At 35.9% G+C, this 144,179-nt stretch overlaps 1 long non-coding RNA gene across 1 annotated transcript; it reads left to right on the top strand.

Annotated features, from left to right (window-relative positions):
- Positions 1-44,126: 44,126 nt before the first annotated feature.
- On the top strand, positions 44,127-139,053 carry LOC140506282 (uncharacterized). The gene is made up of 7 exons (XR_011967848.1): positions 44,127-44,357; positions 44,552-44,721; positions 46,059-46,115; positions 112,024-112,081; positions 118,584-118,668; positions 133,406-133,489; positions 137,079-139,053. It is a non-coding gene; the product is annotated as an uncharacterized lncRNA (long non-coding RNA).
- The last annotated feature ends 5,126 nt before the right edge of the window (positions 139,054-144,179 follow it).

Below are 144,179 nucleotides of genomic sequence, written 5' to 3'. Positions count from 1 at the left end.
AAGAAAACAGTGTCACACTTCTGGTAAGTAACTGAGACCAGATTTGAACCTTGAATGATGTCTTCCTGACTTCAGGGCCACAAGTCTATCCAATGCTCCCCTGCCTTGAAGTTTTATCCTAGGTATAATTTCTTTATACTCTAGACCAGTGGCATCAAACTCAAATAAAAATTGATCTTTGCAGGTCCCCATACTGATTTAGAAAGCTACAAATTAGCATTGGCTATGTGATACAACATTTTAAAAGTTTTGCTTAAAAATTCACAATTTAAAATTAATTTGGTTCAGGTAGCTCTCAAGAGTGCTATGGGCCAAATATATGTTTGATACCTCTGTTCTAGGCAACTAAGACAAAAGTTTTACTTTTTATTGAGGAAGTTTACTCACTAAGAGTTCTATCTGATTAATCAAACCACAAGTCTAGTTCCCATCTCTATGCAATTAAATTCAACAAATATTTTTAAAGTGTCTGTTATATGACGAGCACTATGCTAACTTCAGAAGACAGAAAGATGAAAAGGAAAGAATTCCTGCCCTCAAGGAATAAGTCAATCCAGCCACTCAAATACATAAGCATTTTACCTTCTGTGAAAATCATCCCACTCATGAACGAAGTTCATACTGAAATCTCCCTCAGCTCTGATTCTATGTGAGATGTTAAGTCAGAACTTGCTGAAAAGTTATTCTTTTCCTCCCTTATGCAACATGATATAAGGTGGGAATTTCAGAGCTGCTTTCAATTATAACTGTGTTTCACCCTGAAATGCTAAGACAGAAATACTAACCTTCAGGCTAATTTTAACTTGTGCTCTCTGCTTCAATGAATTTTGCATTCTTCCTTCTGTTTCTCCCTGGCCTGTGGAATGCTAAAAGACACATAGAGATGAGGTACAAAGTGGGCAAAGAGAATCTTTTGTAACTTGTAAAAGAAAGGAGTAAAATTGGAGAAAACTAGACTTGACAGTCTGCTTCTTCTCAAAGCCTCCTGATTATTTTCTTGAGACATTTGAAAACCTTAAAATAAAAACGTCTCAAAAAACCATTCCCTTGAAATTTCTGGCTTAATAGGAGTCATACTGACTTGCATTTTACTAAGGATTTCCACAGAGACTTGAGCATTATCATCAGTAATATCTGACATCTATGACAGGATCTCATTATGCTTTTTCAGGGAATTTTCTTGATTGCAAGAGGAAAAAAATAAGATTGGGAAAAAAAAAAGACTCTGAGTCTGCCTTACGAAAGGGAGTAACATTTTTCTTTTATAAATATTACAGTTCTAGACATCTAAATTTTCTAACCCAGAACTGATTATTATTTGAGATAATAATAAATGTGCTTTGTTGTGACCAGGTGAGGATGGTTAAAAGCTGTGATCAAAGAGGGGAAAATAGATGAGAGGGAGAACAAAGATTCAGAAAAATAAGCTGAAAAAGTTAATTCCTCAGAGAATACGCTGATGATCTAATAGAACTGACAACCTTTTAGAATCCTAAAAATGGTGAATATTACAAATAAAAAGACATGAAGAACACAGTGATAAATCCTTTATTCCAAGATCTTTCTCAAGTGTACTTTCACTCAGTGAGGTCACTGGAATTGCCCTTGTTCCATTTTCTGTGTTAGTTAAATTAAACAGATTTACACACACACACACACACACACACACACACACACACAAAATCTCTCTATAGATTGGTGGATGAAGCCAGTTGTCAGTCAGTCAACAAACATTGGTTAAGCACTAACTTCTCCCAGGTACTATGTAAGTGCTGGGGGTTAGGGCAGCTAGGTGGTACAGTGGATAGAGCACCAGTGCAGGAGTCAGGAGGACCTGAGTTCAAATCTCACCTCAGACACTTGACATTCACTAGCTTTGTGACCTTGAGCAAGTCACTTAACCCCAACTGCCTCATCCTGGGTCATCTCCAGTCATCCTGATGAATATCTGGTCACTGGATTCAGATAGCTCTGGAGAAGAAGTGAGGCTGGTGACCAGCCTTCCCTTACACAAATCAAAGTCAAGTGCAAGACATGTCACCATTTCTCTGATGAATCTGGTCTTCTTCAGCAACAAAGAATGAACACACACACAAGTGCTTGGAGTTACAAAGAAACACAGAAGACAGTCCCTGTTCTCAAGAAGCTCACAGTCTAATGAGAGAGACACCACACAAACAACTATATACAAAGAAAGTATATACAAGATAAACTGGAGATAATCAAGAGAAGGATGTCATTGATATTAAGGGGAGGAGGGGTTGGCTTCCCTCTTGTACTAGGTGGAGTTAAGATGCAATTTGAAAGAAGCCTGAGAATCCAGGAGACAGAGAAGTGGAGGGAAAAGATTCTAGATATAGAAGACAGCTATAAAAATGCCTGGGATTAGGAGATGTAGTTTCCTGTTTAAGAAATAGCAAGGAGACCAATGTCAATAGAGAAGGCACCAGGAGGAAGTAATGTACAAGATGACTTGAAAGGTAAGGAGAAAGGGTACTAGGAAATTTTGGAGCTAGGGGATTTTTGGAAGTTTCTTTTGTCTAATTTCACTTTAATGTCTATGCTAATAAAAATATTAACTTTTACAATGTGTATGATAATGCTTGAATGCATCTTTGTTTGGAGGGTTGTGTAGACCATTTGGAATTAACTGGGTAAATAAAGATATTTCAAATTGTTGTTTTACATCATTTGTGATCACTGCAAGAGCAAAACTTCTGACTGGGAATCTGTATGTAGCTATTGATTTATTTAAAAACTTCCTAATGGCGTGATTTCTTTAGTCATTAAAAAAAAAGGATGTGGAAGGCTAACTAGCTGAGAAAATCTAGTAGCAGTTAATCCCTTGACTTGGTATGGTTTGAAAGAAAAACACTTCAAAGAAGGCAATGGTTAAGTATGACTAGAACGAAAATCAGACTCCAAGGGAGGAGTATTCTGGATTACAAAAAAGATGGGAGGGAGTTGGCAATTATGACTTCCTATCATACCATGCCTTTTCAATCTCCTTTACTTGATGGTCATCCTATTCACATGCTCCAACCATAGCTGTTTCACAGGCCTCTGTACTAAGCCCTCTTTCTCTTCTCCCTCTAACTAAACTTCGTAATCTCATTAGTTTCCACGTAACTTCATTATTTATCTCTATGTTGTACTATTTATACACTAAATTCTCCACTGACCTTTAGTCTCATATCCTCAACTACATTTCCTATATCTCTGAATATCCAAGAGCCTTCTTAAACTCAGTATGACCTAAACCAAATTCAATGTCTTTTCCCCTGAACCTTCCCCTTCCTTCTACTTTCCTTATAACAGCAAAGAGTACCAATATCTTTCCAGACCCCTAGACTCCTTACTAGCTGTCACCTTCCAAATTGAATCTATTGCTGAGGCATATTCATTTCATCTTTGCAACATCTTTGAAATATGTCCCCATTTGTCCTCCGATACTGCTACCACTGCGCAGGCTCATTTCCTCATGCTTAAACTAACTGCAGTATCTCCTGCTGGTGAATCAGCCAGCCACATGTTTCTCACCACTCCAGTTCATCTTCCATTCAGCTACCAAAGTGATTTTCCTAAAGTGTAGGTCCTATTATGTCATTTCCTTACTCAGTAAACTCTATTGCCTCCCTATCACCTCCAGAAATATTAAAATTCTCTATTTTGTATTCAAAGTTCTTCATAATCGACTCCCTTTCCCATCTTTATAGTCTATGCATCTTATTCCCCAAAATACTCTTTAACTGAGTAACACTAGCTCCCCTACTGTTCTTTGAACAGGGCATTTCATCTCTTATCTCAGGGTGTTTTTTCTGGCTGTCCTCCAGGCCTGGAAAACTCTTCCTGCTTATTTCTGCTTAGTAGAGGTGAGGAACTGTAGTAACACCAATGCAATATTCACAGCACCTATAGTGGCCATGAATATCCTGGCACAATTCTGAATCGCAAAATACCACAGACTCTCCATATGGAAGGCAGAACCAAAACATTTATTCAGACCCAAGTCCATCACAGCAACAAAAATCTACATACAAAAAAAAGCAGAGAACAACCACATCCCCTAGCCTTCCCCCTGCTAGGCTTCCCACAAACCATCTCCATTAAACAAATCACAAAATCATAAAGAATCCCAAAATCACTCACACTAGCCAGCTACCTATTTGCCTGCATCTTTTCTAGCTCTGACTGCTCTCTCACTAATTTCCTCCCAGCTCTGCTCTAGCCCTGCCTCTTCCTATTCTACCTTTCCTCTTCCACCCATTCAGCAAACTCCTCCCACCTCAGGCTCCATGTGACACAGGCCTGCCCCATGAGTCTATTAAGGAATATGAAAAAGCTCCCCATTTTAAATTGCCATTACATGTGGCCCCAAGATCTTTCTTTCTCATTACCTAGGTCAGGTTAGGTGGGGCAACTGGTATCAACAGAACTTTACAATAGCATAAAAGGGATCTCAGAAAATGACCACATAAAGCAACATCTTAGGGTGGAGTATGAGCACAAGCATCCCATCATTCCCCCTCAAATGAATGGGGACCAAAATCTTGGGGAAAGGGGTGAAGGTTTCTTCTTCCATAGTTACTTCCTGCTAAACTGTCCTTGCCCCAAGAAGTCCCATTTGAAATATCAGTTCTTTAGCTGGCATCCAGAGTTTGGTCAAATTCAGGCCCAGAGAGGACACAGCACAGCCATGGAGGGGGTGACATCTGGCTTAAGCAATCAGGCATTTGCCTGCAGAAAACAAATCTGACCAAACAAGGTGAACGGATAAAAGCCAAAAAGAAACAAGGAAACAATAACCAGAAGCAGGGTAGACGTGGTCAGCCATGCTTCTGGAGTCCATGAAGCTACTATCAACTTCATTCACTATTATTTACTGTTATCCAATTTGCAGTCCTGGGGTCATCATTCTGGCTAGAGGTACACCCTCTTTACTATAACCTGGGACATAGCCAACCCCCTATTCTCCCTGCAGGTGTGATGAACCTGGATACAATGTTTCAGAATGATCTGCAGGGGTAACTCCTACCTCCCTGCTCAGTTTAAAATCAAGCTTCTTTCCTCAATACATTTCCCCTGCTCTCAGTAGAGGAGTAAACAATTCTTTTCTTGTCAATCTATTCTGATTTTGAATCCACTGGCTATTTGCACTTCTCTCTCAAGGAAATTTATCTTTTTCACTGATTCTAACCATCCAAGGGTACTAATGATTCTTCCATCCTTTGGATGAACCAGCTCACAATATCTGTGACCTCCTGCTGAGTAAAATCCTCAGTTACCTCTCCAAACACTGTGGGGGCCCCTAATTCTCCAGCTTCCTTCTCAGAACTGTCCAAACCTCAGCCTCCTCCTTTGTTTCATTCTCTTTCCACACATCTTCCTGGTCTATGTTTAGGCCAGAATCAATCAATCAATCAGCCTATGCAAGGGCTGCATTCACTTTCCTATTGGTAACTTTTCACCTCCTGTGAGTCAAACCAACAGCTTTTTCTTCCACACCCGAAATTCTCTAGCTTCCTCTCCGAAAGGAGAGAACTCTGCACGATAAAAAGATTTTCCTGCAAACCAGCCAACTCCCTTTTCATCTGAGCTTTCTCTTCCAGCAGCTTGTTTCTGCTTTTACATATAATTCAGTCGCTTGTTAGCAAGCCCAGTCTCTCCTACAAATCCCTGACATTTCTTTCCCTGGCCCTACTGGTATTCCCTGCAAACCTCTTTCAAAGTCTATTGATTCTCCCTTTTATAGCCTCGGTTCCCAGTTTTCAGAAAACCCTGTGCCTTTAGCCCACTCTCTTGCCGGGGAAGAATAAAAATTCTCCCACCCTGGAACATCCATTTATTCCTCTGTTTCCTCTGTCTTTCTGTCTCCAGAGGTCTGACATTTCGCAATCCCATCCTCACCACCATTTGTAGCACCAGTATGAAATTCACAGTGCCTATGGCAGCCATGAATATGATGGCATGATTCTGAATCGTAAAATACCAGACTCTCCACTAGGAAAGCAGAACCAAAACATTTATTCAGATCCACATCCATCATAGCAACAAAAATACACAATAACAATGCAGAGGACAACACCATCCCCAAGCATTCTTCCTGCGAGGCTTCCCACAGACCAGCTCCATTAAACAAATCATAAATAGGCTTCCCTTAAAATTCCCTTCTCACACTCACAGCCAACTGTGGGGTTGCCTGCATCCTTCAATTCCAACCGTGTGGGATGGCTCAGGTCCCTACATAAATCAATTACTCAGAGGCCTCTCAAAGTGATGACAGAAAAGAGATTTATTCGATTCTCGAGAATCTGGACAATCCTACAGCAGTTCACCTGGGGTAGGAAAGCCGAAGACAAAGAAAGGGCAGTGATTTATATAGACTCTAATGCAAGTCCCTCCCCCCCCACTGACCATTATTCTCATTAGCTGAGAATATGATCTTACATTCTAGACATGAAATCTAACCAATGCCTTTCGAAATGAAGACATTGAAGAATTAGGTAAACTTTATCCAATCATTGAGACCCTAATGTACTACATAGTTTTATATCCTTTTGTGGAATTATTCTGTTCTAAAAATATAGTAACCTTGAGCCTCTCAGTCTTACCTCACCCCTGGGAGAAGAATCACAATCTGAGAAGTCTTCACTAAACCTATCCCACTCACTACTGCTCTCTCACTGACTTCCTCTTAGCTCTGCTCCAGGTCAGTCCCTTCCTGTTCTACCCTTCCTGTTCCACCCATTCAGCAGACTCCTCCCACCATAGGCTCCATGTGACCCATACAGGCCACATTGGTCTATTAAGGAATATGAAAGATGTCCCCATTTTAAATTACTACTACAGGAACCTCACATGTGACCCTCTAGGCCACAGGTTAGCCACCCCCAGAGTAGTGCGTTTCCTGGCTTTCTTGAAGTCTTATCCTGTCTTCTAAAGAAAACCTTGGCCAGCTAGGTGGTGCAGTAGATAGTTTGTTGGGCTTGCAATCAGGAAGACTTATCTTCCTGCATCTAAATCTGTCTTCAGACACTTCCTGGTTTTGTGAATCTGCACAAGTCACTTAACCTTGTTTATCTCAGTTCCTTTTCTGTAAAATGAACTGGAAAAGGAATGGCAAGTCAGTCCAGTATCTTCGTCAAGAAAACCCCAAACAAGGTCAAGAAGAGTTGGACACAACTGAACAACTATATAGGAAGCCTTTGTGAATTCTCTTACTTTAATGCCTTCTCTCAGTTAATTATTTCATGTTTATTCTGTTTTATAGCTCATTCGTACATATTCGTTTGCTTATTTCCTCCTCCATTAAACTATGAGTTCTTTAAGGGCAGGGTCTGTCTTTTCCTTATTTTGCATTCCTAGCACTTAGTACAGTGTCTGCCACATAATAGGCACTTAATAAGTGCTTATTGATTAAGTGACTGATTTCTCCACATAGCCCCAGCAAGAAATAATTGCATTATTATATAAAAATAATGTAAATTGTGTTCTACCACATCAAGGGTATTTCACCTTTTGTGGTACATATTTTAGATCCACTTGGCAGTCCCCCTTCTTTGAACATTATTTTTAAACTGTTAAAGAAAATGCTGTGAGAGATGAGTGAAAATAAAGATATAATTTTGTTCCCATCCAAGTGCATAGTCCCTCAGAACTCTTTCGCGACATAAAGAACATAAAGAACTCCTGTATTTGCCTCCATTTGAAGTTTAACCTTCTGATATACTAAGCTTAACACCATACTTTTGGTATCTCATCAACTATGTCATTTGATATTAATCTATCTTTCCACAGTGGTCACTATTCCCAGACATTTATATTCAGAATAGTTAGCTCAATTATATTTTCCTTCCATTCTCTTCCAAGTTTGGCTGAATTTGTGTCCTTGCAGCAGGAAAGCAGAGGTTCAGCTTCCCAGGCCTTCAATTCCCCTTCCAACTGCTCACAATCTGGATAACCATCTATAAGCTATTTTTTTCCCCTTCCTCATATCAAAGGGGGAAATGGATGAGACCTTGGCTCAGCCCTTTTAAAAGCTTTCTGACTCTTGTTCCTGAGGGACCAAGGGAAAGAATATAAGGCCAGGATTCAGGTCAGTGGAATGTCAAAAAATAACTTCACCTGAACAGATCTAGGACAGAGAGAGGGAAAAAAGAGGTGTGTGTTCTTTGTCTTGAGATTCATATGGGTCAGAGAATATTTGAAAACCCTTTCTTCAGTTATGAAATCATAGGATCCAACTGCGAAAGACTAAGCTACTCTGCTAAAGACGATGATCTAAGCCAATTCCAAAATGTCATTTACATCCAGAGAGAGAACTGATGAAATCTGGGTGCAGATCTGAAGCATACTTTTTTTACTTTGTTTTTGTAGTTTTGTGTGTGTGTGTGTGTGTGTGTGTGTGTGTGTGTGTTCTTTCACAGCATGGATAATATAGAAATATGTTTTACATGAATTCACATGTATTATGAATATATTGCTTGTCTTCTCAATGGGGTGGAGGAGAGAAGGGAGGAAGGAAGATAGGCTTTAGAAATCAAAATTTTTTTAAAAGTTTAAAATGTTTTTACATATAATTGGCAAATTTTTGATAAAATAAATGTTTTAATTACAAGACCATATGTCTAAAAGAAAAAGGGATTTTGGAGACTGAAGAGTTTAACTCTAAAGTATCTTAGATTCTAACCCCATCATTTGGCAGACTGAAGAAACAGGTACCCAGGAGTACAATAATAATTTTGTAATTTTTTTTTTTTTGTTTTAAGTTTGAGGCACTTGTTCTTCTTAACATGTGAAGGTCTGCCATGGTAGTCTTCATTAACAACACGTAGAATTACCTTTAAATTTTCAGTGTCTTCTACTTGTTCCATGTTGTTTTTTCTACAATTAGAATTCCATGTGAAGCCCTTAACTGACTGCATCTCTGATTTGTACTGCTGTAAGACTTCAGTGTCTTCTTCATTCATTGATATTCTACCCCTCCCTGACTTCTGCCTCTCCTATTCAGCACTCAGCCTTCTCCACGCCTTTCTAGAATTATAATCAAATCAATATTACTCTGGTCTCAGAAAGGGTATACCCAGGAACATCCCAATCGTTCCATTCAATATTTTGCTACTTCCTAGCCCGTGAATCCCTTACCTGGTCATGACTCCCAATAGTTTTAACCTTTCCTATAGAATGTAACCTCAGAGAAACCAAGGATTGTCATTTTTTTCCATTTATATCCCCAACATTTATCTCTGTGCGTAGCACATAGTAGGAACTTAATCAATGATGTGAGTTCAATTATTAGTTGTTTAATTGTGTCCAATTCTTCGTGACCCATGTAGTGGAGTGGTTTATCATTTCCTTCTCCATTGAATTAAGGAAAACAGAGGTTAAGTGATTTGCTTAAGGGCACACAGCTAGTAAGTGTCTGAGGCTGGATTTGAACTCAGGTCTTCCTGATTTCAGGGCCATCTCTCTATTCGTTGAGTCACCTAGCTACTTCATTTATGAGTAGCAAAATTAATTGGTTTAGGTGTACTTAAGAAGACCTTGTCTCTACCACAGCCATTGCTTCCATGGCTATGACTCTTACTTGATCTATCCAATAAAAGATAATCTGCTATCCAAGAAGAGATAGGGGCCAGCATTAACTAAGAAGGCCTTCCAAGAATGCCCTGGTTCTTTTCAGGTTCCTATCCTGTTGGTAAGTCACAAACTTCCTTTGAATCTCTTTACCTTACCTTTTCTCCTCACATTGCATTCCAGGGTTTATTAAATTGTGGCTCATGAACCCATATGGGGTCACTTAACTGAATGTTGCCTGAAAAATTTGGCAATAGTATTATGGGGTCTCTCAAGAGGGCAAAGTTTAAACAGATTATTGAAATTAAAAGATGAAATTTTTATATTTTTGACAGAGCATAAATTCTATTTTGTTATTTTTTCATAATGACATATGACTTTCAAAACTGTGTTGCCATATATTTTTGAAAAACCTTAATGATTTAAATATGTCATTTCAAGGAAAAAGTGTAGCCTATTTATGTTGAAAGATAAAATTGAAAGTTTTACTAAAAAAGTTAATGTATGGAAAAATAGGGTGAGAAATAATTCTTTAGAAATATTTGAAGCTACAGATAATTTTATAATTAAAAATAACCTTTCCAAAGATTTAATTGTTAAGACTTATAATTTATCATCTCAAGTGGCAGGAAACACAGTTTCAGAAACACTCCCCTTCAAATTCTAATTCTAAAAAATTAAATTGGCTTCAAAAATCATACTCAATTGAAATATGAAAAAAATCAGTCATCTGCCATTAAAGGTTCAAGAAGAATTTGGTGAGTTATAAAATGATTCAGGTTTAAAACTTGAGTTTCCTAAAAAAAAATCATTAAATAAATTTTGATTTAGGATTAGGACAGAATTTCCAACATTTTCTAAAATGACCCTAAACATACTTCTGCCATTTTGTACTATGTATTTATCAGAAGCAGTGTTCTCAGCATTGACTTTTATAAAATCAAAATATCAATCAACTCCGAAAAAAGTCTTGAAGATACTGTGTCCTGCAGTATCATTCTGCCAAGATTTAATTCTTTATGTAAAAATAAACAAGCACATTCATCTCATTAACATGCAAATTTGTTTTCCTCTTTAATAAATGGTAAAATTATATGTATCCCACAGGATTGTTTTAAAATGAATTTCTTTATGGTTTATTTTCAGTAAATGTTTGATTTCTTGGCCTATTTTATATACCTGTATACTCGAGATCATGTAAAAATTTCTGGGACAAAAAGGAGTTTAGAGTAGAAAAAGTTTAAGAAGCACTGTATTAGACTGTCCTCACCTCCATGCAGGATAGCCCATTATCTTAACAAAAGTACTTCTACCTAATGTAGCTATTTAATTTCAAGGATGCCTGAGATAAGGTGGAGCTGCTTCACTGGGAAAGGCTAATTGCATAGGAATAGGATTATGAATGTGCAATCAGCTCAGTGATAATACAGTGATATATCACAGCTTTGGGGAAAATGCGGTTAAACTGTATCCGCAATTGGGAAGTAATATTGTTTAGTGCAGCTTTATGAGGATATTCCTGTCTTTTAAAGCTTTTGAGAAAAAGCTGACATCTGTTGGGGATTCCTACTAATGGAATGATAGAAGCTGGGCAGATGGTCCACTTGGAAGGAATTGTGTCCCTGCATTATAAGAATTCCTTTAGGGTCAAGAGGAAAAACAAAAATAAGCATAGAGCTAGATGCCTCTACAAACCATTGGTCTTTTCTCACACTTCATTTGTAGAATCATTGGCATTTAAAAAATGGTAGTTCATTATTTTATTGATAATTATGCCACATTTGAGAAAGGGAGAAGAGCTTAGGGTGAAAAGCATATCAGACTGAGACACTTCATATGAGTTTGACCCCTTACTACTCTAATAGCCTACTAGGCATCTGGCAACTGTAGACTCTGGTTATAAGCTCTTGAAAGTAAGTTTTTGAAAGTTGAAAAATATTATTATTAATAATAAATTATTGAATGTATGTGAAATAAAAAAACATCTTCACACTTGTTGTTGTTGTTCATTGAATTCATAGGAGCACTAGGTTTGGATTCATGGGTCTTATTGGGACTATCATGGCATCTAATTAAGAGCCACTTTTAACCTGAAAGCTTCTACTTAAGTGAAAGGAATTACATAGTCCTTATATTTCTTTGTTTCTGAAGTAGACTTTCCTTTGCCCCTATCAAATAGTAACTTGTATCATATTTATTTGTGAACACAGGATAATAGAATCATGGATTTAGAGATGAAATGAACTTTCAAGATAACCTAGTCCAACCCCTTTATTTTGTAGGGACTCAAGAGGTCAAATAACTCATCCAAAATTACTCAGGTAGAAAGTGGTAGCTAGAGTTAGCTAGAGGTAGCGTTCCCATCTTTGGCTACAAAGTCAGCAGGCTTTTACTTTGAACCCTGCTTCCTCTCATAATGGCATATTTTTTAATTTGAGGTTTTGGGCTAAGGACTTTTATCTTTTTTTATCCTATGTCCAGATTATTGAATTTAATTGAATTTGTACCACTTTGATTAAATTAACTGGTCATCTAGTGATTGAATATTGAAGAGTTCTTAACTCTCTCAATTCACTCTGGATTACCAAAATGATTTAATAGCATGTTATAGTTTCAAAGAACATTAGTGTCAGCCTATATGATCTGCCACCTAAAGAGATTTCCTCTACATTGTCACTGAGAAATGGCTATCTAGAATTTGCTTGAACATTTCCAAGGACAGGTTACTTCGTTTCTTAAAATACAGCTCATTCCATATGAGGACTTTACAATTATGAAAAGCTTTTCCTTAGGTAAGAGGCTGTTAGAACATGCTCAAACCATCTAACATCAAGGCACCTGCTTCTGGAAGAAGATACCTTGTATTTTGCTATTGTATATGGGAGTCACTTTCTTTGATTGGATGCATAGCTGAAAGAGGCCACTAGACTTTATAACTTCCAGACCAGGACAACTTGTCTTTTTCCTTCATGGTCTTTTTCTGTGAAGACATAAGAAGGTGAAGATTTGCCCACAGTATGGGTGTCATGAACTGAACCATTTTATGCTTTATGGCCCTGAACAGAATAAACAGAAATGCCTCAAAGCCATTTCTTAAGACCAGAGGGATAAGTCCCCTTATAACTGGTTCAGTTCATGGCACCTGTGCTGTGGGCAAACCTTCTCCCCCTCTAAAGGCCACACAGGAAAAGAGGCACATAGGAGAGTCAGACTGTTCTAGTCTGGCAGCTTTAAAGTCTGGTAGCCTGTTCTGACTATACAACCAATTGAAAGAGTTTACTCTCATTTACCTGGTAGGGGATAGCAGGCTGTGTTCACCCAAAGGCAGAGTGTTTCCATGGTAGATTATTTAAGCTTGCTCTAATACCCTATTACATTTAAATTTAACTAAAGTCTTTTTCTGTGCCTTGGTACCCCTAATCTACTTCTTCATTCTAAAATCACCAGAAATCTTATTCTTGAATCACAGGATGGTCCTTCTTATATTTGAAGACAACTGTCATGCGTCACCATATTATGCATAGTCTAGGCTGAATGAGCAATATTGCCCACAACTTTATCTATATATATTTCATGCTTTTAAGTAAAAAACCTTTTTTTTTTTTTTTGCCTTTATATTAATTCCATTTTGAAAATGTGCTGTTGACTTTTAGAACATAGGAATAGGACCTTTCATCAGTCTCTTACATTTTATTGTATTTGGTTAGTACTATTGTCTCAAGCTGGGAGAGAACTTGTTGCATTTTGATTCTTTGGATTATTATCCAAATTTGGATTCCAGCTCCCTACTCATTGTGCCACCTAGTTGCCACCAAATTTGGATTATACATAGTTGGATTTGTATTTTGATTCTCTGGGTTATCATCTAAAGCATTATCATTTCCAACTCTGAATCATGAAAATTTAATGAGTATGTGCTCTGGGCCCTCATCCAAGTCCTCGATGAAAGTGACAAATAGGAGAGGGCCAAGCACAGAGTCCTGAGGTATTTTCCTGGAGACTTCTCTCAGGTTCACAGAAATCCACTCATTAGCATTTTGGAAAACAATTTAAATCTAACTAACTTTACTAAACCATACCCAAACCCATAATTGTCCATCCAGTAGAGAATTTTTAGTTCCTTGCTGAATCAAGGTAGATTATAGCTACCAAATTTTCCTGATCTGTCTGGTAATCTTGTCAAAAAAGGAATGTAAATTTTGTATTTACATTTGTAAATTTGTGACTTGTGTGAAGAATAACAAAGAGTGAGTGACACTGGATTGAAGATTACATGGACAGATAATGCTGTAAAATGTAAAAAGCCTGGAGAGGTGAGATAAGAACAAGTTATGAAGAGCTTTGAATGAAAAATAGATTTCATATTTGAACCAAGAGAAAACGGAAGTTAAACGAGAAAGGGAGTAACATGGTCAGGTAAGCTTTAGGAAAATCGGTTTGAATGAGATGAATGGATGAATGGAAGATGGAGTGGAATGGAGAGAGACTTGTGGCAGGCAGACCAAGAAGTAGGCTATTGCAATAGTCAAGTTGTTAGGAGATTAATTTTGATGCTTTATAGCAGTAGAGAAGAGAAGGGGACAAAGCATCTAGGTAAATAAGCTGCCTAAAGTCAACAAGAAGTTATTAAGTGCCTACTATGTGCCAGGAATTGAGTATTGGGGATGCAAAGACAGGCAAAAACATGGTCTCTGCACTCAAGGAGCTCACATTCTAATGGGGAAGACAAGATATAAACAACTATGTACATGTAAGACACATAAAATGCATGTACATATAAACATATGCATATACATGTGGATACACACACATACACGTATATGTAGCTTACCACTGTACTTCACTGCCTCTCTAGGAAAGAGCCAACAGAACAATGAGGAAGAAAGAAGGATCATGTTTCCTTACAATTTGTTCCTACAGGAACAATGATTACAGGCCCGGTCATAAGGTAATTAGGGACTTTTATTCTATCACTGTTGTAATTCAACAGACTCTTAGGACTATGCTAAGGAGTTATTTTATAGGGACAAAGCAGTGTGTTCAATAGACTTCAGAATCATTTGAAGCCAAAGCTTTGGGGTGGAATAAATTCCTTCTACTAACAGAAATCTGGATGTTCCTTTTCCTTTTATATTTAATTTTTTTTCTTTTTGAGGAAAAGGCCTGGTCTCTGTCCTTGGTTCTAACCTCAAAATTACATTTCTGGTGTATGTGTGTGTTCATTTCCCATTCTAGTATTCTATAGTAACACTGAGAATTTACTGGAAAACTGAAGTCTTGGTTCAAATCTTGATGCAGTCAATTAATACTTGTGTAGGACCTTAAGCAGTCATCTAGGTGGTGCAGTATATAAAGCACAGAGCCTGGAGTCAGAAAGAACCGGATTAAAATCTGACCTCAGACACTAGCTGTGTGACCCTAGGCAAGTCAATGAACCCTGTTCACCTCACTCTCCTCATCTGTAAAATGAGCTAGAGAAGGAAATGGGAAACTATTCTAGTCCCTTTGCCAAGAAAACCCCGAATAGGGTCTTGAAGAGTCTGACATGAGTGAAACACATGAAAGACCTTGGGCAAATTATTTAATCTCTTTAGGCTGTATTTGTGAAATTATTGGTTTGGCCTATATAATCTTCAGTGTCCACTAAACTTTAAAATCTCATGATCTACTTTTAAAGAAGCAACTATAAGCTGTTTTCCTACTTTTTGGTAAAGTTTTGAGAAATTTGTCTCCTAGGTAACCTTCTGATCATTGTAAAAACAAACCTTTAGTGTAGGAAACAGTTGGGTCAACATCTTTGGCCCCAGAGATCTCTATCCTTTCTACTAAAGGAATCTATATAAGGAAAGTAAGAGGCATTTTGTATTTCTGGAAAGCATCTTGTGTGCTGAAATACACAGACAGATTATTTTTAATGTAATTTATGGCAAAAAAAAATATTTCCTATCAAGGATATTGCATGTTTTAGTTTGCTACTTGGAAACAGGTTAATTCCTCAGAAGTGACAATGCAGTTTGCTATATTAGCTGACATTCATAAAAAATATGAACCCTAATGATACATTTTATAGTTTATGATATGAGACACTCATCCTTGAGTATGCATAATGTTTTGGATCATCATTGTTTTGACATCAATATATGATATTAGATGCTGTGCCTCATGTTTTGTCTCTGCTAAAATACAACTTTAAAGACTGCATCCATTCAAACACTTACCAACTGCACTTTATTATTTCTGGTGGAATGATTATTTGGATAATTGGAAGCTCTAAAACTCTGATGTAAGGATTTATGAATTGGATAAAATTGCCTTCTGCAACATGAATTTTTTGAGAGACTGGGCAAATTCTTATATCCCAAAAAGACTCTAGACTTATGAGGTGTATCAAGATATATTCAGATTTAGATTGATTCTTTATTATTACATTTTACATTTGATATAGACTCAAAGTATTTTTTGATCTCTGATCCCCCCCAAAAAAGACCATTCAAACTACGATATCAGATTAAAATACATGTACATCCTCATCCTTAACGAACTATTAAAGTGAAAAGTTACTTGATAAAACAGGCTGCTGAAGTTTTAATGGGACACTTTCACACTGTAGACTTTTCAACTTGATTTGTAGTTTAGAAAAGAAGTTACTGTTGACACATTTCATATATATCAAACTTATTTAAAGTGTTTGACATTTTAAGGTATACCCTTCCCTACAAACTACCCACTAACTCTTTCTTGACCCCATAATCGTAGACCAGGTCTTAACTACCAGACAAATGTGGCCTTTAGAGTTTACAATTTCAGAATTATTTTTTTTTTTCAGTTTTCCTCTCTGGAAATAAATACTTTCTCATCCAAATCCTGCAATTTCATCAAAAGTTTATTGCCACTTTCCAAAGCTCTTAAGGTATGCCTGAACACATAATATATGGGACAATTTCAGTCAATTATATGTTTTCTGAGGTTTGCTTTACCTGTCAGTCAACCTTGGAGTATTCATGTGGCCTCTATTACAAGCCAAAAAAACAAATACAAACAAACAAACAAACAACAAAACTATTGTGTACTGAGAAAAATACTAGACACAATGATAGATATAAGCATTAACCTTGCCCTCAAGACATGTAGGTCTTGTTATGTAGCTGAGAGGAAAAAAATTCAATGTTAATTCCTAATATAATAATATCATATATTGTATACTACTTGATTGCTTGCAAAGCACTATGTAAATAAAGTTTAATTTGATTCCCATAATAATCCTACCAGGCATGTGCCGTTACTATTTGCATTTTATAGATGAGTAAACTGAGGCTGAAAGAGAACAAGAGATTTGCCTAGAGGCTAACAAATGGTAAATAAATATGTATTGGAATTGAAACCCAATTTTGTGAAATTGAATGAATTTTCTACTATATTATAGCTGTAATATGTGATAAAGTTTGTGTGGGTGGTATAGATAATAATTGCTATATTTGCTCATCAGAAGAGTAACAGGGGGAAGAAGAGGGGGACAGTCTACCCCTCTTCTTTCCGTATCACTCCCCTATAATAAATTCAGTCTCTGGAGCAAATTCTACAGCAGCTACAAGAGTTGTTTCTCCATATAGAAAGTATGCTCACACAAATAATTTTTATTGTTTTGCCCGAATTAAGTGATCCATGCAATCAGAAGACATTTTTGGGGTGTGTGTGTGTGTGTGTGTGTGTGTGTGTGTGTGTGTATGTCTGTGCATGTGCATAGGGTAAAGGATTCCTTTTTTTTTTTTTTTAATTAGCTGACTTGATTGAATTGAGTCAACATGGTACTGGGGGATAGAAGCTGTGACACCTGGACTGTAATACTGACTCATTTACCCTAGTGATAATGGTTGCTACTAATACTATTAAATGTTATAATTGTTGCTGATGCTGCTACTACTATTACTACCAAATCACCAACACTACCATGACAAATAATAATCATTATTTTTTTTCAGTTCCCTCATCTAATCTGTTTGGATAGAAACAGTTCTAGGAAAATTTGCTATCTTGTCTTCCATAGTGAATATCTTACAAGTGATTTCAGTCTGGATAAAATGACTATGTTTTCCAGTTATTATAATACCATGGTTTTTATTATTATTCCATTAACTTATATTTACAGAGAATTTTGATATTATTAAGTACATTCAAATACATTTTCTTATTTGTTCCTCCCAACAAACCTGCAAATATAGGATTTTTTTCCTATTTTTTCAGATTAAAAAAAATAAGACTCAAGGGTGTTAGGTAATTGTTTTAGCTTTCCTTTTTTTTTTCACTTGTAAAATTAGAGTATTAGATTGTTTAGTTTCCTCTCAGTTGTGGATCTCCTCAATTGTGGACTCCATTTATATAGCACTTTTGGGGTCATCATCCACTCAAATTCACCAATCATGAGCCTCCACATACATGTACTCCCCCTTTAAAAAAAAAGATGACTAGACTATTATTTCAAAAGAAAACAAAATTTTGATTACATGGTTTACCAATATGGAGGACAAGGTAAATTACTCCTTCCCCACATACACACAGGCTTATACCCTCCTACAAATTTGTTAAAAAAAAACAATTCCCTAATTCTGCATCATGAGTACAATTCTCTAGTTGTTTCTTTGCACTCTGGAAAAAGAAAAAATTCATAACTCAGGAACAAGGTTGTCTAACATTAGTGATGTCATTCAAAGTAGCCAAACTATTTATTCTCATAGATACAGCATTAATTTATAGCAAGACTTTGATTCTGGGTCCAATTACTGATCTCAAAGGAAGTTCAATCCATGGAATCTGGCTTACTTCAGTTTGTCACAATCTTGCCAGTAACCCAAGCTCACCTCCTCACTGTGACCCTCAGTTACTCTCTTTCAGTAACCCCTACCACCAAATCCTGTTAGTTTACTAAGGCCTGTCATTTTTACTTTTTTAACATCTTTCATATATATATCCTGCTTCTCTCCTCTGACAACCTTAGTGCAGACCTTCATTACCTCATATCAGGACTGTTATAACAGTCTGAGTGTTGGTCTTCCTCCCTTAAATATCTCTTCACTCCAGTCCATTCTCTACTCTGCTCTTGAAATGATCTTCATAAAGTGCTGGTCTGACCAAATCATTTCTTCCTCAACTAACTCCAGTAGCTCCCTGTTGGGTCCAAGATCAAATATAAAATCCTTGGTTATATTTTAAAGAATTCAGGATTGACCTACTCTAGCTCTCCCTTCATAACCTATAAAATACTTGTAAAAAATTACTCTAAACAAATTTTAGAGCAGCAGAAATCACAAAATCACAAAGTGAAACTGATTTCCAGCCCAAGACAGCTTGGAAGGCAAACAGGTAGTGCACTGGGCTTAGAGCAGAGTGCAGCCCAGTCTGAGCTGAACAGCACAAATAGGACTAGAGAAGGCTTCAGGATATGGAATCAAGGGCAGCAGCTGCAGTTCCCAGATTTCTCAACCCACAAACACCAAAGACAGCTTCAAAGATCAATAAGAAAGCTCTTTGACTTGGGTGAGAAGAGAGCACTGTCCACCCTGGCTCCAGCCCCAGCCCCAGCTCTGGCCCCAGGGTGGCAGCAGCCACTGCAGCAGCAACTTTCACTTTTGGAGCTCTCAGCCTAAAGATTCTGGGGGAATCGCGCAGCTGATCTAGGTCTACCTGAGTGCTGGTAAAACTCCTAGCAACATTGTAGCCATATTCCAGAGTTTCCAGGTCAAGGAGAAAATATTACAAGCAGCCAGAGAGAAATTATTCAAGTGTTGTGGAAATACAGTCGGGATAACACAGGACTTATCAGCTTCTATACCAAGGGACTGAAGGGCTTGGAATATGATATTCCAGAGGTCAAAGGAGATAGGATTAAAACCAAGAATCACCTTCCCAGTAAAACTGAGTATAATACTTCAGGGGAAAAAAATGGAATTTCAATGAAATAGAGGACTTACAAGCATTCTTGTTGAAAAGATCAGAGCTGAATAGAAAATTTGACTTGCAAATATAAGAATCAAGAGAAACATGAAAAAGTAAACAGGAAAGAGAAGCTTTAAGGAACTCGTTTAAGCTGAACTGTTTGCATTCCTATGTGAAAATATGCTATTTGTAACTCGAGACCCTTTTCAGCATTAGGGTAGCTAGGAATATATGTGTCTGTGTGTATATGCATATATATGTGTGTGTGTGTGTGTGTGTATGTATGCATGTATATATATGTAGGTGTGTATGACTATATATGCATGTGTATATTATGTATGTGTAGCTATGTATATTTAAATGGGTATGTGTGTATATATATGTATATGTGTATATGTATATGTGTGCATATGTGTATGTGTGCATATATGCACATATACATAGACAGAGGGCACAGGGTGAGCTGAATATGAAAGAAGGATATCTAAAAAAATAAAATTTCCTGTTGAATGGAGTGTACTGGGAGTAAGAGAAAGGGAGAGGTAGAATATAGCAAATCATCTCACATAAAAGAGGGAAGAAAAAGCTTTTACAATGGGAGGGAAGAAGGGGAGATGAAAGGAAATAAGTGAGCCTTACTCTCATAGAATTTGGCTTAAGGAGGAATATCACACAGTCGATTGGGTATGAAAATCTGTTTTACCCTGCAGGAAGGCAAGGGGAAAGGGGATAGGAGAGGGAAGATAGTAGAAGTGAAAGTCAATTGGGGAAAGGGATAATCAGAAGAAAACACTATTGGGGGAGGAAAGGTCAAGGGAGAGAATGTAATAAATTGAGGGCAGGGTAGAACAGAGAGAAATGTGGTTAGTCTTTTACAACACAACTATTATGGAAGTGCTTTGCATTGTTACACATGTATGACCTATATTGACTTGCTTGATTTTTCAATGAGGGTGGGTGGGGAAGGAGGGAGAGCATATGGAACTCAAAGTTTTAATAATGAAAATTAAAAATTGTTTTAGCATGCAATTGGAAATTAAGATATACAGGAAATGAAGTATAGAAATATATTTTGCTTTACAAGAAAATAGAGGGGAAGGAACATGGAAGAAGGGGTGCACGTTGTCCTGGGGTAGGGGCTGAGGATAGATGGAGAATTCAAATTCTTGTGGAAGTGAATGTTGAGAACTGTTGAGAACTGAAAAATAAATAAATTATATATTTAAAAAAAGAATTTCACCCACATCCCTCCTTACTTTCTATTCTTCTTATACCTTGCTCCACATTTTCTTGGTGAAAGTCATAGTTATCTCTTTGCACTTCCTTCCTGATGGAACAAACATCTTCACTGCCTATCACTCACATCTAGAATTCTCCCCCTCCTCACCTCTACTCTCTACCTTCCCTGGAGATTCTTCAAATCTCAGTTTAAATCCCACTTTCTACAAGAAGCCTTGACTGGTCCCTCTTAATGCTAGTGCACCAGGCAGGGAGCAGAGCATAGTTTGGCATGGGCTACACAGGCACAGACTGAGCTGGACCAGGCCTTAGAGGACTGAATCTCTGGTGACTGCTATGGATTCCAGACTTCTCAACCCAGAAATACTGAGGATAGCTTCAAAGGTCAGTGGGATGGATCTCTCACCTAGCTGAGAAGCAGAGGCTGCTTCTGAAGCCCTCCACTTAACAACAAAGCTCAAAAGTCAAGAAATTGACTGGGAAAATGAACAAACAGGGGAAAAAGAAAGAGTATAGATTCTTATTTTTTCAGTGAAAAGATATTTTCTTACATTATTGGTGATGAGGAAGATCAAAATATACAGCCAGAAGGAGACAACAAAGTCAAAGCTCCTTCATCCAAAACCTCTAAGAAAAATATGAATTGGTCTCAGGCCATGGAAGAGCTCAAAAATGATTTTGAAAATCAAGTAAGAGAAGTAGAAGAAAAATTGGGAAGAAAAATGAGAGTGATGCAAGAAAATCATGAAAAATGAGTCAACAGTTTTAGGAAACTGAAAAAAATGCTGAAGAAAATAATACCTTTAAAATTAGACTCTGTATTCATCTTTCATTTTCGAGAAAAACCATGACATGAGAGAAATGATGACATGACTTGCACTTGACTTTGTTTTGAGTGAAGGAGAGCTGTGCAAGGTCACTAACCTCACTTTCTCCTCCTGAGACATCTGGATCCAGTGACCAGATATTCATTAGGATGACTGAAGACGGCCCAGGATGCAAAAATTAGACTAACCCAAATGACAAAAGAGATCCAAAAAGCTGGTGAGGAGAAGAATGCTTTAAAAACAGAATGAGTCAAATGGAAAAAAAGAGGTCCAGAAGCTCAATGAAGAAAATAATTCTTTAAAAATTAGAACGGAGCAAAGTGAAGCTAATGACTTTATGAGAAATCAAGAAATTGTGAACAAAACCAAAAGAATGAAAAAACAGAAAACAGTGTGAAATATCTCATTGGAAAAACAACTGACCAGGAAAATGGATATAGGAGGGATAATTTAAAAATTATTGGACTACCTGAAAGCCATGATCAGAAAAAGAGCCTAAACATCATCTTTCAAGAAATTACCAAGAAAACCTGCCCTGATATTCTAGCACCAGAGGGTAAAATAAAAATGGAAGGAATCTACCAATAACCTTCTGAAAGAGAGCCTGAAAGGAAAACTCATAGGAATATTGTAGCCAAATTCCAGGTCAAGGAGAAAATATTACAAGCAGCCAAAAAGAAATAATCCAAATATTGTGGAAACACAATCAGGATAACATAGTATTTAGCAGTTACTACACTAACAGATAGGAGGACTTGGAATATGATAGTTAGAGGACAAAAGAGCTGAGATTAAAACCCAGAATCAACTACCCAGCAAAACTGAGTATAATCCTTCAGGGAAAAAAAATGGAACTTCAATGAAATAGAGGACTTCCAAGCATTCTTGTTCAAAAGATCAGTGTAGAATAGAAAATTTGATTTTCAAATACAAGAATCAAGAGAAGCATGAAAAGTTAAACAGGAAAGATAAACCATAAGGGAATTATTAAAGTTGAACTGTTTACATTCCTACATGGAATGATGATTTTTGTAACTCATGTGACATTTCTCAGTATTAGGATAGTTGGAAGGAATATACATATATGTATGTGTATTGTGTATGTGCATGTATATGTATGTGTGTGTGTGTATACAGAGAGAGAGAGAGATTGAGCACAGGGTAAGCTCAATATGAAGGGATGATATCTAAAAAAGAAAATTAAGGGTTGAGAGAAATATACTAGAAGAAAAAGAAAGAGAGAGGTAGAATGTAGTAAACCATTTCACATAAAAGAATAAAGCTTTTAGAATGGAGGGGAAGAAGGGGAAGGTGAGAGGGAATAAGTGAGCCTTCCTTTCAATAGATTTGGCTTCAGGAGGGAATAACATACTCTCAATTGGGTATGGAAGTTTATCTTACCCTAGAGGAAAGCATGAGGGAAGAGGATAAGAGAGGGGACATAAAAGAAAGGACGCTTATTGGGGAAAGAAGTAATCAGAAGCAAACCCTTTGGTAGAAGGATAGGTTAAGGGAGAGAAATGAATAAATGGAGGGATAGGATAAAGGGAAATACAGTTAATCTTTCACAACATCACTAATTATGGAGGTGTTTTGCCTGACCACATATTTATAACCTCTATAGAATTGCTTGTTTTCTCAATGAGGTTGGATGAGATGGGGAAGGGAGGGAATTTGGAAATTAAAGCTTTAAAAATTCATGTTAAAGATTGCTTTTGCATGCAACCAGGAAATGAGATATACAAGCAATGGAATATAGAAATCTATCTTAACCTCCAGGAAAGTAGAAGTGAAGGGGATAAAAGGGGGGTGGAGAATTATAGAAGGGAAGTTAGATTGGAGGAAAGGGCATTCGGAATACATGGTATTCTGGGGTGGGGGTAAGGGAGAGATGGGGAGAAAATTTGAAATTCAAAATTCTGTGAAAGTGAATGTTGAAAACGGAAAATAAATAAATTTATCTAAAGTGCCAAATTTTTTTTTAATATTATCTTTTTTGATCATCAAAACAACCCTGGGAGATAGGAAGTAGGTTCTACTATTATCCACATTTTACAGATGAGGAAATTAAAACAAAGAGAGGTTAAGTGACTTGCCCAGGATTACACAGTCAGTAAGTGTCTGGGTGTAGATTTGAACCCATCTTCCCCATTTGAGGCCCAATTCATTGTGCATCCAAATAGTAGAAATCTTTGCTTGTAACAAATATATGTAGTTCAGAAAAAAACAAAAAAAAAAAAAACACCTGACCTTGAGAAAGACTCTTTCATAGAGATAAGTTATCTTATCTCTCTCTGTTATCGCTGAGATAAATTCTCTATTCCCATCTCCATCAAGGGTTGAGAGGTTGGTTTCATTGTCAGTCTTTCAAGGCACTCTTTCTTTCCTTAAAAGAATTAATTTCCTTAAAGAATTAAGACCATGCATAATAAACTGGCTAAAACCCATTTGATTTTTTTGGGCTGCTACATTCTGGTTATTCTGGACAAATTTCATTTTAAATTTTAATTCTCACTTCCATCCAGTTGCTCTTGCAGAATCTGATGCCAACCAAAAATAACTTTGGTCTTCCTCTTTACATATCTAAGTTTTACCCATCTTTCAATTCACTGCTTAAATTCTTTCTTTTTCATGGATCTTTCATTGAGTATTTTGACCCCCATTGATTTTTCTGTTGTCTTGCTTCCTGTAGTATTGTCAATCTGCACCACATAACGTAACACTGTCATTTGTTATTCTATTTTATTTATGTAGCTGTCTGACAATTAACTTATAAACCCTCAGAATATATGTAGAATGTTATATACTTGTCTTAGAGGATCAAAGGCATAGTAAACACTTTATCAATATTGTCAATTAAATAATGGATACTATGCATATGAATGATTTCTCGCTACTTATCAAAGACCTCACTCTAGACCTGTTAGGACCTGGACTTTTAGCTTTGAAACCTCCCTCCCCCTATACATAACATTGAGGATAGGGGACAGCTAGGTGGTTCAGTGGATAGAGCACCAGTGCAGGAGTTAGGAGGAGAACCTGAGTTCATATCTCACCTCAGACACTTGACACTCACTAGCTATGTGACCTTGGGCAAGTCACTTAACCCCAATTGCCTCATCCTAGGTCATCTCCAGTCATCCTGATGAATATCTGGTCACTGGATTCAGATGGCTCTGGAGGAGAAGTGAGGCTGGTGACCTGCACAGATCTCCCTCATTCAAAACAAAGTCAAGTTCAAGTCATGTCATTATTTCTCTGATGACATGGTCTTCTTCAGCAACGAAGGATGAACGCGCACATCCTCACTCTTCCTTATTTCTTACCTGGTGCTCTGATAGTCATTTATGTTATGACCAACTTGGGTATGGATGAAATCTGGACTAGGATAAAGCATAAAGGAAATCAGGCCTTACAACGTTTGCATATATAATTTTGATCTTAGTTAGCTTCATTGTCAAACAAGATGGGGCAGTTAGATGATGCAGTCCATAGAGGGGCCTGGAGTCAGGAAGACTCACCTTCCTGAGTTCAAGTCTGGTCTCAGACACTTACTAGTTGTGTGACCCTGGAAAAGTCACTTTACCATACTTTCTTCAGATTCCCCATCTGTAAAATGAACTGGAAAGAAAAAGGCAAACCACTCCAGTATCTTTGCCAAGAGAAACCCAAACTGGATCATGAAGGGTTGTACATGATTGAAATGACTGAACAGCACTCAAACAAGATGTTGTGTATACCCCTAATCTCTTTGCTTATTTTGCATTGTAGTACATTAAAGAAAGGGTGACTAATGAATAAGAAAGAGGGTTCACTAGGTCCTGTGGGCAGTAAGGCTACAAAGAAATAGTTTCCTGTCAGGAAAGATACCAGTCAGACTTAGGCCCACCTAGAATCATGCCTTCTCTATTTGACTGTCTACCTCGTATCCTTTATTGTCAAGTAGGCAAAATTGCTATGCAGGAGACTTTTTTTGTTTATCTGTCTCTGTTTCTAGTCATTTTCTAGCCTTCATTGAACTTGAATCTTCTAAATTTTCCTTGTTTACCTCCTTTTCCTCCTCCAATCTCATTTGCTTAATATCAGAGCCTTGTCTTGATCAGTGATCTACTTTATTGCTGCCTTATGAGAAAGAAGCACCCTCTCTCATTCCTTACCTATAACAACTGAGATAAATGAAAAGCCTGAGAAACAAAGTTTCTGGTTAATTAATAATCAAATTATTAATTTGTTTAAGTTATAATAAATTGATAGTCAGTGGTCTCTCTTGGTAATCACATACGCCACCATGGAGATCAATGAATGCTTAAATACCTTTGGGAAAAGCAGTGCCGCTTAATAAGGGGATGGACATATTAATGAGGAGGCAGGCTAAAAATAGCTATTCTCACTAAGAACATGAGACTTAGTCACCTCCAGCCATCTGGACAAAGGAATCCATTTCTAAACAACACTTTTGTTGACTTTTTCCTTTATGAGGTGAGTTCCCCTAGACTGTAAGGGAGGGGTATCAGGATTTGGGCTGGAATGCTTTAGGACTGGAATGCACCTAAAATTATATTCTGTTTACACTAAACAAAAGTAAGATCACCCAGTTGGGTGAGGTCCACCAAAGATCCTGGACCATGTACCCAAGGATTAGGCTAATCTCATTTATCAGCCCTGTCCTTCAGAGACTAGCTCAATGAGTACCCATCTGGGTCTCTGAATGAAGAAACAGAAAGGAAAAACCTTAATCCTAATTAAGAATTTAGTCTTAATATAATAGGAAAACAATCACTTCTGTCACTACCATCAAGCTCTTGCTACCATTCAGAACTTGTCCCCCCATGGACCCTTCTACCATTTTTTAAGAGTCAATCTTTCTACATATTTTCATTATTTCACATTATCACGTCTTTACATTATGAATGATTGAGTCAAATCTCTCTCATCTGTGCCCCTCCAACAAATACACAGAAATGTTTGCTTGAGAATCTCACATGATTTTAAGATCCACTGACTCATTAAATGTTATATGACGAAGGGACAGTAGAGATCATGCATTCTAACCGTCTTATTTTAGAGAGGAGGAATCTATGGGATAAGAAGTGACTTAAAAATCTCACTGATAGTAAGACTTTGAACCCAAGCCTTTGTGAATTCAGGGTTGAGGCTCTTTCCAATACACCACATTAAACCCAGAACAAAACACTTACAAATACAGTCATACCCTCACATAAATCCTACCAACAATAGTAAGAAGGTCATTACAAAATTTTTCAGCAAAACAGAATCTTTTCCCCGACTTTCAGATTCAGAAAACCACTTTTCCAGGCTACAATGAATATTGGTAATTGTCCTATCAACTGAAAGATTACTTGGTCAATTGAAACAATAAGCTACTAAGTAGAAGAGACATTTTAATGCTCAAGGAAAAAAAGACAGGGACTCTCTGGAGTACCTGTGACTGGCTGCTAGCTTGTGTTTGAAGTTTAATGGTTAAGTCCTGGCACTGAATTGGGTTATCACTCTTTATTCTCCATGGATATTTTCTTCTTACTTCAAGAAATCTCAGCAGCTGTGGTGTCATATTTCTCAATCTTCTAGCTAACAGTACTTACCCCAGCCAACTCTATAACAACTGAATTCCTTTCAGTTAGTTTGTTATCAGTGATTTCCTCTCTTTATAAGAGGTAATCTTTGCAACTGCAGAATCTCACTGCTCAGACTTAAAACGTGACTGTGTATAAAGAGTGATAGGAAAATGAGTAGTCCTATACTTAAACTATTTTCAATTCAACAGATATTTATTGCCTATCATATTTGCCTAGCACTATACTAGCCCCTTTGGGGGACACTAAATGAGACATTTTCCTTTCTTCAGCAATCTCACTTGGAGGTTTCTGTGATGCTTCGTGTTTGATAATTCAGCACCAGCTATCATATTTGGATTTTTATCACCCAAAGTAAAGAAAATCTTAACCTTGAGGAAAGTAATAAAAATGAAAACGATAATGATGATGATGATGATGATGTAGCAGTAGACTAGGAAATGATATAACCTCTATCACTGAAGATTTTTTGGGAACAAAATATCTCTTCTGGATTAGATCAGGTATTAAGAAACCATTTTAAAGCTGAGAGATACTTGTAAGCATAAACATATTTCTGAGTTCTACCAGAAAGATAAGAGAAAAGAGAAAAAAAAGAGTAAAAGAAATCCTAGAAAACTCCCATAGATCCATTAAATCATCAATAAATTCAACAATGAAGATGACCCTTCATCTATACCTACAGAGCTATGTGATTCTTTTGCATATCCTCCTATATATTTGCTACAAGGGAGACACCCAGTATCCTGGAAGGCTTCCTCAAGTTCTCCTTAGATGATGAAGATACCAATGAGGTATATAGCTAGTTTGTCCCTTGCTCTAGCTTGGTAACTGATCCTTCTTCTATTTTTGATAACATGTTCCTTTCATCACCTCCTTTATGCTATTTCTCCTTTAAAATTCCTTAGTACATTGTAGTCTACTTATGTCCAGTCCCTTGCTTTTATGCTTTTAATTGCTTCATACAATGCAGTATTCCATAATTCATATCTGTACAATACAGAAGAATGATGGTTAAAAAGGTGATCCTTCCCACTTCAAGAAGTTCTGAGTAAATGAAAGAAATTTGTATTTTCCCTATGTGAAAACATCTAATGGGCAGCTAGGTTGTGTAGTTGGATAGAAGGCAGGGCCTGGAGTCAGGAAGACTCATTTTCCTGAGTTCAAATCTGGTCTCAGATTCACTGGATGTATGACTCTGGGCAAGCACTTAATCCTGTTTGTCTCAGTTTCCTCATCTGTAAAATGAGCTAGAGAAGGAAATACTAAACTTCTTTAATGTCTTTGTGAAGAAAACCCCTACGGGGTCAAGAAGAATCAGAAATGACTGAAAACTACTGAACAACAATAAAGTCTTTCTTCATCTTCTTCTTGAACTCTTGACTTTAATAACTATTCATTTAACATCTCTGTCCAGGATATATGTATGGACATAAGATTTCCATAAGTCTTTCGCCCATCTGAAGGGCTTATTCTGAACAACAGACATTTATTATGCATTAGGTTTTCCACATGTAAGTAGTCAAAGTAACACTTTTTATAGAATATGGATCTCATTTAGGGGGACCTTTATAATTTTCTAAGAATTGAGGTGACCAAGCTAAATGGAAAGCAAAAATATGAACATTTTGAAGACCAGAATATTTCATGAAGTAAGTTTCCAAAGGTTACATAGGTTGTAACCAGGAAGACCTTAAATCCAGGCCTTTGTGACTCCAGGAACAATATTATTTTCAATATGTTACACTGACCCCCAAATAAACTCCATACAGAATTATACAGTCATACCCATAGACAACTCCCAAAATCAATAACAGAAAGGTCAACATAAATTTTGTGTTTTGTATGCAAAACAAAAAATTCCCTCTCCCCAACACTCTTGTTTCCAGATTTTGAAAACCACTTTTCTAGGCTACAAGGAATATTAATTGTAGTTTCAACTTATGTAAAATAAAATATAGTTTATTGAAACGCTGAAATACCTAAATAGAAAACACATATTAATTGTTAAGGAAAAATATACAGGATCAATATAGTGTCCTTATTTGCATTAGACTCTACACTGGATCTTCACTATAACAGTCGTGAAGACCACTGGTAAATTTATACCTTCTCATACATGTTACTGATAAATAGAATGTTGTTGGTAACAAATTTACAAAAATACATTTTCCATTTTTAAAAATCTGTTTGTTGCTCTCTTTCCAGTTTTGATATCAAATGCCCCTGGGATGAATTTATGTAGTTGTGTCTCTTGCCAATGTATTTTAAATTTGATTATCCCTCTATTGCTTCTCACGTTTTTATGAGGAGATGGCACTTATTGTGCTTCATTATTCCCCTCCATAAGATTTTACAAACATGTTTATATTTTAGATGGGTTCTTCCCTCCACTGCCACATTTATTCATTTGGCAAGGTGATCCAGAATTTGATGGACAAGGTATTTCCTAGACTTTTTAAAAATCTCCTCATTAAGGCATTTTATTTGCATTTATTTAATTCTTGTATATAATTGTCATAAATTGATATCAATGTCTTTTCCTTGCCTCCTTTCCCATTTTTTTGGCATTAATAGCAAGTTTAATAATGTCAGGTTTGAGCTATTCCAATTTCAGTTGATATTATTTTCATTTTTTACTCTTTTGTTTCTTTTAATCATGGATTATGTTTTAAAATACATCAATGATCTGAGTGTACACAAATGGCTGACCCTTAGGTCAGCTCCTACATAGTGAGTCATTGGCTCCCTTTCAAATATAATCAATTTCTCTTCTTTTGGTTTTGTTACCTCTACTACATGTCCACTGAATTCTTTTTTTAAATTTTTTTTCACGATTTTATAGGTTTGAGACGTCTGTAAATTCTATGTCCTTTCCCTCTCTTAGTCCTTATTCTTGAACCATATTTTTTAATGTTTTCCCCTTCTTGTCCTATGCTCATCTTTTCATTGATCATTGAGTATCAAATAACATGTTGATTTAATATTCTGTTTGTTACAGACTTTCTCTACTACTGTTGTTAGCACAAAACTTTTCCTTCCAAGTTTTTTGTTTGTCTGTTTGTTTTTTGCAAATACCTGTCATGAACACTACAATACAAGGTGTTCAAATACAACACTGTGGTAGAATCATGTCTTATTCTGGTCCCCCTGACAACTCACTCCTACCTTCAAGTTAGTATAATAAGTAAGTTTATAAGAAGTTAGTATAAGGTAACAAAAGCAGGAAGTAGGTTCACAAGAGGGGAACACTGAAGTCACAAACTTTTCCATAAGTTAAAGGAATGCAACATTTTACTTGCAAATTGTCTCATAAATTAGGGGAGCCTATGCTCCTGTGAGCCACTGGCAACCACCTCATAAATGAACTGAGGCTGCATCCTAAGATTGTATGCTAAATTAGAGGAATTTAGCTAGGACCTAATGTAAAAGCCCCTCAATCCTGCTAATTGCCCTCCATCTGCAAACTGCAGATAAGCTCTGGACATATACGATAAAACCAGCAACACATTATGTAAACGAATTAACTCTAAGTTACTACTGATAACTTTTCTATATTGTTGATATGTTAATGAACTAAGCCAAAGGTGACATGGATAAGAGTAAGTCCACCACCATCATCAAAATCCTATTAAAATGTGACCCTAAATTCCTGTGCCTCAAGCACTCCTCCACTTGCTATGGATCCATATTACTTCCCAACTCTGATGGACATTTATATACTTTTTCTTCTCCTGTGCCCTTCTCTCTCCCTATTCTTTTCTCCAAGATTCTTTCCTCCTTCTACCCTCCCATATCCAATCCCCACGCCATGTCCCTTTGTACTTTGCTCCATTTACCTCTATAGTTTCTGTACCTTACTGAAGTGTGATTTCAGTATTACTCCATGTTTTTTGACATCATGATCTTTCCCAGTGAATATTCAAATTAAGAGGTGTCCTGTCCCAATTTAAGTGGTTACTTTCCGTTAGCTCATGAAATGGGAGCATCGGAACTGAGACTAAATTCTTTCACACAGATGTCCCTGTTACAGACATGCATGAAGATATGAATTCATTGGTAGAAAGCAAAGGGGAACAGATGAACCTCATGCCTCTTTTTGAGAGGGATTTCCTCATTATTGGGTCCCAGTACAAGAATGAACAATTTACACATGGAATAACAACTCATTAGCTATGGGTGCAGATGATATCTGTCAATCTCTTGTCTTTCCAGGGAAAACTTATGACTCATTCTTCTATTTATCTGCAATTTAAAAAAAATAAAAGGTTCTGATTTCATTTACGCAAAAGAAGCTCAAGATTTACATGTTTCAGTAGTATATTTATACCTTGGTGCTTACAGCAGGGTCATATATATATAGATGCCATAGCATTGTGTGATTCTTGGTCCTCTCAGCCCCCTTATCAACAATTTTGGCACCATCACTGCAGAAGTGGAAGGAAGAGACATAGGACTGAGATTCATTTCATAGTTTTATTTTTTTATGAGTTGCTAGGAACAAAAAATTCATAACTCATTGGAAATTAGTCTCTCTCAAATTAACTAGCCAAGTCATAAGAAAGCAGACATAGTCTGTTGTCAGGACTATCTTTGCAAGTAATGTAGATCAATAAAGAAGAGGAAAAGAAGATACAGACAAAAGAGGCATGAGGTAAGGGAAAGCTAAAGATAATCAACAAAAAGGAAAAAAAAGTTGCATTTGCTGATACAGTGGAGTATTGTGAACATCTTTTAAAATTTCTACTCAGCTACTCCTCTGTGACAGATTTTTTTAGCAGTTATTCCCAAGGCACTAAACCTCAAAGAGTCACTGAATCTGAGAGTAGGAAGGGACCTCCGTTTCCATCTAGAGCAAAACATTTGCAAAATTAATTCTCATTATGACATCTCTCATGGTTTAATTGGAGAAATACATGAAATTTGAAATGATGAGCAATTAATTTCATGGATCAGTATATGTAGCTCTTCACTACAAGTCAGAACTAATTAACATATCATTAACAACTACTACTAAAATAACAATATTAACAATAATATTATATACCTGTAAAGGTAAATATAGTGTTTATATAGTGTATAGTACACATTAAGGACTGTAACTAACTGCTTTACAAATATTTTCTCATTTGATCTGCACAAAAATGGTGGGAGGTAGGAAATATTACTATTCCCATTTTACAGTTGAGGAAACTTGTCAGGCCTAGAGGCCTGTGGGCTACCCGAGTCTTCCCTTACCTCTATCAGAGGTCTTCGGTTGGCCAAACCGGATGCTCGTATGATTGAAAGGACGTTCCAGAGTCAAACAAGGGTTGAGCTTTATTTCAGGGTCTAGTTACAAGTGCAGGGGAATTCTTCCTTAGGAGGGAGTGAAGAATCTCCCAAGGAGGCAAAGATCTTACAATAAGAGATTGGAAGTAGAAGTATAAGCGGGGAGAGAGGGGGAGGGGAGAGAAGAGAGAGGAAAAGCGGAGCCTTGTGTCCTGTCCGCTCCGCGCCCCTCCCGCCAAAGAGAGCTTTCAGGCTTTCCTGATCCTACTTAAACTCTCCAGCAGCATAGTTTGCATCTGAATACCGTGCTGTTAGATAACAATAGTGTGCCCAGATCCGGGACAATCTCGAGGGCGGGGAGAGCTCTCTCCCATCACGTTTCTCACGGGAAGAGGCGGAAATACACGAGATAGCTCGGTTCACCTCGATTCCCAGTCGTTTCCTGGGGGGGCCTCGTGAGAACTCTAAGATTTAGAAGTTCCCACCTTTACCCGCCCGAGACTGTCCACCTGGAATTGAGCTTCCATCCCCAGCATCTCCCCTTTTTGTTTTGCGCGGTGCGCACATGGCTCTAGAGCAAACAGTGGCTGGAGGCTGAGTGGATTAGGAAGGCCTTTAGCATATGAGTACCCCACAACAAGACTTCATTTACACAGAAATCTGCAGCTAGCACAACTGACAAAGAGAGGCATCAAATAAAACAAAGATGAAGCTAAATGGCTGAGTTACAACAAGAGAAAGGGCAATCACTAATCCCAAAGCATATTCTAAGAGAAGCAGCTAGTGCTGGCGCCTTACACATCACCACCCCCTCAGTCATGCAAATGGATCTCAACAGCCAAGCCTGAATGGCCAAGCCTGTGGTATTCAGGTGAAAAGTTGGTCATCTCCCGAAAAGTTGGTCACCCCTTCCCCCCCCAATGTCCTGGGTTTGTGATATCAAAGTCCTTCTTCAGCCGCTGGAAAGAGATGCCTAGATGGAATGGTCAGCAATGTTGGGATGAGTGCTGCTTCCTCTCTGGGCAGCAGGGTTAAGGCTGTCAGCAGCAAACTCAGGTGGTGCATGATCCTTCTCCGGGGTCTCCGGGCTCTCCGGGGTCTCCGCCTCCTGCGTCTCCGCCGTCTCCAACATCGGTTTACACCTACAGATCCTTCTAATGGGAATCCACGCATTCCCTTTTCCTGTGGAGACACAAACATACCCTGGACCCCATATTAGTATCTTATACGGACCTTTCCATTTCCCTGAGGCCATGTCCTTTACCATGGCCCATGTGTCCTTATTTCCAGCATGGGTATTACTTTCCTTGCGGGGTTGTCTTGGAATAGTCACAAAATGTCTCATAGCTGGAGTAGTATGTGAGTTTTTTGAGATATGCAAAAAATTGTGTGTATACACAGCTGTATCAAGCTCTGATTGTGTTAGGCGACCTCTTAATCTCCCCCTTTTTTGTTTAGCGAGAATTGCCTTTAAGGTGAGATTGATAAGGCTGCATACTGGCTGTTTATTTTGGTATAGCTGCTGCCAGGTGCTTACAAATGCTTGATTAACATCTGTAAGGAACCTGAATTTTACGGATTTTTTCTTTATAACAAACACAGGAGCATTCCAGGGTGACTGTGATGGCTCTATATTTCCTTTTTCTAATTGCTCCTTAACCAATAGTTGTAGTGCCTGGAGTTTTTCTGGAGTCAGGGGCCATTGCTCCACCCAAATCGGGGTGTCTGACTTCCAATTCAAGGGTGGGGACTCCAGTGCAACAGCAATGGCCCTTACTAAAAATTTGATAACCTCATCCCAAGGCGGCTCATGATGTCTCTGCCCCAGATGTTAAAACTAAGTCCTGGAATCACCAACGGCCATACGGTCCCTTGGCGATCCTCTGCCTCCCACTTTACTGGGTGCATTGTCTCTAAGGTATTTTGGCACCCTCCTATTCCCCACACTGGTCTCTGGCTTTCTTTAAGCTTCCAGTGCCGGGGTACTGAGCGACCGCTAAGGCAGGTCCTATCCGCTCCAGTATCAAGGAGGCCAGTCATGGGAATTCCATTGAGCCAGATTGTACACTCAGGTCTATTCTGTCCTATTTCCTTTAGTAACTGGATTTGAACTGAGTGCTTTAAGGGAAGGGCAATAGCTATGGGAAGCCGATCCTGGCCCCTCCCTGTACTTATTTCTTTCTGCCCAGGGGTAAGGCAGGCTCTGGCTAAGCTCTTCCAGTCATTAGGAGTCAGAACGAACTGACCACTGAGAGTCTCAAGCATGGCTATGACAAAGGGTGAATTGGGGCCATGCTTGGTACAAGCCTCTTTGAGAGTTGCCACTCTCTTCCACTCTATAGGTATGTGGCTCCTCCAAACCCCACCGGGGACACTGGGGTCTGCTATTTCTAGCACAGGAAATGTCCCTACGTCTTCTCCATTCTCTATAGCCTTTCGTATTCCCTTTTCCAAACTGGACTGTGGCCCTGGACTGTCTGACCAATGGAGCATGCTATAAGGAGGCGCAGAGGGAAGACACGGCGTATGCTCCCCTGCTTCGCCTTTCCCATCAGCTAGATGGAGCTCCGAATCTATTTTTTCTCTACACTCCTTAACTTTCTGCTCACCAAGGTTCTCCCCTCCCCTCTCTCCACTTCCACTCTCATTCCAATCCCGCCCTGGTCTCTCTGGCCCTTCTAATTTAATCACACCGAATATCAGGAAATCTAAATCCTCCAGCTCCCTGGGGCATAGTTGCTCATAAGCGGTCATTTGTTCTCCAACCGCTCCCCATCTTTCTCTTGATATTCCTGTCTGCTTGAGCCAAGGAGAAACTTTCCAAATCCTTTTACAAAATTCTCGGAGGTCGTTTAACTCTATAGTGACCCCCGCCTCCCTGCATTCCCTGTAAAGTATCTCAGCCCAGACCTCCTGTTCCTCTGGCTTTATTACTGGCAATTGATTCCCCATCCCTGCCCTTTTCCCAGGGGTGTGGGAAGCTACTCTCACTCTTTCTCTCCTTCCGAATCTAGGATTCGGGACTCGCGTCTTTCATAACCCCTTCCGGGTGTTCCCAAAGCACCCAGGAATCCGCGTCTGTCCTCTGTTCGGAGACGCCAACTGCCAGGCCTAGAGGCCTGTGGGCTACCCGAGTCTTCCCTTACCTCTATCGGAGGTCTTCGGTTGGCCAAACCGGATGCTCCTATGATTGAAAGGACATTCCAGAGTCGAACAAGGGTTGAGCTTTATTTCAGGGTCTAGTTACAAGTGCAGGGGAATTCTTCCTTAGGAGGGAGTGAAGAATCTCCCAAGGAGGCAAAGATCTTACAATAAGAGATTGGAAGTAGAAGTATAAGCGGGGAGAGAGGGGGAGGGGAGAGAAGAGAGAGGAAAAGCGGAGCCTTGTGTCCTGTCCGCTCCGCGCCCCTCCCGCCAAAGAGAGCTTTCAGGCTTTCCTGATCCTACTTAAACTCTCCAGCAGCATAGTTTGCATCTGAATACCGTGCTGTTAGATAACAATAGTGTGCCCAGATCCGGGACAATCTCGAGGGCGGGGAGAGCTCTCTCCCATCACGTTTCTCACAGGAAGAGGCGGAAATACACGAGATAGCTCGGTTCACCTCGATTCCCAGTCGTTTCCTGGGGGGGCCTCGTGAGAACTCTAAGATTTAGAAGTTCCCACCTTTACCCGCCCAAGACTGTCCACCTGGAATTGAGCTTCCATCCCCAGCAGAAACTGAGGCATAAAGAAGTTAAATGACTTGTCCTAGTCACACAGCTGCTAAGTGTATGAAGCTGAATTTGACCTTAGGTCCTGTGCCACTTATATATATTAGGAAGCAGCTCTTTCATATTTTTGTGCTTTATTTAATTAATGAAAAATATCTTAAGGGATTTCTATATTGCTTTCAACATCTCTCATTTATAATAATGCTCTAAGTTTTACAAAGTGTTTTCCTTCAAATTAACACTGATAGTCTACATAGCAGCAAAGATTCCAATAAAAAAGTAGAACATTTAATTAGTTGACTGGGTGCCTCAAAATATATTAATATTTGATGTGACATTGAAAAAAATTACAAATAAACTTACACTGAAGGTAGAGCTCATTTTTGCACTTGCCCTTGAACTTGGTCTTTTGACAGGTAGGAATAGTATGTTGGAAATACCAGGCAATGATTCAGAAAAGTAATAAATGGTAGAGAAGGTGTGGCTCTTGCAATCTGGTGCAAAAAAAGGACTTTTGTTTACATAAAATCATCCTATAATAAAACCTCTGAATCTAATACCATCAACCAAGGAAAAAAGGCAGATTTCCTTTTTTAGGGTTGTTCATTTTTACTGTTTTACTTGAACCTAACCAAATACTGATATGTGTATGTATGCCAATAATATAGGTAAGAGAGACAGCTATGCCATATGGAAAAGAGCTGCCCTTAGAGTAAGGAAGACCTCAGTTCAATGTCTATCTTGACACATTCAGGCTATGTGATAAAGGACAGGCCATTTAGACTGCTAGTATCATAGGCAGTTCTCTGAGACCACATGTGATGGAGCAGTTTCCAGCAGGCAACAGTGGGGGGAGTTTAATTACCCAGAATTAGCTAGAGGAAAGAAATCACTGATCTGATCCAATATATATGCATGAAGATTTCCCCTTGCACACATCTGTACCTTAGGTGTTTTTTTCTACTTCAGAGGGCTTTGTGACTGCATAAGTTGCTCTGAATTTCATTTATTTATTTATTTATTTTTTACCATTTTTGTGCGTTGGTGTTTGGGGTTACATGAACATAGACAGCCAAAATTAAGTTTTCCTGCAACCTATATCCATTGACCATGATATTCTTTTCCCATTCCTTTCTTTTTCCAAAGACCATATTCCATAGCTGCTGTTTGTTTTTGTTTTTTAACAGAATTTGGATTTTAATCATCATAGTCAAAAATCAATTTTAGAGTCTTTCTTGTTAGTCTTAATAATTGTTGGCACTTATAATTACCATATTTTCACTATTAATATTCAGAACTTTATATGCACATGAATGTTTTCTAGGTCAGATTATTAGAGCAGAATACCAATTTTAAAGGGAACATTATTCAGTGGATAGAAGGGCAATCTTAAAGTCAAGGAGAAACAGATTGTTTCAGTCAGTCAGTCATCAAGCACTTATTATGGATTAAGCATCCATGATCATGCCATTTACTCTCTCAAGAGAGGCACCTAAGACTCTAATTTCTGTAATGTTGATAATTTGGGTCTGTGGAGGGAATTTTCATTCCCAGAGTTTTCTACATTGATGAAGTTATGTTTGGTCTCAAATGAGATGTTGCACTTAACTTCCTGATTCTAATCTCTCCCCTCTCTCATCCAACTCTATTGTTTATAAGAAACAAAGACTTCTTATTGTTTCTAGGATAAAATACATACTTTGCCTGACATTTAAACCTCTGCATAATTTGATGCTGATCTGTCTTTCCAATCTTATTATATACTTCTCTATTTCATATATATTACATTCTAGACAAAATGACCCACTTGCTTTTCCCCAAATTCAGCATTCCATTTTGTGCCTTTCTCTATGCATGAGATTTTTGCCCAGATTGTACATCATGTCTAGAAGGAATTCCCTTTTCATGTCCTCATCTTAGAATGCTAAAGCTAATTCAAGGTTACAATCAGGTACTATCTCCAGTCCTGATTCCCATAATTGTTAGTTTTTCTTACTGTTTCTCATATTTTTTTGTACATGCTTATCTGTTCACATTTTGTTTTACTTTTTAATTCTCTCATTTCTTCAGTAAAAATCTTGAGGGTGGTGATTGTTTTGTCTTATTTTATTTTATATTTGTGTATTTCCAGCTTCTAGCACAATGTTTGCACTTAGTAGGCCTTCAATAATTGTTGGATTGTGTTGGATTGTAGGTAGGCCATTTTGATTTTAATTCATAGGGGAGATATTTGCTTGAAGATAAATTTTACTGTAACTCTTAGTGACTGCTTTGACAAGCTCTACATCAGGGAAAACAGTAAGTTATATCAGCATTTAGTTTCTGACAGTGTACAAAGATTTTTATCAGTGATTATAAAGAACAAATGGAGCTTAGTTAAATGTAGTTTCTTGTTTTTATTTTGTCTTACACCTTAACATGCTGAGCTTTCCATGCTGAATTTATTTTTGTTTTGTTGCAATTTGAGGTAAATGAACTCCCCATTAAGGATTTAAGAAAAAAAGAATTCCTTAGTACATCTATGTGTAATAATGACTATAAAAATTGAATAGTAAACCATGTCACATTTTTGCAAAGAGGGATATGTAGCCTAAATAAGATGCCTACGCATTAAAGTTAATGCTTAATACCTGGATAAGTCAAGGAGCTGGAAGTAACAAAGCATTCAAAACTTGGCAAAAAACAAATTGACTTAAAAAGATGTGTATATGGATGGGGAGGGAGAATGCTGGAATATATAGCAATCAGAAGAAAAGATTTTAAAAAAATACAAATACTTGATGAACAAGAAGTTCTTTGAAGATTCAATAAATGAAAATGAAACCAATAAAATGAGTCTTGAACATGTCAGAACTTGAACCATATCCCTAATCCTCTTTAAAGAGACTAAAAGAGAAAAGGTCATATAGCCATCATAGCAGTGTGTTAATATATACTAAAAAATGCTATCAGTAAACAACTTACTTCTGCTCTGCTGAATATTGACCATTCCTTAATACTTCTTGAGCTGTAACTAGGAATTCCAGCATTCAGGACTAGCAGTGAGAGGCATGGAAAAGTATAAATCCCCTAAAGTTCCTATTTCAGAAGCAAATGGAAACCATTATGGTGGCATTGATTCCAGATATCTTGCATTGGGTTCAGTGATTAGGGAATATAGGTATCAGAACACACATTATGATGATGGTGAGAACCTGAGGGTATATGGAGGTATTAATTGATTGCCTAGTACTGAGTATGGGAGGAATATTAGTCTTGTTATGCCAAGCAGCATGAATTCAATGAAGATTTGAGGAAGAATTGAGAAAGAATATTACTGTAGATGTTGCTATGGGTATGCCAGGTTAAAAAAATGTCAAAGTCCTGAGGCTAAAAAAACAGTTGGCATTTTCTGGTTATAGATCTGTTCTCTTGCAAAAACAGGTTGTAAAAGTTGCAAGTGCTCTATAAAATTGCTAAAATAAAAAAGGGGCCATCCCTTGAGTAACTACTTAACTGAAGCCTATTCATTGAATGGGTGTATCTCACACAAAGTGAGAATATGATAGGACCTTAGTCTGAAAGGGCCAGGATCTCACATTGCATACTGGAATTTCCCCAGTTGTCCTGATGAATATCAGGCCACTGAACTCAGATGACTCAGGAGAAGAAAGTGAGGTTGATGATCTTGCACAGTCCTCCCTCCCTCAAATCAAAGTCAACTGCAAGTCATGCTATCATCTTGAGGTCATGGTCCTCTTAAAGAACAAAGAACAGACACAAAAATAACTGGTTAATAAGAAGCCTCAAACTTGTGTTAATGAGTCATCCATTAATGGCATATGTTTCTTTTACACAAGTTTCATTTATCTTGTGAACTTGGGTCCTTGTAGCGTTAGCAGTGGTGAATCTTGGCAGATTGTGCCCAGCATCAACCACATTTACATAGTTTTCTTTTTAAATGGAGGTATAAATTTATTAAGCATACAGAATTAGAATATGCATTGATTACATTGGGGAAATTTTAACTCAAAGGCAAAATATGCAAATGATTGTTCATCAAAATAAGAATTCATTCAATCAGATAAGTACTTTGCATTATGCACTTAGCCTTAACGTCTAATAGTAAATTGTGTACACACACACACACACACACACACACACACACACACACACAGTTTCCACAGTCAAGTAGAAAAGACACATATGCTGAAACAGATTTATAACAATATCAGGTAACTAGCACTCATATAGTGCTCTCCAGTTTATGAAATACTTTATAAATATCTCATGTGATCTTCACAACAACTCTGAGCTATTATGATGTTCATTTTATAGATGAGGAAACTGGGGCTAAGAGAGGTTAAATTCCTTACTTAGGACCACCAAAATGGAAAATATCAGAAGGAGGATTTGAACTCAGCTGGTCCAGATGGGTAAATCCAGTATTCTATCCAGTAAACCACCTAACTGGCACAATCTGGATGTTCATGACAGAAGAAAACATTTACACCCAGAGAAAAAAAATTTAAAAAATATCACTGGAACTTGCAACTTGCAGCAAAAATATTGAACACTCTGAAAGATAAGACAGACCAATAGTTGGTGTGTGTATGTGTGTGTGTGTGTGTATGTGTGTGTTAGAGACAGAGGCAGAGAGACAGACAGACAGAGATGGAGACAGAGACAGAAAGAGAGAGACACAGAGACAGAAAGACAGAGAGAGAGTTTTTGCAGTTCCTTATTAGGTCTAATGAGCAACAGAGTTTTCAGGCCAATCAGTTCTCAAAGAAAGAAAGCCAAAATGAAGGTATCTTTGAGCTCTTTTCTAAGCCAGTGAGAAGGAAAAAAAATGCAGTATAACTCACTCTAACCAAAATAAAAAATGGAAACATGATAGTAAGACACAGGAGCCCACTCAAAAAGAAATCATAAAAGCCTGCCTCTTCTCTGGATGTCTGGTGTTATTTTGATACTGTGTATGAATGATCACTTACCCTGTCATCATAGCACATTCCAGCAATCACATCTGGCCTTGTGCTTTTTGTATGGGTGCAGCATGTTGATAACACATATGTAGATGTTTTAAATTTTGAAAAGATGTAAATATCATGAACGTCCTCTGCTTGATGTCATTTAATTTCTTTTTTAGTTCTATAATATCCCTCCTAATTTTGCTTTGATCGTTCTGTACACACACACACACACACACACACACACACACACACACACACACACACACACATACACACACACACACACGCATTTGGAATGTATGTACGATTGGGAAAAGTATATCATCAGTGTGGATGCTACCTTTAGTGTTGTACTTTGAATTCAAACCTAGACAATCCATAAGACTATAAATTAAAATCAGATTTGCAGTGTTTGCTCATTTCCAAGATGTAAATTTTTTAAAATTTATTTATTTAACTTTTGACATTCATTTTCACAACATTTTGGGTTTCAAATTTTCTCCCCATTTCTCCCCTCCCCCCACCCCAAAAAGGTGAACATTCAAATTGCCCCTATCACCGATCTGCCCTCTCTTCTAACATCCCTCCCTTACCTTGTCTCCATCTTCTCTTTTATCCTGTAGGGCCAGATAACTTTCTATACCCCATTACCTGTATTTCTTATTTCCTAGTAGTAAGAACAATACTCAACAGTTGTTCCTAAAACTTTGAGTTCCAACTTCTCTTCATCCCTCTCTCCCCACCCATTCAATTTAGGAAGCAAGCAATTCAATATAGGCCATGTCTGTGTAGTTTTGCAAATGACTTCCATAATAGTAACGTTGTGTAAGACTAACTATATTTCCCTCCTTCCTGTCCTGCCCCCCATTGCTTCTGTTCTCTCTTTGGATCCTGTCCCTCCCCAAGAGTGTTGACTTCAAATTGCTCCCTCCTCCCACTGCCCTCCCTTCCATCATACCCTCCACCATGCTTATCCCCTTCTTTTATGTATTGTAATGTATTGTAATTCCCACTTTCATGTATTGTAAGATAGGTTTTCATATCAAAATGAGTGTGCATTTTATTCCTTCCTTTAGTCAAATGTGATGAGAGTTAGCTTCATGTTTTTCTCTCACCTCCCTTCTTTTTCCCTCCACTGAAAAGTCTTTTGCTTGCCTCTTTTATGAAAGATAATTTGCCCCATTCCATTTCTCCCTTTCTCCTCCCAATATATTTCTTTCTCACTGCTTAATTTCATTTTTTTAAGATACGATCACATCCTATTCAATTCACTCTGTGCTCTGTGCTCTGTGTGTGTGTGTGTGTGTGTGTGATCCTACCAATTACCCAGATACTGAAAAGTTTCAAGAGTTACAAATATTCTCTTTCCATGTAGGAATGTAAACAGTTCAACTTTAGTAAGTCCCTTATGACTTCTCTTTTCTGTTTACCTTTTCATGCTTCTCTTCATTCTTGTGTTTGAAGGTCAAATTTTCTTTTCAGCTCTGATCTTTTCATCAAGAATGCTTGAAAGTCCTCTATTTCATTGAAAGACCATTTTTTCCCCTGAAGTACTATACTCAATTTTGCTGGGTAGGTGATTCTTGCTTTTAGTTCTAGTTCCTTTGACTTCTAGAATATCATATTCCACACCCTTTGATCCCTTAATGTAGAAGCTGCTAGATATTGTGTTACTATGATTGTATTTCCACAGTACTTGAGTTGTTTCTTTCTAGCTGCTTGTAATATTTTCTCCTTGACCAGGGAACTATGGAATTTGGCCAGAATGTTCCTAGGAGTTTCTCTTTTTGGATCTCTTTCAGGTGGTGATCAGTGCATTCTTTCAATATTTATTTTGCCCTCTGGTTCTAGAACATCAGGGCAGTTTTCCTGTATAATTTCTTGAAAGATGATGTCTAGGCTCTTTTTTTTTTTTATCATGGCTTTCAGGTAGTCCCATAATTTTTAAATTGTCTCTCCTGGATCTAATTTCCAGGTCAGTTGTTTTTCCAATGAGATATTTCACATTATCTTCCATTTTTTTATTCTTTTGGTTTCATTTTGTGATTTCTTGGTTTTTCATAAAGTCATTAGCCTCCATCTGTTCCATTCTAATTTTGAAAGAACTGTTTTCTTCAGTGAGCTTTTGGACCTCCTTTTCCATCTGACCAATTCTGCTTTGTAGGGAATTCTTCTCCTCATTGACTTTTTGAACATCTTTTGTCAATTGAGTTAGCCTATTTTTCAAGGTATTATTTTCTTCAGCATTTTTTGGGGTCTCCTTTAGCAAGGTGTTGAACTGCTTTTCATGCTTTTCTTGCATCTCTCTCATTTCTCTTCCCAGTTTTTCCTCCACCTCTCTAACTTGATTTTCAAAATCCTTTTTGAGTACTTCCATGGCCTGAGCCCATTGAATATTTATTCTGGATATTTGGGATACAGAAGCCTTGACTTCTATGTCTTTCCCTGATGGTAAGCCTTGTTCTTCCTCATCTGAAAGGAAGGGAGGAGATATTTGTTCACCAAGAAAGTAACCTTCTATGGTCTTATTTTTTTTTCCTTTTTTTGGGCATTTTCCCAACCAGTTACTTGACTTTTGGTTCCTTTGTCAAGAGTAGGGTATACTCTGGGAATCTGTGAGATCTCAGTTTCTCTAAGGTGGCACAATCAAGCGTGTACTGGTCTGGATGCAGAGAGGGATTCTTATGTTCAGAATTTTAGCAGTTACCTCTCCACAGCCACCTATTCTCCAGTTCCACCAAGTCAGCACTGGTGGCTGATTTTCAGATAAGCTGAATGGGCAGGCCTACCATTCAGTTTGAGACAAAGAGCAGCTCAGCCAGGGCTTCCACCCAGGGCTGAGGTAAGAGTCAGCTCTTCAATGCCCCCAGGGGTTTTTAAGCTCTAACAATGGAGCTTCCATAAGCCCTGCTGTGCAGGCTCTGTGGCTGCTGCCTGTTGCTGGAGCTATGGGAAAGCACTTTGCCCTTCCTGGCCAGCTGATAAAACCCTGTCACTGACCTTTGGCACCTGTGAGTTGAGGGATCTGTGGACTCACTGTTGTGACTGGAAATTCTGTCCCTGAGGTATCTTCCTCCCAGAGTCTCGTCGTTCTGTATCGCTCTTCCAAGGTTGGGCTGGGCTCTGAGCTCAGCTCCGTGTACAGCATAACCGATGTTTCCATGGGCCTTTCAGGTCACCATGGGCTGGAAATCTCCACTCTGTTGTTCTCCACTTCTGCTGCTCCAAAATTTGTTGATAGTCCCTCTCTACAGGTATTTAATGGGCTGTTGGGAGGACTCTGTGTAAGTGTGTTTTTCTAGTCTGCCATCTTGCCCAAGATGTAAATTTTGAATTTGTTGTTATTTAGTCATTTTCAGTTGTCTCTTACACTTCATGACCCCATTTGGAGTTTTCTTGGCAGAGATTCTGGAGTGGTTTGAACTTCTTTCTTCACCTCATTTTACAGATGAGGAAGTTGAGGAAAATGGGGTTGTGACTTGCCCAGAGTCACACAGCTAATAAGTGTCTGAGGCCAGATTTGAACTCAGGAAGATGAATCTTCATGAGTCCAGGCATGGTACCACCTAACTGCCCTGTAAATGCTCACACTGAAGGAAAATGTAATAATAAGGTCAGGTGAGTTGGTATTAACTATCTTCAGCACATCCCTGTAACACCCTTCACCTTTCATCCTCTCTCCTAGTATATTTCTTTCCCCCTCCTATATCTTTCTTCTCATCATCAGAATATTAGGAAGAAACATACTCTGAAGTGTTATTCTTATCAGACTCCTACTATGTTCCCAAGAATAAATCCTTTCTTCTTTTCATATTTTTAAATATTTTATTTTCCCCAATTACATGTAAAAACAAATTTTAACATTCATTTTTTTTTTGAAAATTTTGATTTCCAAACTCTCCTCTGCTCTCCCTGAAAAGGCAATTTTATCTGAAGATAAAATTCTTCACAGACATATAATTTCCCAATATTAGAATGTAAACAGTTGATCCTTATGATTGTTGGACTATATTTTTTTTATGTTTTTCTTGCCTTCGATATTGGTATTTCAGAGTTTCTACCCAATTTTATTTATTCTATTCTATTTTCTATTATTCTTTTCTAATTCTATTTATATCTAGAATGCTTGGTTACCTTTTTTCAATAAATATCCTATTTACCCCCTTCAGAATTATACTCAATTTTTTGTGGTTGTCTTGTTCTTGGTTTTAAGCCCATAGCTTTTGCCTTCTGTAATATAATATGTCAAGCTCTCTGTTCCCCTTAAAATCACAGCTGGTAAATCTTGTGCAATAGTAAATGTGACTCCTAAGCAGTTAAATTCTTTCTTTCTGACTTCTTTCATTATTTTTTCTATGACCCAGAAATTCTAAATTTTGACTATACTCTTTTTCTCCCCCTTTCTCTCCCTTTCTCCCCCTTTCTCTCTCTCTCTCTCTGTCTCTTTCTGTCTCTGTCTCTGTCTCTGTCTCTGTCTCTGTCTCTCTCTCTCTCTCTCTCTCTCTCTCTCTCTCTCTCTCTCTCTCAATTGGGATTAAATGCCTTCCCAGGGTTACAATGGTAGTAAATATCTGAGGCCAGATTTAAATTCCAGTCCTCCTGACTCCAGGTCTGTTGCCCTATTGACTACACGATTTAGCTGCCCCAGTTATTTTGTTTCTGGATATTTACATTTTGTCTTTCCTTTCAGAGGTGACTAGTAAAATTTTCACTTTGCCCTCTGATTCTAAAGGGTCTTGGTTGCTTGATTTTATGATTTAATGAAATACAATGTTTGACCTCATTTTTGGTCATAGCTTTTGGGCAATCTAATGATTCTTAAATAGTTTCTCCTTAACTCTTTTGAAGGTCAATAGTTCTTTGTTTTTGGATATGCAATATATTATAATTTCATTTATTTCCTCTAACTTTTGACTTAGATTTAATGTTTTGTTTTGTTTGCTTTTTTTATCCAGTGGAGATTTTAAGGGTTTTTTGGACCCATTCTAATTTTCAAGAATTCTATCTCTCGGGTAAGATGGTTGTATATTTTGTACTAAGCTGTTCTTCTATTTCAAATTATTTCTCCCCTAACACTCATTTTTTAAACAATTCTTTCTATAGAAATCTATTTATTTACAAAATCGTGTAAAATAAATTCTTGCTTCTTTTCTTATTTTTAAATATTTTATTTTTCCCAATTACATGTAAAAACAAATTTTAACATTCATTTTTTTTTTGAAAATTTTGATTTCCAAACTCTCCTCTGCTCTCCCTGAAAAGGCAAGCAATTTGTTATATGTTACATATTTGTAGTCATGCAAAACATATTTCCATATTAACCACGCTGCAAAACAAAACAAAGCAAAGCATAAACTATCCCCTTAATGACAAGAAAAAGAAGTTTTAAGAAGTATGCTTTGATCTATATTCAGATTCCATCACTTTTCTCTGCAGGTCAATAGCATTTTTCATGATAAAGCCTTCAAAATTCTCTTGGATCGTTGTATTGCTGGGAATACCTAAGTCATTAACAGTTGATCACCATGCAATTTTGTGTATAACATTCTGGTTTTGCTCACTTCACTTTGGATCAGTTGGTGTAAATCTTTCAAGTCTTTCCGGGTTTTTCTAAAAGCATCTTGGTCATCATTCTTATAGAACAAGAGTATTCTATTACAATTATATGCCACAATTTGTTTAGCTGTTCCCCAATAGATGGTCATCCCCTCATTTTCCAATTCTTTGCTACTACAAAAAGAGCTATTATAAATTTTTTTTATACATATAGGTCCTTTTCTCTTCTACTTTGGGATATAAACCTAGTAGTGATATTGCTAGGTCAAAAGTTATGCATAGTGTGATAGCCCTTTTGGAATTGTTCCAAATTGCTCTCCAGAATTGTTGAATCAGTTCACAACTCCATTAACAGTGTATTAGTGCCCCTAATTTCACACAGCCCCTCCCACATTCATCATTTTCCTTTTCTGTCATATTACCAATATGATAGGGGTGAGGTGGTACTTAGGGTTGTTTTTATTTCTCTAATCAATAGTGATTTGGAACATTTTTCCACGTGAATATAGGTATCTTTGATTTCTTTACCCATTCATGTCCTTTGATCACTTATCAAATTTGGCAGTGACTCATATTCTGATAACTTTGACTCTCTATATATTTGAGAAATATTGTGTTTATCAGAGAAATTGTAAACAAAACTTCCCAGTTTTCTTCTTTTCTTTTAATTTTGGCTGCCTTGATTTTCTTTCTGCAAATACCTTTTATCTTAATGTAATCAAAATTATCCACTTAGCATCCTATAATGCCTGCATCCATTTTTTGGTAACATTTTTCCCCTTCTTCATAGATCTGATGGGTAAACTATTCCATGCTTCTCTAATTTGCTTACAATGTCACATTTTATGTATAAATCATGTACCATTTTAACCTTATCTTGGTATGTCATGCAAGTTTTGGATCTATATCTAGTTTTTGCTAAACTACTTTTTAATTTTCCCAGTAGTTTTTGTAAAATTGTGAGTTTTTGTCCCATAATTTTGGACCTTTGCATATATCAAAGACTATATTTTTACTATGGTAATGTGCTACTTATATTGTATAGCTAATCCATTCTACTGATCTACCACTCTATTTCTTAGCCAATAAAAATTGTCTTATTAATCATTACTATGTAATATAATTTGAGATCTGGTTCTGCTAAGCTACCTTTCTTCACATTATTTTGCACTGATTCCCTTAATATTCTGAACTTTTGTTCTTTCAGATGAATCTCGTTATTGTTTTTTATAGCTCTATAAACTATTTTTGCTAGTTTGATTGGTATGGCATTGAATAAGTAAATTACTGAAGGCAGTATTGTCATTTTTATTGTATTTGCTAAGCCTACACATAAGCAATTACACTTTTCCCAATTGTTTATATATGATTTTATTTGTTTGAAAAGTGTTTTATAATTGAGTTTATATAGTTCCTGGGTTTGTTTCATCAGGTACACTCTTAAAAACTGTATATTGTCTGCAGTTATTTTAAGTGGAATTTTGCTTTATATATGTTGCTACTGAATATTGTTAGTAATATACAGAAATGCTGATAATTTTTTGGGATTTATTTTATAGGCTGCAACTTTGCTAAACCTGTTAATTATTTCAACTAGTTTGGTAGTTGATTCTCTAGGATTCTCCAAAAATACCATCATATCATCTGCAAAGACTACTAGATTTGTTTCTTCATTGCCTATTCTAATTCCTGAAATTTATTTTTCTTTTCTATTGTCCAATTTATTAATCTTCTTTTTCTCTAATCTATTAATGTGTTTAGAGCCATAAGTGTTTCCCCAAATACTACTGTAGCTACATTCCATGAATTTTGAAGTTATGTCATTGTTTTCATTTCCTTTAATGAAATTATTTATTTTTTCTATTATTTGTTATTTGATCTGTGTTTTTTTCTGTTGTAATTCTATGTGAACTTATGTAAAAGTAGTTTTATTTAAACCTTTGCTAGTATATATGGATTTATTCACTTATGCTGGATTTATATTTTGAGTATCCATTTCACCATAAAAATTATTTTTGTTAGATTTGTTTTTCTGAATTGTGACCTGGTCTCCTTCCCTGGACAACCAAATAGATCCCCTCCTCAGTTCACACTGCATCTGTGACCTAGCACTTGACTATGAGCAAAATTATTGCCTGCTCTTGTTCTCTTCACAAGATAAACTCCCTATGTGCTTGATCTGTGTCCTCTTCTTATCCTGGTGTACAAATGAAGACAAGTCCTCATTCAGTCTTTGTACCTAAAAATGTGCATGGTCATTCTTGGCCAGACTTCATCCCATATATCTTTAGACTGCTCTGTTTTCCTCCCTATGCTGAGCTGGGTTGAAGAAATGACTCGCTGAGATTTTCTTTCCTTTGAATTTCTAAATCAGCACTTAATTTTAAGTCTTTCCTAGATCTTTATGAAGTAGTTGTGGGAGAGATATTGGCTTGTACTTCTTTCTATTTCTCTTTCATCTTGGCTTTTTCAGATAGATCAATTTTATCTTTTTTATTCCTAGCACAGGACCCAGTGCATAATAGGCATATGTTAAATGTTTATGAATTGACTGATTGAATACCCTTGTTTCAAATTCCAGGGTTGTGGGAAAAGACTAACACATTAGATTATATGTTCACTTCATTACATGAGCCCGATCAAAGAAGAGATCCTTTGGTGAAATCAATAAATTCTGAGAGTGGGAAAAGAACATTTGCAGTGAGGAAACATGGGTGGAGGTGGTATATCGGATAGCCAGAGAGTACGAACCATGATGATACTCATTTTTAGGGATAGAAGGAATAGAAAGCAGGAGGTGGGAAGGTGATGAAGATATGCATTATTTCTTTATAGTTGTGTCTCCAACCCTCCTTGATCTAAAGATTCCAAAGTAAGCAAACTCGTTATTTCACTTTCAGTACTGAGAGAATCATGAAAGGGAACATTTGAATAGTTTCATGGGGATATCACTTCAGCATAAACTTCCAAAGGAATCAATTCCCACTTTAAAATAAGAAAAGAATAAAAGATAATTGCCTTTTGAAAAGGACTGACTTATAGAATCAAAAATCTTGCCCCCCCATTCCCTTAGAAGTACCTATTTGATGAATGAGAAGTTGCTAAGATTAAGTTTTGTGAGTGGGGGAGGGAGAGAGAAGGGGCGGGGGGAGAGAAGGAGGGAGGGGGAGAGAGAGAGAGCAGAGGAAACTAGGAAAGATTGATTGATAACATGGATGTCAATATTCACAGAGATAGGAAGCTACTGCAGACCTTGATAGATCACCAACTCTATTCCCTTTCCTTCAAGCTGATCCACCCCTAAATATTCCTGGACAGGTGATAACCTATTCTATTCTCATTGACCTCCAGAGAAGGGAATTCCAAAGTTCCCTTGGGAACTCATTTACCATTTAGCAACTTGTCACATCAGGAATTTAACTTCAGTGTCATATATTATAGAGTGAACTCCTAGAGCTCTGATGCATATCTTAATTAAGAGTAAATAGAGGATGGAGGAAGGATAATTGAATGTAACTAGGTTGTACTGAATTCACTGCTAAGGCCTGGATAATTTTTGGATGCAATATGGTGCAGCAGAAAGAATGGTAATGTGGGTGGGTTGACTTTGGTATGAAATCACAGGACCTGAATTCAAACAATGGTCTCTAATGTGCTACCTCTGTGTACTGAACTTGGAGTCATATCAGAAGACTTGAATTCAAATCTTGGTTCTGTCACATATTACCTATTTACCTATGTGACATTAGGCAGGTCACTTAACTTGTTTGGTCCTCAGTTTCTTCATCAATAAAATAAAGGTGGACATCCACAAATCTAGATTTATGATCTTAGGTCATTTACGCTTTATGAACCCGTTACTTGGCCACTATCACCTAGCTGTCAGCTTATTTCAATTCTAAAGAACTGATGTTATAAACATATATCATACACCAAGACTTTTATGTGTTTTATAATGGAGACACAAAGAAATGAAATACTTTTTATCTACAAAGATGGAAAATAATGTAGATATTGTCTTTTGGAAGACAACTGTCTCTCCTCAACATGGCAGGGTATAATAGATGTTCCCAGGCAGTTCTGGTTTGCCAAGGGACACATGGTTCTCTCATGAAATTGTCCTTATGTCAGTAATAACCTTGATATAACAGGATATGTACATATCCTGGAAATGGTAGAATTATAATTTTAACTCTGACTCCTAAAATTCCTTAAAGAGAGCTTCTTAATCCATTAGAGAAATACTTCTAGACTGAGTAATACTAATACTTTTGTTGCAACAGTCCTGGCATTGTTAGTGTTAATCTACAATTTATTACTCTAATTCCCTAGGTACTTTGTGAAACTTCATTACTCAAGGTTACTCCTTGCTATTGCTGTCCCACAGAGAGTGAGTAATCCCTGAACCAAGTGTGTGCTCCTGTAATGATTTTTGAGTCATTCTCCTCACATTATTCCTCCACATTTTAACTGAATACAAACATAAAGCAAGTTATATGCTACTTTTAGTATATTTTCTTTTTTTAAATTATTTTATTTATTTTCAGTGTTCAACATTCACTTTCACATATCTTAGAATTTTTTCCCCTCCTCCTTCATACCCGCTCCCTCCCCACTATCTTCCTGAGATGGTGTACAAACTTATATAGGTCCTACACATACATTCCTATTAAATACATGTTGTATAGAAGAATTTAAATGAATGAGAAAAACCATAAAACAAAACATAATGCTAAAGAAAATGGTCTGTTGCTATCTGTTATCCAATTCCATAGTTCTTTCTCAGAATGTGGAAGGTGTTTTGCCTCAAGAGTCCATTGGAAATTTTTTAAGTACATGCATTTTCAATGAAGTACTAAGTCTACCAGAAAAATTCCTCCCACACTGTGGTTGTTGCTGTGTACAAAGTTCTCCTGGTTCTGCTACGTTCTCTCAGTATCAGTTCATATAAGTCTTTCAGGCTTCTCTGAAGTCTCCCTGTTCATTGTTTCTTATAGCACAATAGTATTCCATTACATTCGTATACCACAGCTTCTTCAGTCATTCCCCAATTAATTGGCATCCCCTTGATTTACAGTTTTTGGCCACCACAACCAACTCTCTTGCACAAAGAGAACTGTTATAAATATTTTTATACATGTGGGACTCTTTCCCATTTCTATGATTTCTTTGGGATAGAGTCCCAGAAGTGATATTGCTGGGTCAAAGGGTATGCACATTTTTGTTGCCCTTTGGACATAGCTCCAAATTGCTCTCCAGAATAGTTAGATCAAGCTCACAGCTCCACCAACAAAGAATTAGTGGTCCAGCTCTCCCACATCTTCTCCAACATTTATCATTTTCCTATTTTGTCATGTTAGCCAATCTGATAGGCGTGATGTGGTACCTCAGAGTTGTTTTGATTCACCTTTCTCTAATCAATACTGATTTAGAGTATTTTTTGTATCATTATAGATAGCTTTATTTCTTCCTCTGAAAACTGCCTGTTCATATCCTTTGACCATTTATCAATTGGGGAATGACTTGTATTCTTGTACATTTGACTCATTTCTCTATATATTTTAGAAATGAGGCCTTTAACGTAGACACTAGGTGCAAAAATTCTTTCCAAGTTTTCTTCTTCTCTCTCAGTCTTGGTTGTATTGGATTTGTTTGTGCAAAGACTTTTCAATTTAATGTAATAAAATTATCCATTTTGCACTTCATAATGTTCTCTATTTCTTGTTTGGTCATAAATTTCTCCATTCTTCATAAATCTGACAAACACACTATTCCTTGCTCCCCTAATTTTTTTTAGTATCAGTCTTTACACCTACATCATGTATCCATTTGGATTTCATTCTTTTGTACGGTGTCAGGCATTGATCTATGCCCAGTTTCTGCCACACTGTTATCATGTTTTCCCAGAAATTTTTGTCAGACAGTTAGTTCTTATCCCAGAAGCTGGGGTCCTTGGGTTTATCAGATAGTAGATTGCTATATTCATTCACTACTGTGTCTTGAGTACCTAGCCTGTTTTGATGATCGTTGCTTTATAATACAATTTGAGATCTGGTAGGGCTAGGGCACCTTTCCTAGCATTTCTTTTCATTAGTTCCCTTGATATTTTGGATCTTTTGTTCTGCCAGACGAATTTTGATATTATTTTTTCTAGCTCTAGAGGATAAATATCTGGTAGCTTGATTCATAGGAGTTTCTCTTTTTGGATCTCTTTTAGGCTGTGATCTGTGGATTCCTTGAATACTTATTTTGCCCTCTGGTTCTAGAATCTCAGGGCAGTTTTCCTTGATAATTTCATGAAAAATGATGTCTAGGCTCTTTTTCTGATCATGGCTTTCAGGTAGTCCCATAATTTTTAAATTGTCTCTCCTGTATCTATTTTCCAGGTCAGTTGTTTTTCCAATAAGATATTTCACATTGTCTTCCATTTTTTTCATTCTTTTGGTTTTGTTTTGTGATTTCTTGGTTTCTCATAAAGTCATTAGCCTCCATCTGTTCCATTCTAATTTTTAAAGAACTGTTTTCTTCATTGAGCTTTTGAATCTCCTTTTCCATTTGTCTAATTCTGCTTTTTAAAGCATTCTTCTCCTCATTGGCTTTTTAAACCTCTTTTGTCAATTGAGTTAGCTTACTTTTCAAGGTGTTATTTTCTTCAGCATTTTTTGGGGTTTCCTTTAGCAAGGTGTTGACCTGCTTTACATGCTTTTCTTGGTCTCTCATTTCTCTTCCCAGTTTTTCCTCCACCTCTCTAAGTTGATTTTCAAAATCTTTTTTGAGCTCTTCCATGGTCTGAGCCCATTGAATATTTATTCTGGATGTATGGGATACAGAAGCCTTGACTTCTGTGTCTTTCCCTGATGGTAAGCCATGTTCTTCCTCATCTGAAAGGAAGGGAGGAGATATCTGTTCACCAAAAAAGTAACCTTCTATGGTCTTATTTTTTTCCCCCTTTTCTGGGCATTTTCCCAGCCAGTGACTTGACTTCTGAGTTTTCTTTCCACACCCACCTTGCCTCCAGATCTGCCCAGCCAGGACTTGGGGTCTGAGATTCAAATGCTGCTTCCCAGCCTCAGGGCTTTGGGCGGGGGCAGGGCTGCTATTCAGTGTGAGATTAAGTTCAGGTGCTCAGGTGGGGGCAGGGCCACCACATGGAGCTCAGTTCCCTCAGGGGGTTTATGTGGAGACCTTCAACAATGAATCTGAGCTCCCGCCTGCTTTGGGAGCCCTTGTCCACTGCTGCCTCCGCTGCTGCCTCCCAAGGGGGCCCGAGCCATGAAGACACCCTGCTCCCCTCTCAGCAAGCCAAAGAGACTCACTCACCTCTGGCGCCTGTGGGTGGAGGTACCTGTGGGACTGCTGGAGATTCTGTCCCTGAAGCCTGCTCAGATCTGCTCCTCTTGGTGCCGAGCTGCAAAGTAGGGCTGGACTCCACTCTGGGGCCAGTGAGTGACGGACCTTTAGTGTCTGTTTTCAGGGCTCTCTGGAAGAGAAATCTCCGCTCCATTGTTCTGTGGCTTCCACTGCTCCAGAATTTGTTGGGAGTTCTTCTTTGCAGATATTTTATGGGCTGTGAGTTTGGAGCTAGCATATGTGTATCTTTCTACTCCGCCATTTTGGTGCCTCCCCTGGTAGCTTGATTCATATGGCACTGAATAAGCATATTGATTTAGGTAGAATTGTCATTTTTATTATATTAGCTCAGCCTACCTACAAGCAACTGATGTTTTTCCACTTAGTTAGATCTCACTTTATTTGTGCGAAAAGTGTTCTGTAATTGTGTTCATATAGTCCCTTGGTTTGTTTTGATATGTAGACTCCCAGATATTTTATAGTGCCTACTGTGACTTTAAACAGGATTTCTCTTTCTGTCTCTTGTTGGGCTTTGTTAATAATATATAGAAATGCAAATGATTTATCTGAGTTTATTTTGTAACCTGCAACTTTGCCAAAGTTGTTCATTACTTCAAGTAGTTTTTTACTTGATTCTCTGGAATTGTCTAAATATATCATCATGTCATCTACAAAGAGTGATAACTTAGTTTCTTCTTTGCCTATTCTAATTCCCTTAATTTCTTTTTCTTTTCTTATTGCTACAGCTAGCATTTCTAATGCCATATTGAATAATAGTGGTGATAATGGACATCCTTGTTTCACCCCTGCTCTTATTGGAAATGCATCTAGCTTGTCCCCATTGCATATAATGCTTACTGATGGTTTTAGGAAAATACTGATTATTATTTTATGGAAAGTTCCTATTATTATATATATTATAGATTACATACACATATAATACATATTATTATATTATATATTATTCTTATGCCTTTCGGTGTTTACAATAGGAATAGATGCTGTATTTCCTCAAAAAAGTTTTTCTGCATCTATAGAAATAATTACATGGTTTCTGTTAATTGTGTTGTTGATCTGATCAATAATGCTAATAATTTTTCTAATATTCAACCAGCCCTGCATTTCTGGTATAAATCCTACCTTATCATAACATATTACTCTTGTAATAAATTACTGTATTCTTTTTGGTAATAGCTTATTTAAAATTTTTGCATCTATATTCATTAGAGAAATTGGTCTATAATTTTCTTTCTCTGTTTTGTCTATTCCTGGTTTAGGTATCGAAACAATATTTGTATCCTAAAAAGAATTTGGTAGGACTCTTTCTTCTGCAATTTTCAAAAATAGTCTACATAGTGTTAGAATTAACTGATCTTTAAAAGTTTGATAGAATTTACTTGTAAATCCATCTGGTCCTGGAAATTTTATCCTAGGGATTTCATTGATGGCTTCTTCTATATAATTTTCTGAGACAGAGTTATTTAACCACTCAACTTCCTCTTCTGTTAATCTGGGCAATTTATATTTTTTGAAACAATCATCCTTTTCATTTGGATTGTGGAATTTATGTAGTTGGGCAAAGTAATTTCTAGTTTTTGTTTTAATTTCCTCATCATTGGAGGGTAGTTCACCCTTTTCATTTTTGATATTGGTAATTTGGCTTTCTTCTTTCTTTTTTAAATCAATTTTACCACAGGTTTATCAATTTTGTTGTTTTGTTTTTCATAAAATCAAATCTTAGTTTTAATTATTAGTTCAATAGTTTTCTTAATTTTAATTTTATTAATTGCCCTTTGGTTTTTAGTATTTTTAACGTGGTATTTACTTGGGGATTTTCAAATTGTTCTTTTTCTAGCTTTTTCAGATGTATGCTTAAGTAAGTCATTTATCTCCTCTTTCTCTATTTTATTCATGTAGGCATTCAAAGATATTTAACTTCCCCTAAGAACTGCTTTTACAGTATCCCATAAGATTTGGTAGATTGTCTCGTTATTGTCATTCTTTTGAATGAAGCTATTGATAATTTCTGTGATTTTTTGTTTAACTCACTCATTCTTTATAATTAGATTTTTGTTTCCAGTTAATTTTTGATTTATCTTTCCATGGCATTTTATTACATGCAATTTCTGAGAAGAGTGCGTTAACTATCTGTGCCTTCTTCACTGGCTTGGAAGGCTTTTATGCCCTAGGACATGGTAATTTTTTGTATATGTGCTGTGTACTGCTGAGAAAAAGGCATTTTACTTTCTGTCACCACTCAGTTTTCTCCAGAGATCTATCATGTATACCTTATTCAGAGTTTTATTCACCTCCTTAACTGCTTTCTTGTTTATTTTGAGGTTAGATTTATGAAGTTCAGAGAGGGTAAAGTTGAGGTTCCCCTACAAGTATAGTTTTGCTGAATATTTTTTTCCTCTAACTCCCTTAATTCTCCTCTAAGAATGTATGTTTAGTAATGAAATTGGAGCATATATGTTTAGTAATGAAATTGCTTCTTTGTCTATAGTGCCTTTTAGTATGGTATAGTTTCCTTCCTTATCTCTTTTGATTACATCTATTTCTGCTTTTACTTTATCTGAGATTAGAATTGCAATGCTTGCTTTTCTTACATCAAATGAAGCATAATATATTCAGCTCCAACCTTTTACCTTTACCCTGTGTGTATGCCCCTGTTTAAAATGTGTTTCTTGTAAACAATATACTGTTGGATTGTGGTTTTTCATCCATTCTGCTCTCCGTATCTGTTTAATGCAAAAGTTCTTCCTATTCACATTCACTGTTATGATTACTATCTGTGCCTTTCCCTCCATCCACTTTCCCACCATTTATGCTTTTAGTTCTCCCTTCTCCCTTCCCTTCCATAACAAAGTTTTACTTTTTGACCACTGTCTCCCTCAGTCTTTCCTCCCTTTTTTCAAACCCCTCCTTTTTAATCCTCTTTTCCCTTACTACTTCTTCCCTCCCTTTTAGACTTCCTGCCCTTTCCATTTCCTCTTCCACTCCTACTGCCTATAGAGCTAGTTGGGTTTCTATACTTAACTGAGTTTGTTGTTCCCTCCTTGAACCCAGTCAGATGACAGTAACTCTCAAACAATGCTCATCTCCCTACCCTCTTTCCTGCTACTGTAATACATTTTTGTGCCTCTTCCTGTGATGTAATTTACCTTTTTCTGACTCCTTTTTTTCACATCTCCCATTACAATTCCTTCACATTCTTAAATCAAATTTTTACCATGACATCATTGACTTTATTATGCTCCCTCTATTTCTGGATAACCCTTTTATATGTCATAATAAATATACAATTCTCAAGATTAGCAAGTATCATCTTCCCTCATAGGGATGTTAATAGTTTGCCCATATTGAGTAGTAAGTTTTTTGCTGCTTTTTTTTTTTTTTTACCCTGTTATCTGTTTGTGCCTCTCTTTAGACCTATGTTTGAAGATCTAATTTTCTGTTGAGTTCTGGCCTTTTCATTGGATGTCCTTCTCTTTATTTCATTGTATGTCCATCTCCTTCCCTCAAATATTATACTCAGCTTTGCTGCATAATTAATCCTTGGTTGTAGTCCCAGGTCCTTTGCTTTATGGAATATTGTATTTTAATTCCTTCAATCTTTTAATGTAGAAGCTGCAAGGTCCTGTGTGATCTTGACTGTAGTTCCTACATATCTGAATTGTTTCTTTCTGGCTACCTATAGTATTTTCGCCTTCACTTGATAGTTTTGGAATTTGGCAACAATATTCCTTGGTGTTTTTAGCTTGGGATCCCTTTCAGGAAGTGAAAAGTGAATTCTTTCAATGACTATTTTGTCCTCTTGATCTAGGACTTATGAGCAATTTTTCTTGATGATTTATTGGAAGACATTATTCAGGCTCTTTTTTTCATCATGGATTTCTGGTAGACCAATAATCCTTAGATTCTCTCTCCTTGATGTATTTTCCAGGTCAGTTGTTTTGTCAATTAGATATTTTATATTTTCTTCTATCTTGTCATTCTTTAGATTCTGTTTGAGTGATTTTTGATGTCTCATAGAGTCATTAGCTTCTACTTGCTTGATTCTTATTTTTATCAAATTGTTTTCTTCAGTTAACTTTTGCATCTCTTTTTCCATTTGTCCATTTGTTCATTTTAAGGAGTTATTTTCTCCAGCTAGGTTTTGTACTTCCTTTTCCATTTGTCCAATTTTCCTTTTTGAAGAGTTGTTTTTTAAACTCTTCTGTGATTTCTTTTTTCATAATTTTAAAATCATTGGTCAGGTTTTCTTCTATTTCTCTAATTTGGTTTTTAAAATCCTTCCTGAGCTCTTCTAAGAATACTCTTTGTGCTGCAGATCAGTTCATATTCCCTTTTGAAGTTTCAGATGAGAGTGTGGTCTCAATGCTGACCTCTTTGGTGTTTGTGCTTTGGTCCTTGTCTTCATAGAAAGATTCTATGGTTTTTCTTTTCTGAATTGCTTCTTACTTATGATAATAACATTTTCCCTGGCTTTTAAGTAGATCTCTGCTTCTGGGGCATAGGGGGCTCTGTCTCACAGTTGTGCCCCAAACTTGAGGATTTGTGTGTTGTCTCTTCTGGTTCTTTCAGCTAGAAGCTAAAATGCTATAGCTTGCCTGGTGCTGAGCTGGCTGGTGTTGGAAAGCAGAGGCCAGGTGAGGTCTTTTCGGTTTTCCCTAGAGTTACCCTGGAGCTAGCTGAGTTAAGTGTGGGGGATGGGCCATCTGGCCACAAGGGGTCTCCTCTGCTGAGCTAAAGCATAGACAAGCTCAGTGCTTGGTGATCCTGTCTGTATTAGTGTCTTCCCTATTCCCTTTGGGTACTGAGGCATGCCTGAATTCCTGATGTTGGTGGTTGCAGGCTTTACCTGGGTGGGGCTCAGGACCTTCTCCCAGTTTGCTGAGGTGGGGCTGCCTGGGGCAGCTCTGGTTCTGCACTGGTCCCCTTCAGCCACAGCAAGAGGGTCCCTCCTTAGGGATTTTCCTAGCCTCATGTGCTAAGTGTCTATTTACCATTTCTGCTGCTCCCACTGTTTCAGGGTTTTTTCCAGGGAGATATTCTCTGCTTTCTTCAAGGTCAGCTAGGGGAGGAAGGTAGCAATTACCAATCACTCCACCATCTTTGATCCTGGAACCAGAAATCCTCTTTAGTATCTTTTCTTGACCCAGCATTATAGCATCGTAAATTTAAACCTACTAGAGTGAACTCAGAAGTCATCTCTTTCAACCCTTTCATTTCATAGATGAGATATTGGTCTTTGAACTAGAAAGGATAAAGCAAATGAGGAACTCAAGAGAAAAGAACAATCATTTATGTACTTTTAAAAAGTATTTTCTCCTTTGATCCTTACAGTAGCCCTGTGATGTAGGTTTCATTAATCAATTGAGGCAGCTAATGTAAACAGAATGAAATGTCTGAAGTCAGATTTGAATTTAGGACTTCCAGACTCCAAATTCAGTATTATAATCATTGTGTTATCAGCTGCCTCTGAACGGAAATTGTAACACAGAATTGAACCCCAAAGTAAGGAAAGGAGTAGGAAGATAGCTGCTATCAAGGAGTTCATCACTGGCCCAAAGAAGTTGTTCTTCAAAGTCTCAAAACAATGTGCTGATATGAAGTGACAAATAAATGTCAATGATCTTTGAAAAATCATAGACTATAGGAGAGGCACTACAGGCCAACAGACTGGAAATTGGCAGATGTCTCAATTTCTAAAAAGGTAAAACAGGTCAATTGTTTATTAAAAATGCCTTTAATTTAACATGGAAAATTTTTTGAACATATAAATTAATGGGATAATTTTTCATCATAAAAATGGCAATCAGTCAGCATGGTTTTATGAAAATCTCTTTTTCTTAAATAGAAAAAGCTGTTGTTTTGTTTAGCCAATATTTGATTTCATAGGAATATACTACGAGGAAACTTCCTCTACCATTGCACACCTCCAATTTTTCTGTATCATTATAGTCTTAGAGAGCTTATGGGGCACAGACAACTTACATGACATGCCTATGGTCACACAGATATTGTGTGATCAGGCCTTCTTGTCTCCAAAATCAGTTCTCTATTGACTATGCCATGCTACCTCTCTAGGTTTAGATTATTAATGTTATAATTATAAATTATTACAGACTAACTTTGTTACCTTTTTTGATAGGATTAGTAATTGTTGCCACTTTGAAGTTTGCAAGGCAAATTTCTTACAACAAATAGAAGCAGTTCAAGTATTAAAATCATTTTTTTCACAGAGGAGGAGACAGTCTTCGAGAGGTGAAAGGACTTGGACTTAGTCATGGTCACACAGCTATTAAGGGTCTGCAGGAAGAACTGAACCCAGGTTTCCTGATAATAAATATTCTCTTTATTGAACTGGTAGGTGAAAGGGAACTATATATGTGTGTGTTTTTAATTTATTATATTTTACATATAATAAATACAGATATATGTATTATATGTATATATTAAATGTTCACATATTTATTTTATATGTATGTGTAATAAATTAATTAAACACCCATATATTTCCATCTAACTGCCAGTCAAAAAAAAAAGAGTATTGCATAGGGAATAGGGTGGTTGATATAGAGGAAATAGATTTATACGTGTGTGTATGTATGTGTATACATATATGTATGTATATTTGTATGTATATATTTGTTTATATATGGAGAGAGAAAGAGGAAGAGAGAGAGAGACAGAGAGAGAGAGGGAGAGAGAGAGACAGAGAGAGAGAGAGAGAGAGAGAGAGAGAGAGAGAGAGAGAGAGAGAAGAAAATATGAGAATATATCTAGATTTTAGTCTAGCATTTCACAAAGTCATTATCAGTGAAATTAAGTGGATTTAGGGCAGGTTGAATGGCAAGATACAAAAGGTGTTGATGAATTCATCAATGTATTCCTGTATTAAAATATTTACTAGAATATTCAAAGGATATGTCTTTGACATTCTCATTCAACATTTCTTAGGTCAGTGATTTGAATGGTGTCATAAATAGCACTTTTATGAAATATGCATATACTATGAACTTGGAAGGTATAACTAATATGATAGATGGGAGTGTAAGTATCCATAAATATCTCAACAGGCTAGTGTGATGGGCCAAATCTAGTAAGATAAGAAGCAATAGAAGCAAATAGGAAACCATACATTTGAGTTGAAAATTGAATTGCATAAGTATGCCATAAGGGAGAAAAGGCTTGGACGATTTAGTGGACTCCACAGTTTATGGGAACAAACAATGAGAATGCACATAAAAAATGCTAATGAAATGTTAGGATGAATTCATAAAATTCTGGTATCAAAAATGAAGAAGATGAAAGTCTTGCTATCCTCTCTCCTGATTATATTGAAGTGTTGTATTTAGTTCTGAGCACCATAATTTAGAATGTTCATTGATGAGAAATTAAACTTAATCAAAGGAGGGCAATCATGTTATCTCTTCTCGGATAAATTAATTACTAACCTAGGGATTAAAAGTACATATGTGTTTGTGTGTGTGTGCGTGTGTGCGCAATTTTTTAAATATGAGAAACAGGTTATATTTTTGTTTATTTGCAGCAAGAATATACAACTAGAGCTGGTGAGTTAAAGTTAAAGAGAAGGGAATCTTATTTTAATAAGAGAAGAAAACAAAAAAAAAAAATAGAGCTATTCAAAGATTGAATGGGCTGCTCCTCTTTCCTGTAGGTCTTCTAGTGGAGGCTGAATTCATCTGTGACATTGCAAAAGCTAATTCTGCTTTGGTACAGTTTGAGCCTATAACCTCTGATGTCCCTTCTAATTCTTTTTCTAACCATATATATCTTATGGATTATGAGTTCTGCATAATTCCTACTAGGCAATCCGTATTTCCTGCTTGAATAATACTATAAATTCTTCTAATTATCATTAGTTTTTCTTTGATAATTAGAGCTCTTTGGTTTTTCCTTGTTCTTGCTAGATTGAATTCACAGTAGTCCTCATTTTATTCTGGATATTCTCGTTTGTCTTATGACATGACAGCCCAAAATTGTGTCCTTTATACTTCTACACAATATTGAGATTAGCTTTTTTTTCTTCCCTTGATAACAAGAAATTTCCAACACTGGATCTTTCCCATAACTCTCCTTCCTCAGAAGATATAAATATTTCATATTTATATGAGATATAAAATATTTCATATTTACTACTTATAAAATATTACTTTGGTCAGATTACGAACAGTTGTGAAGAAATACATGGAGATTTAATTAACTTTATATGCTTTTGTTCTTTGGCTAGACTCCACTAGAAAAGCATGAATATCTTACTATATTGTATCATAATTCCATCCTTTACTCAAGAAGGTCTCTTGAAAGGTATACTCTGCAAATTAAAGAATACTACCCAACATGTGTATATGTATATATGCATGCATGCATATATGTATGCATGCAAATATATATCACATGCATAGATAATTTTCTATCCTTTCATCAATTAATCATAGTCATATATGCCTATATGCATGTATAAAATATGCAGATATAGTATAGATATGTATACTACACATATATGTTTATATATGCATATATTTGAAGGGAAAGAGCGAAGGAGGACGGAGGGGGAGAGAGAGAGGGAGAGAGAGAGAGAGAGAGAGAGAGAGAGAGAGAGAGAGAGAGAGAGAGAAAATTTCTCTTATTCTACTTATCTCTTCTCCCATTGCATTGCCCTTCTAAAGTCCACAGGATAATAGAATCTGTATAAAAAGTATTAAATTGAATAGATAGGTATCTACACAATCATACACACACATGCATAAGTATATATATATATGTACATATATATATATATACACATATATACACACACATATATATGCACACATGCATACGTATATACACATTATATACCTAGGTATTATGTATATCCATTATATAACTACTTGTTCATTAGACATACATACAGATAGATGTATGTCTCTTCTATACATCCCAATGCAGGTAAATGAAATCTGCCTACATATTTATTCTATTTGATTGTAAACATTTATTAAGTGTTTATTCTAGACATTGTATGAACAATTCAATATGAGAAAGGAACATGTAAAGCACCAACAGAAATCATTAGTTCATCAGGTAGATGTAGTCATGGAAGGGAAGGGTCATGGGGGTTTCAATGGTCACTGAAAAAAATATAATGATCAGAATTTGGAGCATCATGCATGCAAGTACTCAGAAATGTCTAGGGGGAGGCAGGCAAGGCAATGAATCAAAAATGGGAATATTTTAGTGTGTCCTACTATTTGCCAATTGTGTGAATTTAGGCAATTGCTCTAAGAAGAAGAGAGATCTGAAAAGCAAAGTTAGAACTAAAGTAAGTTGAAGGGAGAATAAATAAGTATTGCCCACAAGAGATATAATTTTTTTCCTCCACTCCCCTCTCTATCTTTATGTGCTAGATAAGCCAGAAAAGAAATTTTTCAGTATCCAAGTATAAAATAACCCTGACATTACAGCATCATATCCTCTGCATAATATTTCAGCCCGTTAATTCACAATTAAACATTGATTTCTCTGTAAAATGTAGACCCACACAAAGCTTATAGAAGGATGAAAAAAAATTACTTCTTACAAGTTTTTTTAGAACACAATACATATCTCAGAACCCCAGAGGTCATTTATTGTGAATGTAACTAACACATTCATATCCACCAAGGGTAATAAATATTGCAAATTAAGTTGAATAATGACTACACTGTCTAGTTCCTTTCTACATGAGAGGCACACATGGGACTTGAAAGCAAGTCAGTATTTATAATGCAATATGTGGTGTGACTTGTATTCAAAGATGGGATCGCCGAAATGTCACCAACACACTAATTTACTGCTGCTTCCTGAGGAAAAATAAAAACATTGAACATGGCCAACGCGGCCTGAATGTAAAACAAAATTCTCCATTATATACCCTCCCCCTCACCCCCAATGTACTTTATGCTCCTCTCAGGATGGCTTCAGAGCTTTTGGAAAAGAGGGAAGAAAAGAAAAAGAAAAAGATTTGGTTGTTACTTAGAAAAATGCCATTTGAAATGTTTGTAACTGAATGAGGAATTGATGACTTCAAATCGGCTTCAATTTACAAAGCTCTTTTTTTAAAAAATAGAATTCTATAAAGAAAAACTGCCCTCAAACCTCAGACCACATCTCCTTGTGCCAGAGAAAGAGGAGTGGAAAGTGTATGTCAGTCACTACTACAAATATGAATGTATAAATCCTAGGCTCAGAGGAATTGGGGGGTATTGAGATGTAACTCAATACGCTGAAATCATAGCAAGGACTGAAATAGATGACATTTAAAGCTGCAGCTCCAAATTTGTAAATTATGTTAATAGGAAACAGTTGTGGATGCAACAGGCATAGGCAGATATGAGGATATTGCAAAGTATTCACTAGGCAACTGTTGTATATATGTAGTTTGACCAAGCTGTACCTGTTAAGCTAATGATGATAGGTACAAAATCAAAGACATGATTTCATGCATATCTTAGGATCTAGAAGCTTATTGTTGAAGAGGAATGTAAACAAAGAATGTAAAAATTGGTTTTTCCCCTAACAGAAATTGTCTTTATAAAGAAAGGACTGTGATTATGACATACAATGAGGCTATATTTATGCTTTTAAAAAAGAATGATCATTTAGTCTACATCAGCTTGTTAAGATGATAATGTCTAGATTCTATTTGATAAATCTATGAGCTCAATTTTGTGGTTCCTATCTCTACCAATACACCTAACAACTGCACTTATCATTCTGTTTAATTCTTGTCCATGTACTTCTATAAATCCTCTTTAATGTACTGACCTAATTCATTGAAGAACTGCCTCTTTTCTTTTAATATCTAAGGAGTGCCAACATGGCATTCAGAATATCCATCTACTGTCTGTCACTCTTGCTATGTGCCTGGCCCAACTCCTAACCAGGCATATATGTCCTTACTGGTGTCGTTCAGGCCTATCTCTTAACTGCAAGTCATTGTTAGTAATATGCTGAAGTTTAATTAATATAGATCTACCATAAAACTTCCCATTTCCTTATATTGCTTTAGTGCATCACAGTGTCCATATTTCACAGGCACAGTTGTATGCTTAGAATAGTAGTTTGAAAATTCTATCATCTCAGACAAAGTTTCTAGAAAGTATTTCATCACAAGCTCATTAAACAGCCAATAAACACTCATTAATAAAGGAACAATACTCACTCCACACCTATAATATTCTTCCTTGAACTTGGGCATTGGTAAAGAGTTGAAGTTTCTTTCTCCTTTTTCTCTTTCTCTTCCATCAGATTTGTACAGGTCATATGTGTTTAAGCAAAGTAAAGGACTGACTTTACTCTTCCACAGTGAGTGACTGATCTTTTTTGTTCCTTAGCTCCTTACTCTCCTCTCATCTTTAGTTCCATGTGTCTCTGCAGCATCAACCTTTCACCAATTGTTTTGATCCATCATCATTCTATTTCCAGTTTCCTATTACTTACTGATTTTGTGCTTTTTCTTTTCTTCAAGGAGGAGGGAGGGTGTAGAATACTTCAACAAAGGTCCTCAGAAAGTACAACATGACTGTCTCTGGCATCACATTCCATCTTCATTTTAATCAAACACTACTTCCAGTTTAATGTCTCAGACACTCAGGAGCTGTGTAATCCTAGGGAATTTACTTAATCCTCTCTACTTTGTGTCATCATGTATAAAATGGGTTAATAATAACTACAATAATTGTACTTCATGAGAGTGTATGTAGACCATTCTATGGATGTCAGTAGTGAAGAAGAAGAACAAGAAGAAGAAAGAGGAGGAGAAGAAGAGAAGAAGATCAAAGGACTCTCCACATTATAGTTCAGTGTATTTTCCTTTGATTCTCAAGAACATTTCATAATGAATCAATAAAGAGGTGACTGATAGAGTTCTAGGAATGGAAGTTCTGATTACAAAGAACCAGCATGATTTCAAGAAGAAAAGATCAATCATTGAACAACATAATTTCTGTTATGTACAATATTTTTCTGGTTCTTCTCTTTCACTTTGCATCAGTGTAGCAGCAAACACCCTTGCACATGCAGGATGGCCTGCTAGCACTGGTTCTTAGATCTGTTTTCTAAAGAAAACAACTTAAAAGGAGTCAACAATCTTCTTTAATTACATTTACCAACAGAGAAAATACAAGCAGAGAAATAAAGACCAACAGACAGGGTTTCTAACTGTCTGACCATAAGCAATAGAAACACCACAGATCAAGAGACAGATCCAACCAACTGATCATTACATATATTTTTAGTTACCAGAGAGAGAAGAACCAATATCTGGGTTTTCAAAATTAGGGGGCTCCTTAATGGCTACCCAGAGTCTTATCTGGTACATGAACCTTCTTCCAAAAACTAAGCCCCCAAAGCAAAACCTCACTTCAGAGTATACATATATACTTTTCAGATCCAGAGGGCATCATGATCCTTGTGACCCAGTGCCTCATTATAAATTAACAAAAGGTGTGAACCTTTCTACAAAATAAGCCTCCTCTAATCAAGTTTCCTTTAATGGGCTCCTCCTGAGGCCTATTAGTGGGCAGGGAATATATTTAACTCTCATTACAATCAGTTCATATAAATCTTTCTAGCTCTTTCTGAAAGCATCTTTTTTTTTTTTATCATTTTTATAGCACAGTAATGTTCTGTCACAATAATACACCACAACTTGTTCAGCCATTCCCTAATTGATAGGTATCCCCTCAGTTTCCAGTTCTTTGCCACAACAAAAAGAGCACTATAAATATTTTTCTACAAATAAGTCTTTCCCATCCCTTTTATTTTTTATCAATGGGATATAGATATAGTATTGGAATTATGGGATAAAAGAGTATGCATATTTTTATAATCCTTTAGATATAGTTACAAATTATTCTTCAAAAGATTGGATCAGTTCATATTTCCAAGAATATTATAGTAGTGTTCCAATTTTTCCACATCTCTTTCAACATTTATCATTTTTTTCTGTCATATAAGGTGATACTTCAGAGTTATTTAAATCTGCATTTCTTAAATCAATAGTAATTTAGAGCATTTTATATGACTATAGATAACTATGATTTCTTCTTCTGAAAACTACCTGCTCATATCCTTTGATCATTTATCAGTTGGTAAATTACTTAGATATTTTCTAAATGTGACTCAGTTCTCTACATATTTTTGAAGGAAGACATTAATCAGAGATACTTTTTGCAAAATATACTAATAAATAAATAAAAATACCAACTTTTCCTTCTTGGCTGCATTGGTGTTGTTTGTACAAAATCTTTTAAATTTAATGTAATCAAAATCCTCCATTTTACATTTTACGTCATCTAATGCTCTCTATTTCTTGTTTGGTCATAAGGTTATTTGGAATTTGGTAATAAGGATATTTCCCTTATCCATAAATCTGATAGGCAAACTATTAAATCCTCTCTAAATCTGCTTAAGGAATCACCCTTTCTGTATAAGCCATGTGCCTGTTTTGACCTTATCTTGATTGATGAGGTGAGAAGTTGGTTTACATTTACTTTCTGCCATGCTGTTTTCCAGCTTTCTCAGCAATTTTGGTCAAATAGTGAGATTTTGTCCCCAAACCTTGGTTCTTTCACTTTATGAAACACTAGATTACTATGGTCATTTGTTACTGTATATCACATACCTCATTTATTCCACTGATCCGCTATTCTATTTCTTAGACAATACCAGATTGTTTTTTTTATGATTACAACTTTGTAATATAGATTGAGGTCTGTTCATGTAAAACACCTTCCTTCACATTGTTTTGTATCAATTCCCTTGATATTATTGACCTGTTATCAATTAGCATTTCTAATACAAAACTGAATAATAGTGATGACAATGGACATTTTTGCTTCACCCCTGAAATTGCTGGGAATTCTTCAAGTTTATCTCCTTAAAGATAATGCTTACTCTTGGTTTTAGACAGATACTACTTACTATTTAAAGAGAGTTTCCATTTATTCCTATTCTTTCATGTGTGTGTGTGTGTGTGTGTGTGCATGTGTGTATGTTTCATAAGAATGGGGATTGCTTTTTTTAAAAAAACTTTTTCCACATCTATTGATATCATCATATTATTTTCATTGTTGTTTTTGTTATCAATAGTGTCAGTTATGCTTATAATTTTCCTAATATTGAACCAACCCTGACTTCCTGGGATAAATCTTAGCTAGCCATAACATATCTAGTACTGTATTTGAAATTTTTGCACCAATATGCATTAGGTGAATTGATCTACATTTTCTTTCTCTTTTTAATGCTCTCCCTGGTTTAGGGATCAAAACTATAGTCATTTCATGAAAAGAATTTAATGTAACTCCTTTATCTTTTTTTTTTTTTTCAAATACAGCTTGGAGTTTAATTGTTTTTTAAATGTTTGGTATAATTGATTGGTAAATTCTTTGGTACTACAGATTTTTTATTAGGAGTTCACTTATGGTTCATTCATTTTTTTTTAAAAGTGAGAGTCATTTAAATACTCTATTTTCTCTTCTGCTAATCTGGAAAATTTATATTTTGGAAATATTCATCCATTTTAATTAAATTGTTCATTTTACTAGCATGTATTTGGACAAAATTTAATTAACTGTCATAATTTCATCTGCATTGGTGGTGCATTTACCATTTTATTTTGCATTTTATTGCATTTTATTATGGGAAATTTGGATTTTGACTTTATGTTTTTAGTCAAATTAATTAATAGTACTAATAGTTTATCTTTTATTATTTTTTCATAATACCAACTTTGAGTTTAATTTATTAATTCACATTTTTCTTTTACTTTCAATTTTATTTAGATTTTTTAAAAATGCATATTCTAAATTTAATGTTTATTAGGGATTTTAATTTGTTCTGTCTTCTAGTTCTTGCATGCCCAATTAGTCAATCTGCTGGTTTCATCTTTTATTGGTGTATGCATTTAGTGACCTAAATGCTGCTTTGCCTGAATGCCATAAATTTGGATATATCAAGTCATTGTTGTCATTCTCTTTAAAGAAATTGTTGGAGACAGGGCCAAGATGGTGGAGTGAGAGCAACTACTCACCTAAGCTCTTAGGCAAACTCCTTCAGATACCTCTAAAAAGAGAATGTGACCAAATTTTGGGGGTACAGAATTCAATAGGAGACAGACTATGACAGATTCACAAACCAAGATAGACTGGAAGATCAATGGGAAGGTTATGTTCCATGGGGGTGGGGGAGCATACAGTGCACAGTGCAACAAGTCCTGGCTGTACCTGGGATGAGCAGGAAAGCCCCGGGGTGTTCTGAAGCAACAGCAGCATGACACAATAGCAGCCCAGGGCAGTAGTCCAGGGAAGCTGAGCAAGTGAGAGCACTAGTGCCCCAGGTATCAGGAGCAACTGCTTCTGAGACTATCAGCCCTTAGATTAAATGCCTGTAAGTCACCTACTTGAACTTCTGGGAGTCAAAATGACAGAGTGATTGGTAAATGCTCTCTCCCTTTCCCCTTGTTGACCTTGAAAGAACCATAAAATATTTTCCCAGAAAAATCCTGGATCACTGGGATCAGCAGAAGGGGCAAACAGTCTTGTAGCATGTGAGGTTAGGAAATCACTAAAGAGCATTCTTCTTACTGTGGCAGAGGACTGGAACTGTCCCAGACAGCCCCACTTCAGTCAATCAGGAGAAGATTCAGAGCTCCAGAGGGATGGAGCCTCACAACCACAAACACCAGGACCCCAAGCGTGCCTCAAAATTCCAGGGAAAATAGGAAGACACCAGAGCAGCAAGGATCACCTTTGTTCTAGCTCAGCTGAAGATATCTCCCATGACCAGACCACCCCTGCCCCCACTTAACAAGCTATCTCTAGGGCTAATCTGGGGAAACACAAAAAGAAAGAATTCACCTGACCTCTGTTTTCTCACACCAGTCAGCTCAGCACCACATTCTTTAGCATCTAGCTGAAAGAACCAGAAGCCACAATACACAAAGTGTCATCATCATAAGTAAGAAGCAAGGCAGGAAGGAAAAGACCATAGAATCTTTCTATGGGGACAAGGACCAAAATGCAAATACCAAAGAGGTCAATATTGAGACTATACTCCCATATGAGACTTCATAAGGGACTATGAACTGCTCGCATACACAAAGAGAATTTTTGAAAGAGCAGAAGGAAAAAAAAGAAAAAGTGGCCAATAATTTTAAAAGTATGAAAAAAGAATTCACCGAAGAGAACAACTCTTTAAAAAGGAAAATTGAACAAATGGAGAAGGAAGTACAGAAACTAACTGGAGAAAATAGTTCTTTAAAAGGAATGATTGGACAGATGGAAAAGGAGATGCAAAAGATGACTGAAGAAAATAATTTGATTAAATTTACAATTGGGCAAGTAGAAGCTAATGATTCTATGTGATATCAAGAATCAGTCAAACAAAATCTAAAGAATGAAAAGATAGAAGAAAATGTAAAATGTCTAATTGTAAAACAACTGACCGGGAAAATAGATCCAGGAGAAAAAATTTAGGAGTTATTGTCCTATGACAAAGCTATGATTTTAAAAGGAGGCTGGACAGTATCTTCCAGGAAATCATCAAGGAATACTGCCTAGAAGTACTATATCCAGAGGGCAAAACAGTCATCAAAAGAATCCACCATTCACCTCTCCAAAAGAATCCCAAATTAAAAACACCAAAAAATATTGTTGCGAAATTCCAGAAGTAACAAGTGAAGGAGAAAATCCTACAGGCAGCCAGAAAGAAACCATTGAAATATCGAGAAGCTACAGTCAGGAACACACAGGACCTTACGGCTTCTACATTAAAAGATAAAAGTAATTGGAATATGATATTCTGTAAGGCAAAGGAGCTGGGACTACAAGCAAGGATCAACTACCCAGCAAAGTTCAGCATAACATTTCAGGCAAGGAGATGGACATTCAATGAAATAAGGGATTTCCAGACCTTCCTGATAAAAAGGCCAGAATTCAATAGAAAATTTGACCTCCAAATGCAGGTCTCAAGGCAGGCATAAGAAGATAAATAGGGGAAAAGAAAACCTTGTGACTCAAATTGGGCAAAATTTTTTACCTCCCTATAAGGGAAGATGACACTTGCTAATCTTGAGAATTGTATATCTATTATGAATTATAAAAGGGCTATACACAGATAGAGGGAGCAGGTATAAAGTAAAGGAAGTGATGTGAAAAATATGATTTAAGCGTGCAACGGGATTGCAAAGGAGATGTGAAAAGGAGGAAGCAGAAAACAGTAAATTACATCACAGGAAGAAGTACAAAATTCTATATCAGTAGAGGTAAAGAGCAGAGGGAGATGAACATTGTTTGAGAGGTACGGTCATCTGATTTGTTTGAAGGAGGGAACAACAAACTTAAACAAGCATATAAATCTAACTAGCCTTTATGGAGTAAGAGGATAAGGGGGAAAGAAAGGGGAGGGAAGGCTAAAAGAGAGGGAATAAGTAGTAAGGGTAAAGGGGAGTAAAATGGAGGGGGGCTGAAAGAAGGAAGGGAAGACTGTGGGAGGTGGCCAAAAATTAAAAGTCTATTGTGGAGGCGAAGGGAGAAGGAAGAACTAGATGCACAAACAGTGGGAAAGAGGATGGAGGGAAAGACACAGATGGTAATCAAACTGTGAATGTGAATGGGATAAACTCTTCCATAAAACAGAGAGGGATAGCAGAATGGATTCAAAGTCATAACCCAACAATATCTTGTTTTCAAGAAACACATTTGAAAGAGTGGAACACACACAGGGTAAAGGTAAACGGTTGGAGCAGAATATATTGTGCTTCAGCTGATGTAAGAAAAGCAGGGGTAGCAATCCTAATCTCAGACAAAACAAAAGTAGAAATAGATCTAATTAAAAGAAATAAGGAATGAAACTATATCCTGCCAAAAGGCACCATAGACAATGAAGCAATTTCATTACCAAACTTATATGCTCCAAGTGGTATAGCATCCAGATTCTTAGTGGAGAAGTTAAGGGAGTTACAGGATGAAATAGATAACAAAACTATACTAGTGGGGGATCTGAAACTCCCCGTCTCTGAACTTGATAAATCTAACCTTAAAATAAACATGAAAGAAGTTAAGGAGGTGAATGAAACTCTGGATAGAGTAGATATGAAAGATCTCTGGAGAAAACTGAATGTGGATAGAAAAGAATATAACTTTTTCTCAGCAATACATGGCACATATACAAAAAGTCACCACGTGCTAGGGCATAATAAACTCACAATCCAGTGCAGAAAGGCAGAGATAGTCAATGCATCCTTCTCAGATTATAATGCAGTAAAAATTATATGTAATAAAAGACCATGGAAAGATGGAGCAAAAATTAATTGGAAGTTAAATAATCTAATCCTAAAGGAGTGGAATAAAGCAAATCATAGAAACAATCACCAACTTCATTCAAGAGAGTGACAATAATGAGCCAACCTACCACATCTTATGGGACACTGCAGAAGCAGTTGTTAGGGGAAGTTTTATATCTTTGCATGCCTACATGAATAAAATAGAGAAAGAGGAGATCAATGAATTGGGCATGCAGCTGAAAAAGCTACAAAAAGAATAAATTGAAAATCCCCAATGAAATATCAAATTAGAAATGCTGAAAAGCAAAAGAGAAATTAATAACATTCAAATGAAGAAAACTATTGAACAAATAAATAAAACTAAGAGTTGACAAGGAAAAAATCAATAAAATTGATAAACCTTTGGTCAATTTGATTAAAAAAAAGAAAGATGAAAACCAAATTAACAATATCCAAAATGAAAGTGGTGAATTCACCTCCAGTGAGGAGGAAACTGAAACAATAATTAGAAATTACTTTGCCCAACTTTATGGCCATAAATTCGACAGTCTAAATAAGATGGAGGATTATTTTGAAATATAAATTGCCCAGATTAACAGAAGAGGAAGACAAGTACTTAAATAATCCCATCTCTGAAAAAGAAATTGAACAAGCCATCAATGAACTCCCTAGGAAAAATTTCCAGGGTCAGATAGATTTGCAGGTGAATTCTATCAACATTTAAAGAACAGTTAATTCCAATACTCTGTACACTATGTGGGAATATTGGGGAAGGAGTCTTCCCAAATTCTTTTTATGATACAAATATGGTTTTGATACCTAAACTAGAAAGAGATAAAACAGAGAAAGAAAATTAAAGACCAATTTCTCTAATGAATATAGATGCAAAAATTTCAAATAAGATTTTAGCAAAAAGAATATAGCAACTTATCATGAGAATAACACATTATGTTCAGGTAGGATTCATACCAGGAATGCAGGACAATTTCAATATTAGGAAAACTATTAGCGTTATTCATCATATCAACAACAAACCTATCAGAAATCACATGATTATCTCAATAGATGCAGAAAAAACTTTTGACAATATGGAACACCTATTCCTATTAAAAACAATGGCTAGCATAGGAGTAAATGGAACTTTCCATAAAATAGTAAGCAGTATCTACCTATAACCTTCAGCAAGTATTATATGCAATGGAGATAAGCTAGATGCATTTCCAGTAAGACTGGTGTGAAACAAGGATGTCCATTATCACCACTATTGTTCAACATGGTACTAGAAATGTTAGTTGTAGTAATGTGAAGAAAAAGAAATTGAAGGAATTAGAATAGGCAAAGAAGAAACTAAGCTATCCCTCTTCGCAGATGATATGATGATATATTTAGAGAATCATAGAGATTCAAGTAAAAACCTACTTGAAATAATAAACAACTTTGGTAAAGTTAGGTTACAAAATAAACCCACACAAATCTTTTACATTTCTATATATTACTAACAAAGCCCAACAGCAAGAGATAGAAAGAGAAATCCCATTTGAAGATATGATAGATACTATAAAATATTTGGGAGTCGACCTGCCAAAAGAAATCTAGGTACTATATTAACACAGTTACAAGATACTTTTGCCACAAATAAAGTCAGATACAAGCACATGGAAAAGCATCAGTTGCTCTTGGGTATTTACTGCCACTATCAGGTAATTATTTTCTAGAGATAGAAAACATAATATCAAAATTCATCTGGCATAATAAAAAGTCCAGAACATCAAGGGAACTAAAGGAAAGAAATGCTAGGGAAGGTGGCCTAGCTCTACGAGATCTCAAATGGTATTATAAAGCAGCAATTATCAAAACCATTTGGTACTGGCTAAGAAACAGAAGGGTAGAGCAGTGGAATATTTCAGGTACTCAAGACATAGTATTCACTGAATATAGCAATCTATTGCTTGATAAACCCAAGGACCCTTAGCTTCTGGGATAAGAACTCACTGTTTCGCAAAAATTGGTGGGAAAACTGGATAATAGTGTGAAAGAATTTGGACATAGACCAATGCCTGCCACTGTACACAAGAATAAAGTGCAAATGGATACATAATCTAGGTATAAAGAGTGATACTATAAACAAATTAGTGGAGCAAGGAATAGTGTACTTATCAAATTTATGGTGAAGGGAAGAATTTTTGTCTAAAGAAGAGACAGAGGCATTATGAAGTGTAAGATGGATAATTTTGATTACATTAAACTGAAAAGTTTTTGCACAACCAAATCCAAAGTAACCAAGAATAGGAGGGAAGCAGAAAACTGGGAAAGAATTTTTGCACAGATTTAGTATCTGTGATAAAGGCCTCATTTCTAAAATACATAGAGAACTGAGTCAAATGTACAAGAACACAAATCATTTCCCAATTGATAAATGCTCAAAGGATATGAAGAGGCAGTTTTCAGAGGAAGAAATTAAAGATATCTGTAGTCATATGATAAAATGCTCTAAATCACTATTGATTAGAGATGCAAATCAAAATAACTCTGAGATATCACACCACACCTATCAGGGTGGCTAACATGACAAAACAGGAAGATGTTAAATGTTGGAGAAGATGTGGGAGAGTTCATTGAGCTGTGAGCTGATCCAACCATTCTAGAGAGCAATTTGCAACTATGCCCAAAGGGCTACAAAAATGTGCATATCTTTTGACCCAGCAATATCACTTCTAGGACTGTATCCCCAAGACATCGTAAAAATAGGAAAGGGTTTTACATGTAAAAAAATGCTTATAGCAGCACTCTTTGTAGTGGCCAAGAGCTGGAAATCAAGGGGATGTCCATCAATTGGGGAATGGCTGAATAAATTGTGCTATTTGAATGTAATGGAATATTATTGTGCTATAAGAAATGATGAATAGGAAGACTTCAGAGATGCCTGAAAAGACTTATATGATCTGATGCTGACTGAAATGAGCAGAAACAAGAGAACTTTGTACACAACAACAGCCACAGTGCATGAGGATTTTTTCTGATAGAGTTAGAACTTCCTTGAAATACAAGGACTTAAAAAATTCCCAATGGTCTTTTCAGGCAAAATGTGTTCCATAACCAGGGAAAAAACTATGGAATTCAATAACAGAATGTAGTACATCATTTTCTTTTGTATTACCTTTTGGTTTGTTATATGATTTCTCCCATTCATTTTAATTCTTCTAAGCAACATGACCATGGTGAAAATGCTTTTAATAGGAATATGAGTGTAGAACCTATATAAAATTGTATTCTGTCTTGTGGAGGGACAGAGGAGGTAAGGAGGAAGGAGAAGGAGGGAGGGAAAAATCTAACTTATATGGTAGTGATTGTAGAACACTGAAAATAAATTTAAAAAAGAAATTGTTGATTGTTTCTATGATGTGTTTTTTGATCCACTCATTTTTTTTAACAAATAGATTACTTAGTTTCCAAATAATTTTAATCCACGATTCCATGTGTTTTTATTAAATGTAATTTTTATTATATTGTAGTCTAGAATAATGCATTCTGTATTTCTGGCTTTCTGCCTTTAATTGTGAGGGTTTGTGCTCTTGTGAAGGTGTCATATAAAGCTTAGGAAAAGATATACTCTGTTCTATTGCCATTCAATTTTCTCCAAAGTTCTATCATGTCTAATCATCTTTCCATGATTCTATTTATCTTCTTAACTTTTCTTTTTCTTTTTTTTTTTTTACTTTATCCATAGATTTGTCTAGATCATAGAAGGAAAAGATAAGGAATTCCACCCGTATATATTTACTTTCTATTTCTTTTTGTAATTAATTTAACTTTTCCTTTGGATGCTGTGCTATTTGGTGCACTTTTTTAAAGGCAATTGTTAAGTGACTTGCCCAGAGTCTCATACCTAATAACTGTTTGAGTCTGGATTTGAATTCAGTTCCTCCTAACTCCAGAATCAGTGCTCTATCCACTGCTTCACTTACCTGCCCCTCATATGGTGTATATATGTTAAGTATTGATATTATTTCGTTGTCTGGTAACTTTTACGAAGATGTAGTTTCCCTGAATACCTCTTTTAATTAGGTCTGGTTTTCTTCCTTTTTGGGGTTTTTTTGGTTTGGTGTTTTTTTTGTTTTTTTTTTTTTGGTTTTTTGCTTTTGCTTAGTCTGAAGTCATGGTTGCTACTCTTTCCTTTTAAACTTCAACTGAAGCGTAGTAGATTCTGCTCCAAAATCTTGCTTTACATGTATCTCTGCTTAAAGTGTTTTCCTTGTAATGAATATATTGTTAGATACTGATTTCAACTCTATTCTGCTATCCACTTCTGTTTTATAGATTAATTTATCCTATCATATTCATAGATATGATTAGTAATTGCATTTCCCTCTATTCCATTTTCTTCTGTTTATCCATCTCTCTTTTTATTCTATACTTCCTCTAATGTGTATTTTTCTTCTGATCACTGCCTTTCTTCTTACTCATTCCTTTTTATCCCTTCCCTTTCTATTATTCACTTCCCCATCTACTTCTCTCTTGGTTATAATAGATTCCTATTCCCAATACAATTCCTGTGCTCATGACCACACACACACACACACACACACACACACACACACACACACACACATACGCACAGGCACACACACACACCTCCTTTTGAATCAAATGAGATGAAAGTTAAGTCCAAGCATTGCCCCTCTCATTTTCTCCTTAACTGTAAAAGCTCCTCCATACCTCTTTTGTCTGAAACAATATTTTTCTATTCCTCTCCTTCCTTCTCCCTCAAGGTATTCTTTTTTTTTCTCATCCCTCTTTTTTATATCATCGCGACATTATCACTTACTCCCACATCCTCCATGTATGATCCTTCTAACTGTCCTAATGATGATAAAGTTCTTAAAAGGTACATATATCATCTTCCAATGCAGGAATGTAAACAACTTAACCTTATTTAATTCCTTATGACTTTCATCTCACAGTTCTCTTCTGTCTTGTATTTGAAAGTTTAATTTTCTATTCAGTTTTGATCTTTTCATCAATAATGATTAAAAGTTCTCTCAAAAAATATCCACTTTTTTCCTTGAATTATTACACTCAGGTTTGCTGGGTATAATTCTCTCTTTTTCTTTTAGAAGTATAATATTTCAAGTTTTCTACTCCTTTAATGCAGCAGCTGCTAAATCTTGTATGATCCTGACTGTGGTTCCATGATATTGGGATGCTTTGTTTCTGGCTGTTTGAAGTACTTTTTTCTTGACCAGGATAATTTGAAATTTGACTACAATATTCCTGGGTGTTTTTACTGGATTTTAACAATTCTTTTTACCCTCTAGTTCTAGGATATTGGGGTGGTTTTACCTTATATTTCTTGAAATATTATTTCTAGGGTTGTTCCTTGGTCATGGCTTTCAAATAGTCCATAATTTCTCAAAAGAAAGCTTTTCAATCTGTTTTACAGGCCATTTGTTTTACTTAAGAGATATTTCATATTTTCTTCTATTTTCCCATTCCTTTGCCTTTGTTTTATTGTTTCTTTTTTTCCCAGTGTATGGCACCATTTATTTATCCTTTTCCTTACTTAGTAAGGATTTTATTGTATTTCTTAGCTTTTAATCTTTTTTTAGTTTTCAACATTCACTTTTATAAGATTTTTGAGTTCTAGATATTTTTCTCTCTTCTTCCCTTTCCCTGTCCCCAGGACAGCATGCAATCTGATATAGGCTATACTTGTACAATCATTTTAAACATATTTCTATATTAGTTATGTTGTGAGAGAAGAATCAGAACAAAAGGGAAAAACCATGAGAAAGAAAATAAAATGCTGTACTTTGATCTGCATTCAGAATCCATTGATTTTAAAGGAAATTTTAAAGGAAAAAAATTAGCAACAGCAAAAAATATCTGTATTTGACAGCATATGCAATGTTTTTAGAAAATATGTAATGTATTTATTTTTCAGTTTTCAGCATTCACTTTCATAAGAATTTGAATTCCAAATTTTCTCCCCATTTCTCCCCATCCCCCACCCCAGCACAGTATGCACCCCATCCACCCCTTCCTCCAGTCTATCCTTGCTTCTATCACCACTTCTTCTCCTATCCCCCTCCTCTCTATTTTCCTGTAAGACAAAATAGATTTCTACACTCCATTTCCTATATATCTTATTTACCAATTGCATGCAAAAACAATTTTTAACATTCATTTTTAATGCTATGAGTTCCATATTCTCTCCTTCCCTCCCTAACCACTCTCATTGAGAAAGCAAGCAATTCAATATAGGTCATACATGTGTAGCCATGCAAAAACCCCTATTATTTCCATAATAGTTTTGTTGTGAAAGACCAACCATATTTGCCTCTGTCCTGTCCTTCCCTCCCTTTATTCCATTTTCTCCCTTGACCTGTCCCTCTACAATAGTGTTCGCTTCTGATAATCCTTTTCCCCAATTTGCTGTCCCTTCTGTTATCTTCCATTTCTTATCTCTTTCCCCCCTGCATTCCTACAGTTAAGCCAAATCCCATGAAAATGATACTCACTTTTTTCCCTTCATCCTCTCCTTCTTCCCCTCCATTGTAAAATCTCTTTCTTGCCTCTTTTATGTGAGATGATTTGCTATATTCTACCTCTCCCTTTCTCTTACTCTTAGTATATTCCATTCAACAGTAAATTTGATTTTTTAGGTATTCTTCCTTCATATTCAGCTCATCTGGGCCCTCTGTGTGTGTATGTATATATGTGTATATGTATGTGTATATGCATGTGGATACACATGCATATATGTATATGCATGTATGTGTGTATATCCACACACATATATACACATGTATGTATGTACACACATCCATATACATACCTACACATATATAATATACACATGTATACATACCCATACACATACATATATATATATATTAGAGTACTTGAGGGAATATGTGTATGCATGAATATGTGTATATATACGTATATATATCTATATATATATATACATATATATGTGGGTATATATATATATATATATATATATATATTCCCTCTAAGTATTCTAAGTATTCTAATACTGAAAAAGCTCTCATGAATTATAAATACCATTATTCCATATAGAAATGTAAAGAGTTCAATTTCAATGAGTTCCTTATGGAAAGACTTATTGTCTTTCCTGTTTACCTTTTTTTGTTTTTCTTGATTTTTGTATTTGAAAGTCAAATTTTCTATTCAGCTCTGGTCTTTTCAACAAGAATGCTTGGAAGTCCTCTATTTCATTGAAATTCCATTTTTCCCCCTGAAGTATTATATTCAGTTTTGCTGGGCAGGTTATTCTTCTTTTTAATCTTACCTCCTTTGACTTCTGGAATATCATATTCTAAGCCTTTCAGTCCTTTAGTGTAGATGCTTCTAAATCCTGTGTTATTCTGATTGTATTTCCACAGTATTGGAGTTGTTTCTTTCCAGTTGCCTACAATATTTTCTTCTTGTCCTGGGAACTCTGGAATTTGGCTACAATAGTCCTAAGAGTTTTCCTGCTGGGGTCTCTTTCAAGGGTGACTGGTGAATTCAATCCATTTCTATTTTACCCTCTGGTTCTAGAATATCAGTGCAGTTTTCCTTTATTATTTATTGGAAGATGACATCTAGAATCTTTATTTGATAATGGTTTTCAGGTAAACCAATAATTTTTAAATTATCTTTCCTGGATCTGTTTTCCAGGTGAATTGTTTTTCCAATGAGATATTTCACATTGAATTCGATTTTTTCATTCTTTTGGTTTTGTTTTATAATTTCTTGATTTCTCATGAAGTCATTAGCTTCCACCTGCTCCATTCTAATTTTTAAAGAACTATCTTCTTCAGTGAGATTTTGGACTTCCTTTTCTATTTGGTCAATGCTGTTTCTTAAAGCATTCTTCCCTTCATTGGTGTTTTGGACCTCTTTTGCCATTTGGGTTAGTCTGTTTTTAAAGGTGTTGTTTTCTTCAGCATTTTGGGGGGGGGTCTCCTTTAGCAAGCTATTGGTTCATTTTTCATGATTTTCTTTCATTGCTCTCATTTTTCTCCCCAATTTTTCCTCCATCTTCCTTACTTGACTTTCAAAATCCATTGTGAGTTCTTCCATGGCCTGAGGCCAATGCATATATTTTTTTCCGAAGCTTTGTATATAGGAGCATTGACCTTGATATCTTCTTCCTGTTGCATGCTTTGGTCTTTCTCTAATTGTATGCTTTGTCCTTCCTCACCTGAAGGGATGGAAGAAAATACTTTTTTACCAAAAAAGTAACCTCCTATCATCTTATTTTTTCCCCTTTTAGGGAATTTTCCCACCCAATTACTTGGTTTTTGAGTCCTTTGTTAAGTGGAGGGTATACTACCCCAAGCTTCAGTGTTTTTATGTAGCTGTTGTCTGAGATATCTCTAGGGGCCTGTAAAAGTTCTCAGTTCCTCTAAAGTGGTATAGTCAAGGGAGAGGTTTTTACTCCTCTCCTGGTCTGTGCTCTGGTCTGTGAGCAACTAATAACAAGCAGTCTTTTGTGCCCTGGAATTGAGAGTAGGATTCCCTTTCCACAGCCATCACCAGTTCCGCCATGCCAGTGCTTATCCTCACCCCAGGACTGTCATTAAAGACTGAGACCCAGATCAGCAACTTGATTTCCCCAATGTCTCTAGCCTGAGAGCCTAGATGTGGCTGCTGCTGCTTTTGGGTTTGGAGCCCAGCCATGCTCCCCTCTCAGCCAGATGAAGAAGCTCTCTCACTGACCTTTGAAACTGTCTTTGAGATTTGTGAGCTGAGAAATCTGGAAACCTGCTCCAGTCCCATCTGTGTCAGTGTGGTCCATGGTTGACTGCTTTCCATTCTGAGCCAGGTGAGATAGACTCTTCCTGTTGACCTTCCAGGCTGTCTTGGGCTGGGAATCTGTTTCACTCTTTCATTTTGTGGCTTCAGTCACTCTAGAATTTGTTTAGAGTCATTTTTACAGGTATTTTAAGGTGTTTGGTGAGAGAGCTTAAACAGATCTGTGTTTATACTTCACCATCTTGGCTCTGCCTACCCATATGCCTGTTTTGTTGTTTCTTGATGTCTCCTGGAGTCATTAGCTTATACTTGCCCATTTCTAATTTCAAACAAGTATTTTCTTCAGTGAAGTTCTTATAACCTTTTTATATGTGATCAATTCTGTTTGTTAAGTAGTTATTTACTTCAGTAATTTTGTGCCTTTTTTATTTTACCAAACTGTTGCCTTTCTATATTTTTTCTTCATTTTAACTTCTTTATCTATATTTTACTCTACCATTCCAATTTATCCTTTACTCTTTAAAGGTTTGCTGGTAGCTCTTTTGATATCATTATCTTCTTCTGATTTTGTGTCTTGATCTTTCTTGTCACCATAGTAGCTTTTTATTGTCAAATTCTTATTTTTCCAGTCCATTTCTTGACTTTGAACTTTATGCTAAACTTGGACTCTCTTCCTGGCATGGGAGGATGGAGGGATAAAGGGACTGTCTCAAACTTTTGGCTTTTTCACACTGCTGTTTTTAAAACTAGTTCTAAGTGTTTGGGAGGTTTGGGTAGTGTGATGTGAGGAAAACTGTGTATTTTCTATGGAAAGGTCACTATTCTCCTTGTCTGTACTCTAGTACTTAACTAATAAGTATCTCTGATCCCTGGCGATTGCAACCAATATTGTTTCTGAGAGTTCCTGCTCCTTTGGGACTGTAAATTATACCATTCCTCAGAGTCTCTGCTTACTCAGGACTGGAAATGATAGCATCCTCATGTCCCTTGCTCCTTTCAGTTCACAGGCAATACTATTTCTCAGGACTCCTTCAACTTCTTGAATGAAAATGCTCCTCTTCCCCATTTAACTTTGACCTAGAAGTGTGTATAGACGAAGGAGTTTCCAAACAATATCTAGTCCTGCATTCAGTGCTAGCAGTGGGGTCCACTGTAATCTCTTTCTGAACAATTACTGAGTCCCCTTATATCAAGCTTGGGAGCTCCTGAAACTGCAGCTGTTTCTGTCACCACCACCTAGTCAGGATATTGGTGTTGTATCCATATTGATATTAAGTTATCCTTCAGTCTCATGTCACAGATCCCTCTCCCTAACTTTTTAAGTTGTCTTGGGTCTGAAGAACATCTCACTCTGATTTATTTCTTGACTGTAGTACCCAGAATGTGATTTTAGGCATTATTTTAAAGTTGTTTGGAGAAGAATGTTGGGACGGCTTGGCTAAGTGTTTTCTCTACTCCAATATCTTGATTCCACCCTCAGAAGTCTGCTAAATATCTCCCCATGAAACTTTTTAAGGCAGTAGGTTACAAGATAGGTTCAGATTTGCTTTGGTAGAGGGAGTTATGAATTCCCTAGAGAAATATATTCATAGTTTCAAATACCTGGTTGAACAAAAACACATAAATGTGAGCTATTGTTACTACTGAAAATAGTTAAGGGAGAATGTAATTAAATACTTGTGATAATTATAGTGATGACAATATCTTACATTTATTTAAATACTTTTTGTTGTGTTGCTTTTTATTCCCTGTATAACCAAAGGGAGGATAAGCTCATATCCCAGCATATATTATCAAATTGCTAATTAGAAAAGATTAAGATCATGAATGAATGGATTGATCTAAATGAAATGATCTAAATGAATTGTCATTTGCCTCTTACACTTAGCACCCTAACAAACAACAATACCAGAAGCTTTGATTTGCCAGGTTATCTGAAAAAAAAAAAAACAAACCTATTTCATATCTTAGTTTTTCCCCCAAAATTAAGATAAATGGAAATTTTCTTTGTTTGATATTGATAGAAGAAAGAATGTGGCCATAGAATGGAACAGTAGTTCTATCCTTATTCTTTTTTCTTCTTTTATAGCTTTTTTTAGGGGGAAGGATTAAGGTGAGGGTTACTTTAGACTCCAATGAATATGAGTATTACCTAAGCCCATTTCTGAGACATTAACAAGTTTAATGTTTGTTGTATTCATTGACAATTAATGACCTTCTAACATCTCTTATGTTTTTGTTTTGATCTATTATTTCTTGTTTAACTTTTTAGTTTTTTGTTTTTCCAAACTGAATAATATCTTAAAGTCAAGGACCTAATTCTATGAATATTTCTTTTTTTACTATATAGTACCTAGCACTAGTACTTTCCAGCAGATTCATTATTGTTTCTCGAATCACCAATTTTATGATTTAATTATAGTATTTTTCAGATTGTTATACCTGTCTAGTATTATCTTCTTGCATTGTAATAATGTTGATGAACTACATCATGTTTCTCTTTCATGTGCTCTACAAAGTCTGGACAAGAGTTGGACATTTAGGAAATGCTTGATAAGTACTATAAAGGGGATGGTAGTGATTCTTCTAAAAGATAACCTTTCCAAGATCCAATATGCATCAGAATGTTAATGTCAGCAATTTTGGTAGTAGCAAAGAAGTGGGAATAAAGTAGATAAACATTGATTCAGTAATGGTTAAATAAATTGCAGTGTTTGCTTGTAATAGAATATTTCATCACTCTAACAATGACTATTAAGAACTTGGACAAGCATGGGAAGATTTATTAGAGTTGATAATTTTTTAAATAAGTAGAGTCAGGAACACAATGTACACAATGATCACAGCAAAGAAAATGACACTGAAAACTGCAATTATAATTTGTCTCTGACAGAAATTAAAATGAAAAGACCTCATGTATTATTTGGAGAAGAGAAGGAAAACATTTATGTAACATTGGATATGATGTAAGATATGGTTGGCATATTTGTTAGATTTCCTGAACTGCTTTTTTGTACCTCTTCTTGTTTTTATTTTTTGTTGACAAAATATCGCCCAGCGGGTAGGGGAGAGGAAAGGGATCTATTTGGAAATAAAGATAATATTAAAAAAAACTATCAATACTTTAAAAAAATTCTTTACTAGTAGAGAAATGTTCACAAACAAAGCTTAAAACACACTAGAAATTATCAGTGTCATATTTTGCTCAGCACAGAGTCACGTGACCTGATAGAAATGGATTCTGGATTTTATATGAATTGACAAAAATAAAAATGAAAATAATGTCAAGTTTACACTTGAATTTGAACATTCAATTTGTTCTTACTTTTCTAACATAGTTGCTTACCTTCACTTTGGCAAGGTGGATAAGAGATATTGTGTGTGATGGTCAGGATTAATTACTGAAGAAACCACATATGCATGTAAGATCTGTCATTCTGGCCTCAGATGTATGAAATTCTACTGTTCAGAGTATTGATATGGCAACTGGCATGTTTGTATGTATTTGTGCACTTGTATGTATGTGTATGTTTGTATATATTTGCATATTTGTATATATCTATGTGGCAAGAGTTCATATATTATGGTCAGTCTAAAGAGGGAACAAAATATTATTTAATAACAGGGAAAAATAGCTATTAGGAACTTCATAGCTTCAAGTGTTATTTGCAGTTTTTGTAAAGGATAATCATTAGTTAGTGTAAGTAAAGCCTTGTGTCTCACTAGAAAGTATTATTCTGAAACTGCTGACTGAGAGGAAGGTCCTGCTGAGAAATGTCAGCCCCGTGCAGTTCACATCTAGACAAAAAATTCAAGTACTTGACCTCTTAGACAGAGAATAATGATTATAATAAATGAAAGAGGAGTCAATTCCAACAAACAAATGATTGCAGTTGACAATAGGAAGGTAAATGTGACCCTCAATCATGTATCAAATAATAGTCATTCCTTTTTTTTAAAGGACAGTAGCCCAAGTCTCTATCACACTCATTCAAAAATTACAGGGAAGTCAGTTCCTCTTAAAAATCTTTAAAATTCCTGGTCAGGGCTGGTGGCAGATTTCTATAAATCTAAAGGCTTTATTCATAACTCCCTTTCCTGGTTCCCAAGGAGTGTTAAAAAACAGCAACAGTATATTTCGATGCTCCATATGCCATTAAATAATCAATGTTCTTGTGGTGATTGAGGGATTTTTCTTTCTTTTCCCTCTTTATACCAACTACTACTTTAAAATTATATTATGAAATTTGAATATTATAATGAATAAGAGTAGACTATGACAAGGAAAAAGCCTATGTTATGATAAGTTAAAGTTCCATAGAGAAACCTTTTTGTGTGTGTCATGGTATGCATATGAGCATGTTACTTTGTTTTTTAGTCATTTAAAAAAAAATGGATCGTTAGGTATAGATAGATAAATATATCTATGTCTAACTAAATACGTATCTATAGAACTATCTATGGATAAATATATTTACATATGGATCTTCTATAGATAGATATCTATATCTATAGATCTATCTATAAATAAATTATATCTATAAATATGTCTACATCCATCTATAGATGACTATAACTCTGTCTATTCGCTCTTTCTCTCTCTGTCTCTCTCTACTAGTATCAAGAGTATCAAGATGTAACTTCAAGCATATCAGTCTTCCTTTCCTCCTCCTCATTGTCTCCTCAAAATGCTCTGTATTTCCTATAGTTACAATACTCATCCTTGAAAAGTAATAAAATTCCATCCTTGCAAGTCTGGACATAGCATTATAATAAATGTTGCTTCTTGTGACTGTCTCTGAAGAACTTGTATTACCTGTAGTAGTGAAGTGACCTCATCTCCAAATCCTTGAGTGAGGCTAGGCTGTGCAGGTCACCAGCCTCACTTCTCCTCCAGAGCCATCTGAATCCAGTGACCAGATATTCATCAGAATGACTGGAGATGACCCAGAATGAGGCAATTGGGGTTAAGTGACTTGCCCAAGGTCACACAGCTAGTGAGTGTCAAGTGTGAGAGGTGAGATTTGAACTCAGGTCCCCCTGACTGATGCACTGGTACTCTAACCACTGCACCACCTGGCTGCACCCCACACACACACATATACTGCATGTGTATATATATCACATAATAGTTAATGTGCAAAATATAATATATAAAATTTGTATTATATATAGTATATATCTACATATATGGATAATTTGATTTTTCTATTGTATACTTTCAATTAGTAAATGTTTTGCAAATAAATTATCTACTTGTCTAGTTACTTTGATCAGATTAATACAATAAATAGATTCTCAAATCCGTGCTCATAAGTTCCACACTATTTTCCAGAACATATACAATGATTAGAAAAGAATAAGGTATTATAATCAAGAGAGACATCTTTTATGGATAAGGAGCCAGCAGTCCCCACCAAATGACAGACAATTTTTATATATAAGGCAGTCCAGTCATCCTAACTAAGAGGAATCCTGGGGGAGAAATCGGAGGCAGTATGTGCCAGTCAAATGAAACCACCACTATACCTTGAATAATATCTTCTCTCAGACTCTGAGGGAGCTATCTTATGGCCCTAAACCCAGGATAATGTTGAATATCAATGCTTCTTGCTCTGTACTCTCAGCCATCATTCTGGGAGGCAGTCCTTATGGAGAGCCAGCCTGGCAACTAATCTTAAATCTTACAGATGCTACAGTAATAGCTATCAAAAATCAATTAAAGTTAATGTAAGTCCTTCACATTGCTGAGTGATTTAATATCAGATTTATCAGTGGAAGTGACATTAAAAAAGGCATTAATATCAGGTTTACCATTCCACCCTAAAGACTTTTCCATCCAATTTGCACTTGGAAACTCCCATTACATGTGTTTCTCCCATTAGAATGTAAACTCTTTGAAAGCATAAACTAACTCTTTTATTTGTATCCTTAGCACAAAGCATGATATTTTGCACATAATAAATGCTTTATTCATTAATTCACAAATATGATATACTACTTACATCTACTTCTAAACTAAAGCCACAAGTTTAAGCTAAAAGAATGATGATCTAAGAATAAAATTTCAAGAATCAGGGAACAGTTGAAAAAGCCTTGGTGGAAGTCCTTCTCAGCCCCCAAATCATGCTATGCAACAGGTACCTATTTTGCTTTAACCGGTTCTCCCTTTAGTAAATAGATACATTTTAGCTCAATGGTCTCCAACAATTTTTCTATCACGTACCTTATCAATAATTTTTATCACACACTTCTGATTTATATATACCTATAAATATTAATTAATTCATTTATTTAGTTTTGCTTCAAGTATTGCTGGGTTAATATTATATATACATATATTATATATACAATATAACTGGCAAAATAGAAATTAATATGATGTAGCAATGATCAATATATTTTAAAATATTTTAATAGAACAAAAGTTATGCTCATTAAATACAATTATTACATATTTTTGTATGTCTGGGAGAATAATGTGATTTTATTGCTTCATTTAAAAAAATTCCTGTATACATGCTGGAAGAGAGGATAATCTTATAAAAATATTTTTTCTTAGCATTAGTTCCTCAATTTATTTGATCAATATTTCTAGGCCAACTGGGAAATTTCTTTTTCTAAATAATTTTCAATTGGAAGATATACAGTTCAACAATCACATGTTATAACACTATGATTAAGAACTTTTTAGTAAGAATTCCATTTCTTTTGTTATAGATATTTACCATGCCTGATTCAATTTTTTTAAAGCAAAATTAATCATCTCTGCCTTCAACCTAGCAGAAAATGTTCAATATAAATCCATTCTTCTTTCTTTACTTTTTTTTTTCGATAATGGATGATATCATACCTCAATTTTTAAAATTCATATTAAGTATTTCAGTTATATTTTTGTGGGTGTTTGCTTGGACACAGAAGAGGAAGCATTTTTATAGATTATGAAGAGTTTTAAATGACAAACAGTTTATCTTTGATTCCATATTCAATAAGGAGTCACTATAGTTTATTGAGTAAATGAGTAATATGATTCCATCTGTGTTTTAGTTCTGACCTAAAGCTATGCAGAAGACAGATCGGTCAGGGCAGATTCTTGAAGCAGAAAGACTAATCAATAGAATATTATGAGAGTTAGTAAGGCTCTTAAAAAGGGTGGTGTCTGTATGAGTAAAGGGAAGGGTATGGAGTAGAGAGATATGACCTCTTATAGATAAAAAAATGTTACGGAGATCTCAAACGTTCTTGACTACATGGAGTGCGTAAAAGTAAGCAATTGAGGATGATGCTGAAGAACTCTGTTGTCCTTGAAAGAGTTATGAATCCAAATGGGTTTGGGGGACAATATAGTGTAAAGATATAGTATTATTCACTTTATATCACCTAAAATTAAGATGAGGAGGACATGAATCAACATTTGGAAACCTAAAGCCCCTCCTTCTAAATAGTAGAAGCCAAGAGGTGATCTGGAAGCTATTGCTTTGGTCTGCTAGAGGTAGAGGGGACAGAATTTTCCCACTGGCATCTGTGCAGCTCCTATTGTGGCTACCTGGGTAGAGGTTAGGTTGTAATAGCAAGAGGGCCTAACATAAAGCACAAAAAGCACATGTTGGGGATTTTCACAGAAGCAGGAGAAGCCAAAGTGGAGTAATGTTGGATATTGTTATTAGATACATGTGGATGTGTTGGTGAGGAACCACACTGTTGACTGAGAGAAAGATATACTGTTTCCCCATCCTCAGACTGGTTGTTCACATAGTCCTTAGGCTCATTCCAAGTCCTTCTAAGTGTCCAGGGTCCTCATTTTGGAGTCCACTGTTCTAACTCATTCCTTATTTCATAACTACAATACCTCATAAAGACTCACTGATGCCAAACAGGCATCCATCTTTCCTTAAAATGAATATTCATCTGGAATGGTGACTATATCACCTACATTTCAAATTCCTAATGCAGATTCCAAGCTTCCAATTTTTGAAGCAGGTAGGAGTTTAAACAATACCTTCAGAATCATGTATTATATATAGAATATTCCTCATGTATTTCTAAGTTTTGGTTTGTTTTAGAGTCATAACCAGGCCAAAAAAGGTCATGTTGTATACTTGTAATATTTTATAGAGGTTAGTGCGCAAATCTAGATAATCTGGCATTCAAGGTACTCTGTTAATCTCCATTGCTAAATAAAAAATCCCTGTGAACTGTCAAAATGGAAGAAATTCCAGGTCCAAGAAGGGAGCCTAGAATGAACTGGAATCTGATCCCTATTTGCACAAATTATAAATACATTTATTCCTGAGATGGAACTTATAAGCTGGAACAGTTAGCTAGGGTCCACATCTGTTTGAAGCGGAGTTGGAAAGAGTGAAGTGCTTTTGTTTTTTTTTTGTTTTGTTTTGTTTTGCTTTATTTTAACAAACAAAGGATAGTGGGGAATTGGGAAAGTCCAAGAAAGAAATGAGGCAGGGAGTCCCATTCCCAAGGGGAGGCAGTAGATCCAGGAAACTGATGGATTGAGGAATTCCAGGTGTTGGAGCCATTACCCTTTGATACTCAAACTGGAAGACATTTTTTGGTTGACAGCAGTCCACAGTTCAAGACATGAGCAATAGGATGAGGGGATGTTTCCAAAAATCACAAAACAGGATGTGTTCAAGAGCCCTGTAACCAACAGTCAGGGGAGGTTCTGAAGATAAGGATGTCTCTTGAATGCCCATAAACCACTCAGAATCTGTTTCAAAACTGGTATGACCTTACTTGGCTTCAGAGTTGCTGATTTTCTTCTTGTTCAGCTGGATTTACTCTTGGTTACCACAAAGGACTGTTGATATGTCAAGGGGTCTTGGGCATCAGAAGTCCTCCTGATTGTCTAGTTGTTATGCTATTCTATTGTCTGGTTCCCTGCTAGGGTTGGAAGCTCAATTCCATGTGGACAGTCTCGGGCGGGTAAAGGTGGGAACTTCTAAATCTTAGAGTTCTCACGAGACCCCCCCCAGGAAACGGCTGGGAATCGAGGTGAACCGAGCTATCTCGTGTATTTCCGCCTCTTCCCGTGAGAAACGTGATGGGAGAGAGCTCTCCCCGCCCTCGAGATTGTCCCGGATTGGAGCATACCTAGTTACCTAACAGGCACGGTATTCAGATGCAAACTATGCCGCTGCAGAGCTTAAGTAGGATCAGGAAAGCCTGAAAGCGCTCTTGGGCGGAGCGGAGCGGACAGGACAACAAGGCTCCGCTTTTCCTCTCTCCTCTCTCCCCTCCCCCTCTCTCCCCGCTTGTACTTCTACTTCCAATCCCTTATTGTAAGATCTTTGCCTCCTTGGGAGATTCTTCTATCCCTCCTAAGGAGGAATTCCCCTGCACTTGTAACCAGAACCCTGTAATAAAGCTCAACCCTTGTTCGACTCTGGAACGTCCCTTCTCTCATATGAGCATCCGGTTTGGCCAACCGAAGACCTCGGGAGGTGAGGTAAGAAGATTCGGGTAGCCCACAGGCCTCTAGGCCTGGCAGTTCCCCAGTGGAAAACAGAAACTTTAGCATATTTAATTGGTTAGTACTAGCCTTACCAAGCCCATGTTCACTCCATCCAAACAAACCTTCCCACTGATATCTATCTATCTATCTATCTATCTATCTATCTATCTATCTATCTATCTATCTATTTTGTTAGTCAGCTAAATAGTAGTATTATTTCAAAGCAATGGCATTTAATGAGAAGAATGGTTATTAATAACCAATGATGTGGGAAGATCCAGAGTTCTCTCCCCTTTCTTATAAAGTTCTGATTTAAAAAATAATTCAGTCTCTTGAAGGACATTGCTGATAATGAAGTTGAACTAACTTTCTTATTCAAGACCCCACACTGGTTGAGTAGCCATCATGTTCTACTCATGCTTGGGAGGGGCATAAATTCTTTGAATAACTTGCCAAAGGCTAGAGATGGTCTAGCTATAGAGATAAATCTCTCTGTCCAAGGGTGACATGAAGTCACTCTCATCCCCTCATTGAACACCTACTCTTCCAAAGATATATCAACTATGAGCTCACCAAGAATGGCAAGGAATAGGCATATGTATCACAGTGTCTGTCTTGAAAGAATTTGCTCAGACCATATCCAAGTTATGAAAAGGCATTTACTGGAGATGATGCATGTAGTGGACTCAGTTCCTTGGAAGACCAGAGTGTCCAGAGGGGCCTGCTCCCCATAGAGAGACAGAGCAATGAGGCAGGTTATGTGTCTGGTCTATATACAGTTTGAAAGGATAAGTGACAAGGAGGAAGCTACCACAGTTTAGGAAATGGGAAGGGGGAACAAGAAAAGAGAAGGGGGAGTGCTGCTCTGGAATGTTAAGTAGTCCAGAGTGTCTTTTTGAATGCATACAGATAAGCCCACTGTGGGATTATCAATGCATAATCTTCTTGAGCGTTTTCTGGCTGGTCATATATCTCATATCTCACATCTTGCATCCTGTTTGCTCATCTGTCTTCAACACTCCTGTCTGCCTCATCACCACGATTGTCTTAGGTCTAAGAGAGATTGTCAAATGGCCATCCTTTTCTTACAAATGTTCTAACTCTCTTAATAAAATGATTAAATTAACCAGAAAGTATTGTCTCTTGAACCTCTTTAGGGAAGAGTGGACATAATTAGAGAACAATGTGTGGCCAAGGCATATACTTGGAGGGATAAATATTATCTCTGATATGGCAGCGCTTACAAGGTCTTGTGGTGACATGGTATGTCTTTGCTGGATCTACTCCCAACTGATCTGGCTTTGTCATGTACACTCTGTCAGGCATGTAGAATTCATCAGACATATGATTTCTAGTAACCTATTGTCCCTGACAGATTCAATGCCCCCCATTCATTGTTCTGTTAGTCTCACGTTGTTACTGTTTTGTGTTATTCCAGTACTCCTGCGGTCATTCTTACCTATTGCCAGGAACAGCTCCACCCAGTCCATATTTAGAATACATCATTCTGCTTCAGAACTTTGCTAGAATCTTTAGAAAGGGTGTTACTTTTTTTTTATTGGTGGCTTCTAATGGGGTCAGTCACTCTTCATTTAATTTAAAATTCTCTAGTTTTCTTTGTTGTACCTCTTAAAGAAGAAAAAAGAAAGAGAGTGTAACATACTTAGAAATGGGACAAAGGGGTGATGGAGGAAGAGTATTCCCATGGAAAAGTCCTTTCAGGCTTTTTTCCCCCACTGTAAGGAAGTTGGTCAGCTTCTCTAAACCAGTATTGAAATGGATGTTTTGTCTATACAATGATAGTCATTATTCCAAATCATTTAGATCTTTGAAACAGAGAGTATCACTACCTAGCCCCCTCAGGCTTAAGGCTATTTTTAAAAATTGTTTTCTAATCAGGAAACGTAAAGGCCCATCTTTTGAATACTAACATCCTGCGTGTCATTTTATGGTAATGGAACCTAAAATGTCATTGTCTCCAAAGAACAAGAGTATCCTATAGAAGGCAATGAGAGGAGCAGTCTACAACATATGACTGATCAATTATTCTGAAGAAAAGGCAGTAGTACAATATGTCATTGAGAAAACATATACTGGGAAAAGAAGACAGAAAAAAACAAACTATGGCTAGTGGAATACCACATTGTTCCACTGGTATCCTCAGGTTGTTAGAAGGAAAGAAGGAAGTTTTCAGGCCACTTGACTGAACTCCCTGAAGTAAACTTTTGCAAGTTTTGAACAAGAGGAATAGATTGTGGTGAGATTTAGAGAAGGTATTATTGAAAGAAACTTTCAGATCAGAGGTCACAGTTCCTTTTCATCATTCAAGTTGTTCCTAGTTATTAAATCTACACCTCCATCAGAGATACCTTCCTTATATTTAAGGCAGAAAGTTTATTTGGTACCCCATTTAATTCCCAGTAAAGGATTCTGTGGTTTTAAACTCATCTGAGCATCAACTGTGCCGTAGATGCTATATTTTGTTTTACCAGTATCTTTTATATTTACTATACAATGAATCTAAAACCGAACAAAAACTAAGCTTAGAGACTAAAGTACTTTTCATTTCCTACCTAATCACATAGACACACATACACACACACACACACGTGTGTGTGTGTGTGTGTGTGTGTGTGTGTGTGTGTGTGTGTGTGTGTATAATGTACTGGCAAAGACTTTTCAGGTTTTGAAATTTCCCTATATTTCTATGCCTTTCATAACTAGAAATCTGAATTCTAAAAATTAAGGGATTTAATTCTCTAAAAGGGTTTTTTTTGGTCAATAAAGTTTTATTCGAAGTGATTACTATACAATAACAACCCCTGGGGAAAGGACCATCAATATGCAAGGAATCCAAAGGTGTACAATTACAAAAAATATGTAACTGGCTTTATGGTTTTTGATACAATATTAATTGGTATATTTGCCATAAAAATGGATGTATATCAGGAGTAGAAAGGTAATGCTTATTAAAAAGCTAAAAATAAAGTTTGGCAAATAAAGTTCTAGGTAACTACATAAAGGATCTTATCAGGACATAGTTAATATCAGTGGCTATGAGCCCTTTGGGAAAATGTAATCCAAAATGATGTAGATACCAAAGGTGCCCTGGAAGGGTCAGTAAGGGTCACTTTCCCAGGCTCTCTGAGGTGGTTTTGAGACTCATTCTATAGTCCATCCTGTAACTTGAGGATATCCTAGTGCCTTTTTTCCCTTATCTTGAAATATCATGAAACATGTACCAAAAGAATTGCTTTTCTCCCTCTTATCCTGTGCTCCCTATCCCGTCATTCATTTTCTTTATCCTGTATCATGACAGCTTTTCCTTATAAGCATCTTCCTTACCTGGTTTGTACTTATCCCGTCCCTAAAATCTGCAAACCCCAAAAGAAATCCTAAAATTACATCAGTTTCTCTGTATATGACTAGTTCTTTTCCTATATCACTGCCTTTGTTTAGCTCCTTGCCAAATCTCAGGCCCACTGCTTTTGCGTCAATAAGGCTCCCAATGACTACAGAGAAAGTCTAAGTGAATTCATTCACATATGAACCAGCTCTCCCAACTTTCTCCTCAACAAAAGTTTTAGATTTGAGGGTGGGGAGGCTTTCAGTAGGTTATAAGTAATAATCTTGTTGGAACAGCAGTGGAAAGTCTATTAACTTGGTTTTCTTAAGTTGAAATGACTGAGAATGGCTGAAAATGAACCCTATTGATGATGCCTACTTAACACACTCCAACAAATAGAAGTTTTTTTCTCATAATGTGTTAAATATAACTTTGTGCTCGCTTAAAACCCTGACCTCATTCCAGGATCAAAAAGTTTCTCATTTATACTCTGATAGACTGTATGTGAACATGCAGGCATAGGCTAAGAGAAGAAGAACATCCTTAGTCAAATGGTTGTGCCTGAATCATACCAGCAAGCATTCACAAAACCATATTTGACTCCAATCCTGAGGCCTAACAACTTCAGCAGAATGTGGGAATTATGTTTGGATTTTATCTCTCTTATGGAGTAGTGGTTTCCCTCTTCCTCTTACCAAATTTATCTGATTTTCTAGATGAATATCTAGGGAGCAATTATCTTTTTGTCTGTTCGTATGAGAGTAAGTAAACTAGCCCTGATAAAAAAGCTCTTCCTTCTTGCCCACTTTCTGCCTGAGCACCACTGCCAACCTAATATCTGTGAAGGGGTTCTGGGAGGAAATCATTTCTATTTCCTGTTCCCTGGGAACAACCCTTCCTAATAAGAAAATTTGCCCTCAACTGATAATAACTTCAAATAAGTCACTCAGAACATTTTCTTCCAAAACTCAAATACTCTATATGGTAACCAACATCCTGCCATCACTCATTGAGTTATAAATTATATAGGAATTGAAATAAAAATCCCCCATGCTCAAACTGTTAAAAATGCAATTATAGGGGGGAATGCTTCTTTTCAGATGAAAACACTATGCGGAAGGTAAATGATAATAACTTACTTAGAAATGGTGCCTGTTCTCTAGGTATTTTCAATTACTCAATTATATATCATGTTAGCAGATGTTGGACTCTTTTGACAATTCAGTCTTCTAATAGATTACGTTTAACCAAAACCCTCCATCCTTCAGCATAATCTACATAATATGGAGCCTTTATGAGTGCTCAGTATTTTTAGGATTAAAAAAAAAAAACCCAAAAATAAATCAGGAAAAATAGAATCTACCATGTAAGGAATTGTTACAGGATATTAACATCTGTCTGGGTAGAGGGGTGCTCCATTCCACAGATGCCATCTTCTGGCCTTATCCTGGGAGATTATGCTTGTATTGTGATGCACTAGTGGCTGATTACTGCCACGTGCCTTACTCTTTATCTCACTTCATCTGCAAGGTTTGGAATCTCTGGGGGGATATAATACGTGGGGTTATCATTTGCTCCATATCTACCACTCCCATGCTTCCTCCCCCTAACTCCTCTGAATTTGCTCCAGGCATAATTATAGCTCTGCATAAGAAACATGTTGCCCAAGTACATAGGATTGTATTACTTGCCTAAGTGAATCCCTTAAACCAAAATCCTTGTTCTGTAATGACACAGTATGGTATATTGTTGATAAAGTACTCTCCATTCTTATATTACAGAACTTCTTTGGGGTCAATTGAGCAGTGAAAGAAATGCCTTCTGTAGAATGTCATAAAAATACCATCTTAGCCCTCAAGGAGCCAATGCAGAACGTTAGTGATTTTCTTGGCACTTTATGCATTTAAGTTTTATCTGTTTATTTCTTTTGGAACAAATTTGAACTTTCTGTTGCTGCATGAGAAAAATAATGATGGAGGTGGGGAGAGAAAGAGGAAAAAAGACTGGAGGCAAAATTCTTCATGATTTGTTAATGCCCTTAGCAATTCAGCAAGAGCATTCATTTTCTCTGTGATAAATATATGTTGCTGCTAATTAACTCAGATGAAAGAGAGAGTATTCCTTGCAAACATAGCCTATGCTCTCACATGCCAAATACAATAATCCCCTTAACTTTATTATTTAAAAAAGACATTTTAGGGGACCAGATTCTTTATGTACAACTTCTGTCTTAAAATAAAATAAAGCACAATTTCTTTTGGCTTAAAATAAAAATAGAGTGGAATTTTTTAAGGGTAAGCTTAGAATTATGGGCAGCCAATCAAGCCAATCAATGAAGTATTTATTGAGTTGCTTCTGGACATCCAGAATTATGAATGTTGATTCAAAAGAAACATAAGGCACAGTGTTTACATTTTTACAAGTCTCATGGTATGAGTGGGGAGGGAATTCAATTCAAAATGAGATTTATATACAATAAAAATGAGGGAATAGTTAAAGGTTCTGAATCATAATGAATCACATTTACATAACATTCTAAAATTTACAAAGTACCTTCCTTACAGATGCTGTATGGTAAACAATGAGAATAGAATTATCCATTGTATAGGTGAGAAGTCATAATAAAGGACTTAACTTTCGGTATCATAAGAAGTGACTGGCTTGTCGGCCAGAGTAGCTGGGAAATTTCCACGAAGGGAGAAAGACCTGAGTGGGGTCTGGAATATAACTCTTATGAGTTATGTGAGCCTATGTTAAAAGTTAGTAGGAAAGAATGAAGGTAGGGTAGACAGAGTTGGGAAGATGAAAAATGGGAGGCAGAATAGTAGAGAACAGATGAGAGAACAGCAGAGCATAAGAGAGTGGTGGGACATCAACTTTGACAGGTGAAGTTTTATGAAGAATTTTGAATGTTACCTAAAGGAAGGTTACATTTTTTATACATTTTCGTTAAACTTACATATATATCTTGTTGTTTCCTCTGGAAAAAAATGTAAATTTCATGAGGGTAGAGACATTTTGTTTTGTCTTTGTATCCAGATGCCCTACCATAATCCCCTGTATATACATAGTAGGCTCCTAATTAACTGTTGCTTATTGACTAATTATTAGATATATAGTTTGGTAGAAAGAGTCCTGAGTTTAAAATCTGGAGAGGCCTGGATTTAAATAATACCTTTGACATTTGACATTTGACATTGACAGTCAACAGGTAAGTTTTTTTTTCTCTGAGCTTCATTTTTGTATTATATAAAAAAGGAGAAAATCAAGCCTGTAGTATCTATCTCACAAGACTGTTTTAGGAGGCTTATATAATAATGTGAGAAATTATTCTTTTCTACTATAATCACTTGTTAAATTAGGATTGGTTTTTTTTTTTTTCTTTCTATTTTCTTCATTTACGGACCAGTCCATCTAAATTAGTCAGTCTTGGAAAAACAAAAATGATGGGGATATTGGTTTAATTCTGAGGGATCATTCTCATATCTTGGGTGTGATACACCTAACCAGGAAAGTTTATTCCTGAATAAAATATAAGGAGAATCTAATCTATGTGAATTCCAGTCCTAAAGTCATTAGGACTATACCGTAGAAACTGCCTATTGTTCAACCAGATTGATTGGGGAAGAGATTGATTCCTTAATCCAGAGTGCTGGGAGCAGCAGAGATTTATGAGAAGTCCTTTTCAACTGAAGGAGCTGAAGAATTTTAGCCCACCTCCTTATTAATATGTCCAGCTCCTCGCTGATTATTCGCCAGTCAGAGTTGATCTCTTCTTGTCAGGGACACCCACTTTTCTAAAGGTAAGTAAGCATTTGATGATCACCATGGTTGTTGTCTTGGGTCACCGAGAGAGCACTAATCATCAATTTAATAATTTCTTAGTAGCCTAATTAACAAATTTATCATTAATTACTCTGAAACTCTGTCTCTTAGACTTTTCATTTGTCTCAAAAGAATATATAAAGACCTTTCTGTGGCTGAAAGTGCTGCATCAACACAATATATCAATATTAAATTACTATGCAAAACAACACATTAGTATATTACTAATGCAGTGCTATTACCACACACAAATGGCAAATTATTAGCGATAGTATAACAAATCATTATTACTATGATAATGATGACACCGATAATGACGACAATAATAATAATATAAACTCAGACAGATAATTTATGATCTTTGAGCCTTAGTTCCCTAATCTGAAAATGTGGGTATTGTTCTTTTCTAAGATCTAGTCCATCTCTAATCCTGTAGTAGTAATACATAGTAGTTTCTTAAATGTTATAAAAATAGAATTTTAAGAAAAGTGAATTTGTAGTAGTGTTGAGGATAAAATGGAAGCTTCGGAAAACTAGACTAATAGAATTTAGTTAGAAGAGACTTGAGTGGTCATCTAGTCTGAACCATATTGAAAAATAATCCCCATTATGACAACTCCAAGAAGCATTCATGTAATCTAATATCTGTTTGAAGGTCTGCAATTAAGTAAACCCATTACCTACCAAATTAACACTGTCCCTTTCTCATAGTCCTAATTTAGGAACACTCCCCTGACACTAAATCTAAAAGTTATATCACCTTGATTCCCTCTTCCACAATACCCCTTCACATATTCAGAAGGGGAAACTGTTATGTCCCCTTGTGAATCTTTTCTAAGCTTAAAATTCCTAGCTTCATTTTTTAAAATTAATTAATTTATTTTATTTCAGTTTTCTACAACTACATCTATATATCTTAGATTTTTCTGCCTGTCTCCCTCTACTTCCCTCCACCATGCCCCCTCCTTCCCCAGGATGTCATGCAATCTTATATAGGTTCTACATATACATTCTTATTAAACACATTTTCACCTTAGTCATGTTGAAGAATTAAAATGAATGGGAGAAACCATAAAACAAAACAAAACAAAGCATAATACAAGAGAAAATGGTCTGTTTCATTCTGTGATCCCATTCCATAGTTCTTTCTCTGGATGTGGAAGGCATTTTGCCTCAAGAGTCCACTGGAAATTTTTTAAGTCCATGCATTTCAATGAAGTATTAAATCTACCAGAACAATTTCTCACACACTGTGATTGTTGCCGTGTGCAAAGTTCTCTAGGTTCTGCTCCTCTCACTCAGCATCAGTTTATATGGGGCCTTCCAGGCCTATCTGAACTCTTCCTGTTCATCATTTTTTATAGCACAATAGTTTTCCTTTGCATTCATATACTACAACTTGTTCAGCCATTCCTGTTGATGGGCATCCCGTCAATTTCCAGTTCTAGGTCAAAACAAAAAGAGCTGCTATAAATATTTTTGTACATGTGGGAACCCTTTCCCATTTTTAAGATCTCTTTGGGATACAGTACTAGAAGTGATATTGCTGGGTAAAATGGTATGTATATTACGGTAGCCCTTTGGGCATAATTCCAAATTGCGCTCCAGAATGGCTGGATCAGCGCATAGCTCCATCAACAATGAATTAGTGTTCCAGCTCTCCCACATCTTCTCCCACATTTATCGTCTTTCTGTTTTGTCATGTTAGACAATCTGATAGGTGTGATGTGATATCTCAGAGATGTTTTGATTTACATTTCTCTAATCAATAGTGATTTAGAGCATTTTTTCATATAACTGTAGATAGCTTTAATTTCTCCTTCTGAAAACTCCCTGTTCATATCCTTTGACCATTTATCAATTGAGGAATGGCTTCTATTCTTGTACATTTTACGCAGTTCTCTATATACTTTAGAAATGAGGCCTTTGTCACAGACACTAGTTGCAAAAATTCTTTCCCAACTTTCTGCTTCCATCTTAATCTTGGTTGCTTTGAGTTTGTTTGTGCAAAAAGTTTTCTATTTAATGTAATCAAAATTATCCATTTTGCACTTTTTAATGTTCTCTATATCTTGTTTGGTCATAAATTTCTCCATTCTCCATAAATTTGACAAACACACTATTCCTTGCTCTCCTAATTTGCTTATAGTATCAGTCTTTATACCTAGATCATGTATCCATGTGGATTTATTCTTGTGTACAGTGTCAGGCATTGGTCTTTGCCAAGTTTCTGCCACATTGTTATCATATTTTCCCAGCATATTTTGTCAATTTTTGTTGAGTTCTTATCCCAGAAGCTGGAGTCTTTGGGTTTATCAAACAGTGGATTGCCATATTCATTGACAACTGTGTCTTGAATATCTAACCTATTCCATTGCTCCACCCATCTAACTCTTAGCCAGTTAAAAGTGGTTTTGATGATTGCTGATTTATAGTAAAATTTGATATCTGGCAGGGCTAGACCACCTCAACTAGCATTTCTTTTCATTAGTTCCCTTGATATTCTGCTTCTCCATCATCTGATATGTCCCAATTGCCTCTAGCAGTTTCTCATCCTTGATTACATCACTAGTTACCCCAGGCTCATCAAAATCCTCCTTAGATCCTCCTCCCAGACTTCTAGACCACCTCTAGATCTTTCCCACAGACTTTCTGTATATAAGTTCCATCTCACCTCCATGAAGGCACTCAGATCAAATCCAGCTCTGACACTGGAGTGGATATAATGGAGTTCAAACTCTGGGAATCTCCTTGAATTCCCCTTGATTCTTCCCACTTAATATGTCCTTTCATACTCAAATCTGTTACCCTTAATCTAGGTCTACTTTATCTGTTACTTCTGGATTGCTCCACCTGCTTCTCCATCATCTGATACCTGCCTAGATTCTATCTGGCCCACTTGTTAATACAAGAGTCACAAATAGTTAGGCTTCTTAACAATCAACCCAACATGGTGAATCTTTAATAAACTTTGTTTTACATTGACTGGAAGAAATCTTAAGTCAAATTCATTAGGTAGGACCTGGCCTGTAGCTATTTTGGGGTCCTGAGCACCACAAACCTCATTATGGTTCCCAAACCTCATTATTCACAGACCTCAATAAGTAGATGCCTCAAGAGAACTCCAGATACAATGAACAGTCAGTTTAGAGGATTACTGGTATGCAGATCAAGTAGGAACATTTCAAGGAGAGTTCAAAGGGGTTTCCAGAGCCTCTTGTCTATCTCAGAATCTCTGACAGAGATAGGAAGAAAAAGAGAGAGAGAAAAAAAAAGAGACATTGAGAGAGAGACAGAAGAGAGAGAGAGAGAGAGAGAGAGAGAGAGAGAGAGAGAGAGAGAGAGAGAGAAAGCTATGGCTTTATAATTTAAACTTTCTTTTGATTTTCTTTTTTTCTTTTTTTAATGTTTATTTATTTATTTTTAGTTCAACATTCATTTCCACAAAATTTTAAGTTCCAAATTTTCTCCCTAACTCTCTGCTCCCCCTACACCATAACACCTTGCATTGTGAATACCTTTTTCCTCAATACGCCCTTCCTTCTATCATATCTCACCCTTCTTTTATCCCCATATACTCTCTTTTTTTGTAGAGCAACATTGATTTCTATACCTCATTACCTGTATTTCTTATTTTTCCAGTTATATGAAAAAACAATACTCAACATTCATTCCTAAAACTTTGAGTTCCAACTTATCTGCCTTCCTCCCTCCCCACCCATGCCCACTGAGAAGGCAAACAATTCAATATAGGCTATATATGTGTAGTTTTGCAAAAAACTTCCATAATATTCATGTTGTGTAAGACTAACTTTATTTCCCTCCATGCTATCCTGCTCCCCATTTATTCTATACTCTCTTTTGACCTTGTCCCTCCCCAGAACTGTTTACTTCTAATTACCCCCTCCTACCATTTGGCCTTCCTCTTATCATCTGCCCACCCTACTTGTCTCCCCTACTTTCCTGTAGTGTAAGATAAATTTCATATCCTTTCTTCACAGTTGTAAACTTTACTATCTGTTAAAGCATCAATGTTTTGTTTGTATTACTCTTATTTAAAGTCACAATGTTTATGTTCAGGGAAAAAAAGAGATATCAGCCCTCTCTCCTCTCCCCCATTCTCCTTTTTCATAAAAGGATTAAATTTAAATACATGGCTTTGTATTATGATATTTAAAATCTTAATATGATGTCATAATATTCACTTTTTTGTTTACCTGAAGGAAAGTCACTCAGAATAGAATGTCATTACTGTCAGAGTTTCTATGGTAGATATACATTGCAAGAAGACTATTTTGTCAGAGGTATGAATCATTCTGAGAAATTTGTCTCTCAGAAAGGCCCTGCTAGCAGAAACTAAATTTCATTTTCCAAGAGTAAATGAGCAAGTTGTTTTCCATCATTTAGGCTGAAACATTTGCATTTCAATTGACATTATCCTTTTGATTTTTAGGTTTCTCTGGGTAGCTCTCATAATAAAATGTGCTTCTTAAGTGGGGCATCTTGTTTTCAAATATCACTAACCAGGCTAGAAAGTGCATTGTGGTAGCTGAATAACAAAACTGATTATTTGATTTTTTTTCCATAGCAATAAAAGAAAACCTTCAAGGGGAAAAGTCATTCATGGTATTTAATAGCTAAGCAGAGAACTAGAAAATATGCCTTTGCAATTCAAATAATCCAAGGCAATTCAACACATATTACCAAGCACCTACTATGTGTCAAGTTGCTTGTTAAATGTTGCGCTCCATAGATGAGCGTAGCACATATATTCAGAGATGAATATCATCATAAATTGTCCCCTCAGGGCGTGGTAAAAAGCTAATGGTATTATTTGACACAGGGTATTGTGGGATAATTCTAGCCTACCATTCAATGCAGACATATGCTAGGAATACAAAGCCACATTGGAAATTGGACCTGTTCTCAAAGACTATAAGCAAATTATAAGAATCAATAGTCATACAAAAATAGAAAAGGCTTTGGTAAAACACTCTACTTTTCTGGGTCTCAGTTTCCTCATAGCCAAACTGAAGAAAGGTAGAGAGTCTGCAGTAGGCAAAATGATGAACTTGCAGACAGAAAGACTTGATTGAAAATCTAACGCTAAGTGTTTAAAATGCTGTAGAAGTCACTTATCATTTTGCTGCCTCAGTTTCTTCATTTGTTTAAACTTAGAGGCTTTTCAGGTATGTTTCAACCTTAAATGTTTGTCTTATGATTAGATTAGTATTTAGTATTAGTATTAGATTAGTATTTAAGCCTTCTTCAGCTCTCAAATTCTGTAATTCATATTGCCTTAAAAGGAAGTATTTTAATTATTTGGGGTGGGGATCAAGAAATTGAAGACATACTTCCATCACTCTGGGATTTGCCTTACCCACAATACTACTTAATAAAAAAAAAATTGGCTCTTTTTATATACATGGTAGCATAACCACTGTTGACCTGTTGTTCAATGTAATGAGACAAGCAAGTAAGAAATGGAAGCTTGTGTTGCTTTAACTGAAGGTTTCCACTGGAATGATTATGCAGAAATAAGTATAGACACAAGGTAATCCCTTTCAGCATTCACAGTAATATTTCATCTTCATAGGATATAGTGAGAGTGAGTTTTAGTACATCAAATATGTTGTTGTTTTTTTAAAAATTAGTATAATTGATAATATGGTGAAAGTACATGCTATTACCTGAATATTGACTTTACTGTCTTATATTGCTCGTCATTTTCATTTGTGGATTAATGTTTTGTTCCAATATAGTTTTTGTTGTTGCTGCTGCCAACTAGATTGAAAGTTATTTGAGAACAAGACCCATGGACCATGCATCATAATGCTATGTAAAAAACTACAAAAAGTATTGTGTACATAGTGAACAGATGTTCTATAGAGGTATACCCCATGTAAAACAATGTCATAGCCAAAAGTGCTCTGGAGAAAACTGGATGATAAGTACCACTTTCACAAATTTACATTTTGTGAACTTTTACAAGTCATTTTACCTGTCTGTGACTCAGTTCTACTTCATTGAAATAGGAATAATATTTGTAAAGCCTACCCTGAAGGATGATGTCAGGAACGAATGAAATAATGTATATAAAGCAATTTGTTAAGCATCAAAATAAAATGAAGATCAACATATTTTAGGCATTACTATTATTTTAAAGATTTCCTTGTTTTCTGTGGAAAGATGCCAGTCCTTTCAATTGCCTTCAATGACAAAAACTTACTCTAAACCATGAGCAGTATAGCAATATATTGTTTGCCAAAGAATACTCCAAGTCTTTGATTTCGTTCTTTGATTCCCATAGAATACATAATGATATTTTTAAAATAATTTATATTCACTTCCAAATTTTCTTCCTCCCTCTGGCACCCCTATCCCCCTTTGAAAAAGCAAGTAATATGATGCTCATTACACATGTGAAGTCTTGGAAAACTTATATCCCTATAAGTTAAGTAGCAAAAAAATTAGATAAATAAAAGGAAGAAAGAAAGGAAGAAAGGAAAGAAAAAGAGAAAAACATAGGCTCAATCTGCTCTAAGAGGTCACCAGTTTTCTCTCCAAAAGTGGAAAACATTTTTTTGTCATGATTCCTGTTTTGTTTTGTTTTTTCATGGATCATTGTATTGATCAGAGTAGCTAAGTCTTTCTAAGTTAAGCATCATTTCATATCCTCTCAGTTACTAATGTTTTGTCACCATGAAAAGAAATGTTGCAGTTGTTTTGGTGCAAATGGGTCTTTTTCCTTTTCTGTTTGATCTTTTTGGGATACAAAACATAGTAGTGGTATTGATTGTTCAAAGGATTCATATGGTTTCATTGCCTCTTTGACATAGTTCTAAATTTTTGCAACTCAAAAAAAAAGAATGCTACACAAACCAGAGTAATTCTACATAAGTGTAAAAATTAAAAGAAAGTTCAATTATAACCATTGAAAAGAATAGCTATGACATAGGGTAGGGAGGGAGCCAGGCACATTGTGGTCAAAGATCATTCTAGCAAAACTTAGTTCTAATGTATCTATACTCTCATTGATGCTAGCATTTCCTTCAAAGATAAAACATTCAGATGACACATACCTCAATTTAAAATTGTAGTCCAATACATATATACACATACACATATATAAAAATGAATAAATGTGTGTGGATAAACATATAATAACCTGGATGATAGGCATTTTTTATCCACTTAGTCTTCACCTGTGTGGATTGTTTGGCTGAGTATATTTAAGAGGAATCACAGTGTTCTAGTATCTCATTCAGTAGTATTCTCTCTCCTAAAAAATAAAGCTTCTAAAAGATGCCGACTGGGAATCCCTCTGTGAACTCTCCATGAGAAGTTCTGTATGACAGTGACAAGTACTCCTGCTAAGTATTCTTCTCCTTATCTGATACTTCTAATTTTTTTGCCTGATATTTAAAATTAACAGGTAGTCAAGATACCTCTTAATTATATGTTTTAGAGATGATAGACTACATTTACTGTAAGCAATATTTTTCTCTGCCATACAAAATAACTTTATGGTCAAACACAATATGTAGAGTAGAATATTATGTTCTCTTTAGTTTTAAATAGATTATGTAACCATAACTATGTGATGTAATATAGAACAATATTTACAGAATTGTGTCAATTCCTACTTCATAATTTCATTACAGATTCTATCAATTCATGTGCAGATTATCTCATAAAACAGTTATGTTGATGAAATAGTGGACAAGGGTCAATAGTTATTAATACTTTGATCTCTGCTATTTGACAATAACATTCATTGTTTTGTTAGATATTTGGGGCAATTCTCATTTTCAGATAAATGGAATATTTCAACAAAAACTTGTCACATTGATCCTTAGGTGAAAGACCCTGCTAATTGCTGGGAGAGAAGCAAATTTTAGATAAAAGAAGATCCTGCAAACACTTATGTTCAGCTCTACATAGCTCTGAATTAAAAATTTGCTATTGTAGTTTTCTATCTATTTGAATTTGGGGAAAACCTCTGATCCTTATTGACAGAAAGAAATATGGAAGTTCATTTCTAGCCCTACAATTACAAAAGCTTTTGAATGACTCAAATTAATATACAAATATTCTTTTAACTTATATTTATTCAGTTCCTACTATGTGAAAAACACTGTGTGAAGCTTTTGTGGAGATTCAGAGATAATTAAGACATCCTCACAAAAAGCCAGAAACTCAAAATACTTTATTACAGTAATAGTGAATGCAAATCAGTAAATATAATCAAAGCACAGTAGAATAACGTAAAGAATTCTCTAGATTAGGTAACTTTTGAACCAGATTTCAAAGAAAAGGGGATAATTGGAACAGTCATGATGAAGTGTCAAGATATCAGTTTCTTTCACATCAATATACAAGCATAAAAAGCCTTTAAAAAAAACAGAACTCTACTAATTTATTTTTCCCATGTTTGACAACCATGTGCTACTCTAGGCTCTAACAAAAATGAGCTCTTCTCTACCCCCACCCATAGCTTCTCATCTGTAATTTCTGATCATCCACTCACACTATCTTCTGAGCTTATGATGCCATCTCTCTCTCCTTACTACATCATGAAATCCTAACCATCCACTAAGGTCTAGCTCAGATGTTGCCTGCTCTAGAAAACCTTTATTCTTCCACTTGTGTATTGCATATAGCTCTTTCTTTATGATTGTTTTTTTTGCATTTATAATTTATTGTTACAATCCAATATTGTGAAGTTGTTCAACAAAAATGGTTCATTCTTAGGAACTCTACCATAACACTATCTAGCCACATGACTAACCTCAGGTCTGAAAGTCCAGACCTAAGTCTCTCACAGCACTGCTTAATATGTGTGTTACATGGCCCACTATATCCATCACTAGCCATAATGAGTTACATTCCATCTGGGCCATCTTTCTTGCCATCTGCCACACTAACAAGTATTTACAAGCTCTGTAGCCATGCTCAAACCAATACTGCTATTGTTATTGGTCAGTCCTTACTGGCTCAACTCAATCATCAAACCAAAATATGACCCCATCATGTATCTTCTACTCCACTATATGTTGTCCCCTATTAGAATAAAAATTCCTTGAGAGGAGAAACTGCCTCAGTTTTGCATTTACACCCTCACCATTATTCCAAATGCTTGGCACATAGTAAACAGTTGATAAATTATTTTTTTTTTTATCCATGCATTCATTCATTCTCTTTTCCCCCATTTTTTCATTCTATGGAGCAGTTACTTTCTTAAGAAAACTGTTGCAAACATTACAAATGAACAAGCAACCTGGATAATGTCATAATGAGATCTGGTTATAATATAATAACTTTATCATGAAATAAGCAGAGTAATAGCTTGGGGTTATGACTAATGATTTTTTAGTCATAATTCCTAGTTATGTCATAATATTTGTTGTTATTATTTGGTCATTGTTGGTCATGTTTGACTCTTCATGACACAATTTTGGGATTTTATTGGCAAAAATATTGAAGTGCTTTGCCATTTCCTTCTCCATATCATTTTACAGAGAAGGAAACTGAGACAAACAGGGTTAAGTGACTTGCCCAGGGTCACACAACTAAGTGTCTGAGGCTAGATTTGAACTCAGGAAGTTGAATCTTTCTGATTCTAATCCCTATGCTCTATACACTGTGGCAACTAGATGCCCTATGTCATAGCAAATTATGGCTAACTGGGGTTTCATTCCAAGGTAGCCAGATTTAGAATGCTCTTATAGAATGTGTTCTCCTGAAGTAAGCAGAACCAATTGAACTTTGCATATGGCAGGAGTAGTTATAAGAAGATATGAAATGACAATAAATAATTGAATAATAAATGATGTTGAATTGTACTGAGCACCATGTATAAGAAAGAAGCGGAGGAGCCAGCAAAAGTGTAGGAAAGAACAATATTATCCTCTTACCCAATTCACTTCCCATTCTTGACCCATCCTGCTTTCTCATATTCTCTGTGAGAGCCTCCTCGAGTTTGGAAGTCTCTGACTGTTAGGGTCTTTTCTCTTTCATCTCACTTTCCTTTCCCAGGAACTTGAATGATAAATTTCATCATTTACTAGAAGACATCTTTTGTTCTACTTGCTATTTTCATGTTTTAGGATTCTTTTTCATAACTTAAAACCTTCCAGTTAAGGCTTTGGAAATAACAGCGGAGAGTACACTATCACTAAAGATATATTTTTTATCTCAGAGATGGTATGTTGCACTGGTAAGCATACTGGCCTTGGAGTCAGCTTAGACAGCTTTAAATCATACTTTCTCACTTACTACCTATGTTCAAGTTAAGTCAACAAGCATTCATCTTATTAAGTGCCAACTCTGTGCCAGAGACTGTGTTAAATGTTGGGGATACAAAGAAAAGCAAAAGCATTACATACTGTTTTGTTATCTCAGAACTGACTGACTGCAGACAAGCCACAAATAAATATGAGCAAGATATATACAGAATAATTTGGAGAATTCAGAAGGAGGGAAATAACAGTAAGAAAGACCAGAAAAGGGAGTTTGGAAAAGAGTTTTAGCTGAGACTTGAAGAAAGCCAAGGATGCGAGGAGGTAGAGATGAGGATAAAGAGAATTACAGCCATAGGAGACAGTTGGTAAAAATGCATGGTCAGGAAATGGAAATTTTTGTTGTTGTTGTTTGAGGAGCATCAAGGAGAACAGAATCATTAGATCAATGTATATTTGGACTGGAGTAAAGTGTAGATGACAAGAAAGGTCCAGGTTAAAAGTTATAAAGAGGATTTTATAGTTGTTGCTGTAAGCAATAAGGATGGACTGGAATTTCTTAGACATGGGGATGTTACAAAGTCAGACCAGGACTTTAGGAAGCTCATTTTGAAAGTTGAGTGGAGCATAGATTGGATTAGGGAGAGACTTGAAGCAAGTAAGGTAACTAGAATTCTGCAGTCAGTAAGGACTACACACAGAGGTGCAACATCAAAAGAGAGAAGGGGATTCATATGAGAGATGATGTGAAGGAAGAATTTATAGGACAAAAAATAACAAATTTGATTTCAAGAGTGTGAGAAGGAACCTGAATGTGACATGTAGGTTGCAAGTCTGGTTAACTGAGAGAATGGTGATGCTCTTGACAGTAAGAGTAACATTAGGAAGAGGGTAAGGTTTTTTGAGAAAAAAAATGAGTACAGTTTTGGATATTTTGAGCATATGATACTTACAGGGTATCTTTTCAGCTCTTTAACAGGCAGTATAAGGCTGAAGGTCCAGAGAAAGGTTTAGATTGAACTGATAATCATCTACCTAGGAATGACAGTTGAATTCATGAAAAAAATGAATTCATCAAACAAAATAGTATAGAAAAAGGATAGAAGCAGGTCTAAGAGAGAGACCTGAAAGATAGCCCACAAGTTAGTAAGTATGACCAGGATGAAAACACAACAAAGGAGAAGCAGGGTCAGATAGGTAGGAGGAGATTCAGGAGACGGCAGAGTTATGAAAATCTAGAAAGAAGTATCAAAAAGAGGTTGATCTGGAGTATGAAAGGCTACAGAGAGATATAAAAAATTATGGAGATTAAGATTTTGCGATTGGTATTATGGCAATTAAGAGATCATGAGTAACTTTGGAGGAACTAGTTTAGGTTTACTGATGAGGTCAGCAGTAAGAATTCAGTTAAAATGGAATGAGACTAAAGAAAATGGAACCATTCGTTGTATACAGTTTTCTTCAGGAGTTTAGTCATTAAAGGGTGGAGAGATATAGGATAAAAACTATTGAAGATGGATGATATAGGATAAAAACTATTGAAGATGGATCGATCAAGCAAAAGTTTTTTGAGGGAGAGGGAGGCAAATAAATGTTTTTAGTTAGTAGGCAAGCAGTCAACAGACAAGGGGAGTCAGAAAATAAGTGAGTGAGTTGAGGATATGGGGGAGAGCAGGGTGTGGGAGAATACAAACTAGATGGAAAGGGCTTATTTTACATATTGATGGGTATGCCTTTTGAAAGAAAAAGACCACCTTTTCATGTGTGACAGGGGTGAAGGAAAAGATAGTGGGGGAAGTCATATTAGTGATAGAAAATGAGCAGAAGGGAGGAAGAGGGAATTCATGGTGAATGACCTCAATATTTTTAGTGAGATGTGTGGCAAGTTTCAAAATTGAGAATGTAGGATGAGTAAAAACTATAGACAGTTTAATATAAAATGGAAAGTTTTGAAAAAGTCAAATAAGTTAGTATCTACTAGAAATGTAAAAAAAAAAGTTTGCATTGTATCATTGAAGGCTCTGTTAAGATTATATAATAAATTTGTAGTGAACCTAGTCCACATGTTTTAATGATTTTCTTGGGTTTTATTCAGGAAGATATGGATAGAAGTGAAGACAGAAGATGATAGAAGTAATCCAATATGGGTCAGGGTAAATTAGTGATAAGACAGTGGACCAAGGTACTTGAGAGAAGAGTACAGTGTAGAGTTAAAATGGTCAAGTTGAGGAAGAGAAGAAAGTAGAGCTAGCATAAAGTTAATGGCCTGGGTGTGGCGAGTGCATATTCAATTGAGAGGTCAAAAATCTTGATAAGAACAAAGAAGACCGGCAGTTACAAGGCAGAATGAAAGGTGGAAAAACAGAAGACTGCACTCAGGTAATGGTGTTTTAGAGAATAGGAACACAAAAGGAGAATACTTGTGAATTTGTTGCCATGTCCTGCAACATCAAGGCTGTGACCATCTATCTGTGTTGCTAAAGCAAGTTAGAGGAGTAGCTCAAAGTGAATTATTAATTTGAGGAACTTTGCTCAGTTTGCTTTTATTCCCTCAACTTTAAACTCTACATCTATAACATGAAGAGGGCAATAACTGCATCACCTAGTTCACACAGTTTAGTTAGAATGAAATGTGATAATGCATGTAAAGAGCTTTTATAAATATTGACAGTCAGTGTCTAGCACAGAAACATGCATAAAGCAAATTCGTTTTTTTAAATTAAATTATTTTATTTGTTTTCAGGATTCGATAATCATTTCCATATACCTTAGATTTTTTTGCCCTCTCCTCGCCTCGTTCCACTCTCCCTCCTCACTCCCTCCCTGAAGTGGCGTACAAACTTACATAGGTTCTACATGTACGTTCCTATTAAATACATATTGCTTAGATGAGTTAACATGAATATGAGAAACCATAAAACAAAATCAAACAAAACACAATACAAAAGGAAATGATCTGTGTCTATATGCCATTCAATTCTACAGTTCTTTCTTTGGATGAAGAAGGCATTTTGTCTCAAGAGTCCTTGGGAAGATTTTAAGTCCTTGCATAGAAATGAAGTACTAAGTCTACCAGAAAAATTCCTAGCACATTGTAGTTGTTGCTGAGTACAAAGTTTTCCTGCTTCTGCTCCTTTCACTCAGCATCAATTTATATAAGTCTTTCCAGGCCACTCTCAAGTCTTCCTGTACATTGTTTCTCATTGCAAATAATATTCCAATACATTCATAACCACAACATGTTCAGCCATTGTCCAGTCCTATGTGATCATAATGTATTTTTCTCATGATAAGTTGCTGTATTTTTTTTTGCTAATATCTTATTTAAAATTTTTGCTTCTGTACATATTAGAGAAATTGGTCTATAATTTTCCTTCTCTGTTTTGGCTCTTCCTCATTTTATATATCAGAACCATATTTGTGTCATAAAAAGAATTTGGTAGGACTCCATTAATTTTCCCAAAGTTTCTGTAAAGTATTGAAATTAACTGTTCTCTAAATGAATTTTCTTGTAAATCCATCTGACTCTGGAGATTTTTCCCTTGGGAATTCATTGATGGCTTATTCAATTTCTTTTTCTGAGATGGGGTTACTTAAGTATTCAACATCCCCTTCTGTTAATGTGGGCAATTTATATTTTTTAAAATATTCATCCATCTAGTTTCGTTTGTCGAATTTATGGGCGTACAGTTGGGCAAAGTAATTGCTAATTATTGTTTTAATTTCCTCCTCATTGGAGGTGAATTCACCCTTTTCATTTTTGATATTGGCAATTTGGTTTTCTTCTTTCTTTTCTTGTAATCAAATTGACCAAAGTTTTAAAAATTTTATTGTTTTTTCATAAAACCAACTCTTGGGTTAATTTATTAGTTCTATAGTTTTCTTAATTTCAAGTTTATTAATATCTCCATTGATTTTCAGTATTTTTAATTAGGTATTTACTTGGGAATTTTCAATTTATTCTTTTTTTAGCTTTTTCAGCTGCATACCCAATTCATCAAACTCTTCTTTCTCTATTTTGTTCATGTAGGCAATCAAGGATATAAAACTTCCCTAAGAACTGCTTTTTCAGTGTCCCTGAAGTTTTGGTAGGTTGCCTCATTATTGCCATTCTTTTGAATGAAGTTATTGATTGTTTCTATGGTTTGTTCTTTAATCCACTCATTCTTTAGGATTAGATTATTTGTTTCCAATTAATATTTGGTTTATTTTTCCATGGCATTTTATTACATATAATTTTAATTGCATTATGATCTAAGAAGAATGCATTGACTATCTCTGCCTTTCTGCATTGGATTGTGAGGTTTATGCCCTTGTACATGGTCAATTTTGTATATGTGCCATGTATTGCTGACAAAAAAGCATTTTCCTTTCGATCCCCATTTGTTTTTCTGCAGACATCTATTATATCTACCTTATCCAGAGTTTTATTCATCTCCTTAACTTCTTTCTTGTTTCTTTTGAGGTTAGATTTATGAAGTTCAGAGAAGGCAAGGTTGAGCTCCCTCACTAGTATAGTTTTGCTGTCTATTTCTTCCTGTAACTCCCTTAACTTCTCCTCTAAGAATTTGGATGCTATACCACTTGGAGCATATATGTTTAATAATGAAATTGCCCCATTGTCTATGGTGCCTTTTAGCAGGATATAGTTTTCTTCCCTATCGCTTTTGACCAGATTTATTTTTGCTTTTGCTTTGTCTGAGATTAGGATTGCTACCCATGCTTTCTTCACAACAGCTAAAGCATAATATATTCTTCTCCAACCTTTTACCTTTACCCTGTGTGAATGCCCCCATTTCAAATGTGTTTGTTGTAAACAACATAGTGTTGGATTATGGTTTTTAATCCAATCTTCTATCCATCTCCATTGTATGAGAGAGTTCATCCCAGTCACATTCAGTGTTATGATTACTATCTGTGTCTTTCCTTCCATTCCCTTTTCCCCCTTTATGCTTTAAGTTCTTCCTTCTCCCTTCCCCTCCACAATAAAGCTTTAATTTTTAACCACTGCCTCCCTCAGTCTTCCCTCCCTTCTTTCAGCCCTCTTCCCTTTCAATCCTCTTTTCCCTTACTACTTCTTACTTCACTTATAGACTCCCCTCCATTTTCTTTCCCCTTCCCCTCCTTTTCCATCTGTCCAATTGTTGCTTTTATGGAGTTATTTTCTCCAATTACATTTTGTACTTCCTTTTCCATTTGTACAATTATTCTTTTAAATTCTTCTGTGATTTCTTTTTTTCATATTTTTAAAATCATTGGTCAGTTTTTCTTCTATTTCTCTAATTTGGCTTTCAAAATCCTGCCTGAGCCCTTGCAAGAGTGCTCTTTGTGCTTCAGGGCAGTTCATATTCCCTTCTGAAGTTTCTGATGGGAGTAAAGTCAATGATCAATGCTGAGCTCTTTGGTATTTGTGTTTTGGTCCTTGTCCCCTTAGAAAGATTCTATGGTCTTTTCTCTTCTGCTTTGCTTCTTACTCATGATGATCACCCTTTTCCTGGCTTTTAAAGTAGATCTCTGCATTTGGGGCACAGGGGACTCGGTTCCACTGTTCTTGTGCCTAAAACTTGAGGCTTTGTGTGCTGTGGCCTCTGGTTCCTTCAGCTAGAAGCTAAAATGCTGCAGCTTACCTGGTGCTGAGCTGGCTGGTGTTAGAAAGCAGAGGCCAGGTGAGGTCTTTTTGGGTTTCCCTAGAGTTATCCTGGAGCTAGCCGTGTTAAGTGTGTGAGATGGGTGGTCTGGCCAAAGGAGGTCTCCTCTGCTGAGCTAGAGCATAGACAGGCTCAGTGCTTGGTGACCCCATCTGTGCTAGTGTCTTCTCTATTTCCCTGGGATGCTGAAGCACACTTGGATTCCTGGAGCTGGTAACTGCAGGCTTTACCCCCCTGGGACTCAGGATCTTCTCCCAGTTTGCTGAGGTGGGGATGTCTGGGACAGCTCTGGTATTGCACTGGTCCCTTTCAGCAACAGCAACAAGGACCCTCCTTAGTGATTTTCTTACCCTTATAAGCTAAGGGACTGTTTATCCCTTCTGCTGCTCCCTCTGGTCCAGGATTTTTCCTAGGGAGATATTCTCTGGGCTCTTCAAGGTCAACAAGGGGAGGAAGATAGCAATTATTGATCACTCCACCATCTTGGCTCCCCTATAAAGGAAATTCTTAATAAATATTTTAGAAATTAAATTAGTATTCGATGAGGTAGCTGCTGTTAAGTTGGCCCTAATCTTCTTTTGTCACTATTCATTTTCAATTCAGTTAAATTCAACAAATATTTATTAAACATTTACTTAGTCATGATGTGAGATTCTAGGAATCAAAAGATATAATTGACCAGTCCCTCCCTTCAATTAGCTTACCTTCTTAGTGGGGAACACAGGAAGGAAGAGGTTTAAATATGCATAGGAATAAATACAAATTAAATACAAAATAATTTTGCCAGGGCTAAGTTGCATTGGGGAGAACTAACAAAATATCCACTCCATAAAGCTCTCTCTTATAGGAAGTAAATTAGAGCTAACTCTTGAATACAGCTGTGCCCAGGGGTACTCTGTAGCCAGTTTGTACAGGCTTTTGAGAACCAGTTTTACATTTTTCATTGTAAGCATTTACACTCTGGAAATAAGCAAACAGTAGAAATCAGGGCTTGAGATTTTGTTTTGTTGATTGTCTAGACTTAAGAAAGATATACAGAAAAATGTTAGTAATTTAAGTCAAATTTAAAATGAATCATGGGTACTTGATTTTTTTTTTTTTACTGAAGAATCAGGGCTTAAACATTTGTCAGCACATCCCTGTAGGTATTCTAGAAAGTGAGAGTGAGATGGAACATTGCAGGCTGTACAATGACCAGGAGAAAAAAGATGGAATGCCAGGCACCTAAGACAATAAATAGGCTGGCATGATTAAAATACATATTTAATAAATATATTAATGTGAATAAAATCTGGAAAGATAATTTAGAGCAAGATTGTGGAAGATTTTAAATGCTGAAGAGTAAAGAGGAGGTTATATTTCATTCTGGAAGCAAAAGGAAGGTGCTGACATTTTTTTGAACAGGGAAGTAATTTGGTCAGACCTGTCCTTCAGTCATATCAATTTCACGTCTGGGATTGGGGAAGAAAAGAGAATAGAGTAACAGAAACTGTTTGGTGACTTCAAAAAAAAAGGTACTGAGGAATTTCCAATCAATATAGATTCAACACATTTCTGGAAACTGTCATCCAATACATAGCTAGTACCCTTTATTTTTTCTTTTAAATTGAGCGTAGTACTCAGATGACTTGGAAGAGGTAGGAGGTTAGGATCAAATTTTCTTTATATACTCAGCTGTATGTATCAGGGTATTTCAAAAAGCTTTTCACATTTTTAAGAAAAATGCCTTCAGGATTGACAATGTTCCAAAAACTTCCACAACTATTCCAATCACCATCAGAATATAGCAATGAACTAATCACTTACTTGATTGCTGCTCTCATCAGCTTCTCAAGAACATGTGAACTTTCCCAAAGAAAAGGGCAATCTGTTCAGAGGAATTGTTTGATGGTCTAATTTTGCTCCAAAGAAATCAGCTAGATGTATTTACATTTCTAGATCACTTACTGTCATTCAGATAAAATAATCTGGTCACTTTTGATTTTCAAAGACAGAGCCAGTTGGTTCCTGGGATTTTCGTTGCTATTTTGAGCCCACAAGGGAAGAAATTTGCATGCCTTAAAAGTAGTCAGCTTTCATTTTTTGGCCTAGAAACAAAAGAAATTCTAGAGACACAAGTCTCAGAAAGTTCTAACAGTTAGATGCAAAGCAGTTGGCATTCCAGCATAATCTCATTTGCACATCTTGTTGCTTGAAAGGTTAACTATATTTGCTGAAACCAATTTGAGCAAGTGCTGGAAACAGCTCCAGTAAGTTGATTTCAACATCTTCACACACAACTCTCCCATCTTTATTAAGAGTTTCATTGTAGAACAACAACAAAAAAACCTTATTATCAAATCCTAGTGTTTTCTAAATTTTTATGTTAAGCAAAGCAAGAAACTTCACTTCTGAAAACTACTAAAGAATCTTAATTTTGACATTTTTTTCCTGTGGCAAAATAATCTTATGCTGCAAGAGACATTGTCCTCTAAGTCTTAAAAATACCAAAGGTGTAATTAAGATTACATAATTCTTTTAATTATCACTTCTGGAAAACAAAAGCAATGATATTAAAAAAGATGACGTTTAGACTTTACATGTGTCTTAAAAGTGTTAAATATTTTGCTTTTCCCTGTGAATCAAAAGTTCATCTCAAAGAAATGTTCTGTGAGGTTGTTTCAAAGTATAAAATCAGAGGAAGAGTATAAAGGCTTATATTTCACCAAATTGTATATAATTTGCAGTTGTGCCCAGCAAAAAAGTAGTGCTTATTCTTATGACTCAAAAATCAATGACTAAAGTCTATACAAGAAAATGCTATCTCTAGATAAACATAGGTAATGGATCAGAAGGGATCATTGGAGTCTAGGCACAGAGTAGGGAGCAATGAATTCTGTGAATCACTTATCTTCAGGATGATAGATGAGTTGTAAGATTGATTTTGCATTAGTTTATTCTTCCTTTGCAAGTACATGTTTTCTAACTGAAAAAATACTGTCACTTCTATTTAAGGTGAACTCAAGTTGGTGCTATTTGGTCCCTTTTTGTCACTCTTGCTTTGATGAAAAAATATTTAAATGACATTAGCCACTTACTATAGATGGCATTAACCTTGGCCATTCCTTGAGTTGAGAACTATTAATGTATCAGATCATGAGTACATTTTATGTGAACACAGCACCCTCACTTGCATGGCAGTCACAGCTAAGAATTTTTGCACATGTAGATAAGAAGCAACAAAATATAGTAGGGTCACAAAGAATAACAACAACAAAAAAAAGCAAAAATATTTTCTGGCCATGGCAATATGTGTTTCTGTGTGCATGCATAAATATATATATATATAGGTAGGTAGGTAGGTAGGTATGTGTGTACCTATATATTCATCCATGCATATATTCATTTTTATTCTGAGAAATATAATATATAAGCAGATAAATATATACAAACTAAATTTCAGGGGGGAAAAGTAACAACCTGGGGAATTGGGAAATGGATATCACAGAAATTAACTAGGGATTAGAAGAGGTTTAACTAAGGAGGGAGGATACTACAGGCATGGAGCACTGGATGTGCAAGATTATAAAAAAGAAGAGATGGAGAGAAGTAAGTAGTGTATTTTTTTTTGCTAGAAAATAGAGTATGCAAAGGGTAATAATGGACAGCAAGCCCAGAAAAGGCATACTAGAGCAAAATTTTGAAGAATTTAATATATCATTCTGATGAGTATATGTTATCCTACAGACAACAATTAGAAAGTCATTGAAGGTTCTTGAGATGGGGGTTAACATGAACATATATGCTTTAAGAAGTCAACTTAAGGAAATATGAGAAAAAGAGAGATTGGAAACTGAAAATTCAGTCAGAAAATGATTGGACAAGAGGTGATGAATACCTGAACTAGGATGGTAGTTATATTAGAGAAAAGAGGATAGATATGAGAGATGGAGTTCCAGTAAAATAAATAAAACTTGGTAGTTTCTTGGATAAGGGGGTGGGATAGGGTATATGGTTGTGGGAGCAGGAAGAACTAAGGATGATAATGAAGTTGTGAACCTGGGTGACTGGAATGGTGATTGTGTCCTTAAAAGAAACAGGGAAATATGGAAGAGAGATGGGTTTTGGAGTAAGCAAATAAATTTTATTTTAGACTTTTTAAGTTTGTGATGCCTTTGGCTCTTTGAGCTAAAGATTTGCAACAGACTCTATTATTTGGCAGAGAGATTAAGGGTCCATATGAAAATCTGGAAGTTATCTATGGCTGTTGGTTGGTTGTTGTCCTTTGTTCTCTAAGAGGAACAAAATGACATCACAATGAAAAAGTCAAGTTTCAATGTGTCTAACTGTGGCTGTTCAGACAAACATGAGCTCGGACTACTCTACCACAGATTGGGTACAGATAGTCCATGTGAACATTTGGGGTGGATACTCCAATTTGCATGTACTACTTTATTTTGTGCTGTCTCACTTCTGCTTTGCTCATGGAGAATAGCACCCTTTCTGATATGGGTATGCCATGCTGAGTGGTCCTGTGCCAGCATCTCCCATGTCCCACAATCAAATCCAACATTCTTGAGGGAGACCTTGAGAGTGTCCTTGTATCTCCTGACCACCATGTGATTACCTGCCCATGCAAGTTCTCCATAAAATAGTCTTCTTGGCAACCATACCTTTTGCATTCGAATAATGTGGTCATCAGAGTTGTACTCTCTGAAGCACAGTTTGAATGTTTAGTAGCTTAGTTCGAGTAAGGACTTCAGTGTCTGGTACTTTATCCTGCCAGGCGATCTTCAGAATCTTCCTAAGACAATTCAAATGGAAGTGATTTAGTCTTCTGGCATGGTGCTGGAAGACTGTCCATGTATCACAGGCATACAACAATGAGGTTAGCACAATGGCTGTGTAGATCTTCAGCTTGGGAGTCAATCTAATACCTCTTCTCTACCACACTTTTCTTCAGAGCCTCCCAAACACTGAGTTAGCTCTGCAATGTGTGTGTCAACCTCATTTTCAACATGTACATACCTGGAAAGTGTACTACCAAGGTAAGTGAACTTATCCACATCATTCAAAACTCCTCCATTTGTTGTAATCGATGATTCCATGCATGGATGGTGTGGTGGTGGCTGATGGAGCACCTGTGTTTCCTTGGTGTTAATTATTAGGCCAAAATTAGCACAGGCAGCAGAGAATTTATCCATACATCATTGAATCTGTTTCAGAGGCAGCATTGAGTGCACAATCATCTGCAAATAGAAAATCACGCACCAACACTCCCTCCACTTGGGTCTTGGCTTGTAGCCTTTTGAAATTGAAGAATTTGACATCAATATGGTAGCTGACCTTGGTGCAGTGTTCATCCTCATTGACTACCTGGAGGAAGAATATAGAAAAAATAGAGATAAGAACCTGTGACTGAGACCTGAAGACACCCTCACTTAAGATTAAGAGTACAGAGGATAACTTAGGAAAACATGATTAGGTCACATAACTGGCAAAGTGTTGGAGTATGTGCTTTTCCCAACTCAGTGAAATACAGAAAGTACAGGAAAAAATATGCAGCAGATAAATATGAACTAATTGTAGTTAAATTCAGAATAAAAGATAGAATCACAAAGCAAGAATCCCATAAAAAAAAACTGAGTAACTTAAACATTTAAAGCTTCAGTTCACTGTCCCCTCCCCAGCTCATTCTGCACCCCGGGCATACTGAGGCACAAACACACTCAAAACTGGTAATTCAGTGTCTGGTATTAAAAATCATGTATGACAGGTATATTCCTGCCTGAAACTTTTATGACCCTGTCAGAGAAGGCAGATTCTAATTCTGCTCAATCACACAAGGAAAGGGAAAGTGAATGGAATCGACACATTCATACTCTGTGAAGACAGAATTAGGTAAAACGTGCAACTGTTTTCCAGTCCAATACAAACATATGCAGTGTGAATTTGAATAATTCCACAACTTCATAAAATTCATTATTCTCACCACTCAGGACCTAGCTATAGTTAGGTGGAAGGAAAGCTTGATGAGAGTTCAGGCAAGAGAAGCACCTGTGAGAAAGACAGGTACAATATAATATAATCATCTAATCATCTAAGACCAATTCTCTCTCCTGCTTATTCAGGGGAAGGACCTGGGCCAGCCAATCACACATACTTCCATTCAAGGAGACTGAAAATACCCAATAAGGTAGCCCCATATTTTCTGAAGCAATGAAGGAGGGTGAGATAAAGGAGTGAGGAGTATGTATTTAGTTATTTTTGTTGTTGTTTATAATCTAGATGGTTTGGTTATCTCCTTGTATCATAGATTTTTGTATAGGTTTCCTCTCTTGGATTTTTACCATTTCAAACTTTTTCTTGAAACCTGTGATATAAGGAAATAATCAAACCATCTAGATTATAAGCAACAGCAAAAGTAAGTAAAATCTTAAAGAAAATCAAAGGATATTAAAAACATTATGATATAAAGAAAAATAAACCAAAATTAATTGATAGAAATAATCCTACTAGCTACTCAGAGATCATGAACAACATCAAAAAAATTCAAATAGCTTTAATGTATAACTCTTGAAAGAAAAAAAACAAAAAGGAGGCATTTAATCTGGAATTCAAAACTCTTGGTGCAGATACTTTAAAAATCTACACACAGCACTGAATTCATAACAGAGTACCTTTCTCCAAAGAACTAACAGCTAAAAAAGAGAGAAAAATTGATTGGAATTAAAAACCCTAAGTGGAGGAGAACTTTGTAGAAAAGAAGCAAATGACAATAATGCAAAAAGAATATATCTATTCTATACAAACTAAAATGACTGACCCTGAAGATAAGATGTGCAAAAATAACGTAAGGATCATTATCTGCCCAGAACAACATGGAGAGGGGGAAGGAAATAATTAAAGAAGATAGTTGAGAGAGAGTCCACAGACCACCGTGTTCTGGGGGAGAAACAACAGAAAAAAACTTCAGCTACAGCACCAACAGCATTATAAGCCTTCAAGGAGCTAGAGATTTTGCAATTTTCAAGAAAGAACAATAGATTTTTAAAGCTGCTGGAAGAATAACATTTAAATATAAATGAAAGGCATTTTAAACAGCAAAGGATTATTCTACCTTTTTGTAGAAATAGCACATTTTTGAATAACATCTGAATAGGTAATTATGTATAAAAAATTTTACAAAATTACAAATATAACAAGATAATCTTCAATAAAGAGGGGATGAGGAAAAAATCATACTGTCATGTAATGTCCAATTTTAAACAGTATCAGATTGTTTTCCATCTTTTCTTTATTATGGTTTCATTTTTCCCTATAATTTCACTGTCCTTCCTAAGTCTCCCTCTCTCTGTCTCTCGGTCTCTCTCTCTGTCTCTCTGTCTCTGTCTCTGTCTCTGTCTCTCTCTCTCTCTCTCTGTCTCTCTCTCTCTCTCTCTCTCTCTCTCTTTCTTCCTCATTCTTTCTCTCTCCCTCTCTCTCAAATCCATTTTATCCATAGTTTTGTTTATTTCAAATACTGGATTTAAACTTCATCATTTATAAGCTAAAAGTAACTCTATGTGCTTTGATTGAGAGATTCATTATTGAACAAAAACATCAAAAGGTCAATAACAGAAAGAAGGTTGCATATATACATAAATCTTAAATATGAGAAATTTATTATAGAAAGAAATTGAGAGAAATAAGTCCCTTACTTCAATTGGGGAATGGCTAAATAAATTGCAATGAGATATTAGTGGCATGATAAAGGCATGATAAATATGATAAATTCAGAGAAGACCATCTGAATTGATGCAGTGAATTAGGCTGAACAAGGAAAATGATATAATTGTATTGTATTGTTATTATAATTTAGCTAGCATTTACATTACATTTACCACATGGTAGACACTGTTCTAAGCACTTTATGAATAAATTTTTGAATTAATAACTTTATGAATCATTTGATCCTTACAGCTCTGGGATATAGGTATTATTATTTTCTGTAATTTACCGTTGATGAAACTAAGGCAAGCAAACATTAAGTGAGTTATTTGAGTTCACATACCTATTAAGATTCTGATGTCACATTTGAATTCAAGTATTCTTGATTTCAGGAGCTCACTACCAACTGCACCATCTAGTTGTGACTACATTACTCTAAATGGAAAGTACAATAAAAATTAAATTGAATGATGAATATTTTCAAGCTTGTCCCTGAAAATAGTTGAGAAAATTTACCTTGTTCCCACTATTATAAGTATGTGTGTGGGGAGGGTGGTGCTATGTGTATGGAATGTCACAAATGTTACAAGGATTCAGTTGTTATATTTCTGTTACCTTTACTGAATTTTAAAATGACTTTGTTTCTAGAGAAATACAAATACAAAAAAAAAAATGCTGTCTACAGAAGGGAGGAGATTGATTTTGTTGTTGGTTGGTTGTTTTTAGAAAAGGCTAGGTGGGTAAAACAGAAGATATCAATAAAAAAAGTAAAAGAATCCTTAGGAACTAGAATACTAAAACATCATTGACATGTCTAAGAGGTGAAACTTGCATAAAAAGGAGAAGCTAGTAAGCTATTTATAATGTTTTAATCTCCAGCACTTAATGTAAGTTTGGTAGTCCTCTGCCCTATCTAGGTAGTTTGCAAAAAATCTGCTTGAGACACAAATTCCATGAACCATGGTACTCCAGTTCCAATCCTTTCTAATTATTCTGCTGGCTCTAAATAATTTTATTCAAAATATGTTGTTAGAATATATAAATTACTCAAAGATGATGACAAAAACTCCATTTTGACTGAGAGAATGAGGGAGAGCTATGTACCTTTTCTTTCTCTCAACCATTAACTTGTTATATGAATTTATATATATCAGATACATTTCTTTTGTACCTCATTTTCCTCATATGACAAATAAGAATAATAATAGATATTCTCACTATCTTACAATCTCTTTATGAAAAGTAAGCAAAGTATTAGGTATAAAAATATTATAGATATTTTAAATGTTTTACAAAGAGACCTTCAGGAAAATTCTCATGTCTGATTATTATGCTAAGGAGATGACTTCTTGAAAACTATAGCAGAAGTTTGGAGACAAGATAGTGGAAGAAGAGCAGATAATCACCTGAGTTCTTCCAAATTCCCCTCCAAACAATGGTAAAATAACATTTTAAAACAAATCGTGAAGTAGCAAAATACCACCCCCCCAAACAAAAGGATAGGGTGGAACAATTTTACAGCCTAAGACAGCACAGATGGTTGGGAGGAAAGTTCTGTTTCATGAGGGTGAGAATGGAATAAAATCCAGCTCAGTCCATGCCAACACAGACCTTGACCTGGCAAACTGGCAGCAGGTCATGTGTGCATGTGGGGGTACAGGTGATTGACAGTGATTGACAGTACAAGCAGCTGTAGCAGTGGTTTCTGGAGCTCTCAGTTCACAGACAGAATGGGGGTCAGAAAGTGATCAGAATGAGTTTACGAGGGACCTTTTGCTGACACAGGTAGCAGGACTATGTTGCATTACCCATACATGGTTCAAGGTCGAAGTTCCAGGGTAAGTAGGAGTACTGCAGAAACAGATTCTGTGGATACAGTTCTAAGGCAGAAAAGAGTTCTTGTGGCTGCTCACAGATCTGAACATAGGCTAGGAGAATAGTGATCGAATCCCTCCATAGATCATAATATCTTGATAGAACTGAAAACTTACAGAAACTCAGAACTATCTCTGAAAACAAAAACTTGAAGCTTAGACCAACGCCCCCTCCACCCTAGGAAGATAGTTCAACTTTTACATAAAATTAAAAGTCAAGAAATGTACTGGAAAATGACCAAAATCCCCCTCCTCCCTAAAGGAATCTTATGAGAGAAAGTTACTATGGTGACACGAAAAATCAAAACCCAAACTCAGAGGAAGATGAAAATGTCAAAACAGCTATACTCTGAGTCTTCAAGAAATGTGGAATAGGTCTAAGGCCCAAAACAAATTCTTGCAAGAGCTTAAAAAGGATTTTTAAAATTAATTAAGAGTGGTAGAGGAAAAAATGGGAAAATAAATGACAGTGATGTGAGAAAATGCAAGAAAGGAAGCACAAAAAAACTGAAGAAAACAACACCTTAAAAAACAGAATATGACAAAAGTATGAGGCATGAAAAATAAAAAAAAATTCACTGAAGATTGATGAAGAGAACTCATAAAGTGAAATTGACTAAATGGAAAAGGAGGTACTCAGTGAAGAAAATAATTTCCTAAAAAATAGAATTGTGCAAGGAGAATCTAATACTTCATGAGACATCAAGAAACAATAAAAAATTCAAAAGAAGAAAATATAGAAGAAAATATAAAATATCTCATTGGAAAATCAACTGACCTGAAAAATAAATTGAGAAAACATCATTTAATGATTATTGGACTAGCAGAAAGACATGATCAAAAAAAAATTGCCTAGACATCATCTTTCAAGAAATTTTCAAGGAAAACTGTCCTGATGTCCTAGAAGCAGAAGGTAAAAGAGAAATTGAAAGAATCTGTTAAGCACCTCCTAAAAGATGTCCCCAAAATAAAACTCACAGAAACACTGTAGTCAAATTCTAGAACTTCTAAATCAAAGAGAAAAATATTGCATCATCCAGAAAGAAAAAAAAAATCAAATGTCATAGAACCATTCAGGGTAGCACAAGATTTAGCAACTTCTACATTAAATAATCACAAGTCTTGGAATATGATATTCTAGAGGGCAAAGAAGCTAGGATTACATCTAAGAATAACTGATGCAGTAAAGCAGTATAATTCCCTGGGGGGAAACGCATACTTAATGAAATAAAGAACTTTCAAGCATTCCCGAGGAAAGATTAGACTGAACAGAAAATCTGACTTTCACGTACAAGAGAAACAAAAAAAGGTAAGCAGGAAAGAAAAATCCTAATGACTTCAATAAGATTAAACTGTTTACATTCCTATATGGAAGCTAACACTTGTCACTCCTTAGAACTTTATCATTATTAGGTCAGTTAGAAGGAGTATACATAAACAGAGGTCATGGGTATGAGTTGATTATGATGGAATGATACAAAAAATAAAATTAAGGGGTGATAAAGAGAGATGCAACTGTAGAAAGTAGACTGGAGAAGTAGAATGAGATGAATTATTTCACATAAAAAAGTATAAAATATATTTTTTTTTTATAATGGATGGGAAGATGGTGGGGTTGTCAGCAATGCTTGAACCTTACTCTCATCAGAAGTGATTCAAATAGGGAATAACATTCAGACACAATTGTGTATAGAAATCTATTTTACCCTACTGTAAAGCAGAAAGAAGGGATAAGAGAAGGGAGTATTGATACAAGGGAGGGCCGACTTGGAAAGACAGTAGTCAGAAGCAAAACACTTTTAAGGAAAGATAGGGTGAAAGGATAATTGGGGAAAAGGTAGAATGGAGGGAAATGCATAGCTAATAATCGTAACTATGAATGTGAATAGGATGAACTCTCATGACACAGAAGTGGATAACAGTGGATTACATAATTTGCACGTAAAGTGTGATACCATAAGCAAATTAGAGGAACATGGAATAATTTGTTAAATCTATGAAAAGGAAAGAATTTATGATCAAACACTAGAGAGCATTATATTATGTGATATAAAAAGGACAAATTTGATCACATTAAGTTAAAAAGATTTTGCACAAATAAAACTAATGATTCCAAAGACTAGAATGAAAGCAGAAAACTGGGAATTTTCTTTAAAAGTTTCGCTAATAAAAGCATCATTTCTCAAATACATAGAAAACTGAATTGAATTTATAAGAATCCAAGTCATTCTCCAGTTGATAAATGGTCAAAGTATATGAACAGGTAGTTTTCAGAATAAGAAAACAAAGCTGTTTATAGTCATGAAAAATGTTCAAAATCACTATTGGTTAGAGAAAAGCAAATTGAAATAACTCTGTCATACTATATCACATCCATCAGGTTATCTGATATGAGAGAGAAAAGGAAAATCGAAAAATTTTGGAGGAGATGTGAGAAAATTGGAATATCAATGTGCTCTTGGAGGAGTTATAAACTGATTGAACCATTCTAGAGAATAATTTGGAAATCTCTAAAAGCTATAAAACTGTACAGGCCTTTTGACTGAGCAACATCATTGTTAGATCTGTGTCCCAAAGGGATTAAAAAAACTATATTTACAAAGATATTTAGAGAAGTTCTTTTTGTGATGGCAAAGAATTGGAATTGAGGGGAAGCCCATCAATTGGGGAATGACTGAACAAAGTTGGGGTATATGATTGTGATAGAATCCTTTTGTGCTATAAGAAATAATGAGCAGGATTCTTTCAGAAAAACCTGAAAAGATAGGAACTCGTGGAAAGTGAAGTGAGCAGAACCAGGAGAATGTTGCTCATTGCAGCATCAATCTTGTAGGATGAGCCAATGTTAATAACTTTGTTATTCTCAACAATGCAATGATCTAAGACATTTGCAAAGTAGTCATGAAAAATGTTGCTCACCTCCAGAGAAAGAACTAATGGAGTCTGAATGCAGATTGAATCATACTTCTACAAAATATATACTTACTTTTCTTGTTTTTGTTTTTAGTCTGTTTTTTATTGTTTTTATATTGCCATCTTTTTTTTTTTTTTACAACATGACTTAGAGCATGGTTTGCTTAAATACACTTTTATAACCCACATCAAATTGCTTGCTTTCTCAATGAGGGTGAAGGGAAGAGGAAGAGGGAGAGAATTTAGTATTCAAATTTTTTTTAAAATGTAGAGATTGTTTTTACAGGTAATTGGAAAAAATAAAAATAATCACACACATACCAACTACTCAAATGTAAAACAAGTTCTGGTATGTTATTGGACAAGATAACCAACAATATGGCTGATGTCTCTCGTCCAAGGACTAGCTTTGACTTTGTCTTTCAATATTTACCTCTCTCCCTGATTTTCTTCAAATGCTAGCTAAAATCTCCCTTTGTACAGGAACATAATTGCTTTCCCGATGCTATTTATCTAAAATTTATCCTGTATATAGATTCTTAATACATAGTGTTGTCATGTTATCTCCCCAATTAGGCTGTGAGCTCATTGAAAACAAAGACTTTTTTTTGCTTTTCTTTGTATCTTGCATTCCCCAGTGCTTAGCACAGTGCCTGACATGCAGTAGCTGCTTAATATATGCTTGTTAAAGGACCACCTGATGATTTGCATTAGGTTCTAATATTATTCAGTCTCACTGACTACTGAAACTCCTCTGATAACATGTACTGGGTTTTCTAACCACTTGAAGGGAGTATCTGTTGTGCTAAAGTCGTAGATAACTGGTACATTGATGTATCTAGCAACATAACCTTATTGATGGAATTTTTCACTCTTCAAATTATTGCTTGTATTATATATATATATATATATATATATATATATATATATCATGTATATAATATATATATGTATATACATATCTATGCATACATATATGCATATATATCTACATGTACATAAAGCATATACATATAATTGCAGATAGGCATTAAACAGGAATTACTGTATATGGACATTTCATACAAAAGTCAGAAATTCTAGCTTATAAAATGGTGAAGCAAACAAAAGTTCACAATTTTAAATAATTTTAAAAGTGGCAAAGTGCTTTCCTCATAATGATTGCATGAGGTAGGATATATAAATATATATATACACACATATGTGAGTATATGTAATGTATGTATGTGTATACATATATATGTGTATCAGCAAGCATCCCAGCATACACAGTGGGGCCTCCTACCACTGGTTCCTTGATCTGATTCTGTAAAAGGAAAGGCAACTTTTGAGGGGTTGACAATCATTTTAATCAAACACAGGTATCAGAGAAAATCAAAATCAAAATTTCAGAAAAATGAAAAATCAAGACAGCACTTCCAAACTGCCTGCATTAACATACATACATCTTTACCAGAGAGGAAAGTATTAACACCTGGGTTTTAAAAGCTGGGATACTCCTGAGGGGCTTCCCAATGTCTTGTCTGGCACAAGAAGCTTCTTCCAAAAACTAAGCCCAAAAGTAAAACTTCACCCTCAGAGTATTTATACACTTTTCAGAGCCAAAGGTCATAACCCTCTGACCCAGTGCCTCAATAGAAAAAACAAAAGGTACTTGGGCCCCTCCTATGAAGCAACTTCCCTAATCAAGCTTCCCTCAATAGGTAGGCCCATCAATGGGTGGGGGACATCTTCTTTAATCACATTCAAATGGAGGCATTCACTTCTTGATCATACTAAAAAACAGCAAAAGATCCTGTTTGCTTGGTCTCACAATATGTAGCATGTATATCCATATACATGTAATTATAATTATTATTTATATTCCCATTTTACAAATGAGAAAATTGAGCCTTGTGAGGGTGACTTTCCTGTGAACATGGTTAGTGTCTAACATGAGATTTGAACCCAGGCCCTCTGATTAGCTTATGCTGCCTCTCAGAAGAGATACCATGGATTAACTTTGACTTTAAGTACTGTTGATGTAGAATTTGATCTCTTGTGAGATAGATTTCAAGAGTATCTACTCTAATACATCTATGAATATACAATACCATCTTAATCATTAAGCCTCCCTTTTTTGGCTTGAACCAGTTACCTGGAGGATAGCCTCTGCTTTATGGCTCTTTGACACGTAGTCAGTATCATACCATTATGATAACAGAAATGATTTATTCCTTAGTGATGTAGCATAAAAACTCTATCCAAGACATGAGAAGCACTGATTTCTAATACTTCTTCCACCAGTGTTGTTTGACATAATCCAGTCTTTATATGTTGCTTTGTAGTTTTAAAAACTGGAAAGTATGTTTCTTGTGTGTGTGTGTGTGTGTGTGTGTGTGTGTGTGTGTATTTTACCCAGTTCATAGGCAAATTGGGAAGATGAAATAAGAAAAATGCATGTGGACAATTGTTTGGGGAAAGGGAGTTATTGTATGCAAATGCAAGGTATTGTTTTATTTGGTCTGTTATCTCTGGTGTGCAGTGTGTAATTTAGTGGGTTTAAAAATTAAATGCTTTTTCTTTTCACACACTAAATAACAGTATTTTCTGCATTGGAAAGCTGGATTCTAATTGTTCAAATACACTGGCCCCAGCTAATGCATATGCTATCAACACTAGATTTAGGCAAACTCGTTTTAAATTTCAAAATGTCATTTCAATTTACTTCCACTATATTCAAAATTATGTGGGGGAAAAAAAGGTATTTGGTTTGCCCAGGGAGCAGGTCACTGGTATCAGAAAGCTCTCTTTGAAAAGTGAAAATCTTTTTTGCATTCTAGGATCAAAATGCCTATCACTGTTAGCAGAATATGTTATGCAGAACAGTAATTGGAATCTTTAGTACTTATCTTCTGGATGAAGGGTAACAGAGATGAACAAGGTGGGAGGAGACATTAGTGATTAAAGATCTTACTAGTTGATAATATTTTCTTTAATTCTTCTTTGTGACCTGCCCTGAAGTTGTTAGCTAATTAATGAGCACTTGGCTGGTGTCATGGATAGAGTCTTGGCCTGATGTCAGGAAGATTCATCTTCCTGAGATCAAAGCTGACCTCAGATCCTTACTAGATGTGTGACCCTGAGCAATCACTTAACCTTATTTGCCTCAAGTTCCTCATCTGTAAAATGAACTGAAAAGGAAATGGCAAACTACTCCAGTATCTTTGCCAAGAAAACCTCAAATGGAGTCCTAGAGTCAGACATGACTGAACAACAACAATTAAAACTCAGAAGTCAAAGAACAGCACCCAGTAAGGTAGTGAGCCAACTACATTCAGACGTTCCTCAACTGATGTTTATGATAACAAAACCCCAAAATTTCATTTATATAGCACGTTATTATTATAAAGCTCTTTTCATCCACTTTCATTTTCTTGTTACCACCACTGTCATGAAATAGAGGATGGATTGCATTCTCTAAGCAGTCTATCTATTCATCTATCTATCTATCTATCTATCTATCTATCTATCTATCTATCTATCTATCTATAGATATATTTAGAACCACTCACATACACATGTATGCACATATATACCCATACATAATATAAACAGATATGACACATTTATGTACAGATATAAAATCATTCTATTAATAAACTACATGGCAGTGTATGCATAGCTATAGATTGATAGGTAATAGAGATCTCTGTATTATCTAACAGATCCTCTCTTATTCTTGGTGTCTCTGTGCATGTGCGTCTTTCTCTGACTCTTACCAATTTACTACTGCAGTAACCTAGACTTGTGGCATAAGTAGTTGAATGTTGAACTTGGAAAGACATTGAGTTTAAATACTTTCCCTGACACTTCCTAGCTACATGACCCTGGACAGTCATTTAAATTTCTCAGCTTTTATTTCCTCAACTGGAAAATGAAAATGCTATCACAGTTTTATCTATCTCACGTTTGTTGTGAAGATCAAATGAGAACTTGTAAAGCGCTTCAAGTCTATATAAATTCCACATAGCAATACTAGTGGTAGTAGTACTGGTAGTAGTTTAAAAAATATTGCATTCACTCAAACATTAAGTAAATTAAATCAGTTGTTTACCCAAATTCATAGTATTTGTAAGTGGTTAGAAGCATGGAGATTAACTAGTCTAAATTTCTTATATTGTTATTGAGGCAATTGAGTCTCAGAGAGTTTAAAGGAATTTCTTATATAAATAAATGGCCTCCAAGCATATTAGAATAATATTACAGTCCTAATCTGACCTGAAATTTTTTTTGCATTTTTTTACATACTATTTTGTACTATGTACTATTTCCTACTGGAAATGTATTTCATTACTACTGGGAAGGAAATCCTTTCTGACTCCTAACCACTAGAATAATCTCCCCCTTGTCTTGGGCAATACCTTTTCTCCCTAACAATAAATGCTGTTTTTGGCAGCCTGTGGACTGTTACTTTCTTCTCTTTATGTAATCTGAGAGAGATTTTGAAATTTTTAAAGAAAACATTATCAGCATCTAAGGGAAAGGAGAGTAAATAATGCAAAACTAAAGAGCACAGAATCAATGTCACAGAACCTAGAAACATTATCTTAAGATTTGTCTCTATTTTGTTTCGTTAAATATGCCACAATTATATTTTTTCAAAAAATAATCTTAATTTAAAAATTGAGTACCAAATTCTCATTCTCCCTCCCACACTTCTACCACTCAGTGAGAAGACAAAAATAATATATCAGTTTTAAATGTGAAGTCATGAAAACCAGATCCACATTAACCATGTTGAAAAAAACAAGTATGCTTCAATCTGCACTAGAGTTCATCAGTTCTCTGGATGTGGATAATATTTTTTCATCATAGATCTTTGGAATTTTCTTGGATCATTACCTTTATCAGAGAAAATACATATTTACAGTAAAATAAATATTAAGGGCTGATCATATAACATTGCTGTTACTGTGTACAATGCTCTGGTTCTGTTCAATATACTTTCTATCAGTTCATGTGAATCTTCCCAGGTTGTATTGAAGTCATCCTATAGTATACTTCTTATAGTACAATAATATTACATTGCATTCATGTACCACAAGTTCTTCAACAATTTCCCAAATTAATAGCCATCTCCTCTATTTCCAACACTTTGTCAACATAAAAAGAGCTGCTATAAATATTTTTGTACAAATATGTCCTTTTCTCTCCTCTTTGATCTCTTTGGGATACAGCACTGGTAGTGGTATTGCTGGATTAAATGGTGTATGCACTGCTTTATAACCCCTTGGGTACAGTTCCAAATTGTTCTCTAGAATAGTTGTGCTAGTTCACAACTCCATCAACAACGCATTAGTGTTCTATTTTTTTCCATATCCCTTCAGCATTTATCATTTTCTTTTTCTGTCATATTAGTCAATCTGATAAGTGTAAAGTATACCTCAGAGTTCTTTTAATATGTATTTCTGAAATCAGTAGTGGTTTAGAGGGTCTTTATGTGACTATTTATAACTTTGATTTATTCTTCTGAAAACTTTCTGTTCTTTTTTGAACATTTATCAATTGAGGAATGGCTATTTTAAAAAATAAGTTTGACTCAGTTTTTTATGTAGTTGAGAAAAGACTTTATTGGAGAAACTTGCTGTAAATTTTTATTTACATTTTTTTTTTACTTTCTTTCTAATTTTGCCTATATTGGCTTTGTTTGTGGAAAAATTTTTTAATTATATACAATAAAATTATCCATTTTCCTTCCTTTAATTCCTTGTTTGGTAATAAATGCTTCCCTTATCCACACATCTGGCAGGTACATTTATTTTTTGTTTCTTTAATTTACTTATATCACGCTTTATGTCTAATTCCTTTATCCATTTTGACCTTATTTTGGCATACATATGAGTTTTATTAATATATCCCTTGAGTTTTAGTATTTTTATTTTGATGTTTTTGAGGATTTTTAATTTGTTCTTTTTCAATTTTTTTAATTGCATGTCCAAATCACTGATCTCTCTCTCTCTCTCTCTCTCTCTCTCTCACAAACACACACACACATCAACATGCATATGTACATATGAATTTCCCCCATTTATTACTTTGACTGCAACCCACAATATACTTTTTTGGATATTGTCTCATTATTTTGTTTTTTGAAATTATTGTTTATTTCTATTGTTTGTTATTTGACCTACTCATTCTTTGGATTAGATTATTTAGTTGCCAAGTAATTTTTTTCTATGCTTCCATGTTCCTTTATTAAATGTAATTTTTTATGGCATTATGGTCTAAAAAAGTTACATTTAATATTTCTGCTAAAGAGTTTCTTTAACTTGTTCCATTTATGACATTTTTTTACCAAAGAAATTTTTATGGGACCCTGAGTATATAAGAATATAAAATAGGTAAATAAATCAAACATTTACTGATAAATAATAACAAAAAAAATTAAAGCAGCTCTTTAGTATGTGCATATATATATGTATATGTAGTTTTTGCATTTGTTAAAGATGAAAGCAGATTTGCATACTAATGAGATGGATGTTCTTGTTTATTTTTATGTAAAGAATTAAATCTTATTGGAATATTTGACACTGCAGGACATAGAGCATCTTCAACATTTTTCAGAGTTGATCAATACTTTGATTTTAGAGTCATCATTGCTGAGAATCCTGCTTCACATAAATATGTAGAGAAAATGGCAGAAGTATGTCTAGGGCCATTTAAGAAATTGTTGAAAATTCTGTCCTAATTTCAAGCCAAAATTCATCTAACAACTTTTTAGAAAACTCAAGTTTTAAACTTGCAGATGGCTGATATTTTTTATTTCAATTGAGTATGGTTTATGAATAAAACTTCAGTATTTTTAGAATCAAAATTTGAAGGGAGGTATTTTTGAAAGTGTCTCCAGGTATTTCAGACGATCAGTTGTAACTCTTTCAATTAAATCTTTTTGCAATTAATTTATTTTTAGTTTTCAACATTCACTTCCACAAGATTTAGAGTACCAAATTTTCTCCCCATCTCTACACTACATCTACCCCAAGACAGTGTGCATTCTGATTACTCCTTCCCCCAATCTGCCCTCCCTTCTATCACACCCTCCCTTCTCTTATCCCATTCCCCTCTATTTTGTAGTAGGACAAGATAGATTTATATACCCCATTGCCTGTATGTCTTATGTCCCAGTTGTATGTAAAAACAAGTTTTAGTATTCATTTTTAAAACTTTGAGTTTCAACTTCTCTCCCTTCTCCTCTTCCCATCCACTCATAATGAAATAGCAAGCAATTTTCCTGTCTGCCTTCTAGGTCACCCTGGGCTGGAAATCTCCTCTACTCCATTGTTCTGTGGCTTCTGCTGCTCTAGAATTTGTTGAGAGTCATTCTTTACAGGTATTTTTGGGGCTATATGGGAAAAGCTAGAGTATATGGGTCTTTCTACTCCAACTTGGCTCTGCCTCCCCCATTCTAAATTTTAGAGAATTATTTTGGCATTTGGATTAGTCTCTTTTTAAAGGTGTTATTTTCTTCAGCATTTTTTTGAGTCTCCTTTAGCAAGCTGTTAACTCACTTTTCATGATTTTCTTGCATCACTCTCATTTCTCTTCCCAATTTTTCCTCCACCTCTCTTACTTGATTTTCAAAATCCTTTTTGAGCTCTTCCATGACCTGATACAATTGCATATTTATTTTGGAGGTTTTTGATGCAGAAGCCTTGACTTTTATGTCTTCCTCTGATGGTATGCATTGTTCTTCCTCATCCAAAAGGATAGAAAAAAATACCTGTTCACCAAGAAAGTAACCTTCTATAGTCTTATTTTTTTCCCTTTTTGGGGCATCTTGCCAGCCAGTCAATTACTTGACTTTTGAGCTCTTTGTGAAGTGGAGGGAATGCTCTAGGGCCCTGTAAGTTCTCAGTTCCCCCAAAATGGTCTGCTCTCTGGTCTGGGGGCAGTCTCAAGTTTTTCTGCCTGAGATTTGTGAGTAGAATTCCCTCTCCAGAGCCTTCACCAGCTCCACCAGTCAGTGCTCCTCCTCATCCCAAGGATGGCCACTCAGAACTGAGACCCAGATCAGCAGCTCAATTCTGCCAGGGTCTTAAGCCCAAGGGCTCAAAAAATGGATGATGCTGTTGCCTGGAGCCGAGGCCAGACCATGTTCCCTTCTCACCCAGGTGAAAGACCTTTCTCACTGACCTTTGAAAGTGTATTTGGCATTTGTGGGTTGAGGAATCTCGAAACTGAAGCCGCTTCCAGGCATTCCACCCCCTGAGGCCTGCTTCAGCCCTGTCCCTGCCATGCCACCTGGCCAAGGCTGGGCTGCACTCTGTTGGCTGTGTTCCACTCTGTGCCTGGTGTGATTGGCCTTCCCCACTGACCTTCCAGGCTGCCTTTGTCTGGAAATCTCTTTCACTCTGTCAGTTTTTGGCTTCTGCTGCTCTAGAATTTGTTTAGAGTCATTTTTTACAGGCATTTTATGGGCTATGAGGGGAGAGCTGCTACTGGTAGGTCCTTCTACTCTGCCTTCTTGGTTCTACCCCTAATTCAGTTTTTTAAAATAATTTTATTTTCTTCAACATTTTTTTTTTTGTTAATGGCTCATTCTTTTTTAAAAATTTATTTATTTTAAGTTTTCAACAATCAATTCCATAAGTTTTAAATTTTCTCCCTATATCAGTAAGCATCCTGGCATACACAGGACCATCTACCGTACAGGTTCTTAAATCTGCTTCTATAAAAGGAAAGCAACTTTTGAGGGGTCAGCAATCATTTCAATGAAACACGTATACTAACAGGGAAAATACAAGCAGGATCAACAGACAGGGCTTCCAACTATCTGACCATAGGCAATACATACATAATTACCAGAGAGCAAAGCACCATTATCTGAGTTTTCCAAGCTAAAGGGATCCTTAAAATGGCTACCCAGGGTCTCATCTGGCAGACGAACCTTCCAAAAACTAAGCCCCAAAGCAAAGGCTCACCTCATAGTACATATACAGAGGGAAAAATCTCTTGTGACCCAGTGCTTCATTAGCAATCAGCAAAAGGTGTGGGCCTTCATAAGAAACAAGCCTCCCTTAATCAAGCCTCCCTCAATAGCCCCATCTGAGGCCTTTCAATGGGTGGAGAAGATTTTTAAGTTCCATTACATTCCCCTTCCCAAGATGGCATGCAATCTTATCTGGATTCTATATATACATTCTTATTAAACACATTTTCATATTAGTTATATTGCATAGAAGAATTAAAATGAAGGGGGGAAACTGTAGCATCAATGTGATATTCATAGCAACCACAGTGACTATGATTATCTTGGTGCAATTCTGAATCATGAAATACAACACATTCTTCATAAAGAAGACAGAACCAAAACATTTATTCAGAAAACAAAAAGCCAAATCCATTATGGTAACAAAAATCTACACAAAATAACAATGCCAAGGAAATACCTTCCCCCTGCTAAGCTTCCCACAAATCAGCTCCATTAAACAAATCACAAGAAAGACCCCTTAAAATCATAAACAAACCCTTTCACTTACGCTAGCCAACAGCCTGCATCCTTCCTAACTCTGACTGCTCACTCACTAATTTCCTCTGAGCTCTGCTCTAGCTCTGCCTCTTCCTGTTCTACCCTTCCTGTTATACCCATTCAGCATACTCCACCCACCACAGGCTCCATGTGACTTAGTTTAGATCTCAAAAAGAAGTGAGAAACTAACAAAAGGAATGTGCATGCAGCCCTTGAACAGGCTGGGTCTAGTTGCCAGAAGAATGGGAGGAAAATGAAACAAAGTTAGACAAGGAGGCTTTTATGAATGCAGATATTCATTCAATACTAAGAATAAAGCAACAGAACCAGGAGGTCCACACAGTGTGTAGGAAGGTAAATAGAGATTTTCCTCAGCAGAAGGTCATAGATATTTGAGTCAGTTCACCCAAAGAATGGGAGAATCTTTAATGTCTTAGATGGTGAGAATCAGTGATGAAGGGGCAAGAGGAGTATCTATAGACAAGGTAGATTGCTTGAAATTTATAGGTATTAGAATCCTTTTGTACTTCAAGCTTTTAGGGATTGTCATATGCAAGGATGTAACAATTAAATGATTAAATTAAATATAAATAAATTAAAAATAAATAAATTAATGATTAAAGCATTAGCTGCAGACAGATGCAGCAGGGAGTGTCTTACTGACACTATATAGCTTAGTGGAGACAGACCTTGGTATTTGCTTAGGGAATATATGAGAAAGTTAAAGGAGTTAAAGGAGGAGGTAATATAGACAGCAATAATAATGGGAGACATTGTGGCCTGTCATGATACCCCCTTAGCAGTTTCTCATAGAAATATCATAATGAAGATGGCTCCTCTTACCTACAAGCACCTAATACTTACTCTACTAATTGGGAAAATCAGGCACCTTCTTTTGGAGGTGCTGGAAAAGATTTCATAGTTAGGTGACTTAGAGGAATGGGTAAAAGATAAATTTCCTTGAGAGAAAAGAGTAAATATACAGCAGATTGTAAGTCAAAATACATTAATAAGAAAAGAATTGTTTACTGCTCTGTTAAAAGAAGGGGTAGATTTTGGAAGAATAGATGATAGTCCAATTAATGAACTCTATGAAATGTGCAGAGAAAAGGGGCTTGATATTTGACTGAGTGGGGAAGTAAGAACTGTCCTGGCAGATCTTCTTGATACATTATATTCAAGTTTGTCACACCTGCAGGGAGAATAGGAAATTGTCCAGGGCCTAGCTCAGATTAAAGAAAGTAAATCTCTAGCCAGAATGATGACCACAAATCTGCAAATTAGAAAACAGTAAACAACAAAGAATAAGTCTATGATATTGTATTCATAACTCCAGAAGCACCATTGACCCCCATACCTACCCTGCTTCTGGTTATTATCTCCTTGGTTTTTTGTTTGTTTGTTTTGTTTTATGTATGTTAAACTTGTTTGCTATATTTGTTTCCTGTAGGCTTAACACCCTCCACCTGCAGATACCTGACCACTCAAAGTGCATGTCACCACCTCTCCATGACTGCGATGTGTCACCTCTGGACCTGATGTCGACCAAGCTCTAGTGTCAGCTAAAGAATTGACCCCTGGAATGGGACCTCTCGGGGCAGGGACAGTTCTGTGTCCAATCTCAGCAGGAAGTAGCTATGGAAGAAGAGACCTTCATCCCTTACCCCAAGATTTTGGGCCCTATTCCCTCATGTGGCTGCTTGTGTTCAAGTCATACCCTAGGATATTGCTTTATTTGCTTATTTTGTGTTATCCCTGTTATATTGTTGTGAAGTTCTGTTGACATCAGTTACCCCTAAACTCTCATTAACCTACATAGCAGAAATGAAAGATCTTGGGACTGAATGTATTGTTAATATGTTTTTGCATAATGGGAAGATTTTTCTGATCCATTAATAGGCCCATATGACCTGCTTCAGTCACATGGAAGCCTGAGTCACAAGAGTTTGTGGTGGGAGGTGCTTGCCAAAGAGGTGTGGAGCAGAAAGGGTGGAGTAGAGCTGAGAGGAAGTTGGGCACAACAGTTAGAACTGAGGGAGAGAGAGGAAGCAGGAAGCAATCCATGAGTGCTCTTTTGTAGGAAGATCCTAACAGGGAGAAGGCTTGGGGATCCTGGTGCCCCCTGCATTGTTATTGTGTATAGACTTTTTTGTTGCTATGATGAATTTAGCTTTCTTGTGCTGGAATTCAGGTTTCTGGTGTTTAAAGAAATGTTTTGGTTCTATCCTTCATGTGGAGAGTCTGTTCTATTTTACGATTCAGATTTATGCCAGCATATCCACAGCTGATGTAGGTGCTGTAAATATCATGTTGATACTATACCATGTGGGAAAAAATAATATTCTAATTCACTATTGATTGGAGAAATACAAGGTAAAACAATTCGGAGGTACAACCTCATGCCTATTAGATTAGATAATAGTACAGAAAAGGTAGATGACAAATGTTGGAGGGGATGTGGGAAAAATGAGACATTCTTGTAATGTTGTTGGAGTTGCAAACTGATTATACCCTCATCTAGAGCAATTTGTAACTGTGCTCAAAAGGCTATAAAACCATGCATATCCTTTGACATTGCAATACCACTACTAGGTCTATATCCCGAAAGAGATAAAGCAACAAAGAAAACAACTGACATGTACAAAAAATGTTTATAGCCACTCTTTCTGGGGCTGAAGAATTGGAAACTGAGGGAATGCACATCAGTTGGGGAATGACTGAATTAAGTTGTGATATGTAATTGTGATGTAATACTCTTGTATTATAAGGAATGAACAGGATGCTCTCAGATAAACCTAGAAGGACTTACATGAGTCGATGTAAAATGAAATGTAATGGGTATAAAGTAACAACAGAATTGTAGGGTGATTAGCTGTGAGTAATTTAGCTATTCTTAGCAATGCAACAGTTCATGACGACTCTGAAGAACTTAAGACGAAAAATGCTATCCATTCCTAGAGAAAGAACTGATAGCATCTGGAAGCATATTGAAGAACCTTTTTTTTTTCACTTTATTTTTCTTGAGGGTTTTTTTAAACTGTATTTTCTTTTGCAACATGATTATTATGGTTATATTTTGCATGACTATACATACATAACCTATATGGAACTGCTTGCTTTGTCAATGAGAAGGACTGGGAAAGGAGAAGGAGAGAGAATTTGGAACTCAATACTGTAAAAACAAATGTTAAAAATTGTTGCTTACATGTAATTGGGGAAAAATTAAATTCTAAATAAATACAAAAAAGTCAAAAAAAATTAAAGTATTTTTTCATTTGATTATAGATAGCTCTGATTTCTTCTTCTGAAAACTGCTTGTGCATATTCTTTGATCTTTTATCAAATGGGAATGGCTCTTTTTATAATTGGCTTAGTTCTATACTCAGTATATATTTGAGGAATGAGGTCTTTATCAAAGAACATTTGATATTTTTTTAAATATTACTTCATTTCCTAAGGTCTTTATCAAAGAACATTTGACATTTTTTTTAAATATTACTTCATTTCCTAAGGATTATCTCCTTAAATCAAATTTATTTTTGCTTTTGCTTTGACTGAGATCATGATTCCTCCCCCTGCCTTTTTTACTTCAGCTGAAACATATCAGACTCTGCTCTAACTTTTAACACTGTGTATATCTTTTTGTTCAAAGTGTATTTCTTATGATAAACAATGTATAGCTGGATTCTGATTTCTAATCCATTCTTCTATCTGCTTCCATTTTATGGATGAGCTCATACCATTCACATTCACAGTTATGATTACTGTGTACTTCCCTTTACCTCATTTTCTTGTTTCCCCCACCTCCTTCCTCGAAAGCCTATTTTGCTTCTGATTATTATCTCCCTTAATCTGTCCTCCAATTTATCATCTCCCCCTTTCCTTTATCCTTTTCCCTACTATTTCCCTGCTAAGTAACAAATTTTTATACCAACTGATTGTGTCTATTATTTCCTCTTTGAAAGAACTCTATGATAGTGATGTTCAAGGATGGCCTGTCATTCCTCCCTTTTCTCATTCGTTGTAAAAGCTCTTCATTGCACACCTCTTTTATGTGAGAAAATTTACCCATTTTACCTCTCCCTTCCCCCTTTTCCAAGTGCATCCCTCTTTGTTCCCCAATCATTTTTTGGAGATGATTCCAATATAATCCTCTCACACCTATGCCCTCTATCTATATAAACTCCTTTTAACTGCCCTAATAATGATGAAGTGCACAGAAGTTACATGTATCATTTTCCCATATAGGAATATAAATATTTTGACTTCAGTTCCTTGTGATTACTGTGTCATCTTTACCTTTTTGTGCTACTCCTGATTATTCTGTTTTACTGTCACATTTTCTGTTCAGCTCTGGTTGTGTATGTTTGTCCTTTGTTGCTGAAGAAGACCATCCCATCAGAGAAATAATGACATGACTTGCACTTGACTTTGTTTTGAGTGAGAGAGGGCTGTGTAGGTCACCAACCTCACTTCTCCTCCAGAGCCATCTGAATCTGGTGACCAGATTACCAGAATCAGGATGTCTGGAGATGACTCAGGATGAGGCAAATTGGGGTTAAATGACTTGCCCAAGGACACAGCTAGTGAGTGTCAAGTGTCTGAGGTGAGATTTGAACTCAGGTCCTCCTGACTCCTGCCCTGGTGCTCTATCCACTGCACCACCTAGCTTCCCCAATTCAGCTCTGGTATTTTCATCAGAAATGATTAAAAGTCCTTTCTCTCTCTTTCTCCAAAGAGGCACATATATATGTATGTATGTGTGTATGTGCATATATGTATATATATGCACACACATATACATGCATACATGCATACATATGTGTGTGCATGTGTATCCCTGAAGGATTAAAAGATTACACTTAATTTCTTGCTTTTCATAATATAATATTCCCAAATCCCTGTTAATTTCAGTGCCTTTAACATTATTTTTACAAATTTATCCTATATGTAATTTACTTTGCATATATTTGTTTTTTGTGTTGTCTTCCTTTGCAAGCTGCTACAGGTCAGAAATTGTCTTTTGCCTCTTTGCATCCCCAGAAATTAGCATAGTGACTGATGGTAAGTGCTTGATACATGTTTATTAATTGATTAAAACCCTTTTGCAAACCTTGAAACATCTTATAAATGTTGGGTATCATCATTTTCATCGTCTTTATTATAATTATCATTATTAAAAACTCATGGAGCATAGGCAATTTACTTTGGCCCATCTTAACATTATGCTTGTACAAAGTCATCCTACTTCTAAGGTCTTTAAGAACCTAGTCTAAGGTCTATGAATGAAATTGATTGATTGTGCATTTTACCATGTACTTTAAGTAGGACAGGATTGAGTAAATCAATTTTCTCATTCTTACACAAGTATTTCAATTTGACATGAGGAAAGCTTCAGTGTAGGGGGATTTGGGGATATAATTTTTGAAATGGTAAGTTAGTATCGGGTTGTCCTTGAATTTCAGTTAACCAAGAAAACAGGACTTCATGATATAGGCATTAAGGAGTCAACAGGGGTTTAAATAGGGACATAGAAAAATATATTATTTTAGGAAAATTAGGTGAGTCTTCCATTTGGAAAATACATGACGAAAGAAACATTTCTTTAACTATTGAAGACAATTTGAACCTTACTGAATTACTTAAAGTATTTCAAGGAATAGAAGAACTGGGTTGTTCTATGTTGTTTTTCTTTTTTAAAAATCACATTTCTAAGTGCCAGTCCATCCGGAGAGGCACCATAGTAACTTGTCTGGCTGTATCCTTTTCCTTGAGGAATTAAAATCATCGATCTCGAAGCTGCATGGGCTATATTGTTGTTTAGCCTGATGATCTCTTCTATTTTTATTACCTCATAGACTATAGGAAAAGTCAATATTATACCATTGTTATTGAATATCACCTTTGTATGGGAGCATTAGTGAGGTTGAGAAAACTATAATTTAATTTCCCTTAGCATGCACACATATCACACACAGACACAGACACAGACACAGACACACACACACACACACACACACACACACACACACACACACACACACACACACACACTGGATGGTTGTTTTCTCTCGGATAGAGTAATATGCTAGTGAGGTAAAAGTAATAGTTTTAATTCCTAAGAAGCCAGTTGAGTTCTTTGACCCAAGAACAGGAATTTCATTCTTTACCCAATGTAGCTATCTTGAAAATTTGTGACCTTGGTCACAGTGAAGACAGGGCTAGAGAACCTGAATGGTTCAACGCAAACCAGCAGCAATACGAATGGAAGATTTTAAAGTACATGGACTTTTTCAGTAACATTGACTTTTAATTCAAATAAAAGTTATTTTCTTTCTTTCTCTTCTTTCCTTCCTTCCTCCCTCCATCTCTTTTTCTTATATTTTTATTCCTTCAGTCCTTCCTCTTCTTTTCTTTCTCTCCTTTCCTTCTTTTTTATTACTCCCTTTCCTTCTTCTAGTTCCTTCCTTCTTTCTCCTTCCCTTTCTTCTTTTCCTTCCTTTCATTCATCCCTCCCTTTTTGCTGTCTCCTTTTCCTTACTTCTTTATTTTCTGCTTCCTCCTTCCTCCCTCCCTTTCATTGTTCCCTCCTTCTTTCTTTCTTTTTTCTTTCTTTGTTTTTCTTTCTTTCTTCCATTCTCCATTTAGTCCAGCTATGGAATTTTTAAACATGAGAAAAGTTAAATTCAAGGAGATTAAAAGCTTTATTCAAAATCACAATAGCAAAAGCTATCTTTGAATTTATATCTTCTCATTTCAATCTAGAATACTTTTCACTGTTTAATCATGCTTAACACTACTGGATAAGTATATGTGTCCTTGTCATGTCGAACTTTTAAAAAGCTTACTTTTTTGAGCTGGGCTGGAAATAAGACCTTATATTTTATTGCTTTGCAATTTGTCATGTCAGTACCAGTAGAGTCCAATGTTTCTGATCTATTTCTGTGACAGTTTAAAGTGGTCTGTATTTATATAGATAAATTTATGCAAGGTCCATATTAATTTATAACCTTTGCTTCATTCATTTTACCCCACTTAATAACATTTTTTTCCAATTATATGTAAAGATATTTTCAACATTCACTTTTATAATATTTTGAGTTCCATTTTTTCTACCCCCTTTCCGCTAATACCAAGGATGGCAAACAATCTGATATAGGCTATAGATGTGCAATCATATTAAACATACTTCCATATTTGTCATATTGCATAAGAATAATCAGAATAACAGAAAAAAAACACAAGAAAGGGAAAATAAAGAGAAAATAGTATGTTTGATCTGCATTCAGATTCCATAGTTCTTTCTCTGGATGCAGGTAGCATTTTCCATCATGAGTCTTTTGGAATTTCCTTAGACTTTTTTTTTTTTTTATTGAGAAAAGATAAGTCTATGAAAGTTAATTACACAGTGTTGGTGTTTACTATGTACAATGTTCTCCTGGTTCTTATCACTTCACTCAGTATCAGTTCACATAAATCTTTCCAGGATTTTCTGAAGTCAACCTGTTCATCATTTCTTATAACACAATAGTATTCCATTATACTCATATACCACAACATCTTCAGCCTTTCCCCAAATGATGGTCAGTCCATTAATTTCCAGTTCTTTGCCATCACTAAAAGAGCTACTATAAACATTTTTATTCATATGGGTCCTTTTCCCTTTTTATGATATCTTTGGAATATAGACCTAATAGTGGTCTTGCTAGATCAAAGAGGATGCACAGTTTTATTGCCTTTTGGGCATAATTCCAAATTGTTCTCCAGAATGGGTGGATTTTATTGGTAAAGGTTCTAGGTTATCATTATATATAATGATTGTGGTAGTTTTTAGATAGATGTTACTTTTTTTAGAAAATAAAATTTTAAGGAAGACTCCATTAATTCCTGTGTTGTCTAGTGTTTTTTAGTAGGAATGGGTGTTGCATTTTGTCAAAAGATTTTTTTTGCCTCTATTGAGATAATCATATGACTTCTTTAAATTTTGTTATTGATATGGTCGATTATGCTAATAGCTTTCCTAATGTTAAACCAGCTCTGCATTCCTGGTATAAATCTCTCCTGGCCATAATGTATTATCCTCATTATACGTTGCTGTAATCTCTTTGCCAATATTTTATATAACATTTTAGGGAAATTGGTCTATAATTTCCTTCTCTCTTTTGGCTCTGCCCAGTTTAAATATCATCGTCATATTTGTATCATAAAGAGAATGTGATAAGACTCCTTCTTGGCCTATTTTTTTAAATGATTTACATAGTATTAGAATTACCAGTTCTTTAAATGTTTGGCAGAATTTACTTGTAAATCCATCTGGCCCTGTTGATTTTTTCTTAGAGAGTTCACTGATTGCTTTTTCCATTTCATTTTCTGAATTGAGGTTACTTAAATACTTTATTAATCTTAGCTCCTCTGACCTCTAGAATATCATATTCCAAGCCCTTTGATTCCTTAATGTAGAAACTGCTAGATCTTGTGCTATCCTGATTGTGTTTCCATAATACTCAAATTGTTTCTTTCTGGCTGCTTGTAATATCTTCTCCTTGACCTG

The sequence above is a fragment of the Notamacropus eugenii genome, chromosome 5, assembly GCF_028372415.1.
Source record: "Notamacropus eugenii isolate mMacEug1 chromosome 5, mMacEug1.pri_v2, whole genome shotgun sequence".
Lineage (NCBI taxonomy): Eukaryota > Metazoa > Chordata > Mammalia > Diprotodontia > Macropodidae > Notamacropus > Notamacropus eugenii.
Note: the sequence above shows the minus strand (reverse complement) of the source record. Positions and strands in the feature narration are given on the sequence as shown.